Below are 144,179 nucleotides of genomic sequence, written 5' to 3'. Positions count from 1 at the left end.
TTGATCTCTACCAGGAAGCTAGATGATGAAGGCTACAACAACAAATTTGGTGATGGAATATGGAAGCTCACAAAGGGTTCTTTGGTGGTGGCTAAGTGCAAGAAGACTCACACACTTTATTCGATGCAAGAAAAAATCTGTAAAGGTGTTATGAATGCACTTGAAGATGATACTTCTACCAATTATGGCACAAGCGGCTTGCGCATATGAGTGAAAAGGGGCTGCAAATTTTGTTCAAGAAAGAGCTTCTACCCGGTTTGAAAGGGTACACATTTGAAAACGTGTATTCATTCTTTGGCGAGTAAACAACATAGAGTTTCTTTTCATAAAAATGTTGCTTTTAAAAAAGAAAATGTTTTGGAGTTGATTCATTCGGATGTTTGTGGTCCTTTAAAAGTTAGAACACATAGTGGTGCACTTTATTTTATTACTTTCATTGATGATTATTCAAGGAAAGTTTGGGCTTTTATACTAAAAACTAAAGATCAGGTTTTAGATGTATTTAAGCATTTTCAAGCGATGGTTGAAAGAGAAACAGTGCAGAAATTGAAGTGCATCTGATCAGACAATGGTGGTGAATACATTGGGCCATTTGATGAGTATTGTTGCAACCAAGGTATTCGGCATCAAAAGACAGTTAAGAAGACTCCTCAACAAAATGGCGTTGCCGAGAGGATGAACCGCACCATTGTGGAAAGAACAAGGTGTCGGCTTTCACATGCTAAATTGCCAAGATCCTTTTGGGGTGAGGCAATGAGGACATCGGTTGACGTGATCAATTTATCTCCTTCCTATCCTTTGAATGGTGATGTTCCAGAAAGTGTTTGGACCAGCAAATATGTGTCTTATAAGCACTTGAGAGTGTTTGGTTGCCGAGCTTTTGTTCACATTCCAAAAGATGAGAGGTCTAAGCTTGATAGCAAGTCAAGACAATGCATTTTTCTTGGCTATGGGCGTGATGAATTTGGTTATAGATTGTGGGATTTGGTCGACAAGAAAGTCATTCGAAGTCGTGATATTGTGTTTCTTGAAGACCAAACAATTGAAGACTTTAGCAAAGGTGATCAACCGGAGCCAAAAACTAGTGACTTCATTGACATTGATCCATCTCCTTCATCTTCGGCAGATAATGAAAATGGGGAAAATGTGCAGCCACCTTTTGAAGATGAAGATGTAGATGATGATGCTATTCAAAATGAAGTTGAGCTCGAAATTGAGGAAGAGCTGATAGAAAACTTTGCGGAACATATACTAAAAACCATTAAGGATTCAATTCTATATATGAAAACTATATGAATTTCTACTATATAAATAAGTGTATACATACCTTGATCCATGATAATATGAAAACCTTTTTTGAGAAAAAGAAACCTTGAATAGAAGACCTTGATCTTCAAGATCTTTATTTGTCTAAGATCTTCAAACCACTTCTCTCTCTCTCTCTAGGTGATGGGAGCCTTCTTGTGGTTGACAACTTGAGTTTTTATGATGGAGAGTGTGGTTTGGGACCTTACACTATTTATACTAGTATTCTTCCCATCAAAGAATCCATTCATTCAATGAACTTCATTAAATAGATTAATGTATCTTTTACATTCATGATACATAATGCATCTTCTATATTAATGAACTCATTAGATAGATTAATGTACGTTTTACATTCATAATAAATACATAATGCATCTCTAAGATTCATTGATAATGAATGTATCATATTCAATGTATTGACACTATCTCCATTAGTCTTCTATACATTATGTATATATAGGTGCATTAATCAATGATTAGTCACCATCTAATTGATGTACATGTATCTTACTTAATGAGATGAATCTAGTATAATCATGTATAAGTCACATTAAGCCATATTTAGGAAAAATTCTTACAATCTCCCACTTGGCTTGGATGATTATATTATGTCACTAGATTATCATAATATGGCTAACGTTCTCTCACTAGAAGATTGTACCATCACCATTAGATTCTGTTCAATGAAATTATTATTTGCAGTCAGTGATTTACACATTGATCAAGACTGCACAATGGTTATAGTGTTAATATTTTCCATCAACATGAATAAGTGAATCTTAAATCATAGAGATGACATTAGCAACATAATGGTGATTAATGCTAATTCATCGATAACGGTCCCGTTGTTTACATCTTCTTCTAAATTGTGCACAAGTATGAATAATGAAAACAACAAACATAATCATTACTAACATGAGATGATTATAACATAAGATTTATCATGAACATAATACACTCATTTCAAATCTAAACATGATAAACTTTCTACTAAGACCATGCGTGCAACATGTTCTTGAAAGAGCTTAGGTGTGAGACTTTTAGTTAAAGGATCTGCTAACATGAGTGTAGTGCCAATATGAGAGATGGAAATAGTCTGATTCAGAACCCTTTCTTTAATAACTAAATACTTGATATCAATATGCTTTGATCCGCCTAAAGTTTTGTCATTATTGGAGAACCGAACAGCTGCATCATTATCACAATAAATCTATAAAGGCCTCGAAATTGAGTCGAAAAGTTGTAATCCAGATATGAAATTCTTTAGCCATACTGCATGACATGTGGCTTCATAACATGTTATGAACTTTGCCTCCATAGTGGAAGAGGTTATCAGAGACTGCTTATGACTCTTCCATGAAATGGGTCCATTAGCAAACATAAAAATGTACCCAGGAATGGACTTTCAAGTGTCTTTACATCCAGCATAATCAGCATCTGAATAACCAATTACTTCAAGGTTGTCTGGTCTTTGATAAGTGAGCATGTAATCCTTAGTGCCTTGTAAATATCGCAACACTTTCTTAACTGCTTTCCAATGATCAAGTCCGGGATTGCTTTGGTATTGACCAAGCATACCAACTACAAATGCTATGTCAGGTCATGTACAAACTTGAGCATACATAATGCTCCAAACTGCAGAGGCATAAGGAATTTCTTTCATTTGTTCCCTTTCTAAATTATTTATGGGACACTGAAATTCACTAAATTTATCAGTCTTAACTATAGGGGCAACACTAATTGAATAGTTTTGTATGTTGAACCTTTTAAGAACCTTTTCGATATAAGCTCTTTGGGACAATCCTAAAATGCCGCGAGACCTATCTCGATGAATTTCTATCCCAATGACAAAAGAGGCTTCACCAAGATCTTTCATTTCAAAATTCCTTGTAAGAAATTGCTTTGTCTCATGTATCATTTCCAAATTATTGCTAGCAAGCAATATATCATTAACATACAAAACTATAATGCAGATATTGCTTCCACTGATTTTCAAGTGGACACATTGATCAACTACATGATCCTTAAAATCAAATTTGGTGAGAACTTCATGAAATTTAAGATACCATTGTCGAGATGTCTGCTTTAGACCATATATGGACTTCTTAAGCCTACAAACCATATTTTCCTTACTTTCATCCTGAAAACCTTCAGGTTGGTCCATGTAGATCACTTCATGCAAGTCACCATTTAAAAAAGCTGTTTTAACATCCATTTGATGTAACTTTAAATCATAATGAGTTACTAAGGCCATGACTATTCTTAAGGAATCTTTATTAGAAACAGGAGAATAAGTTTCCTTATAGTCCATCCTTTCTCTTTAAGTGTATCCTTCAGCAACTAATCTGGCCTTGTATCTTTCGACATTGCCTTTAGGATCACGCTTGGTTTTAAAAACCCATTTGCATCTAGCAGTTTTGGCTCCCTTAAGCAATTCTACAAGATCCTAGACGTTGTTATCTTTCATGGATTTTAACTCATCTTTCATGGCATTTAACCATTGAGTTACATTTCCATTTTTCATGGCTTGGGCATAAGAAACATGATCGTTCTTCAAGCCTATATCACACTCATTTAGGTAAACCTCATAGTCATTTGATATGGCTGGTTTCTTTTCTCTTTGTGATCTGCGTAAAGGTTGTTCTGCAACTGGGACAACTTCTTTTTCAATGTGAGAAATCTCTTGAGTACCAACATTATCCATAATAGGTTCAGGCACTTCATTTTCTTGGATAAGCGTGGAAGGCGTAAAAGCACGATTTTCCTCCAAAGAAACATTTTTGAGATTCATGCTCCTACTAATGTTTTCATCCTCTAAGAACACAACATTTCTAGTTTCAACAATTCGTGTGCTATGAGTGGGACAATAGAATCTAAAACCCTTTGATCTCTCAGGATATCCAATGAAATAACAACTTATAGTTCTAAGGTCTAATTTCTTTATTTGTGGATTAAAATTTTTTGCTTCAGTAGGACAACCCCATACATGTAAATAATTCAAATAAAGTTTCCTACCAACCCACAACTCGTAAGGAGTTACAGGCACAACCTTACTAGGAACCCTATTAAGAACATGTACAACAGTTTTTAAAGCTTCACCTCACAAGTAATTTGGTAAATAATAGCTTCGTCGCTCAGCTACACCATTTTGCTTAGGTGTACCAAGCATTGTGTAGTTAGCAATAATACCATTCTCAGCTAAAAATAAAACAAAAGCACTTAGATTTTGACCTAACTCAGTGAATCTACCATAATATTCACCGCCTCTAACAGATCTTACACTTTTAATCTGTCTACCAAGTTGATTTTCAACTTCAGCTTTATAGAGTTTGAACATATCCATTGCTTCTGATTTTTCACAAATAAGATACACATAAGTATACCTAGAAAAGTCATCAATAAAAGTAATAAAATATTTATGTCTAGAAATAGTTGGAACAGTAAAGGGGCTACATATATCAGTATGAATTGTGTCTAATAATTCAGTAGTCCTAGTAGCACCCTTTTTCTTTGTCTTTGTGTATTTTCCTTTAATGCAATTCACATAAGCACTAAAATCAGAAAAATCAAGTGAGCTTAAAATTCCGTCTTTAATAAGGCGTTCCGTCATTTCTCTTGATATGTGGCCCAACCACTTATGCCACAACATGGATGAATTTCCATTCACTCATTTTCTCTTTTTATTTACCAAGTCGTTTACATGAAAGGATAAAAGAGATTGTGCATAAGTGGAATCTAAATTCAATGAATAAAAATTACCATATAAAGGACCAAAACCAATCATATGAGAATTGTGAAATAAAGAGACTCTATTATTTTCAAACTTAAATTCATAACCACAAAAATCAAGTTGTGAAACAGAGATTAGGTTTCTAGTAAAAACATGAACATAAACTATGTTTACTAAATCTAAAATGAAGCCAGAGTCTAAAATTAGACGGAAGGTGCCAATAGCCTCAGCGTCCGTTTCTATTCCATTCCCAACTGTAATGGTTCGTTCTCCTTTATTTCGTTTCCGACTTGTAAGGTATCCCTGCATGGAATTTGTTATGTGAATACTTGCACCAGTCTCAATCTACCAAGAATTTGGTAGAACATCTACCAAAAAGGATTCATAAGACACAAAGCATTGAGTGTTACCTTTCTTGTCCAACCAACTTTTAAAACCTAGACAATCTTTTCTTATGTGACATTTCTTTCGACAGAAATGGCATCAAATCTTATTTTCTTCATTAGCCTTGTGAGTTTCATTATTTGCATTCTTCTTATTCTTCTTACTTTTGCCTTTCTTGAAAATCTTTTTGGTTGGACCCAAGGTGGTAAGATGAGCCATATCAGTTTTTTCAGGTTTAAACTTGTATACGCGCCCGAATGTCCTGGGAAAATCTCGTTTTGTTCATTAGGCTCACTACAGTTCGGACTCAAATGTCACGGTTCTAAATCTAATATAGCAAAGTGCAATGCAAGACCGATAAATCACCAAAGAGTCCAAATCCGGCAAATCGTTTTGAAAAACTGATTTTTAGAAAGAAGTGCTAAACATGAACTGCTTTGCCAAATACAGAGTCACCACCTAAATATTTTATTTTGGGGGAATTTACGAAATCTTGACTCGTGCCTAAGGCCACGTGTCCGTCATCACCAAAGTTGCCTTGGCTCGGGAACTTGGGTACGAAAGGGGAAGGTCATGCAATGAGCACCCCTGCTCGCCCGATCAAAGATCGGCCTTTACTAACATGATATCTTGTTTTTGAAAACACATGTGTTCTTATTCCGGTTATTAGCCTAGAATTACTATGTGATGCGCACAACACACAAGTATAGACTAGATCACCTAAGTTGGAACAAAACATCTCATGTTCATTTGAAAATGGTTTAGAGGTGCTACTCGCAAGTAGGCTAAAACGCGGATTTGCCACCCTCAGATGGGCTAAGAAAACATGATTTTGCCACTCCACAAAGTGGGCTTAAAACTCGCATTTTGATGAATTATTCCAATTCAAGTAATCCAACCTTCACCCACAGGCATTCAGGCAGTTATATCACATAAGCAGTTAGCCTCATGGCAAGCATGCTATCATGGCAGTCATTCACACACATGCAAGGATGCTAAAGCATAAACACTTACCGAGTACTTCGAGCCAAAACAAAAGCTATGTTAGAAATCAATGCATGATCCTAGCTATGTCAAGAATGCCTAATGCAACACATACAAAATGCAACTAAGATAGGCTCGGCTATTCTAAAATGTCATATGAAATGCAATTTGATACATGTATTCAAACAAGAATTGAAATACAATGCAGTTAGCATGATGCGTTGAATCCGGTGCATGCAAGACAGATGAATGAATGCAAACATGCGAAGCATAAGGATGCTAATTGAAACACGCCCTAAAACTAACCATCGTAAGTCGGTAATTGAAACACGCCCTAATCTAAGCTAATCTAATTAAACTAGTTATTACACAACAGAATGAATAACAAGCTACAGCTAATTATTACACAAGTCTAACTAATTAACAAATTAACTAAGTTAGTAATTGAATAAGCATGTAAACTATATGAAATAGGTTGCCTCAACTCTGCCTTGGATGACGAAGGATGCGTGCCCGGTCACCTTGTGCGAAAATCCATCGCGCTGCCTCGATTTGCCTTTGTTTGCAACTGGTCTTAGGACACTAAAAAAAGCTCCAGAAGGCTGAAACTCCATCATGGGAATCTGTATGAGGGCTGCCGACCAGTTATTGGCATTGGAGACCACCTACCGACCACTTTTTATGCTGAAAACTAGAAAAAGTGGTCGACTAGCCACTTTATCTGGTCGGCCGACCAGTTTTTGCCGCTAGTTTTTGGTTTACTGCAACAGAGAGCAAGAAAGGGGCATGGCAAAGAATTTGCAACACATGTATGCACAACCACCCACCCTATCATTAAGTAAGCTCAAGGGAGTATGGTTCTCGACCCTCGGGCCACCAATCACCCATCTCGATGTATGATGGCCGAGGAGCCCAAGTTGCACAACTCAATATGAAATGAATGCACACACGAACACATAAAGCCTAAAACTCCATCATGTATAGTCAAGAGTGTCGACGACTGAGAATTGAGGCACGTTTCATCACTTCGAGTATGAAACGTCCCTCATTTTCCATGTTTGGACTAACTCCTATTCCAAACACAATGCAACAAATAACATGGCATGACATACACAATGTGGCTCAAACATGCAAACATTCAATGCAATGAAACAAGCATAAGAACACGATGTAAGGGACAAGCATGAAAACATACAACTAACATACTAGCATACACAATGCTATGAATTACATGGCATACACAATGCTCATGACAACTAATATACACAATGCACATGGTAACTAGCATAAGCTAGGCAACAGACATGGCATGCATAAATGCAATAATCAATCATGCAACAACATGGCATTCTCAATGCTATGAACCACATGGCGTACACAATCCACAATAGACTTAAACCAAAATGGATAGGCCTCAGCCATGTCTAAATCAGTGGCCATACATGCTAAGACAGAAACTCAAAATGCTATACAAACATGCATGCATATCGGCCGAAACTTAAGGCTCAAAACACAACTCTCCAAAAGTATTGAAAAGATGAAACATGGGGTATAATGGCATATGTTCCAGCACTAAAATGGCATGCAAAATGACTTAGAATCATGCCAACAACCCATGTAATGCATGTAGAAAGCCTCAAGCGTTAAAGCTAGTGAAGTGTATTACACTAGAGGCATGCAAGATAATGCTCAAATGGCCAAACTAACCCCAAACAGACCCTATGCAGGCCAAAACAGCAGCAAAAATGAGTTAGAATGATGGCTTAAAAGGCACGAAAATGAGGCTCATGCAATGGCTCACAAATAGGGCATGAAAGCACAACCCTCAAGAGCACTTAAAGATCGGAAAATATGAAAGTGTAACAGCCCTACATGCTCTGAAATATCATTCTCAGTGATGCCAAAACATGCAAATACCTCAAGTTACGCATGCAAGAGACCTCAAAACTCAAAGCTAGTCAAGGCTATTACACTACAAGCATGCATGCCAAGCCTCATTCGACCAAGAAGTCTCAAAACAGAGCTAAGATAGCCCAAAATAAGAACAAAATCATGCTAGAGCATAGCCAAAATATGCTAGGATAATGAGCCAAAACATCATGCATACAAAGCTAGTAAACAAGATTCACACTACAAGCATATGGAGCATGCAAGAGGCTATCAAACCAGCCAAAAACAGAGTCATGGCATGTCAAATGATGGCCAAAAATCTACTAAAATGGAGCCAATACATGCTAGAAAGACATGCTACTTTGATGAGCCACAAATGGGAATACACTACACATACAAGAAGCAAACACAAGGTGGCCAAACCAGCCATAGATAGAGCTAAGGCAAGCCCTAAAAGTCATGAAAAAGTGCCCGAACCAAGCCTTTAAAGTATGAAGATGCATGCTCCTTTGATAGGCCAAAAATGCAAGCAAACAAAACAAGAAGAGAAGGGATCACCCCCCTTTGATTTGAGGCCTCAAAACCACATGCCTACCACTGAAAATCCACTGAATTTCAGTGGCTAGAAGGCCAAGCAAGGACTAGCTCAAAGGCCTTAAACCATGGCTCAAAACAAGGCCAAACAAGGCATGCAAGAGGGTAGAAGACCCTCAACACCCAAGAGGCCTTAAACAAACATAAAAAACACTTACATATAAAACTTTTTCCAGTTGAAAGCAAGGCCTAAATAAGCATGCAAATGTGGCTAAGAGTGTAATCAAAATAGAGCTTAAAAGGGGAAAAAGAGGGTTACCCTTGAAGCACTGCAAAACTAGCAGGTTTCCTGAGCCAAAACCAACTTTTGAGCTCCCACAAGACCCTCCAGCAACTCAGCAACAAGGTAAGAGTGTTTGGCTAGAAGGTTATGTGCACAAATGTGAAGTAATGCACCAATATAGAGAGAGAAAGAGAGGAATATAGAGAGAGTGTAAGCCTATGCTCTCAGCAAAATTCAGAACCTCTGGAATGGAGAGGGAGGCTCTCTCTTATAGAAAAACAAAAGTTAAATCTTCTTAGAGAAGCTAAAACTTGGATGCAATCCCTCCATACATGTGTATGGAGGATACAGTCTGTGCCCTCTAGCTGGCACAGTTGGCATCCACACAGTCTGCCAAAACAGGGGGAGAGCTGCCACTTAAAGTGGTCGGCCAGCCACTTACAGTGGTCGGCCGACCACCACAAGTGGTCTCCCAGGAAAGAAAGTGGTCCGCAGGGGAAAATGATGGTCTCCACACTAAAAGCAAGCTAATGGTGTGGTGGGAGACCAGAAAAGGTGACCCAAAGACTAAGAAAACCAGTTTCCCGACCAGAAAACTGGCTGGCAAGAAGAAAAGTGGTCTCCAAGGGGAAAAACTGGTCTCCCACCCTCGTACCACCTTCCAAACAAGGAATACAAGATTTGTACCAAAAGCAAACCAAAACGGATGCAAGATGAGAGTTCGGGAGGCAAAGCGCGTAGCCGGGAGGCTCGAAAACTAGCTGTCGAGCACCAAAAGTGGTACACGACCACAAAAGTGGTCTCCCGGACCACAGTGTCCCTCTAGGGAGAGGAAGCAAGGTGTGGTTCAAAAACCAAGCCAAATGGAAAACGTTAAGCGGTCTCGAGACAAGGCGCACGACTGAAGGCTCCAAAAATCGAAAACTAGACTCCAAACGAGAAAAGTGGCCTACGACCACGAAAAGTAGTCTACGACCACGAAAAGTAGTCTACGACCATAGAGAGATGGTCTACAAGACCTCTCCCTCCCTCCGGGAAGGGAAACAAGGCTTGGTCCGCAAACCGAACCGAAGTACAAAGAGTTCGAAGACCCGGAGGCAAGGCTCTCAGCCAAAACTCTGAAGCTCGAAACGAGCACAACATGCACTATCACCGAGTGCACTACAAAGCCTCTCTTCTTCTTGAATACACATGGCAATTAACTCGCTCATCTTCCACTTATCTTTCTGCATATTATAATTTATCTTGAAAGGACCAAATTGCGTAGGAAGAGAAGTCATAATGAAATGAATAAGAAAACCTTCAGAAATTTCAATGTCCATTCCCTTTAATTGAAAGGCCATGTCATTCATCTTTAAGATATGTTCACGAACACCACTCAAACCATCATATTTCATTGTCATCATTTTAATCATGAGAGTACTAGCAAGGGATTAGGAAGTTCCAATGAATTGTTTTTCAATAGATTTCATATAGCTCACTGCACTTTCAGAAACAGGGATTGCTCCTTGAATTGTAGGCGTAATTGAGCCTTTCATAATCATTAGACTTAAGCGATTAAAGTGTTCCCATTTTTCATATAAAGCCATATGTTCCTTAGAACTTGTATCGTTAGGCTTTGTAGGAGCTGGCTCTCTTAATGCATAGTCTAAATCCATAATTCCCAAAACAATTCCAATTTGTTCCTTCCATTTCTTAAAATTAGTTCCACTCAAAGCTTCAATACCAGACAAGTAACTATTAATTGCAATAGGATTCAATGCTGCAAACACATAATATCCATTACATAATATAATCAAGAAAACTACTTTTCACATGTCATGAATAAAAATAACATCACAAGTTAAGTATATCTAACTAGAAAACAATTAATTAGACATGAAATCAAGTTATCCTTCCGTTGGACCGAATAACAATATATTTTAGCAATTTATAAAAGTAAATGAGATGACTAATAAAAATTAACAACATAAAATAAAATAAAATAATCATTAAGGCCGTAACAAGTTTATCACCGTTGGGCAGAAAAACTTAATGTCTTATATTATTTTATTAACTAAAGCATGTGAAAAGTTTATCACTGTTGGGTAGAAAAACTTATTGCTATATTTATTATACTAATCATCTCGGTTGTTCAAGCATACATAGTGTTAAACCTCCGTTGGGTTGATCAATAATGTTTCAACTCATAAGGTGTATAACAAAACATTATAAGTGCATAAGACATTATCTTAATTACCATTTGTTCAATAATTTTCAATTTTTATTTTAATATCAATAAAATAAAAGATTGGCCAAAAATAAAAATAAAATTAGACAAGTGTAAATCAAGGTTATGCACTTGTTACACAAAACATCATCATAAAATGAAATTCATACTTATACGTTTCATGCATCAGAATTGAGAACCATGGCTCTGATACCAATTGATAGAAAACTTTGCGAAATATAAACTAAAAACCATTAAGGATTCAATTCTATACATGAAAACTATATGAATTTCTACTATATAAATAAGTGTATGTATACATTGATCCATGATAGTATGAAAACCTCTTTTGAGAAAAAGAAACCTTGAATAGAAGACCTTAATCTTCAAGATCTTTATTTGTCTAAGATCTTCAAACCACTTCTCTCTCTCTCTCTCTCTCTCTCTCTAGGCGATGGGAGCCTTCTTGTGGTTGATAACTTGAGTTTTTGTGATGGAGAGTGTGGTTTGGGACCTTACACTATTTATACTAGTATCCTTCCCATCAAAGAATCCATTCATTCAATAAACTTCATTAAATAGATTAATGTATCTTTTACATTCATGATACATAATGCATCTTCTATATTAATGAACTCATTAGATAGATTAATGTACGTTTTACATTCATAATAGATACATAATGCATCTCTAAGATTCATTGATAATGAATGTATCATATTCAATGTATTGACACTATCTCCATTAGTCTTCTATACATTATGTATATATAGGTGCATTAATCAATGATTAGTCACCATCTAATTGATGTACATGTATCTTACTTAATGAGATGAATCTAGTATAATCATGTATAAGCCACATTAAGCCATATTTAGGAAAAATTCTTACAAGAGCATCCAACTCAAGAACCACCACCACAACTTGAGTTGAGAAAATCTACATGGGACCGACAACCTTTGAGAAAGTATCGTCCCAATGAAATTGTGTTGATTTCCGATCAAGGGGAGCTTGAGAGCTACCAAGAAGCAATTGAGCATGCAAAGAAAGATGATTGGAAAAAGGCCATGGAAGAGGAGATGAATTCCTTGCTTAAAAATCACACTTATGATTTAGTGAAGTTCCCGAAGGGGAGGAAAATTCTGAAAAATAAGTGGGTTTTCAAATTGAAGAATGATGGCAAGAATCTAAGGTACAAAGCACGTCTTGTTATGAAAAACTTTGGACAAAAGAAAGGTATTGACTTTGATGAGATTTTATCGCCGATTGTGAAGATGTCTTCTATTTGGGTTGTACTTGGCATAGCCGCAAGTATGAACCTTGAAGTTGAGTAACTTGATGTGTGTAGCTCGACTTCGTCGCGCCCCCTTTCGGAAGTCGAAATAAGCCCTATAGTTCAGACTCCTACGATTCTGAATCTGATTTCACAAGTGCAATGTGAAATAGATAATCACCAAAGAGTCCAAATCTGGCAAATCTTTTGGAAAATCGATTTTGAATCGAATTGCCAAAAAAATGGACTGCTTAGCCAGATACAGAGTCGCCACCTAAATATTTTACTTTGGAGAAATTTAGAAAACCCATGACTCGTGCCAAAGACCACATGTCCATCATCACCAAGATTGTCTCGGCTTGGAAACTTAGGTACAAGAGGAGAAGGTCATGAATACATTTGAGCACTCCCGCTCGCCCCATCAAAGATTGGCCTCTACTAATCATGATATGAATCTTATGTGCATTATATGCTCTTGTTCCGATTCATTAGGCTAGCATTACTATTTGATGTGCACACACACAAGTATAAACTATCTCGCAAGAATTGGAACGTTTGATTCATGTTTGTTTTGAAAATTGTTTCAAAGTATGTACCATTTGGAAAAGCGATTACATATGAACACTACTCAAATTATTTCAATTCAAGCAATAAGAAATCATCCACAAGCATTCAAGCAGTTTATAGCACTTAAGCACTTAGCCTCATGGAAAGCATGCTAAATATGGCAACATCAACATTCAATGCAATATGCTAAAACGAGTAAAGACTCACCTAGTACTCCAAGCCAAAATAAACAAAAAAGTTAGAAAAAAAAATGTTTGATCCCTAACTATGCGAGATGACTAATGCAACACATACGATATGCAATCTAAATAGGCTTGGCTACTTAACATGGCATATGAAACAATTTGATAACATGCGATCTAAGCACGTATTCAAAGAAGTATTGAAACGACAATGCAATTAGAATGATGAACCGAGCCTCAATGCATGCACTACAAGTGAATGCAAACATGGAGAATGCAAATTGAAACGTGATATCCCTAAACTAACCATCATAAACATCTAAATAAAAGGGAGAAAAATGTGGGGTTGGAAGACATACACATTATTACAACATTTTGCTCTCACGAAGGAGAGTCTAAATGAATAAACTAAGCTAACTAGCTAATTAAGCTAAAGCTATTTAAGCTAATTATTACAAAACCAAATGAATAACTAGCTAAACTACTTAACTAATTATTACAACAAAAAAAAAATTAACTAACTATTCTAATTAACTAATTAATGATTACAATACAACATTAAATAACTAGTTGATTAACTAATTGAATAATTACAGCACAAGTGCAATTAATAATTAAATTAAACAATTAACTACTCCGCCTCGGGAAATGAGAGATGTTCATGCGCATGCACGGTTTCCACCTGAAAACGCCACTGTTTTGCTTCTGAATGCCTCTGTTTGCACAATTGCATGATGGCTTGTGAAACCAAGTGTGCAAGTTCAATAAATGCAACAAAAGAGACTGTCAAAACCACCTCCCTATCATGAAAGATCAAGGGAAGTGATGACCTTGGAGACTCGAATCATTTCATCACTAGCAAGTATGAAATGGTCCAAGTTCCATATGTTCAATTAACGTCTGATTGAACACAACCAAATTATTATCTTTCTCACTTTTAATTCCAAGTTACTCTATTTTAGTTTTATAGCGATTTTGGGTTTTGACCCGTTACTTGTTGTATCCCGAACTCGGGTTAGTGTGGTTTTAACTAGTTATTCATATCTTTTCCCTTTGTCTCCCCTCTATTTTTGGTAATCGGGTTGTAATTGTGAGTTTGGGACAGGTTGGTTGCTTACTTTTCAAAACTTGTGTTGCCCAGATTTTGGCCTCTCCGCTCGAGCGGGCATTCCTACGCTCGAGCGGGCTTCACAATTTCGCTCATTCGCTCTAGCAGCCATTCTTGCGTTCGAGCGGGAATCATTAACTCTCAGTATTTCTTTTTGCAGGTCTGAAATACTGGAAATGTGCATCGAGCACTCGAGCGTCCACTTCCACGCTCGAGCGAGGACCTTCGTCTGCAAAACTTTTGGAAGTGTGCATTCCACGCTCGAGCGGAACCTTGTGTCTGATGCTCGAGCGAACTGCGTGTATTTTTGTCCAAGAAGAAGACATTTTGAATCCCTTTTTCTTTTCTCTCTCTCTCTAAAACTTTCCAAAAGGCTTATTCTTGAGCTTCTCTCTCTACAATCCATCTTCTCTCTTAGATTTCATCTAGATCCATTGGGATTTCCACCCTTGTGTCTTTGAGAAAAAGGTAGAGCATCTCAAGATCTACATTTTGATCCGAATAGAAGTAGGTTTCGGCATTCTTGGAGTTTCTCTCTCGTTTGGCTCATCTTCTTTCTTTGAGGTAGGGATCTTTTCTATACCTTCATATGTTATTTAGCTTAGTTATATGTATCTTGTGTAACAATGATGTGGTTTGAGGGCGTTGCAAGCAAACCTAGGGTTTGGGCATAAAATGGAAAGAGGGGTTTTGGGTGTAGGTGAAATAGATGCTTATGGGATTTAAAAATGATGTTATGTTAAGTCTAATTTGATGAATTTGGCACTTGCCTAATATTTGGGAATAAAAAGGGAATTTGCCCTAATTTGATCAAACTATTATTTTGTACAAATAATTGGAATTTGCGTTGAAAATGTGAAATTGAGAGGGTATTGATAAGAATGGTGGGATTTGATTATGTATTAACTCATCATTTTAGAAGTTTTGAATAAACTATCTGTTTGAGATCGAATATCTATCTAGAGATAATTGTATTGGGCTATCGGTGCAGGATAACTTTGATTGTTGTAGAGATTGCATGTGGATTAAGTGAATCGAAACTAATCTTCCGATGGTTGTCATTAAATATGACCGTGTTTATATACATTGTATATGTATGTTTGTTTGGAAGCAGAAAAGATAAGTGTTTCATGTGTGATTACCTATTTATATACATTGCATATGCATGAGTGATTTGTTTGAGAGGAGAAAGGGGATGGACTCCATTATAATTAAGTTGGCCGGAGTGTCCTAGGTGAAAGTCCTGAAATTATACATGGGTGCCTAGCTTGCGGACGAAATATCCGTAAAATGGCAATTGTAGTGCTTATTTAGTGCTTATCCATAAAATGGCAATTGACGGCTGCCCAGGGACGAAATTTCCGTGAAATAGAAGTTTGAAGTGTTTATGTATATGTGTTGTATGATTTGAAAACTAGTGAGTTGTAGCCTTAGTTCGGTTGTTGAGAAATAATGGAATTGATATCTCATGAATATATATACACCTTTGCTAAATTTCATACACTGTGTTAGATGATTTCTACTGGGATGTGGCTCATCCTATTTGGGAATAACATTTTCAGACAACGATGGTATACCTCTACCAAGGCAATAGCATTTGAGGGACTTTTGAGAAGCTAGAGCTTTATGTTTTGTTTATTTTGCATAGCCTAGGGCTTAAGATGTAATGAGCGAAGCTCACTTTTGTTGTAACCAAGTTAAGGCTTGGAAAGTTATAAGCCAATAGAGCATTTATTTATGTTAAACTCCTTTGTATCACCAACATTTATGTAATGAAAGGATGATTTACTCTGATTCATGCAGCTATTTTTATGTGATAGGGTTGTATTTACTATATTATTTTGGGGGCGTTACAAGTTTACCAACCATTCTTTAATTCAATTAAGTCCAATAGTGAATCAAAGTCCTCTAATGGAAAGAGGGCTCAAAACACAAGTTGCTTTGGGTATAAAAGAAGCATCATACTGTTGGTAATGAAGCCCCTAAGGGATTAAACCATTAAGTATGAAACCTCAATTTCATACTTGGGCAAGCAAGTGACTTGAAACCACTTTCGAAGCAAAATAAAAAGCCAAGAATAGAGGGAGGTTGCAGAGATTATTAGTACTGAAATGAAGTATGAGAAGCCCAAAATAAGTGCTATCAACTCAAATAAGTGATGTCTAAGACCTAAAACATCAAACTTATGAGGACTATTACACTAGAAGCATGCAAAATAAAGCTTAAATGCAACTAACAGCCCAAAAAAGTGCTAAAACAGGTTCAAAGCAGTCCTAAAACATGCTGGAATGAAGCTAAAAATAGATAGATTAATATGCTAAAACATGGCACCAACTAGGTTAGTAAGTAAGACACAAGGAGGGGAGGCTAACCTCTCCAAACTTAGACTTCAAAATATGATTTTGGCCACTAAAAAAGCTCTGAAAATCAGTGTGTTAAAGCTTGGAAAAAGATAGTAAAAGGGTGGGAAACACAAGGGCAAAGACCTCCAAAACAAGGGTAAAGGCCTCCAAAACAAGGTACAAAAAAGGGCTATCAACCACTCAACCTTTAATGGCCTTAAACCCAAGCTTCGGCCCAAAAAATACAGAGTTTTGACAGCCCAAAACAATAGAAAAATAGTAGGAAAAATAGTAGCAAAAGCAAGTAAATGGACAAAGCTTTATACCTCTTAAAGAGAAAAAGCAATTCAAGCAATAAAACCAAGCAAACAAAACCCTCTAGAGCTCAAACCAAGCTCAAAGACACCTCGACTCAAAGATGAGAAGATTTGCTTAAGGGTGTACAGGCAAAGGTTAAGGGTGTAGGATCTGGCTAGAGAGAGAGAGAGAGAATTGTAAAGAGAGAAAAATTTTTGATCTCAAAATTTTCTAACCTTAAAACATGAGAGAGGGGCCTCCTATATATAGAAAATATGAAATTCCCTTAAGGAGATCTAGCTCTACACATGTGGATAGATACATGCATCTGTGCAAACAGCTGGCACAGCAGGCATAAAATATCTACAAAACACACTGGTGGCCGGCCAGCCATCACTGGTGGTCGACAAGCCACATCAGTGGTCGGCAGCCCAAAAGGGATGGCTGGTAGCCCAAAAGTGGCAGAAGGCTGTGTGACGACCGGTTTTGTTGTGCGTCTTTTGTTCCAATTTGTTTACCTTTTTGGTTTACTCTTGTAGAGCGTCGGCTTCAACTTGGAGTCTTGTTGCTCGTTGAGTTATTAGTAGTGTTTAGGAGTTTTTCTCAAAACATCCTCATTCTTGTTATTCCGGTGTTGGATTTCATTTGTTCCGGAGGGTGCGAGATTGGTCCGAAGTGACAGGAGTTGAGCTGAGACTTTTCCGAGCTGAGGACCAAGGCCGCACGTATGGGGCCTTGGGCCGCAAGTGCAGGATAGGGCTGCACATGCGGGAGGTCCAGCCGCACGTGCGAAATTCACGGAGGGGAACAACCAGTACACTGCTAAAAATGCACGTGCGAAAGTGAGGTGCAGGGAAGGGGCCGCACGTGAGGGGATGAGGGCCACAAGAGCGGGAGGCACACTTCGCACGTGCAGGAAGAGGCTCCGCACGTGCGTGAGGTAGGTGAGATCCAAAATTTGCTCTTTTCTCCTCTCTTTGGGCTGATTGAGTGTCACTTTTTGTATCTCTCTCTCTCTACAAACATTTCCTCTTCCTTCTCTCTATATTTCCTACCGAAAACCTCACAAGATCTTTGATTTCTCCAAATCCATTGGGATTTAGATCCAAGTTCTTCATCAAAGTTGGTTGTCTAGGCGAGAGTTACGTTGTGTGCGGTGGAGATCGAGTTTCATCGTCGTCGATTTTGGGATTTTCAACTCATTTCTTCGTTAAACTTGAGGTAGGGATTTCCTTTGAGTTATATATATGTTTTTGCAAGACCTAGATGATTTTCGAAATTATCCTTTGCTTAGTTTTGAGAAATTGATTGTTGATTTCAAAAAGATGAGTGATTTTGAAAGAGGGCTTATTTTCTTTCCCTTTTAAAATAGAAATTGAGGGTTTTAAACCACATTGATTGAGGAAAGATGATTTTGGGGAGATTCTTCTAATTATTTTGGAGATGAATGTTTTGATGAGAAAACCTAGAAATTGGGTCTTTTTGAAAGATGTTGACAATCCTTGGAAGATGTTGTCATATTTATTTTGTGTACTAAAATAAATGGATGTTTTGAAAATTGTTTATCTATAGATAAATGACGAATTTTGTGAAAAATGAGAAATGTTGTTTATTTTGAAAATTATTGTCAAAATGTTAATTTAGTCTTGAATTGATTAAATTGTTGAGATTGCTCGAAATGTGGAAATTACGTTATTCTCTTGGATGAATTAGATATAAAAGTTTATATATTCATCTTGTGGAATTGTGTTGGGAATTTTGATCACAATGGTATATTGTGTGGAATAATTGAATATGGAAGTAATATTGCATTGCACTCTTAATCATACATTGGCATTTCAATTTATTGGACTATGTTAAGCTTTGGAAATTTGCATTGAGAAAATAATGTTGGAAAATCAATTTTCATGAAAATGTTTTGGGGTAAATACGGTGGTAAGTCTTGATAGGTGGTGTAGATGAAATTGTTTAAGTTGGCCTGAGTGTCCTTGGTGAAAGACCAGAAAGTCGCGTGGATAGGTGTCGAGCCTTCCGGTTAATACCTGTAAAAATGACAATTGGTAGTACTCATATAGTCTACTTGCAGACACCGACCTAGGGATTACTAGAGTTATATTTACTGCCCCTTGAATTTAATTGATAAATTTTGAACAGTTGAAGTTGCATAACATCATTGAGCATGGTGATTTTCAAAAGATGAAGATGAGTTTTATTTTCAAAAAGGCATGACATGGCATGTGCATTAATCTCTTAAGACTTGTATAAAATGTATATACTTTGTTAAGGATTTCCTACTGGGCTTTATGCTCACCCTACGGGATTATTGTGCAGGAAAAGACATGGTGATTCCGCCCAACTGAGGGTGTAGAAATGTGTGTGTTGGGAGTACAATGCTCTCACTTTGCGTGACTCTGTTTTGTGAGCCAAGGGCTATATTTGTATGGTTTGAATAACCAATTTGTGTAACCGGACCTAAGCCTTGGAAACTTGTAAACCCATGAGGGTATTTATTTGCTTATGTCATCTTGATTTGAGGTAGATGTATTATCGCTTGAGGACTATCTGTATCATGTATTGTAAGCATAAAGGTGTACTTTCAGTTTTACTTTAAAGAACCATAATTATTGTATTATCATTTGGGTATGAAAATTGGGGTGTTACTGGCTGGAAAAGCTAGGCTTGGTCTAAAACTGGGACAACAAATGTACAAGGTTTGAAAGGCTCAAAGTTATGGCATTCCGCTGAGGACACTGAGCACTTGGCGAGCAAATAAACTCATCACCGGGTGTGCGTGGTCGTGAGGGCCGTCAAAAATGGGGTGTCTACAATGTGAAGACCGCATTTCTTCATGATGACCTTGAAGAAGAAATTTACATAGAGTAATCGGAAAGTTTTGTAGAGAAAGGGAAAGAGAAATTTGTTTGCAAATTGAAAAAAAGTTTGTATGGCCTCAAGCAAGCCCCACGGCAATGGTACAAAAAAATTGACTCTTTCATGCTGAATAATGGTTTTTCTAAAACCACTTCAGACCATTGTGCATTTGTGAAAAAAATTTCGGATGACAAATTTATTGTTCTTTTGCTTTATGTTGATGACATGTTAATTGTGGGTCAAGTTTCTACCATGATTAACAGGTCGAAATTGGAGTTGAACAAGTCTTTTGCTATGAAAGATTCGGGACTGGCAAAACAAATAGTTAGTATAAAAATTGTTCGTAATCGCAAAGAGGAGCTTCTTTGGTTGTTTCAAGAAAGCTACATTGAAAAAGTTCTTGAAAGGTTTAACATGGATAAAGCAAAGTCAGTTGGTTGTCTACTTGCAGGTCACTTCAAGTTTAGTTCGAATCAATGTCTTACAAGTGAGAATGACAAGGAAGAAATGCTGAAAATTCCTTATACTTCAGCGGTTGGTTCTTTAATGTACGCCATGCTTTGTACAAGGCTGGATATTGCTCACTTCGTTGGAGTGGTGAGTCGTTTTCTTTCTAATCAGGGTAAAGAACATTGGACAGCGGTAAAATGGATTCTAAGATATCTTTGAGGGACTTCGAAGTTGTGTTTGTATTTTAGGTATGGCAAGCCAATGCTTGATGGGTTCACAGATTCTGACATGGTCGGTGATGTTGATTTTAGGAAATCTACTTTGGCGAATGTGATGACATTTGTAGGGGGAACTGTGGCATGGCAATCTAAATTACAAAAATGTATTACTGTCTCAACTACCGAAGCTGAATTTATTGTCATTACGAAAGCTTGCAAGGAAGAGTTATGGTTGAAGAAATTTTTATAAGAATTGGGTTTGAAACAAGAAAGGTATGTGCTTTATTGTGATAGTCAAAGTGCTATTCATTTGAGTAAAAATTTCACTTTTCATTCGAGACCAAAACACATTGATGTGAGGTACCATTGGATTCGTGATTTAGATTTGAAATTGTTACAACTCGAAAAACTTCATACAGATGATAATATTTCGGATATGTTGACAAATACTTTGTCGAGGGACAAACATTTGAAGTGTCGAACTTTGACAGGTATGGTTGATGTCTCCACCTACCTCATTATTGGAGTTTGAGACCCAATTGGTTTATTAAAATAGTTTAGTTTGGTTTGGTGTTGGTTATAATATATTTTAATATATTATATCTAACTTTGGGAAGTCAAATAGTTTTTTTATAATTAGTTTGATACAACTAGAGTTTTGATAAAAAAAATTCAAGAGTCTACAATATATTTAGAATTGTTTTGTTTTTTTTCGAGAGAAAAAAGAAGAAGAAGGCAACCGTTTTGACTTGGTGGGTGAGCAGTAGGTTTTTGATTAATTTGGTGTATTTTGTTTCGTTGCACAAGGAAACAATTTGGCAGTGCATTTCTTGCTTGTTTGGGTGCGTCTTCAGTTGGTGGGTGAAGTTGATTTGGTTCATTATTTTAGATCTTTTATAACTTTGTTACGAAGATTTTTATTTATTTATTTGGTAAAGTCTTTTCCTCTAATTTATTTGTGATTATTTGAAATTCACCTAAAGGTGATTTGTAAGATCATTCGTGTCTCGTTTGTAATCGTTTGGAAACTTTTTGGTTGATAGTGGAATCAGATTTCAATCCCGTGGACGTACCTCACATTAAGAGAACCACGTAAAAATTCTTGTGTCGCTATTGATTTAATTTTTCTCATTAATTTTTATTCCCATTAATTGATTTACTTGTGAGAAATTATATATTTTCCCGACCAATTTTTATGTTTTTTGCAACTTAACAGCCAAAACACCGTTCACAGCACCCAGACAAAACAGCCCCTACAAATTCCCAAAACACCGTTATCCTCTTTCCTTCCATACATACTTAAAAATGTTAAATTTCCCACAGGAAATCGACTCTAAACCACAATATGACCCTACAAATTCCAGCTTTAATGCCCTTTAAGGCGCCGTCCCACATGACTTTCACCCCTCCTACCTACAATATCAATAAAGTACCTTTTACCCATATTTTGACCATCCCACTCAATTCTTTGTGCTGTCTAATATAAACTAACAAGGCTGCCTTTTATCGATTCTACCGTCTTCTAAGCAAGCTTTTAGCAATTAAGCACTTTGATTTCAACAACATTAACGACACAAATAATTTTGAATAGTTTAATCATCCTACAAGTTAAAGACAAATATATTATTTTCATCTTGGCATCAATTTAGATGACACTTTTAATTGGGAGGTTACACATGCTCCCAGTGAGATTGAACCCACTATTGTGGGAGGATAGTGCATCAACGTGCCAAATTTTGGGTTTTTAAATAATGGCAGTTTTTTTCATGGGAAAATTAACATGCCAAGTATCATATTTGTTTTTAGGACAATAACAATTTATAACAGAGCATGTGTAACTAAATTTATAACGGAGTACATGCAAACTAGATGGAGATACTCCGAATCACTCTAAACATTGAATTCAGACATTGGCGAGCTACAAAAATTGAGGGGAAAAAAAGAAGAGAAAACGACAAGAAGAGCATAAAGGACATTTATTATTGAAAAATCTAGAAATTCGCTAGATATCGATTTGTGATTATGTATCAATTTAAAGTAATAAAACAATCCAAATCAAACAATCAAGACAAATTGACACAACGGTTTTAACGTGAAAAAAGCACAATTGGAGCACATCCAATTGTGATAAAAAACCACGGGCAACAGCCACAAAAGAATCCACTAAGAAGATATAAAGGAATTACACAGATATACTCTGAATTACCTAGCAAATCCATGTCCGAATTGAACCAACCCCTATGTGCCTCTTCCAGCCCCGTTTTCACCTCAGAATTGTCTTGACAATGAGCCACTCCAGAATCCACCAAAGCTTCAAGCTCAAATTCTTCAGAATCCACTGAAGAACAACTCTCTCTTTTGTATAGAATGAACAAACAAACCTTTGATGTATTCTTCTTAACCCATGAGTTGAATACTCAATTAAATATAATAAAAAAACTAGCAAAATATCCCTAGATATAAACCTTAATATCCAAAAAGAAGATCTGAAGAAGTAATCCTAAAATCTGACAGAAACACGTACTTATAGAAATCTGGGACTACGAAGCTCGCTCGAGCAAAGACTCTCTCGCTCGAGCAAGGAACCAAAAATGCGTATTTTTCATAAGTGGCTTCGCTCGAGCCAAACAACTTGCGCTCGAGCGTAAAATCATCATTCTCAGGTTTTTTACAGACGCAGCTTTCGCTCGAGCGAGACCTCCTTCGCTTGAGCGAGCAAGGGGGAACTGGAAACTTTGAAAGCAATTTTGCATTTTGCTTCGAGGGTGCTACCCCTCGACCCCGCCTGGGCGCTGCCTCGGACCAGCCAAGGGGCGCTGCCCCCTCGACCCCCGCAAGCTAACCGGGCAGCTCGATCCCCGTCATAGTCAGTGAAGTGGCAATCTTGAAAGCATTAATATCACAAACTTCTCCGCAAGGCACAATTCGGGTTGGATTCGCATCTAAAAACTCATAGCCTCACTGAAATAAAAAAGTACAAAAATAAGTACAACTGAAAGGAGTTTTGTCAAACGGGATTGCCAAGAATAAAAACCTAACAATTACCTCTCATGCAATCACTGTGATCCATACCACAACCTGCAACACAATTAACTAGTTGTTAGTAAAATATGAAATACGGCATGGTGTTATTATGCACTGAAAGTTACTTGGTCCTTTTTTGTTTTTTTTAATCAGTTCTAAAAATTATCAAGTCTAACCAAGTCAAAATTGTAAATATAGCGATCCCGTGTTTGTCCCCTTTATGTACAGTGTTCCAGACTTAGGTTCCGTGGAGTTGGTGGTTGTATGTCCTGTTGTCATCCTTTAAATTCCATATATCTGAGTTTTAGGATGTGTTGGGCGTGTTTCGAACAGATAGGTTGAGCCTTAGTCCTTTTCCTTGTTGCCCAGAGTTTTGGTGGTATGCTCGAGCGGGTACCTTTGCGCTCGAGCGGAGTTGGATTTTTGGTTGTCCGCTCGAGCGGACCATTTCACGCTCGAGCGGAGTTTTCACACTTCCAGTATCTGTGCCTCTGCAAAACTTCTGCAGATGTGTTTTTCACGCATGAGTGGGTTTCCTTACGCTCGAGCGGGTTGCGCTCAAGCGGGTCTGTTGGCGCTCGAGCGTGGTGTTCATTATCTGTGAAAATATTGGAAGAGAGGAATCTACGCTCGAGTGAACTGGTTTTCAAGCTCGAGCGGATGTATTTTATTCTTGTGTCTTGGCGCTCGAGCGGTACTTCTTGAGCTCGAACGGGTCCAGTTTTTGTGTTTGACACTCGAGCGTCCTGTTATCCGCTCGAGCGGGTCATGCGTATATCAATTGGCAGCTGGACATTTTTGAATCACTATTCACTTTTCTTTTCTCTCTTACTTTCCCAAAATATCTTTTGAGAGTTCCTCTCTCTAGAATCTCCCTTCTCTCTTAGGATTGATCTAGTTAGAGTGTTCTCCTACCCTTTGGCCTTTACAAAAAGTGTGTTGATCATCGAGAGTTACGTTTTGATCCGAAAAGTTTGGAGTTTGGAGCACTTTAAGTTTGGTCTTCTTCTCCGTTTGAGCTCTAACATCAAGGTAAGGATATCCTACTCCATCTTATGAACTTTGTCTTTAAATTTTGGCATTTTGATATGTTGGGGTTGTTGGGTGATTTTGAGAAGGTTTTGGGGTCTTTGTGTAATTTTCAAATGATGGGGTTTCAAACATATAAACCTTTATGTATGTAATACATTGGAAAATGGACTTGGTATTAGATTATTGATGGAAAACGGAACCTTAGGGTTGGTGTTGTGAATATGGGAAAAAGCCCTAATTGTTATGATAAATTAATTTGTATAATTAATTTAGGGAAATGAGAAATTGAATAGGAAATATTCAAATTGGAAAGGTACGGGATCAAAGGGTGTTGTTGGATTAATTTATCTCTCACCTAGATAAAATGTTGATACTTTATCCATTTGGTGCATTTATTTTCTGTTTAGAAATAACTGCTTTGGGCTATCGATGGAGGATAGTCTTGATTGTTGTAGACAATACATGATGATTAGGCAAACTAAAACTAATCCATTGGGTATGCTATCGAATATAGCGGTTGGTATAATATATCAAATTTTGTATTGGTTGATTGAACTTGTATATAATAATTGTTTATATATATTGTTTTGTATGGAAGGAGATGAGGGATGTACTCCACGGTTTATTGGAAGATGGGGGATGGACCTCTAAACCGGATTTTGTTTGAGATTGATACAGCACTACAATGTGTATCATTTGTGAATTATAAAAGTGTTTTGTTTGACATTGATATAGCACTAAAATGTGTATCACTTGTCTTGATTGATTAAATTTGTATATGATAATTGCTTATATACATTGTATTGTGTCGGAGGAGATGGGGGATGTACTCCACGGTTTATTGGAAGATGGGGGATGGACCTCTAAACCGGATTTTGTTTGAGATTGATACAACACTAAAATGTGAATCATTTGTGAAGTATGAAAGTGTTTGTTTGATTTGATATAGTACTAAAATGTATATCATTATCATTGGTGAAGTATGGAAGTGTTTGTTTGATTTGATATAGTACTAAAATGTATATCATTATCATTTGTGAAGTATGAAAGTGGTTTTATGTGTTATTGATACAGTACCAAAATGTGTATGCATAATGAATTTCGAAAGTATTTTAGTGATGAGTTATAATCTCATTAAATTATTTGGCCAGACTCTGAGCCTTGTTTTCAAACTTAATGTCGAATAAGGAATGAAAGATGAAATATAACATGGACATGATTGTCATGAAACTGTAATATGATATAAATTGGAATATAAGTGTGGACCATCTATTGAATGCTATTATTTTAGTCATTGTTTATAGTTGGTTTAGTATACTTCTATTGGGATGTGGCTCACCCTATATGGGACATCATTTTCAGGTACCGATGGTATGCCACCTCCAAGGACCTAGCTTGGGAGGCTAGAGGCAGATAGACTGTTTTGTTGTTTTGCTTTCTTTGATGTATTACATGTAAATTCAAGCCAAGGGCTTAATATGTAATTGTGTTAGCACACACTTTTTTTGTAACCAAGTGTTGACTTGGAAAGTTGTAAGCCTATAGGGCAGTTATTTTTGTTGTCAACATGTAATACATTTTGTAAGAATACTCTGATGATTGTAATATAATATCTCTTTCTCGTATCTTGAATGTATGGTATTATGGGTTTATTTTGAGGGCGTTATAGTAAAATACCCCATGCATATAACAAGCAAATCAAGTAAGTTCAAACTTCACTAGTTACAACATATTAGGCACAATCAACTAGCAGTTTCATGAGTTTAAGTCCCCATTGCTTGCAGGTTCACCTTGGAAAGACAGGATGTTTAATATGGAAGGCCACTCGAGAAACTGCTATTGTAACTATTGAAGGTCACTCGAGAATCTCGTGTCTTTTTATTTTGGGGGGGTTAAGGAAGACACCCATGAAAATTTATTATAACTATTAGAAAACATCCATCTCCCTTTATGAAGTATCTGTGCTTTATAGGATCTAAATCTCCTAAACATCTTAGTTAATTGTAACTATTGAAGGTCACTAGAGAATCACCCGTCTTTTTAATTTTTGGGGGTGAAGGAAGACACCCATGAGAATTTATCACCAAAAGATATTGCTTTGTAACAAGGTGCGAGTTTGGGGGGACTCATGGCTGTCATCACCCACTTTTAAAGTCATTTGTCTGAAAATTATTCGTTGACAATGATTAACGTTGTCAGATATCAAGAATAATTTTCTGTAATTGGAAACAGTAGAGAGATTATTCAAAACCTACTAAGACATTTTCAGGAGATTTAGATACTATAAAGTATGGATACTTCCAATAGGGAAACGTATCTGTATCATATCTGTATTAGATATCGATACTCATGGATATATATCAGATACTCCTTAATTAATTTTTCATTACTTTTAAAGTATTGGATACTTAATTTTCAAATATTGGTTACTTAAGAAAAACACAAGGAATTAAAGTAATATAATTTGTCAAATTGACATATTCTTATTGTATCATGCATGTCTGTTATAACTACTGTTAGGTTTTATTCTTAGCAATCCCATTTGACAAAACTCCTTTGAATTGTAATTTTATTCACATTTTTATTTCAGTGAGGCTATGAGTTGTTAGATGCGAATCCAACCTAAATTGTGCTTTGCAGAGAAGTTTTGTGATGTTAATTCTTTCAAGATTGCCACTTCGCTGATTATGACGGGGATCGAGCTGCCCGGTCAACTCGCGGGGGTCCAGGGGGCAGCGCCCCCGAAGTAAAATGCAAAAATGCATTCAAAGCTACCTGTCCACTCAAGCGGACATTCCCCCGCTCGAACGGAGAATGCTGGGCTTCAAAAGTTTATTCGCCTGCAAAAATACTGGATGTTGTTTTTTCCCGCTCGAGCGGAACGTTCCACGCTCGAGCGGAGATCGCGGGACAGTTTTCTATAAATATGTGTTTCAGTCCAAATCTAGGATTACTTCTCCAGATCTTCTTCTTGGGTTCTAGGGTTTATATCTGGGGATTTTTTGCTAGTTTTCTTTGATGTTTTGATTGAGTATTCAACTCATGGTTTAAAGAGTATACATCAAAGGATTATTTGTTTGTTCTACACAAAAAAGAGAGAGTTGTTCTTCGGTGGATTCTGAAGAATTCGAGCCTGAAGCTTTGGTGGATTCTGGAGTGGCTCATCGTCAAGACAATTCCGAGGTGAAGACGGGGTTGGAAGAGGCACATAGGGGTTGGTTCAATTCGGGTGTGGATTCGCTAGGTAATTGAGAGTATACCTGTATAATTCCTTTATGTCTTTTTAGTGGATTGTTTTGTGGCTTTTGCCCGTGGTTTTTTTTATCACAATTGGAGGTGTCCAATTGTGGTTTTGCCACGTAAAATTGTTGTGTCGATTTGTCTTGATTGTTTGATTGAGATTGTTATATACTGTTTAAAATTAATACATAATCACAAATCAACATCTAGGGGATTTCTAGATTTTTCAACTACATAGAAAGTAAGGATTAACAAGAGAATATTACAATTGTAAATTCTATTTTATTATTGTGATATAAATATATTAGATTTGATAGTGAAATGAAATATTTGAAAGACCTATTAAAATTTTTTAAAAGTACACTAACTACTAACTTGAGTTAATATCTAATTTTTAAAGATTAGTATTTTGCATTATAAAATTATAGCATAGTTTCTCAACATTCTTGAGCTTGTGTAACTCACTAATAATTTTTAATTTTTTTTTTATTTTTTTATAAATGTGTTCTAGTCGTATCCGTATCTTTTTTTTTTTTTAGGTTTTATCATATCATCGTATCCATATCGTATCGTATCTATATCTTGTATCGTATCCATGCATCCTAGTTCACATATCTCACGTCAAGTGACAAGGTAATAAAGTTGCTCACCTACTTGCTCGATTGGCACAGTGTGAAGAAGGGATCAGAGGTTGGATTGAAGAAATTTCTATGGAAGTCAATGCTTTTTTTCTTTTTTAACCTATTCATTTGATGCAATTCTCTTTCTCCTAATAAAAATAAATAAATAAATAAAAAGACCTTTTTTTGACAAGTGGGATTTTATTACCAAAAAGAAAATAGATACAAAGCTTAATACAAACGCACTTCTAAAAGGCAGAGTCATATCACAAGGCGAGACCCAAAAAAACCTAGACCACTAAAAGATAAACTTAATAAGATAGCATATTATATTATATTAAATATTTATATGAAGAAAATAACTTTTATGATGATTGATGTTGTTAATCATGTTATTTAATTTTGATGATGTCTAAAGTATTAATTGAAAATTTGTAAATAATATACATATTTTATATTATTTGACACAAAATATTATCTATTTAAAATATATATTGTATGATACATTTGTTAAATATTATTTAAATAAAAAATATTTTTGAAAACTTTACTATTCACTTTTTGAAAAATTAGGCTAATCACTATTCATCTTTTGACAAATTTGATATAGATTGGTTGTACTATTTTGATAAATTTGATATTGATGGGTTGTCTTCTTTTGACAAAATTGATATGGAGTGGAAGGTTATATTTAATTTAAAATCTCTACAACATATACAGAAAAAGAGTATATATATGATCGGATCTATTATAAATATTACTTAAAGGGATTTTACTATATATGCAAATATTTGATTAGAATATTATATAGATTGCATATAATATAAATAGAATACATCACGTGAGCAATTAAATTTTTTACACTACATTGATTATATCATATTTTAATAAAACAACAAGAAAAAGATGGAGTTATTTATTATAATAAAACAAAACGGAGCAAATCATTTGCTTGTTTGAAAGTTGTGAACTTCATATTAAATTGTCTACAAAAACGGTGGCTCCATGTTTGAAAAAACAAAAAGAGAAAAGAAAAGAAAAATTAGTCTTCTTTTATTTTTTTAATTATTGACATTTGCTAACTATTTAAAATCAAGGAGTGTGCTTATGTAAGCCATGACGTCAGCAACGTGCTTATGTAAGTCATGACGTCAGCAAGGAGCGTCCAACGGGTATATTTTTGTGTATAAATAGAAGTATTGTGTGTGGAGAAAAATCAAGAACTTGAAGAGAAAAATTTCTGTGTGCTCCAAAATTCTGAGTATATTGTATTCTGCTATTTCACTTTCAAATCTAAGTGTAGCCATTGTACTTACACTTTCATATCTACTCTTTGTGAGAAAATTATTGTAAAAGAGAGTTTAAGTACCACTTATTTTTATTCATTATTTTTGTGAGAGATTTTGTAAGAGTGAGGCATTTATTGTTGAGTGAGGTTCAATAGATAAGAGTAAGTCCTGTGCCAAATCCACAAGCTTAGTGGTGTATTTATTCAATTGATAGTAAAGAAATTCTCAAGGAGGTTCCTTGGGGAGTGGACATAGGCTTGGCGTGCCGAACCACTATAAATCTCAGTGTTTGATTTTCTCTCCCTATCTCTCTTACTTTTATATTGATAATCATTATTCTGTTTTTTTTATTTGTTAAAATTCTGAATATTGTGTTAATTTTAATATTGTAAAATTTTTAATAACCCAATTCACTCCCCTCTTGGATTGCCTACCTGGGACAACAATTGTTATTAGAGCCTAAACTTTAGTTTGTGTGACTTAACCGTCTTACAGTAGATCATGTCAACCCCTAGTTATTCCTTACCCGAGGGACAAGCATCCAATAGGCCACCACTATTTGGCGGCACAAATTTTAGTTATTGGAAAACTAGGATGACCATACATGTTCAATCTAATGATTATGAATGTTGGAAAATTATTTGCAATGGTCCAAAAATTCCTACCAAAACCGTAGATGGACTTAGGGTACCAAAACCTGAAGATGAGTGGGATGAATCAGATACTAGAATGACCCAAATTAATGTCAAAGCTACAAACATGTTATACTGCGCCTTAGATGCCAACGAGTTCAACAGAATTTCCACATGAAAAACCGCAAAAGAAATTTGGGACAAGCTTATAGTGACTCATGAGGGAACCGAATAAGTTAAAGAATCTAGAGTCAATTTTCTAGTCCATAATTATGAACTTTTTAAAATGAAGCCTGATAAGACTATTCCTCAAATGTTTACTCGCTTTACTGATATTATTAATGGTTTGACTTCTTTTGGAAAAATATATACTAATGCTGAAATTATAAGAAAAGTGCTTAGGTCATTGCCAAAAAATTGGGAGACAAAAGTCATTGCCATTACTAAAGCCAAGGATTTATCAAAGCTAAGTCTAGATGAGCTAATGGGATCTCTCTTAACTCATGAGCTCATAATGCAAGAAGGAAAGGAAAAGGAGGACAACAACAAGAAGAAATGAATAGCCTTCAAATCCACCTCAAAACATCAAGAGGATAAGGAAGATGATTCAGATGAGGATGAGGAAATGGCATTCATCACTAGAAAATTCCAAAGGTTTGTGAGAAAGAAACAAGGCATACGGATTTTTTTCAAAAAAGACTTCAACAACAGGGATTTTCAAAGAGGAGAAAATCACAAAAATTCTGAAGTAACCTGCTACGAATGCAACAAACCTGGACACTACAAATCAGAATGTCCAGAACTTAAGAAAAAATTCAATAAGGACAAGAAAAAAGCTATGATTGCAGCATGGGGAGAAAATAGTGATGAAAGCGACACAGAAACCGAAGTTTGCAAAAATGAGGTTGCTAACCTATGCATAATGGCACTTGAAAACGAAAATGAGGTAAATGACGAATCATTTACATTTGATGAATTACAATTAGCTTTTCATGAATTACATGCTGAATTTAATAAACTTAGTTTGAAAAGTAATTGTCAAAAGAAAATGAATCATTGACTTCAAAGATAAATATTTTAGAAAATGAAGCCATGAAAATGAAAAAGGAAAATGAGATTTTATTCTGAAAAACATTTAGTTGTATTGCAAAAAGAAAACGAGTCTTTAAAAAAAGAGCAAATTATTTTGAAAGAAAATATTGAAGACTTGAAAAATACTCTTTCAAAATTCACTCAAGGTAGAGAAACTTTAGATAAAATTCTTAAAAATCAAAATCGTACTTTTGGTAGAGCCGGAATTGGATATAAACCTTTTTCAAAAGTAAAAACTGTCAAAAATGGCTTTGTGTATGTATCTTCTAATCACTCTCATCTCACGTGTCATTTTTTGGTACAAAAGGTCATATTTCACCTTCATGTCCTGTTAAAAGAAATCCTTTTGCTAAAATAAAAAAGATGTGGGTCCCTAAGGACATTTCAAGAGTATCAAATTCTAACTTTTATGGACCCAAGAAAAAATGGGTACCAATAGAAAAATTAAATTTTTGTAGGTATGTTTCAAGACAAAATCCAGTAACAATAGATGGTATCTCGACAGTGCATGTTCGAGGCACATGACTGGAAATAAAGCTATGCTCGCCACACTTCAACCAAAGGATGGCGGATATGTGACTTTTGGCGACAACAGCAAGGGTAAAATCATTGGTGTAGGAAGTATTGGTAAAAATCCCTCTCCTATTATTGAAAATGTTTTATTTGTTAAAGGTTTAAAACATAACTTGCTTAGCATTAGTCAATTATGTGATAAAGGTTATAAAGTTATTTTTGAGAAAACTCATTGCACTATTGAAAACACTCTAGAAAACAAAACTTTATTTGTAGGTTATAGACATGAAAATGTATATGTGTTTGATTTACATGATTTATCTTCTCATTTTAACATTAAATGTTTATCTGCTGTAAATTATAATGGTTGGCTTTGGCATAGAAGATTAGGACATACTCATTTTGATTTAATTTCTAAACTTTCAAAAAATGAGTTAGTCATAGGTTTACCAAAAATTGTTTTTGAAAAAGATAAACTTTGTGATGCATGTCAATTTGGAAAACAAACTAGAATTTCTTTTAAATCCAAAAATATCGTTTCAACTACTAGACCGCTTCAACTCTTGCATATTGATCTATTCAGACCATCTTGAACATTAAGTTTAGGAGGAAAATCTTACGCCCTTGTTTGTGTTGACGATTATACGAGATATACATGGGTATTATTTTTAGCACACAAAAATGAAGTTTTTTTTTTATAATTTCTCAAAACTTTGTAAAAGAATTCAAAATGAGAAAAATCTTAATATTTGTAGTATTAGAAGTGATCATGGTAGAGAATTTGAAAATGATGATTTTATTATGTTTTGTGATGAGTATGGAATTGATCATAATTTTTCTGCCCCTAGAACTCCTCAACAAAATGGAGTAGTTGAAAGAAAAAATAGAACTCTTGAAGAAATGGCTTGTACTATGCTTTGTGAAAATAATTTGCTTAAATATTTTTGGGCGGAAGTTGTTAACACTGCATGCTATGTTATAAACCGTGCCATGATTAGACATATTCTTAAAAAAACCCTTTAAGAACTTTGGAAAGGTAGAAAATCTAATATTAGTCACTTGCGTGCTTTTGGTTGTAAATGCTTTATATTAAATAACAATAAAGATAACTTAGGAAAATTTGATGCTAAATCGAATGAAGCTATATTTCTTGGTTATTCTATGTCCAGTAAAGCTTATACAGTATTCAATAAAAGAACTCTACTTGTTGAAGAATCTGTGCATGTTGTTTTTGATGAATCTAACGACAATATTTCCAAGAATCTTGTAAGTAATGATATTATAGAAAATCAACCAAGCATGGAAAGCATTTACATAAAGGAAAATGAAGAAAATCCATTATGCGAACATGAAGAAGAAATGACAATGGAGAAACTTCAAGAAATATATGCTCTTCCAGAAAACGACTCAAATCTACCAAAAGAATGGAAGTATGGTCATGGCCACCCCAAAGACCTCATCATAGGTGATGCGGCGGAAGGTATAAAAACTCGTTCCTCTATTAGAAATATTTGTGGTAACTTAGCGTTTGTTTCACAAATTGAACCAAAATCATTTTTAGAAGCTGAAAATGATGAAAACTGGATTTTAGCAATGCAAGAAGAATTAAATCAATTTGAAAGAAATGAAGTTTGGTTTTTGACCTCTCGACGTAAGGGTCATCCCGTTATTGGTACAAAATGGGTTTTTCGAAATAAAATGGACGAATCCGGAGTTGTTACTAGAAATAAAGCTAGATTAGTAGCTCAAGGCTATAATCAAGAAGAGGGAATTGATTTTGATGAAACTTTTGCACCAGTTGCTAGACTTGAAGCTATTAGAATGTTACTTGTTTTTGCGTGTTTTAAAGATTTTCAATTATATCAAATGGATGTTAAAAGTGCCTTTTTAAATGGGTACATTTCGGAGGAAGTCTATGTTGAACAACCTCCTGATTTTGAAAATCATAAATAGCTGGATCATGTTTTCAAACTTTCAAAAGCTTTATATGGCTCGAAACTAGCTCTTAGAGCATGGTATGAAAGATTGAGTAATTTTCTACTTGACAAAAGTTTTTGTAGAGGAAAAATTGATACAACACTTTTTATAAAAATAAAAAATGAAGATATGCTAATTGTTCAAATTTATGTTGATGATATCATTTTTGGTGCTATTAATGAAAATTTGTGCAAAGAGTTTGCTAAAGACATGCAGGGTGAGTTTGAAATGAGTATGATGGGGGAATTAAATTACTTCCTTAGTCTACAAATTAAACAAACTAATGATTTCCATTTAAATCAAACGAAATATATCAAAGATCTACTCAAAAGGTTTGAAATGGAATCATCAAAACCTGCAGCAACTCCAATGAGCATATTGATAAAAATCGACAAAGATGAGCAAGGTAAACTTGTAGATGAAAAGAAATATCGAGGTATGATTGGTTCTTTATTCTATCTTATTGCAAGTAGACCCGACATAATGTTTAGTGTTTGTATGTGTGCATGTTTTCAATCCGCACCAAAAGAGTCACACATCACCGAAGTCAAACGCATTTTCAGATATCTTGTCGGCACTCCAAATTTAGGATTATGATATCCTAAGGGAACCACCTTTGAACTTTTTGGTTAATCAGATGCCGACTTTGCGGGATGTAGACTTGACTGAAAAAGCACTAGTGGCACTTGTCATTTTCTTGGACACTCACTCACTTCTTGGTTTTGTAAAAAACAAAACACAGTGGCTTTGTCAACTGCTGAAACAGAATACATTGCCGCCGCTGGGTGTTGTGCACAATTGCTTTGGATGAAGCAACAACTTCAAGATTTTGGACTTCACTATGATCATATTCCTATAAAATGTGATAACACAAGTGCCATTAATCTTTCAAAAAATCCTATTCAGCACTCACGCACTAAACACATTGAAATAAGGCATCATTTTCTAAGAGATCATGTACTCAAAGGTGACATTGAACTCGAATTTGTGCCTACAAATCGTCAATTAACTGACATATTTACCAAGCCTCTAAATAAAGAACAATTTTGTTATATTAGAATAGAACTTGGTATGATGAATTCTCCAATATAATGTTTATATTAAAAATAATTTTTTTTAAAAATAAATTATTAAATAAAATATTTTAATTATAAATAATAATAATAAAATTATATACATATATTTTCTCTCTCTCACCCGCTCCGTCTCTATCTCTCACCCGCTCTCTCCTTTACTCTCTCTTTTTTTCTTTCTCTTGCTCTCTCGCTCTCTCCTTCTTCCTCATACCCTCAGCCGACTCCATCTCCACCGTCACCATAGCCACAACCAGCTCCACCATCCGCCATCCACAAAATCATCCATCACTTTCATCACTATCATCATCCACCCAAATCCCTCACCAATCTTCCGAACTCCATCACTTCTCTACCCAAAATCTACATCACCATCTTTACCGATTCATCAAGTTTCGTGAATGATCCATCAAGATCCGTGACTGATCCATCAAGATCTATTGTCGATCTATACAAATTCGTCACCGATCTACCCAATCTTCTCCATTTCTTCCGATCATCAAGGTCTTCACCGATCAACATGTTAAAATTCTTTTTGCACTGTGTTATATTTTTTTACTTGTTGCATGTGGTCAAGACTCTCTTGGATTTAGTAATGGTTGCTTCGACCTTGTCTAAAGAAATTGTTTTTATTTTTATTTTCTCCTTTTATGCTAGTGCACTTGGTGTAGTTGTTTATGGTCGGATCTTAATGGCCCTTGGTATTATAGATTGGTAATTTGTTTTTTCAAATTTGTGTAATTTTTAGTGCATTAATTTAGAGGAAGACTCATATATTTTGAAATTAACAATTATTATAAAAAAAATAAATAAATAAATATGTGTATATTCTGTGCATAATTTTAAGGGGAGTATATATATACATATTTGTTTTTTTTTTACTCCTTATCTGCAATACTCCTTATCTGCACCAACAAACAAATTTTTTTTTGTGCAAAGACAGAATTAAAAAAAATAAAATAAAATAATAATAATAATAATAAAATATATAAATAAATAAAGGAAGAAATGCTCGCAATTTTATTTAAGAAAAAGGAAATATTACTCGATTACATGTTAATTTTCAGAAGGCTACACAGATTTTTTCTTTTTCACTTCTCTCAACAATTTTTCATGAGCCTCTTTTACATGCTTCTCTTTATTTTCAATTTCTGTGAGTCTTGGCATTATAACCGTTGCATAATAATGCACTGCATTCTCCAACTGTGCATTTTTCCTTTTTAGCTCTTTCTTCTCCTTACACATATTAACTACTTGTTGTTTTAACAAGCACACCTCATCTCTCCGTTGTTGATTTTCTTGTACTCTTGCTTGTAATCGTTGCGCCATATTGGACACTGCAGTCATTGCCTGTGTACTAAGAGCCATACTGTTATTAATAGCATCGATATCATTTCGATTACCAATAAGACTAGGACCCTCATTTACAGGCATAGCATGTGCCTGCACCACTGGTACCCTCTCATTTGCTTGCATTACAAGCACCTCATGCAGGTCCGAACCATTGATGGCTAAGGTAAGAAATGACATGATTACACAAGAAGCTAAAACAAATTTTTCTCTCCAACACTTGATGATTTCGTATCTTTGCCTATGATCTGTGTCACTTTTTATACACTCCATCGATCCATTACTCGATGCATATTTGCTAAAATCTTTTGTTTGTCAACATTTTTTGCGCTCGAGATGCTCCAAAATCCCCACAATGATCTCGACAAAACCTATGGACCATTCTTCTATTTTTGGCATCTCAGATTATTTTACCAAATGTGTCTGTTTCCTATCTCCATATTTTATTTTGATGATGTCAAAAGGGAAGAAAAAAATATGACTTTGAATTTCTGTGCATGCATGTGCTTTAAATATTTTATGTTGCAAAATTATCAAATGTTATTTTGTGTCAAATCCATACAAATATTGCCATCATAAAAAAGGGAGAGATTGTTAATCATGTTGTTTAATTTTGATGATGTCTAAAATATTAATTGAAAATTTGTAAATAATATACATATTTTATATTATTTGACACAAAATATTATCTATTTAAAATATATATTGTATGATACATTTGTTAAATATTATTTAAATAAAAAATATTTTTGAAAGCTTTACTATTCACTTTTTGAAAAATTAGGTTGATCACTATTCATCTTTTGACAAATTTGATATTGATTGGTTGTATTATTTTGACAAATTTGGTATTAATGGGTTGTCTTCTTTTGACAAAATTGATATGGAGTGGAAGGTTATATTTAATTTAAAATCTCTACAACATATACAAAAAAAGAGTATATATGATCAGATCTATTATAAATATTACTTAAAGGGATTTTGCTATATATGCAAATATTTGATTAGAATATTATATAGATTGCATATAATATAAATAGAATACATCACGTGAGCAATTAAATTTTTTACATTACATTGATTATATCATATTATAATAAAACAAGAAGAAAAAGATGGAGTTATATATTATAATAAAACAAGATGGAGCAAATCATTTGCTTGTTTGAAAGTTGTGAACTTTATATTAAATTGTCTACAAAAATGGTGGCTCCATGTTTGAAAAAACAAAAAGAGAAAAGGAAAAAAACATTAGTCTTCTTTTATTTTTTTAATTATTAACATTTGCTGACTATTTAAAATCAAGGAGCGTACTTATGTAAGTCACGACGTCAGCAAGGAGCGTCCAACGGGTATATTTTTGAGTATAAATAGAAGTGTTGTGTGTGGAGAAAAATCAAGAACTTGAAGAGAAAAATTTCTGTGTGCTCCAAAATTCTGAGTATATTGTATTCTGCTATTTCACTTTCAAATCTAAGTGTAGCCATTGTTCTTACACTTTCATATCTACTCTTTGTGAGAGAATTATTGTAAAAGAGAGTTTAAGTACCACTTATTTTTATTCATTATTTTTGTGAGAGATTTTGTAAGGGTGGGGCATTTATTGTTGAGTGAGGTTTAATAGATAAGAGTAAGTCCTGTGCCAAATCCACAAGTTTGATGGTGTATTTATTCAATTGATAGTAAAGAAATTCTCAAGGAGGTTCCTTGGGGAGTGGACGTAGGCCTGGCGTGCCGAACCACTATAAATCTCAGTGTTTGATTTTCTCTCCCTATATCTCTTACTTTTATATTGATAATCATTATTCTGTTTTTTTTATTTGTTGAAATTCTGAATATTGTGTTAATTTTAATATTGTAAAATTTTTAATAACCCAATTCACCCCCCCTCTTGGATTGCCTACCTGGGATAACAGATGTTGAAAACCACAATGCCATATAGTGTCAATATTGATTCAAGAGGCACAATAATGAATTAAAAAAAAAATGCAATCGTCTATTAATGGAACTTGGAATGTTTTGTCTCACTGGAAAACCCAAAACAGACCTTTTAAGCATAATATGAATGGCCTAAAATAAGTAAAGAGGCCATCCAACAAAAACAAAATATCAAAAAGCCCCAAGTCTATTACATAAAAAGGCAAACCAAATGAAATCATAATATATTCACACGAACTACACTACTTATCAAAACTCACAAAGTGTAAATTATGTTTTATCAATATTGAGAGTTTGAGTTTTAGGGCCACATTTAGTTGTTTATCTATTCTATTCGATATTGTCCACGACTCTTATGATAAGAGTAAAAATTATTTAAGTTACAATATCTTCAAAAAAGTAATCACAAAATGAAATAAACTTATCAATTCAAAGCTTGAGTCCCTTATAGCCAAAACGACCGTGCCTTATCAATTTCACCATATTGTCAGCACAAAAATGTGTTAAGCAAATCTGATCGTTGAATTTAGAACACAATAGTAAAGATATCTTGGGCAAGGCATCAGGGAGAACTTGGTAAAGCTCCTTGAAAACTTTTCCAGACCAAGTATTACGATTGATATCCCTAGCATGTTCACAAATGGTCCTCAAATACGTTATGACCTCTATGACCTCATTGGGCAATTCAAGATAATTTTGAAAAACATAGGGTGGCGGTCCTTGGTGGTCATACAGAACTTGTCACAGTGGCGGCTAATTGTTATCCCAACTCGGTATATTAGGATTAATCGGAATTGTAGCCAGCCAGCCAGTCATGTCAGCAAGAGGGGTGGTTTGATCTAAACAAACAAGACAGTCAAAGAAATGTGCATTCCTCTTTCGTATTTCATAAACCTTATAAATGAAGCGTGCCATCTTCACTTGTCAAAAAAAAGTGGATGAGAATAATTGTAAAATGCAATTTTCTTAACATATCGAAGACAAGAGTCGTACTCATAAGTTGGTCAAAACCATTAACACCAAAGTCAAAACCATATAATGGTTTAAGATAGAGAAGCCAGGCATCAGGATAGAGATAGGGATATTTAAAGGAAATCGAAGCTTAACTGAGTAAACCATGTATCTAAAGTGTTGAACATCAGCTATAATCCCTTTGATCGGGTCAATGAGATTTGGAGAAGGGTTGTTAACAAACTCTACTTTCCAAGTAAAACTTAACCCAATTATTATACTCCTAATCCTTAAATTTTCCAACAGATTGCCCTTAAAAACATTCCTTTCATGAATATTATTCAAGATTTCAATAACTCCATTAAGGCCTCGTTGGGGAACAAGCTATTTTAGCAATTTTTTGGCTTTTTGGATAAAATATGAGATAAAAAAAACTAGTATGTTTGGGGTGGCTTTTTGACTTTTTACGAAAAGATGTGCAAAAAGTAGAGAGAAAAGGAAATCTTTGACTTTTTGGTATATGTTATAGGCTTTTTAGTTTTTTTAGTAACTTTTTGGTTTTAGGCTAAAACAACTACTTGCCAAACGAGGCCTAAGTAACTCAATGAAAGATCTACTGAATCCGATAACCCTATTTCATTCATGAATATCATTCAGATAGCCCTAGCCCCTAATAGGACTCTTAAAGCTTTCATTCTCCCTCTATAATCCATTTTCAATGCCATACCTTTCATCTATTTAGATTTTTTTATAGCATGAAGTCGGTGACGTTGGCTTTGGTTTTTCCCAAGTTAACCGTGCGGTCTTAGATGCTTGACATTCGCCTGATTTGCACCTAAGTCAACCTACTTGGAAGAGAGATAGAAAAATTCACTCACACTAAAGGAATTCTAGAAAGAGAATACCTTCTAGAGAGAAAAGCTCTTGGAGAATGCTTTACTTTCTATTTCTCTTGGATGGATTGGCCAAATGAGGTATCCCCTTGTATAGGCAACCTAGCCTCCTAAGAATAATCTAGAATGTACAATTAATGTTGTTGTAGACACCCCATTTTTGACCGTCCTCAAGACTTGGACGTCACCGTTTGAACACTCAGTGATTATCCATGTTTGTGTTCGTTTGGAGTTCCCGGGGGTCTCGGCTACGCGCCCTGCCTCAGGATCTCCGAACTTGACCGTTTTGTGTCTAGTTTTGCACCAAACACTTGTGTTTTGCCTTGGAGGGGCAGGGAATGCCTTGTAAGGCATCCCCACACACCACCGGCAGTGGCTAGAGGTCACCGGCTGGGTTTTGATGCCATCGGCACTTTTTGTTGCCGGTCGGCACTGTTTGTTGCCGGTCGGCACTAAATTTTGTCAAAATGACATTTTTGGGCAGCCGACCACTGTTCATCTACTTTATGTAGATATTTTGTGCCAGCTGTGATAGCTGGCACCAACTCTGCTTCCCTCCATACACCCTCTAAGCAAGCTTGTTGTATAAGCTTTGCAAGAGGGAGTTCTATAAGAGGAGGGGTCTTCTCCTTGTTCTAGGTTAGAGACTTTGAAGGCAAAACCAGAGCTTACACATATAGATACACCCTATCTCTATATTTCCCTCTCTCTCCTCCTTTGTGTGTGTTTCTTGGCCTAAAAGTGTGATTTTACCTTACTTTTGCACCAATACACACACTATTACACCTTGCTCCGAGATTGAGGACTTTGAGGGTTGATTCTTGAGTTTTTGGGCTGTTTTTGATCAAAAGAAGGGGGCTGCCTTGGCTGTTCTTGAAGTGTGCTTCAAGGGTGAGCATTTTACTTTAGTTTCCCCAAACTTGCACTAGCTTTTTACCTATCTTACTTGCTGATTTAGCTTTTGTGCATAACATAAAAAAGGGTTGTATTTTCATGCTTAAGAACTTTCATTAAGGGTCCTTTGTGGTTTGAGTTCAAACTCACCCTCTTAGGCCTTATTTGGCCCTTTTGTTGCCTCTTTGGTGAGGCCTTATTTGCTTAAGTGTTTTGGTCTTCTCACCACTGAAAACCAGTGGATTTTCAGTGGTGAGGAAGGTGGTTTGAAGTCTTGCATAGGGGAGGGACACCCCTCTCCCTTCATTGTCTTGTTTCCTTGCATTTTGGCTTAAAAGGGTAACATGCATGCTTGATCATTTTTGGCCCCATTTCAGAAGTTTTTTGGGTGTTTTGGGTCATATGTGATCTCTATTTTTGGCTGGATTTGTACCCATTTGCATGCTTAATATACTTGCTTTACATTCCTCTATTTGGCCTAGAATTGTATCTTGTGTTTAGGCCATGATTCTTGCATGTGTTGGCTTGGTTCCATGAAGATGTTGGCATTATTTTACCATGTTTAAGGTCTGTTGGCCATTCATTTCAGTCATGCTTGCCTTGTTTGATGTTATCTCTTTGTGTTTTGGCTTGTAAGCTTTGAGCATATTGACCTCTAGCATGCATAACTATGACCATCCTCATGATTTGGCATCATTTAGGACCATATTCATTCCATGAATCATGTTTATATGTGTGCATGTGTGATCTCTTTTATGCCTTGAGGGTGTGCCCTTTTATGCCTAGATATGAGCTTTGGTGCATACATCCCTTTGGAGCCACTTTAGCTGCCATATTAATGGGTTTTGGAGTCCTTTTTTGCATGTTAAATTTCTGTTTTGGCTTGTCCAAGTCATGCCATGAGTGGTCATGTTGGTGGGAGTGAAGTGCCTCCTTTTTGTGCCTTAACCTTAGGACCATTGGCTTGCTTGTTGGCATGGGTATTGGTCCACCTTTTAGGCATTTTTGGCCACTGTTTTGGGGTGGATCAAGGCCTGCCCCTTTATGGTACAAGGCTCTCTTGCATGCTTGTCATATGTCCATTGCATAATTGTCTCATCAAGTGTGGTATTACGTTGATTCTATTGCTTAAATGGTCCATATTTACATTGCATTTGCATCTTGTATGTCTAACATTGCATGCTTGTCATACTAGTTGCATGACACTTGGTATGCCTTGCATCTTGATATCATGTTGCATTTTGAGCCATGCTTGCATAACATGCATTGCATTGCTTGGTTTGGGGTGTCAAACCTAGTGTGAGGGTTAAGGGGCGTTCATACTATAAGTGATGTAACGTGCCTTAACTCTCGGTCACCGGGGCCTTTGACTTCGACATGATAAGGCCTTGGTCCTCATTTGTGTGTTGCATGCATTTTTTTATCAAATGGCAAGCTCGATCTCTTGGGCTATCATGCACCATTGATGGCTCGAGTATCGAGGGCCATGTTCCCCTGAGTTCAACACATGATGGGAAACATGACCATGCTCACATGTGCCTGAAATCCCATGCCATATGCTGTCTGTTCTCTGTTGCTGTCAAAACTGTCTCCTGCAGGAAGTTTCTACCGACCGGCATAATTCAGTGCCGACCGGCCATTGGTGAAGGGCCGATAAGTCCAGAAGCAGCCGGTGGAAATTATGCACTGCCGGTGGGAATTTCCCCCAGCCGGTGGTCCTCTGCAGTATGCAATAAACCTGTCCCAGCACTTTGGAATTTTTCAGAGAGATAGGGCAGTGTAAACAGAGATAGCTTTGGTATGGTATGGACTTTCCGGGCAAGGCGGGTTCGAGCATACATCATTTGCGCATCTCGAGGCAGAGGCTGTGGCCATCTCTCTCCTTCATTTTGCATTCTTTCTATTAATTAAGTAGAAATTCTGTAATAATTAATTTATTTGTTATTCGGACTGTAATATTTATTTGTACCCTCCGAGCGAGGGCAAATCTGTAAGAAGTGTGGGTGAGTTTGTGTGTGTCTTCCAATCCCCACTTCTTTCTTCCCTTTTATTTACCTGCTTTGATGGTTAGTATTAGGGCACGTTTAAATTAGCATACCTCATGCAATGCATGCGTGCATTCATACATTTTCTTTGCACGCACCGAGCCCGGTACATCATGCTAACTGCATTTATATTTCAAATTCCAAATTGAATACGTGCATCAATTGGTTGCATTTCACATGCCATGTTTAGGTTAGCCGAGCCTACTCTAATTGCATCTTGCATGTGTTGCATTAGTCAACTTGACATGAACTAGGACATGCATATTTGCTAACTAGTTTGTTGTTTTGGCACGGAGTACGATGTAAGTATTTTCGCTTTAGCATATTGCATGCGTGTGAATGTTGCCATGATAATGTGCTTACCATGTGGCTAAGTGCTTATATGAGATAAACTGTTTGAATGCCCGTGGGTGAAGGTTGGATTGTTTGAGTTGGAAAAACTCGTTGAAATCCGTGTTTTAGCCTACTTGCGAGTAGCAAATTCCAAGGCGCTTTTCAAAACAAACGGATATGCAATGTTTCTTTCCAAATTCGGCAATCTAGTCTATACTTGTTTGCTGTGCACATAACATAATAATTCTAGGCTAACAATTGGAATAAGAACGCATAATGTTTTCAAAAATGGATATCACGGTTAGTAGAGGCCGATCTTCGGATCGGGCGAGAGGGGGTGCTCATAGCTGACCTTCCCCGATCGTACCCAAGCTCCCGAGCTGAGACAACTCCGGTGATGACGGACATGTGACCTTCGGCGCCGAGTCAGGGTTTCCTAAATTCCCCCATAAAAAATATTTAGGTGGCGACTCTGTATCTGGCAAAGCAGTCCATGTTTGGCACTTCTTTCCTAAAATCTGTTTTCTCAAAACGATTTGCCAGATTTGGACTCTTTGGTTCAAGATTAAGAACCGTGACACAAATCGAGTCCGAACTGTAGCGGGGTCCCTCGCGGACGCATCTACAGTTGTGTATGAAATTCTCTTAGGGTGTTCCACAACCTTCTTAGAACTATCTAGAACCTATTATAGAATATTCTATACAATGTATAAAATTATGTACAATATTCCCATAAGTTCTCAAGTCTTCTGAACCTATTACAGAATATTCTATACAATATGTAGAATTATGTACAATACTACCACAAGTTCTCAAGTCTTCCAGAAGATTTTGAAATCCTCCATTAACCTCAATGGCTCGAGCAATCAAGGCTACAAGTTTTTCCTCCTCGAAAGGTGTGGTGTTAGGTGCGGTATTGCTCCGTTGGGAAAGTATGAGATGCTCAACTTAAGTCTTTGATAAGTTGATATGGATAGATATTAATAAATTTTGTAATTTACCCCTTTCAACTATTGTCTCGTATTATAACTTTATTTTTTCACTTCAAAATTGTACCAATTAACCCCTCTTTTATCTACTAATTTTTTTTCAATTTGAACTTTTATAACTAAAATATCCTTTCATCTATTGGATAAATTACACTTTACCTCTTTGAATTATTACCTCATATCACTTTACCCTTTTGAACTATGATTTTTCAATCATAACTTGAAGAAAATAAATAAAGACGCCATAAAAAAAAATTAAAAAAATTTGGCTACTGGAATAATTGATTTTAATTTATTTCTATTTTAATATTTAAAAAGTAATAAAAATTAGTAAAAATAGTGAAAAAATAATAGAAATGATTCCAATAATTAAAGGATGAGGCACTAGTAATTATGGCAAGGCCGCAGCTAGGCTTGTATGTGGGCAGCTTGGGAAGCGGCCAAGGCTACAGCACTTGGCAAGGCCATAGCCTGGCTTGCATGCGCTCGGCCTGGGCTGCAGCCAACGCACCTAATATAATTTGCAATTTGGACTTTTTTTTTATTTTATCCCAAAATTAATTTTTAGTTTGTTAGAAAAAAATTAAAAATTGAAAATCAAACCACGAAATATTTATAAAAAAAATCTAAAAAATGTTCACTAAAGACAAGAAATATAAAATATATCAATTTTTAATTTTTTTTTTTCATTCTTTAGTGATTTTTTAAAAAAATCTTCACAAATATTTAAATTTTAGGGATATACAAAAATTAAAATTTTTTGACTAACGTACGAAAAAAATTATTAAAACTAAAAAATACAAAATATTATTAAAAAAAGCTTAAAATTTGTATTTTAAATTAAAAATTTAACAATTTTTTAGTTGAAGGGATAGAATAATATCGAGGGATAGTTTAATGGAGTAAAATGTAATTTACTCCTATAGTTAAAAAAATATTTTCATTATTAAAGTCTAAATTGAAAATAAAATTAATAGACGAGGGAGATTAGGTGTTACAATTTTTAGTTCAAGAGAATAAAATGATTGAGACAATAGTTTAAGGTAAAACATAATTTTCCCTAAATTTTGGATAAATTACAAATACACACTAAAATTTATTATAAAAAAAAAATTTCCTCACATTTAGAAAATTAATTCTATACTCTCACGCAGAGGAGCATCACAAGACAACGATGATGGTGAGAATGATGAGGTGGATGATGATGATAGCGTAGCCTACTAGTCGCTTGGGTAGTGTCGCCTTGACAGTTTGGGCTGCTTCAACCACCTGTAACAACTATGGCTCGAATTGGACATATAATTTGTTTCTCATTTAAACATTATGACATGGAAGATTGATATCACCATCAGACGCAATGTAAGGTGAAGTCCCATATAGACAATTTAGCATTGACAACCTAATACTGAACCATATGTGTATGTTTGGTTCTAAGCATAGACAACCTTCTTTGCATAGGAAATTTATTATCTCTCATTCCCATTTTGTCTTGGTAGAATACAATTTTGTTCAGGGTTTGCATAACCTCCTCACTCTCATAACCAAACCCTTTCTCTTGAATTACGAGAACCCACTTCAGAAGCTCCAGTAACTCGATATCATCCTTCCCTAGTTTGGTTTGAATAGACACCAAACAGTTGAGAGCTTCACCTGAGATGCCGAAATGTAGAAAAATACATAAATATAATAGAAATTGACAAAAGAAAAAAAAAAAACTTGTGGGCAATATTACAAAAAGATAGATGTCAATTTGATAAGCAAGCTAGGGAGCCACTATTATATTATATTAAATAATCATTGTTAGAACTAGCATTAGATTTGGACAGGGTGACAATGAATTTATTTTTTTTATAAAAATACAACTATTATGAAAGATAACCTAGATTGTTATTCACCCAAAAAAAAAAAACCTAGATTGTTAATTCAACTTTTTATGCACCAAGCAACACAAGCTATCATGCCTCCTTGTAATTGTCACTATTATTTGATAATGCAGTTTGGTCGGCAGGAGATGGGTCGGACTGATCCAAGCACTCCACGGGTCGACTTGCCTTCATCTTCCTAGTCACACCTGCAATAACCCCAGTAGGAAAGTTCCGAAGTGGGGGCGGTTCCTCCTTGTGAACCTTCCGACGATCAAGTTAGCGGAGTGTGCATGAGTAATGGAAACTTAGAAAGAGAATTGAGAATAGAGAGCGTGAGAGAGTGAGTAACTTGTTACCAAATGTTCCTCATAAACTTCCTTGTATCTCTTACTAATCATTTCCTTGTCCATTCATGCTGTCCCATTGGCCGAAAGTCTACAGTCTCATTTAATGCTTGGTGCATGGACTCAATAACTCTGCAGAATCTTTATCTGGCACGTGGCTAATTCCCTACTTGACACATGTCTAATTGCAATTGGGCTTGAACCACTGTGGGTTCTTTACTGGGCCTATTGTTAGGCCTCATCCTTTAGGCTTTAGCCAAGTGATTGTCTAGGCAACCCAGGGTAGCCGTGGATTGGGCCTTTCTGGGCCATACCCATCAGGATGTATGACTATTTTTTGTAAATTATGTTTTGAAACTTATATTAATTTTTAAAGTATATTATTTTTGTTAAACGAACCCTATTTGCTTAAAAAGGAAACCCATGGATAAAACTATTTATTAAATGTGTTTCTGAACAATAATTTTGTAAGTACCACCACGGGGGTCCCACACCTTGGGGACTTAAATAACCATTGGCCCTTTGATTAGTCACTTTGGTGACCCTCTGATTAGTCACTTTGTGACCCTCTGTCTGTCATAAATCCATTGACCCTCTAATTTCTGGTGTGGAGTAAAGTGCTGTGCGGAGCTAAGTGCAGTGCGGAGCTAAGTGCTATACTATTGTGGAAGCCACCCCTAGGGTCCATATGAGCCACCTCTTGAGTCCATACATCTATTTTGTTCTGAGCAAAGTGTTGTATAGAGCTAAGTGTTACATTATTGTGGAAGCCCCTCTAGGGTCCGTATGAGCCACCTCTTGAGTCCACACATCTGTTCTGATCTGTACTATGGTTATGATTATTTTGTTATTATGATATCTACATTATATGTCTGTTATTCAAAACGATTTCCATATTATGCACTCTATATTTTAATATTAAACTAAGCTTTGTTTAGCCCAATGATTATTCATGGTGATTTTTATACCCTTATGCTCTCAGTATAAGATTTCTCACTCTGTCATGTGCTTATAGTTTTTAAACACTTTCAGGTGACGTGTTAGGACCAATGTGTGGGGTAGGCACAAAGCACTTTATGGTCATAGTTCAGCTTTGGCATTGTAAATGAATAGAAGCTCCAATATATTATGTTTTTGTTATAATTAAATTATGATTTGGGTATCCTTTTTATTTTACTCCGCTGCACTATTAATTTGTTATGACTTCAGTTTTTGTCTTATTGCGACACCAAACCTCCGGATACCGAGTTTGGGTCGTGACAAAAGTGATATCCAAGCAATGGTTTATTTTTATTTTTATTTTTATTTTTAAATATTGAAGCATAGGACATACGCACAATTAAGTAGTGTGATAGGGAGGTGATTAGTACCTAAAATGTTATATGTCCATTTACTTATATGATAAAGTTGTGTGATTTTGTGTGTTTATACAAAATTTTGAAAACTATAATGTGATATCGTATATGTTATGAAAAAAAAATTTGGCCCATTTTCAGTCACTACTCAGTTGGAGGCAAAGAAAAGCAGAGAAGATATGTTTTGTCCTCCTTCAATCACTACTTTGCCAAAAGCAAAGAAAAGCTTAGGGGACATTTTTGTAAATTATGTGTACATTTTGGATTTTGTGAATTAAGTGTAATGGTTAGAAAAAATTGTATCAAATTGCGCAGCGGAAATGAAAAGATAATTTTCTAAATCAATTTCGAGGACGGAGTTTTCAAAGGAAAAAAAATTGTAACATCCCAAAATAGTTAATTGTGTGTAATAAAATCTAATTAGAAATAAATTTAGAGTTATTATGTTTTATTAAAATAAATGATAATATAAATTGTTTGGTCACTAGACTCCCCTCAATATATATTATATTATATTATTATAATAGTAAGTGTAAAGAAAATGGAAACAAAAGTCAGGAAAGGGAGGAGGAAAGGAAATATGGATGGCGTGGTGCAACCATGTGGTTGACATGGTTGCACAGTATTGTATAGTAAGGTACTCACAACTATAAATAGGTGAGTTGCATGATTATGAAATTATAAGAAGAATAAACGAGAGATATATGAGAGAGTGAGCGAAGCGAGCGAAGTGATAGTAAAGGATCAGATTTGAAGTGAGTTTTATTATATTTTGAGTTAACATAAATTGTTTTCTGTAAATTATGTTTTGAAACTTATATTCGTTTTTAAAGTATATTATTTTTGTTAAATGAACCCTATTTGCTTAAAAAGGAAACCTATAGGTAAAACTGTTTAATAAATATGTTTTTGAACAATGATTTGTAAGTACCACCACAGGAGTCCCATGCCTTGGGGATTTAAATAACCATTGGCCCTCTGATTAGTCACTTTGTGACCCTCTGTCTGTCATGGATCCTTTGACCCTCTGATTTCTGTGCGAAGATAAGTGTTGTGCGGAGCTAAGTGCTACACGATTGTGGGAGCCATCCCTAGGGTCCGTACGAGCCACCTCTTGAGTCTATACACCTGTTCTATTCTATATCGTGGTTATGATTATTTTGTTATTATGATATCTACAATATATGGCTGTTATTTAAAACGATTTCCTTATTATGTACTCTATATTTTAATATCAAACTAAGCTCTGTTTAGCCCAATGATTATCAATGGTAATTTTTATACCCTCATGCTCTCAGTATAATATTTTTCACTCTATCATGTGCTTATAGTTTTTAACCACTTTCAGGTGACATGTTAGGACCAATGCGTGGGGTAGGCACAAAGCGCTTTATGGTCATAGTTCAGCTCTGGCATTGTAAATGAATATAAGCTCCAATGTATTTGTTTTTATTACAATTAAATAATGATTTGGGTACCATTTTTATTTTACTCCGCTGCACTATTAATTTATTATGACTTCAGTTTTTTGTCTTGTCGCGACGCCAAACCTCCAGGTAACGAGTTTAGGCCGTGACAGTAAGTGAAGTGTAATGAAGTAGTAAGTAGAAGATTATTGAGTAGTAAGTAAAGTCCAATAAAATAGTAAGTGGAAGCTTATTAAGTAATAAGTACGATTTAATTGAATAGTAAGTGAAATATAATGAAATAATAAATGGAATCTCATTAACTAATTGTAATATTACTTACCAATTGGTTTGATCTAATTAATTTTATTATACTTACCATAGATGGAAGACAACATTGGGCATACCAACACCGTATATGGATTACATAATGATGATGATGATGATGATATTGACACTGGTGAATACAACAACATTGGCAATCAAAAGAATATGGTTAATTCTAATGATCTCCCAATCAAAAGAGATGTTAACTGTATAGATCAACTAACTGAAAAAGATGTATTTGAAGTGACATTTGATTAAGTAAAATGGAGAAAGTTTCTATGATATGAATGCAAAGGTGAAAGGTTCTAGTATTTGAAGAGGTCAGTTGTATAAGGACAAGAGTAACATGGTTATATCAAGGAGTTGGGTTTGCTCAAAAGAAGGGCATCGAACGATCCAAATCGCTTGAGGTGGAAGATCGTAAAAGAGAATCAAAACAATTAACTAGAGTTGTCATGCATCCTTTCATATCAAACACAATCGAAATATTTGCAAATATGAAGTGATTGAGTTTGTTAAAGGGCACAACCATTCCATGATAGTAATCAGTGAAACCAAAATTGAGTAGTAAGTGGAGTATAATGAAATAGTAAGTGAAAGTTGATTAAGTAGTAAGTGGAAACGCATTCAGTAGTATGTGGAGTCTAGCAAAGTAGTAAATGGAAGCTCATTGAGTAGTAATTGAAGTATAATGAAATAGTACGTGAAAGCTCATTGAGTAGTAAGTGGAACCAAAATTGAGTAGTAAGTAAAGTGTAATGAAATAGTAAGTGGAAGCTGACTGAGTAGGAAATGAAGTCTAGTGAGGTTTAATTGATTAGTATGCTAAGTCTAAGAAAATAGTAAGTGGAGACTCGTTAGTAAGTCAAGTTTAATAAAATAATAAGTAGAGCCTCATTAAATAGTAAGTGGGATTTAATAGAATAATAAATCAAGTCTAATGATAAACCTTACCACTCAAGGCAACATACAGTGCTTCTGATGGCCTGAAGCGAAGCGAAATGGTGAGTCGACACCTAGGTGAGAAAAAATGAGCGCTTCAAGCTTTAGCGTGAGGCACCTGAGATCAGCGCGCTTCTTCTCCCATAGTCTTTTTTTTTTATCTTTTATCAACAAACACACCATTCATTATGTTTGACTTTTGAGATTGTACCAAATATTTAACACACCTTATGATAGCACTAACTATAAATATTTGTGACCCCTAATAGACCACCATGGTTTATGAAGAAAAGAAGAGAAAAACATATTTGCAAACCTCCAACACTGATCTCCAACACAGGACAATGAGCTCTTCATTGGCCTAAAACTTCTTGTTTTTTCTTCATATTTTTTCCAACACTCATTTTTGGGGAATTGCATTCTGTGACATGGAAAGATTGCAACAGTAAAAACATATTGAGTTTTAATTTTTAATTTTTGAAACTTTGCCTTCTTTCTACAAGCATAAAGTTCTTCTGATTTTTTCTTAATTTTGTTAAACTTATGTTGCTTATGAATGAGAAAAGTGAATGATTTTCGAGAAGAAGAAAAAAAATCTTTGATAAGATAGGTATGATTGGTGTGTTAATGTTTACAATTTTGAATCATATGCTGCTCTGGAACCTTGTCCTTTCTACCACTTACAGTTTTGTTTTTTTTTTAATTTTTTGTTTGGATCCACATCACTTACAGCTTTGATAAGGTGTATTTTTGTTGATTGTATGGTTACTTTGTTGTAGTTTTTGATGAATTACATGGCTGCTTTGTTGTTGTAATTTTGCTACATAATGAAATGAAGAGGTGCATAAATTTAAGTAGATGCTTACATCACGGAAAAACTTTAACCCAAGAACTAAGTAAGATTGGCATGACAGGATAGAGACCTCCAAGGGAAAAATTTTACTATCTGAGTCAGGGTTTCTAGTGATAACTTGATGCTTCATGCCGTGAAGGCGAGAAATACAACCATCTTTGGACTCTGAAATCTTCATAGGCCTGTGCAGCAACACGGAAAAACATAACAAGCAGAGCTTATCACCACCTATATGAGCCAAGCGCGGAGGAGTGTCATCCTCTAGCACTCCAAAATCCTCTCCGTAGTCATGGATAGGTAAATTACCCTCAAACCATATATTTGTGACTAAATCATATCCAACTAGGGACAGACCATGAACTGAATACCGATACAACTTACTATCAATAGCCAAAACTGGCCCTGTAAACACATCTAGGCTAAACTTGGGGCATATTTTAAACTCTCCTCTTTCCCACATTCCGTCGTTGCATGTGTTAAACATTTGTCTTTCCCACTTTTTGGTATTTACATGGTAAATTATAAGGACACGATCCTTAGACGAACCCACCACAATAAATGGATTAGGGACCTCCCCAGCTACTAAAAATATACTGTCAACAGTATCCAGAATTCATGGAGGGCCAGGTGGAGATTCCCATTCATTTACGCTCGGATCATAAGCCATTGCCCACGGTGACGGCCTCTCCAACTCCGTGTCCAAATCTTGATTGGAAACCTTTTCATCTTCTAAGGGTATTTTCTGCCTCAACCCCATTACCAAATCTAGTTTGGGAACCTTTTCTTCGGCTGAGCGTATTGTCAGCATCTCAACAGTAGCAGTGGCAGTGGTAAAAGGGTTCGGCTTGGGGGCGGAAAATAATTTGTCAATGTTGAGGCATGGAAGTGGAGGTAACTCATCATGCTCTCCATTTAAGCTCAAGAAAATTTTCTCATACTCCATCTTCGACAGTGAATCCCACTCCAAACTGTTGTGATTTAAGGCTACCCACCTAAACTACCAGAAATAAAACACTCAATAATGGCCACAAGATGTGATAACCATGTTCTGTATTATGCTAATTGATCTTTATTATAAATGTGATTATGTGTTTGATATGATTTTGAGTGCCATTTATGTGAATATAGGTGGTTTTGAATTTCTATCTGTTCACCGTAGGAAAATCTACTTGATTATCTACTTTTGAATTTAAATTGAAGGCCTTATCAGCCACAGAAACCGAAATTAACTACGCCTTTGTGATTAGCGTAATTTTTAGAACCTACGATGAAATTTAATTGAAAATTGATTTGGATCAAAATAATGAAGTTCAGAATGATTAATTAAGCTTTGTTATTTAACTCTAATCAAATGTGATTAGTAAGAGACTATAAAAGGAGGTCTATTATGCTTATATTCATCTATTTGAGCTCAAAACCGAAAATTGCTCCAAGGAAAGAGAGTGAGGGTCGGCTATAGAGAGAAAAGGAAACAATTGGAGATTTGAGCAAGAGGCTTGGAAATCTTGAAGACCAACTCAAGATTTGATCATAAATTGGGAAGATTGAGCTTCTAGGTGAGTAATTGGTTAGGAATTCATGAGTTTAATATTGTAATTTTGTGAATTCAAAGTGGATTGATGATCGAGAACAAGAATTATGTTACAAGTGATGAAATTGAAGCTAATGTGTACATGAATGCATAGAATCACCATGTTTTGGCATAATCAAGCATGTATCAAGTTGAATATGGAAATATGAGCATTGAAACATACATACAAGTAGAGTTTTGTTGATTTTCATGATTATGAGCATCATTGGTGCTATTTGAAAGGGAATTGAGGTAAAAAATTTACATGTATGTTTGGTTGTTGGAAATATGGAGCTTACATGAGATTTGAAGACATGAGTTTGAATTATACAAAAGAAGTGTTGAATAATTTGAGAGTGTGACCATGATTTTGAGCAATTGACCTCATCTTGCTTGTATACTCATGATATATAATGTATTTTCATGTTTTGAAACCAAAAGTATGAGTTTTGGACCTTTGGAGGTTGAGTTTGAACTTGAAGAACAATTCTGGATTTTCCAGAATTCGGCATGTCCGCTCGAGCGGGGAAGGAGCCGCTCGAGCGAGAAATGCGAGCTCCCAGAAGTTTTGCAAACATAGAGGTCCGCTCGAGCAGGGAGATTCACGCTCGAGCGGGGAGCCATGAAGTGAGACTTTCAGCTCGAGTGCCCGATTTCACGCTCGAGTGCCCGATTTCACGCTCGAGCGTAAAAATGAGGTAACCAGAACTTTTGCAGACCTAATAGGTCCGCTCGAGCGGGGACCCCTGTTTCTGAAATATTGTAAGTGTGTTCTATGTTTCATTTTCCGTCCTCGGTCACTTCTAAGTACTCTTAGGCATGCATTAAGCATTGTAAATGAGTTAAAAGGATAAGAATGAAGCCTAAAGAGGAATATGTGAATTAAGAACGGATTGAATTATTTGTGACCCATTGTGTTCATGGAATGTGTAGGGTCGAGCTCCAGGGCAAATCATCCAGTCGATCACTGTGAGTAATATCTCAATAAAGATATCTGAAGTATGTTATTTGTCCAATTACTTACTTCTATGTAAGTCTTATAAGTTCGTTAATTCGAATGAATGGGCCGAAGGCCAGTTTGACATAAATGAAAGCATGAATGGGCCAAAGGCCAGTTTAACATGAATGAAAGTATGAATAGGCCAGAGGCTAGTCTGACATGAATGAAAGAATAAATGGGCCAAAGGCCAGTCTGACATGAATGAAAGAATGAATGGGCCAGAGGCCAGTCTAACATGAATGAAAGATAAATGGGCCAAAGGCCGTTTGACATGAACGGATTAGGCCCGAGGCCGTCTGATGTATTTGGAACCGCAGTTACTTGATACATATATATATATATATATATATACTAGATAGAAATATGAATTGGGCCCAAGGCCGTTTGGTGTATGTCGTTCTAAATACTTATTCGTGTATCTTCTTCATTTGATATTATTTACTGGGCTTTCGTTCACGCTCATTCATGTGTTTGTAGGTGAGCCAAGGGAGGTCCAAACCCAACCCCAGTGAAGTTTGTGAGAAACAGTCAGGGTCTTTGGAGAGTCAGCCCAAACGTCTCATGTACGAGACTCGTCTTCGCCCTTTTACCATATTGTTATATTTTGTCTTGATAGCGAGGACTTTGAATTATGATTGTGTATAGTTTTGATTGGCTGACTTAGACTTAAATGATCCCGTTTATACAGTTTGTATGTTAACTTCCCTTTGATGTGAGTTATTAACGAATACTTATGTGAAATGTTATGATGTGCATATAAGCACAGCTCTATGGACAAAGCTATAAATTTTGCTTCCGTTTGGCCCCTTTACTCTGATGAGTTATGTCTGGTTTGATTTAAGGCCGCAGGTAATCTCTTGATTACTGGCCGGTTATGCCCTTAACCCATGGGAGTGGGTTTGGGTCATGACAGAGTGGTATCAGAGCACGAGTTAATAACTCACACTTGTCCAAATGAGCAATAAGCGTATAGAAAAGATCTAGGATGCATTCATGTGATAAGTATGAATCTAAAAGGATCAAGAATACGCTTAAATGTTTTAATGTGGACGATTATGTGTTGTAAGTTGTGATTTGCTTGCATTGCAAATTATTTGAATATGTGTGCTTTTTAGTATATGCATACCTGTGAATTTTTGTATAAAGTATTATGCAAGTCTAATCAGATGGTGAGAACAAGAGGTGATAAGATAGAGGAGTCCTCTACTGCCAGAATGGATAGAATGGAAAGACTAATTCAGGAAATGGCAGAAACATTGAGGCAACAACAACAGTGGCAGCAACCACATCCTCAACCTCCACCTCCGGCACCACCCGTGCCAGACTTACAGAATGATGACCGAATAATAGCTCTCACCAAAGAGTTTAAAAAGATGAAACCGCCACAGTTCCATGGTGGATTAGATCCGTTAAAAGCCAAAGCATGGGTTCTCGGCATTGAAAAGCAGTTTGAAGTGTTCCCTTGTTCGGAGACACAGAAAGTGCTTCTAGCCACCTTTATGCTAGAAGACGAAGCAAGAAGATGGTGGATGTTAATGCGTGAAAATCATAAAGATGTTGATTGGGCCAAATTTCTAGAAATTTTCTATGATAAGTACTTCCTTCAGTGTGTCCGGGACAGGAAAGTATCAGAGTTCATAGAACTAAAACAAGACAGCATGACGGTGGCTGAGTATGAGGCCAAATTCACGGAATTGGCTAGGTTTGCACCACATATGATTGATACTGATTATAAGAAAGCGAGGCATTTTGAAGGTAGGCTTCGAAACAACATTTTGGAAAGGGTGAATGTCTTGAAGCTGGAAACCTATATTGGGGTGCTAGACCGGGCCATAATATCAGAAGCTAACATAGCTAGACAGGCTAAGTCAACAACTGACTGGAAAGGCAACAAAAGGCAAGGCTTCTTTTCAAAGAAGAAATTTTTGAAAAAGCAAAACATGGGCTCCTCAAGTACTTTGAATTCTTCCCGAGATACATCTCCTATGTGCAATATTTGTAGTAAAAGGCATCGTGGGGTTTGTTACTGTGTGTCGGGAGCCTGTTTTAAATGTGGTAAACAAGGGCATATGGCCCGAGATTGTAATCAGAACAGTGGGAAGATATAGTTCCACTGCATCGATCCCAAAACCAGGAAATACTATGAGATCTACTACTACCAGAGATACCATGAGGCAAGGGAGAGTTGTTGCGTTTATTCCGAGCGATACACGGAATGCCAACGTAGTTGTCTCAAGTACTATTTCTATATGTAATCAGGATGCCATTGTGTTAATTGACTTTGGATCAACACACACTTTGTAACATGTGCATTTACATCTAGACTGAGTAGACTCCTAGAATTATTGCCATATCTGCTATGTGTATCTGCTCCATCCGGGGAATCTGTGTTGTGTGAATCTGTATATCATTTTTGTGACATGCATATTGGGAATGCCATTTTGTATGTGGATTTGTTGCCCTTGAACTTTAGGCACTTTGATATAATTCTGGGCATGGATTGGTTAACCAAATATTATGCCACCATTGATTGTGTAACAAAACGGGTTGTGTTTAGACCACCAGAATAGGAAGAAATTGTGTTTGTGGGTAATGGGGTAGTGCCTCCGCCTTACTTAATATCTGCAATGAAGGCATGTAAATTGATCAAGGAAAGGGTGCCGGGGTTATTTGTGTTATGTGTTGTCTAAACAATCTGTGAATGTTGAATTGAACAGTATCCCTATTGTTAGAGAATTTCCAGATGTGTTTCCAAACGAATTACCAGGGGAATTGGTGGACAGGGAGATAAAGTTTACAATTGAGATTATGCCAGGCACCTAGCCTATTTCTAAAACTCCCTAGAGAATGGCTACTGCTGAAATGAAAGAACTGAAAGAGCAGCTGCAAGACTTGCTTGACAAAGGGTTTATTTGACCTAGCACTTCACCATGGGATGCACCAGTGTTGTTTGTGAAAAAGAAAGATGGAACCTTACGCCTGTGTATTGACTATCGAGAATTGAATAAGGTGACAATAAAGAATAAATACCCTTTACCTCGTATTGATGACTTATTTGACCAATTGCAGGGATCACAGGTGTTCTCTAAAATTGATTTGAGATCCAAGTACCATCAGTTGAAAGTAAAGGCAGAAGATGTTGACAAAATCGCATTCAGGACAAGGTATGGTCATTTTGAATTTCATGATATGCCATTTGGGGTCACTAATGCTCCGGCAGCGTTTATGGACTTAATGAACCGAATTTTTAAAACCTACCTTGATGAATTTGTTGTGGTTTTTATTGATGATATATTGATATACTCGAAAAATAAACTTGAACATGAACAACATCTAAGGACTGTTTTGCAAACACTTAGAGAAAAGAAATTATTTGCTAAACTAAAGAAATGTGCGTTTTGGTTAGATGAAGTTATTTTCTTAGGGCATGTGATCAACAATGAAGGAATTTCAGTGGACCCACAAAAAATAGAGGCAATTGCGAATTGGCCTATACCGACAAATGTAATAGAAGTCCGCAGTTTTATGGGATTAGCTGGGTATTACAGGAGGTTTGTGAAAAACTTTTCAAAGATAGATATGCCTCTTACCCAATTGACACGCAAGGGGAAATCATTTGAATGGAACGACGAGAGAGAATCCGCCTTTCATGAACTAAAAACGAGATTGACCACTGCACCAATATTGACATTGCCCACAGGTATGGAAAATTTTGTAATTTTCAGTGATGCATCTTATAAAGGTTTGGGTTGTGTATTAATGCAGAACAGAAAGGTTATTGCTTACACCTCTCGGCAGTTGAGGCCACATGAGAAGAACTACCCAACACATGATTTAGAATTGGCCGCAATTGTTTTTGCTTTGAAAATTTGGCGGCATTATTTGTATGGGGCAAAATGTGAAGTCTACACGAATCACAAAAGTCTGAAATACTTCTTTACACAAAATGAGTTGAACATGCGACAGAGGAGATGACTTGAACTAATAAAAGACTATGATCTTGAGATTCAGTATCACCCCGGGAAAGCTAATACAGTTGCTGATGCCTTGAGTATAAAATCAACGGGGACTATGGCTTGTTTGCTTATTGAATAGAAAGAGATCTTACAAGATTTTGAGAAGTCTGAAATTGAAGTAGTATTGTGTGAACAGGGCGGATTGATAGCCGTTATTTCAGGCAAACCGGTGGTCATTGATGAGATTAAACAGAAACAAAAAGAGGAAGAATTCCTCAAGAAAGTGATTGATGAATTTGAGACAAGCCCGAAAGCAGAGTTCAGCATTGAAGGCGAAGTGTTGATATTTCGAAACCGAATGTGTATCCCAGATATTTCGGAACTAAAGAAAAGGGTTTTAGATGAAGCCCACAAATCAGTGTTTGCTATGCATCCGGGTAACAATAAAATGTATCGGGATCTGAAACAAAGCTATCGGTGGCCTAAAATGAACAAAGAGATTGCAGAATATGTGTCCAAATGTCTACAATGCCAGCAAGTTAAAGCTGAACATCAGAAATCAAGCGGTCTACTTCAACCCCTCCCTATTCCTGAATGGAAGTGGGAACATGTGACTATGGATTTTGTTGTTGGTCTACCCTGAACACCTCGAGGTATGGATTCTATTTGGGTTGTAGTTGATAGACTGACTAAGTCTGCACATTTTCTACCAATTAGAACTACATTTAATGCTTATAGACTGGCTACAATATATGTTGATAAGATTGTCCATTTACACGGAGTTCCAGTATCTATTGTGTCGGATAGAGATCCAAAATTTGTATCTAGATTGTGGAAGAGTTTGCAGGAAGCTATGGGGACAGAACTGAGATTTAGTACTGCATTCTATCCACAGACAGATGGGCAATCAGAACGGACCATACAGACATTAGAAGATATGCTGAGAATGTATGCCTTGGATTTTCAGGGAAGTTGGGAAGACTATTTGCCACTTGCAGAGTTTGCATACAATAACAGCTTCCACTCCAGCATCGGTATGGCACCATACAAGGCTTTGTATGGTAGAAGGTGTAGATCACCAATTTGTTGGACAAAAGTCAGGGATAGAGCTTTACTTGGGCCTGAAATTATGCAAGACACTTCTGAGAAGATCAAAACAATTCAACAAAGGCTCAAAACAGCTCAGGACTAACAAAAGAATTATGCAGATGTTCGAAGAAGACCTCTCGAGTATGAGGTCGGTGACCATGTGTTCATCTGTGTGACTCCGATGAAAGGCTAAGACAGGTTTGGAAAGAAAGGCAAGTTGTCACCCCGTTACATTGGGCCGTTTCAAATTCTGGAAAGGCTTGGTCCAGTTGCTTATAGAGTCGCTTTGCCACTGGGATTTGAGCAAATCCATAATGTGTTTCATGTGTCAATGTTAAGAGGTTATCTTCGAGATCCGTTTCATGTGATTGATTATCACCGGGTAGCTCTTGATGAAAATATGGAGTACGCCGAATGGCCAGAACGAATCATTGACTGACAAGTGAAGCAATTGAAAAGCAAGTCCATCCCAATGGTGAAAGTGGAATGGAAAGAACACTATTGGACGGATGCCACATGGGAAAAAGAGGATGAAATGCGACTACACTATCCACATTTGTTTCCCGACGAAGGTAAAATAAGTTTGGAGGACCAAACTTCCTAAATGGGGGAAGACTGTGATAACCCTGTTCCGTATTATGCTAATTGATCTTTGTTATGAATGTGATTATGTGTTTGATATGATTTTGAGTGTCATTTATGTGAATATAGGTGGTTTTGAATTTCTATCTGTTCACCGTAGGAAAATCTGTTTGATTATCTGCTTCGGAATTTAAATTGAAGGACTTATCGGCCACAGAAACCGAAATTGACTACGCTTTTGTGATTAGAGTAATTTTTAGAACCTACGGTGAAATTTAATTGAAAATTGATTTGGATCAAAATAATTAAGTTCAAAATGATTAATTAAGCTTTGTTATTTAACTCTAATCAAATGTGATTAGTGAGAGACTATAAAAGGAGGTCTATTATGCTTATATTCATCTATTTGAGCTCAAAACCGAAAATTGCTCCAAGGAAAGAGAGTGAGGGTCGGCTAGAGAGAGAGAGGGAAACAATTGGAGATTTGAGCAAGAGGCTTGGAAATCTTGAAGACCAACTCAAGATTTGATCATAAATTGGGAAGATTGAGCTTCTAGGTGAGTAATTGGTTAGGAATTCATGAGTTTAATATTGTAATTTTGTGAATTCAAAGTGGATTGATGATCAAGAACAAGAATTATGTTACAAGTGATGAAATTGAAGCTAATGTGTACATACATGCATAGAATCACCATGTTTTGGCATAATCAAGCATGTATCAAGTTGAATATGGAAATATGAGCATTGAAACATACATGCAAGTAGAGTTTTGTTGATTTTCATGATTATGAGCATCATTGGTGCTATTTGAAAGGGAATTGAGGTCAAAAATTTACATGCATGTTTGGTTGTTGGAAATATGAGCTTACATGAGATTTGAAGACATGAGTTTGAATTATACAAAAGAAGTGTTGAATAATTTGAGAGTGTGACCATGATTTTGAGCAATTAACCTCATCTTGCTTGTATACTCATGATATGTAATGTATTTTCATGTTTTGAAACCAAAAGTATGAGTTTTGGACCTTTGGAGGTCGAGTTTGAACTTGAAGAACAATTCTGGATTTTCCAAAATTCGACATGTCCGCTCGAACGGGGAAGGAGCCGCTCGAGTGGGAAATGCGAGCTCCCAGAAGTTTTGCAGACATGGAGGTTCGCTCGAGCAGGGAGATTCACGCTCAAGCGGGGAGCCATGAAGTGAGATTTTCAGCTCGAGCGCCCGACTTCACGCTCGAGCGTAAAAATGAGGTAACCAGAACTTTTGCAGACCTAATGGGTCCGCTCGAGCAGGGAAGTCCACGCTCAAGCAGGGACCCCTGTTTTTGAAATTTTGTAAGTGTGTTCTATGTTTCATTTTCCGTCCTCTGTCACTTCTAAGTACTCTTAGGCATGCATTAAGCATTGTAAATGAGTTAAAAGGATAAGAATGAAGCCTAAAGAGGAATATGTGAATTAAGAACGGATTGAATTATTTGTGACCCATTGTATTCATGGAATGTGTAGGGTCGAGCTCTAAGGCAAATCATCCAGCTGATCACTGTGAGTAATATCTCAATAAAGATATCTGAAGTATGTTATTTGTCCAATTACTTACTTCTATGTAAGTCTTATAAGTTCGTTAATTCGAATGAATTAGTCGAAAGCCAGTTTGACATAAATGAAAGCATGAATGGGCCAAAGGCCAGTCTGACATGAATGAAAGAATGAATGGGCCAGAGGCCAGTCTGACATGAATGAAAGAATGAATGGGCCAAAGGCCAGTCTGACATGAATGAAAGAATGAATGGGCTAGAGTCCAGTCTGACATGAATGAAAGTATGAATGGGCCAGAGGCCAGTCTGACATGAACGGATTGGGCCCGAGGCCGTCTGATGTATTTGGAACCGCAGTTACTTGATACATATATATATATATATATATATATACTAGATAGAAATATGAATTGGGCCCAAGGCCGTTTGGTGTATGTCGTTCTAAATACTTATTTGTGTATCTTCTTCATTTGATATTATTCACTGGGCTTTCGTTCACGCTCATTCATGTGTTTGTAGGTGAGCCAAGGGAGGTCCAAACCCAGCCCCAGTGAAGTTTGTGAGAAACAGTCAAGGTCTTTGGAGAGTCAGCCTAAACGTCTCATGCATGAGACTCGTCTTCGCCCTTTTGCCATATTGTTATATTTTGTCTTGATGGCGAGGACTTTGAATTACGATTGTGTATAGTTTTGATTGGCTGACTTAGACTTAAATGATCCCGTTTATACAGTTTGTATGTTAACTTCCCTTTGATGTGAGTTATTTACGAATACTTATGTGAAATGTTATGATGTGCATATAAGCACAGCTCTATGGATAAAGATTTAAATTTTGCTTCTGTTTGGGCCATTTACTCTGATGAGTTACGTATGGTTTGATTTGAGGCCGTAGGTAATCTCTTGATTACTGGCCGGTTATGCCCTTAACCCATAGGGGCGGGTTCGGGTCATGACACAAGATTTACGTGGGTCGGCCTCAACCTATGTCCACGAAGAGAACCAGAGATTTCCATTAAAACAAATAGAGATTACACAGAGGAGGAGACACTCTCACACTCAACTCACACACTCTCTACTGCCTTACACTCTCTGGTTTTTTTCTCTCACTCTCACACAGATATGCACTCTTATATATCACTTGTGTTTTTTCTTTTGTGTATCTTGCTCTTTTCAACTCACAGATCTCCCTATTTACACACAAACGGAAGAGCCAAAGATCAACATCTACTTGCCAACAACCAACTACCAAAATAAATGGCAAGCCACCCTAGGTTTGAAGAACTTCAGCAAATTTGTAGCCCAAAAATGTAGCAGCTACATTTTAACTTCCATGGCTAACTTCACATAGTGTGGAATGCTCAACACCAACCAATGTCAACAATGGTGGCTACGTCTATCCACATGGGTGAACTCAAAAAATCACCCTCTTCACCCATGTAGGGTGATCTATAATAGCACCCCCGGCCTGGAGTGCCTTGCACCCCCTCACTAGGGTGTCATGCAAAGCTTACTTTGCAACTCTTTGTGATTGCATCTCTCCTTTCAATGTAGTCTTAGAAAGATTACAATAGGTCTCTAATTCAGGAGCAAAAGAAATACTTTTCTTCCCTAAGACGTGCCTAGCTATCCTGTTCTCTTTGCTCTGAGCTTTCTTCAAGATTTGCTGCAATGGCTCCGTTTTGTGCACCTTCGAACTGCCTCTATATGTTCTTGTACACTTTGGTTTCCATGTTTACTGAGCCCTATGTCTTTTTGGTGTGTGTCTTGTACTTCTTGCCTGGTTAATGACAGTAGCTTCTTCTATCACAACCTCTTCAACAAGCCTGTACAGATTCTCCTCTAGTCGTCCATGCAGCATCACTGTATCTCTATGGATAACTTTGAGATTTCCTTTACTAGAAAAAAAGCTGTAACCCTTCAAGTCTGTCATACTTAAGGAAATTAGATTCCTCTTCAGCCTTGGCCCGTGTCAGATTCCATCCAACGTGAAAATTTTTCCATCTTCCATTTGTAGCCGTACTATTCCTATGCCAACAATCTTACTCATAGTGTTGTTAGCCACCCGAACAATACCTCTGTCCTTCGCTTGGTAAGTGAAAAAAGTCTTATGTCCATGCATATATGGTATGTACTTCCGGAATCTAAAATCCAATCAGGTTTCGTTATACTCGACAAAACTGTGAATGCATACTCATCCTTAGCATTCACTACAGCTGCGACATTTGATGAGCTCGCATGTTCCTTGTTTGTTTTGTCCTCCTTGAGCTTTGCACAGTCTTTGATGAGGTGATCCTCTTGATCACAATAATAGCACTTTCTTTTGTGGCCTGGCCTTGATTGCAAACGCCTTCTTGATTTGGATCTACCCCGTCTCTCATTGGACCTGTCTTTGCCTCGATCATCTTCTGATGTAACTATGGCATTTCCTTCTAGGTGTTTGTCGCTTTCCCTTTTCTTCATCGCTTCATGAGAAATAAGTGTAGCAACCACCTCATCTAGTCCAAGAGTATCTTTCCCGTACATTAGAGTAGTCCTGAGATGCTCACATGATGGAGGTAAAGAGACCAGCAAGATAATAGCCTTATCTTCCTACTCGATCTTCACCCCAATAGACTCCAACTCCATTGTGAGCCTGTTGAACTCGTCCAGATGTTCTGTAAGGTTCGCTCCTTCTGTCATTTGAAGTGCATGCAATTGTTTCTTCAAAGACAATCGATTTGTTAAGGACTTTGACTTGTACCTCAATTCCAACTTTGCCTATAGCTCTACCGAATCTTCTTCATTGATGATTTCTGGGAGTGTGTTGTTCTTGAGATATAACTAGATAGTGCTATTTGCTAGTTTTCTCAACTCCTCCCACTTGTCATCTCTTATGTCTTCCGATTTTTTAGACTTTTTGTTGAGAGCTTTCACCAAGCCCTCCTGCGTTAAAATATTTTTTACCCTTTCCTGCCACAGGGTAAAGTCATTATTACCATTGAAAGGTTCTATCATGAAACTTGCACCTTTTCTTGCCATTTTGATCTTCTCAACAAAAAAAAACTATTCAGAATTTGACTATTCTGACCTCGCGGTTGTGACCGAAACGACATGTTTGGCTAGGAACACACTTCCTTCCTCTTCAGGGGCCAAACTGAAAATAACCCCAAAAATTAGGGGCTAAATTGCAAGTTTTCCAAACACCCAAGGCCAAACTATAATTTCACAAACTACAGGGGCCAAAATGAAAATTTTTTAAAATTCAGTGACCAAATTGTAATTTCTGAAAACTTCAAGGACCAGATTGCAATTTCACAAACTATAAAGACCAAAATGAAAATTTTCAAAATTCAGTGACCAAATTGTAATTTACCAAACTTCCAAGGGCCAATATGCAATTTCTAAAACTTTCTGCTGATGTGGCAGACACATGGCACTAACTGGCTGATGACGTGGCAGTGAGTTGGCGCTGATGTCTGCTATACCCAAAAAGAAAATAAAAAATCCTTCAAATGTTGTCTGTGGAACTTAAACTCTAGACCAAGAGAGGAGTAAAGATCTCAACCTTCAACCACTGAGCCAAACTCGCCTTTGTGATGTTATTTGCCCAGATAAATATTTAAAGTATTTGGATTGGCTATAAAATCGCGAGTGGGACTCTGGTTTAGAGTTGACCTTACGCGCCAAACTTTGACCGGCGCGTGTGGGTCACCCCGACCTCCGTTTTGCCTGTTCTTTCTGGGTCTAGACTCCTCTCATCGAGACCTTCTTCCTAGTATGCTCAAAAGTGAATTTTGAGCAACCTGATTTCTGGCCGTTTCGAAAAACAGAGTATCCGAGCCTCTGTTTTGCCTCCTTGCTCAACCTGAGCTCTGATACCAATTGTTGTGATTTAAGGCCACTTACCTAAACTACCAGAAATCAAACACACAATAATGGACACAAGATTTATGTGGTTCGGCCTCAATGCTTACGTCCATGGAGAGAACCGGAGATTTCCATTAAAACAAATAAAGATTACACAGAGGAGGAGACACTCTCACTCAACTCACACACTCTCTACTGCCTTACACTCTCTGGCTTTTTTCTCTCACTCTCACATAGATATACACTCTTGTATATCACTTGTGTTCTTCCTTTTGTGTATCTTGTTCTCTTTAACTCACAGCTCTCCCTATTTATACACAAACGGGAGAGCCAAAGATCAACATCTACTTGCCAACAACTAACTACTAAAATAAATGGCAAGTCACCCTAGGTTTGAAGAACTTCAGCAAATCTGTCACCCAAAAATGCAGCAACTACATTTTGACTTCCATGGCTAACTTCACATAATGTGGAATGCTCAACACCAACCCATGTGGATAGAATGTCAATAACGGTGGCTACCTCTATCCACATGGGTGAACTCAATACTATCATTTTAACCTCCTAAACTATCAAAAAGTATCACTTTGACCACCTAAACTATAAAAACATATAAACGGACCCTTAAACTGTTAGGTATTTACACTTTGACCTCTTCCGTTACGACATTGACATTTTGAGTCGAAAATACCTTTCAATACTATGTATAACACCCAACAACACTTCCTCTCAATTTTCCTCATTTTTCTATTTTATTATTATTATTTTTTAAATATTCTTTCTACAAAAACATATTTACAGAGAATATTTTAAAAAATAATAATAATGCATGAATGCTTATGTTTTTAAAAAAATAAAAAAATAACAATAATGAAATTGTAAATATATAAATTGCTAAAGGTTATTTTCATCTAAAAAATATTTAAAAGTTTGGTTTAACTCACGATGCAGTAACAAAAAAGGTCAAAGTGAAACATGACAACAATTTAAGAAATCCATTTGTATGTTTTTATAATTTAGGGAGTCAAAGCGATATTTTTCAATAATTTATGAGGTTCATTGTATGCTTTCATAGATTAGGAAGTCAAAGTAATACTTGTCAATAGTATATCAATGGTCTCTATGTAAATAACCCTAAACTGAAATTAGAAACTTTAAGAACTAAAAAAATGATATAGATAGTTTAAGAATGAAATAAAAAAAATACTAACAGAAGATAAAAAGTGAATAAACCCCCCATTAAAGACATGGAAGATTGATATCACCATCGAGACAAACATACACACACTATGGAAAGTCAAGTCTCATGTGAGTCTGTTGGCTTTTTTGGCTTTCGAAGGTTACGTTCGTAATTATGAGCGTGCCAGTAAGGATCAATCAGTCCTTACAGAATTGTAATTGCCAAACAATTATTCAGACGATTGTGTTATGGTTCTTTCGGCCTTAATAAAGAGGACTTTTACTGGTGGCTTACTGGTAATTTAACTTCAGAAAATTTGAACATAAGAACAGTTAACTAAACTGGAGTATTTCATTAGTATGAAAAAACTTACAATGATCTCAGTTCCGTAGAGAATTACAGCGGCAATATACTCGACAACTACTCCTACAAATGAAGTGCAGCGCAGAAACTTAAAATACAGGAATATAAAGGACAGGAAATAACATTGGAATATGTAAAGTGATTCTTTAGATTTTTCTTCGTCCCTTCTCCGAGGTCCTTCCTGCTATTTATACTTTCCGAAGATAACCATCGAATCGTACTTCAAACCGTCGAACTGCTCCTCCGTAATTGCTGATCATGCTACCTTATAAATAGCTCCACTACGCCTTCACTTGCAGTTAGGCTTCCCCCTTATATTCGAATTTGAATGTGAACAACCGTTGAAGCCACGTCACTGTACGTCTCTTTATTGATCCGCTACTACTCAGATCTTATCACAACCAATATTAATTGCCACGTGTATGATCAGGATCGAAGACCTACCTGGTCTCCCCATATTACCCTCACTTTGTCACGTGTCGAATTGTCACTGGCTTAGTACAAAATGTATAGCCAACATTACCCCCCGCACTAATATACCCAAGACTTGGTGATATTAGTGGATCAGAGTCCCTTTTCCCACGTCTTAGAACGTGCATGGGTTTTGCATCTGCCCAGAAATGCAACTGTCTCACACCATCTGTATTAATACTCTCGTCTTGATCCTTTAAGTACTTTCATTGTCTTATTATTCGAACAGACTGATACATTTTATGGCCAAATTAACTCTTTCCTCCAATGATGAAGCATACGAAGAGTCATATGTCAATGCCATTCCTCGTCGAAAGCATGCATTTATTAGCCACCTTTACCCACCTTTCTATATTCAGGTCATGGACGCCTTTGCAAATTACCGACCTTTGGATTACGAACACATTGCTCTTAATCCTTCGATTCAGAAGGCTACAAACAAAGACATAAGAATTTTCCCTTCTGACCTACCTTTACAGTTCGAACAATCTGCTCTCAAACCTCTGATTCGTAAAATTGCAAACATGGATTTGAGCAACTCTTCTTCGCAAATTTATGTATGGGATAAAGCTGCAGCTGCTTCCTCTTCTGGCTCTTCTGGAGGTTCTGACTGGACAAACTGGTCAGTACCTGAGACTTCTGATTTAAAGGAGAGAATCAACCACCATTTTGTTGAGTTCACTGACCCTTTAGAGTTTCCCTCCTATGCTCAAAGTTCAGTTGTTTATCCTTATGTGCCCATTGACCATCGGCGTAGTCTGGAGAAGAATCTTCTTGTAGCATGGTACACATCTTCCATGACTTCAAAGATAGTGCACTCTGCTCCTCGCCCAGAAGAAACACAAGGGTATAACCCATCATTCTTAGCCCAGAAGGCGAAGATCTGTTCTTCTGACTGGCTTGATTATATTAATGTCTTTGTTCCTTCTGCTCCCGTATCATCCTTGAAAACAGAAGCGTCCACACCTTCTTCTTCATCTCCCGAAATTGATTCTCCCCCACCAATTCTTTCCTGGACAGAAAAATTGAAGATTGCCCTATCCACGGAGAATGCCTTTCCACCTTATAAACCTCTGCCTTCGCCTACCTCAGCTGAGCGGAAACAGGCTCAACTTCTGCTTGCAGCCTTCTCTCACTTGCCCTTTAATGTTCTTGAGGACGAAGTCCCTCTCAAGAACCTTCGATGGGCTTGTGACATCATGACCAGGGGCCATGTCCTTAATCCCCTTGCTCAGGCAAAACTTCATATGTTTCTGGACCAACTTCCATTGCTTCTTCACTGGCATCGCAATTCTATGGCTACTACACAATCGTTAGACCAGCTTTCATCCCTTCGAATTCATGCTCAATACAAAACAGAGAACTTTATTGAAGAATTCAATGATTTCAAGAATAAAGATTCTGCCTATTGGGATGATTTAGACATTGATGAATTGGAACAAGGGTTAAGAGAAGTGGCCTTCGAAATAAAGGCTGAAGAGCTCTACTATGAAGTGAGAGCACATCAACTTATGCAGCCGATGGTAGAAAATTTAGAAGATAGAATAAGGAAAGAACAAAAGTTCATTGATCATTGTTGGACCAAATTTCATGATCTTGTTATTTATTCCATTCCTTATTTTTATGAACTCGAGTTCATACCGAGATAGGGTCAGCTGATGTAATCACTCTGATCTTAATATAAACAAAATTTGTCTTTGTTTGACTCTGTCTTCACTTGTATTTTTACTTGTGTTTTAAAAGTCAACTTAGAGCTTCGAACTTCGAACAATTTCATCCTTTAAATTTGGACTTAATTGTTTTAAATAAAACACTAAATGAGCCAATTGTAACCTTTCCAATTTGTGGAGTTGAGTTTTGGCTGATTTTCAATTGGAAACAGTGCTTCGAATCTAACAATCTTACATTCAAAACCTGTTTTGACCACAGTCAACATCTAGTCATTGTCATCATTGCTTTTGATGTTTCGAACACCAAATCCCATCCTTAAAGAAACTCAAGTTTTGCTTCGAAGGACATTACCTTTGTTAAAGAAACTCAAGTTTTTGCTTCGAAGGACATTACCTTTGTTAAAGAAACTCAAGTTTTGCTTCGAAGGACATTATCTTTGTTAAGAAACTCTAAAAACAGGTCTTTAAGCCCTTTTTAAAATAAATACTCGAGTATTTTTATTTCTTGGGTAGGGCAACCCATTTCGAAGCTGGCTTCTCTGTTTTCGAAGCCGTTTGACTCGGCTTCGAAGCAAAATATCTTACTTCGAAGCTAGCCTTAACAACCGGGCTTTGTTTTTCCCTCCAAAAGCGTCAATGTTGAAGGAAGCTTTTGTACTCGTACTTTTAATACTTAACAGCTCATGTAATATATTTTCAAATACGAGGGCTTTAAAAACCCTTTTGTTTTGTGTTCTGAAATCACCTGCTTTTCTAATCGCACAAACCCTTTTTATTACCAATCGTCGGCTTCTCTCTACTTCCTTTCCCGAAGAAAAACATACCGTCAATGGCTTCTCCTTCAATATTAGTCGTAGAGCGTATGAGCCCATCTGTGGCCCTGAAGAGAATTATTGACGCGGAATGCGAAAAGTACAAAGCTGGGGAGAAGAGCGCTATTGATGGACGCATCTTTGTCCCTCGTCGCCATGTGCAGTCAGACTATGTGCTCGGGCCCATATTCAAAGAAGTCCTCACTGAACTCCCAGCCCTGTACCCCCGACTGGAAAACCAATGTCTTCTCTATGAAGGTGGTCTTGACTGGAGGAACTGGAGGATGAATCGCCCCTACCGATGCTGGCCCACGGTGAGACCAGAGTGGCAAGAGTGGTTTGATCGGGTTATTCCTGCTAGGACCCTGGACCTTCAAGAACTCTGCCTTCTCGATGCTCTCAGACTGTCTAGGGTAACTATTTCAGAAGACCCTTTCCTTGTTCCCGCTGCTCTATGTTTTTGAAATCCTGTCTTTAACTTTTTCCAATTTAGATGTGGGATGATGGCCCCTACTGTTCTTGATATTTGCCTTTATTGGGACTATCTCCTATTGGTACTCCTTTTGGACCAGATTATCCTGATTTAGCAGTCCCTTTCTCTCTCCCCTCCCTTAACTCATCTTATAGTGATTTCGCTAAGGCTAAGAATAAAAGACAAGGCCCTGTGACTGATAGGGAATTTTTTTTCTTTCTTATTGTATTGGCTTTGTAAATTCCTTTTTTGCACTTCCTCTCAGAGAATTATGCCTGAATTTGCCCCTCTTGCCAAAGCCTTTGTTTTACAGAAAAAGGTGGCCTTAGCCCCACATGTTCTAGGGCATGTATATAGAGTCTGCTCCCTTTTTTGTGAGAAACCCTTAGATGCTAATCAAGGGGGGCCATTCTGGATCCTTCAGTTTTGGCTTTTCGCCTATTTTACCGAATTACAATCCAAATGCCTTAAATTTTCCGAGCCAAACCCTCTTACTCATGGCATAAGAATAGCCAATGCTTCACTTTACCCTTCTACCTTTGCTTTTTACTTCTCTTTCTTTCATCAGCTTCTAGCCTCCCTTCCTACTTACCGCTTTCGTCCCTTCGAACCTTCCATTGGTCCATCTTGGTTGAGGAATTTTCTAAGTGACCAATCCTGTACTTCACTTACTCACCAGGATATATGGGCTTCCATTCTGATTCCCAGAGAGCTATTTATCGGGACTTTAAACCCGAAGGCATATAAATGTATTGTTGAACCTTACTGTCCAGCTCAGTTTGCTAGACAATTTGGCCTTTCACAAGGGGTCCCAATACCTCTCTGTAGCAACACAAATCTCAGCCTCACCAGAAGGGACTTGAAAGTCCGGAAATCCAAGCTAGAAGAGGCAACTTTGAAATTTGTAGATGACTTGGCCAACTTTGAATACATCCCTTTCATTCCTCAAGGTACCATGTTGAAGAGGTACCAAAACTGGTGGGTGACTAACATGGAGATTTATCTGGCCATTCCACCTTTAAGCCTACTAACAGTGTTAGATGTGACCAAGCCCAAAAAAACCAGGGAGGTCACTTCTTCCACTGTTTCAGAATTGGCACATGCTGCTCCCGCTGCTTCAATTCCTCCCAGAGTCACTCGGGCTGCCTCGAAGAAAGGTATACCCTTGTCTCTTCTCCTTTTGTCTTTCATAATGCATTTTCCCTTATCTTTAATTCTTCTTTTGTGAAGGTGGCCAATCACAAAAGAAAAGGAGCCTCTTTGAACTCGAGAAGGGAACATCCAATATTCAAGGGGAAGAAAAGGAAGAATCAGATGAAGAGGAAGAGTTGTTTTTAAAAAGAAAGAAGAAGGCGATCGTCTTTCCATCCAACTCGGTAACTGCCAGAGAGTCAGAAGATGAATTCATTTCTCTGGAATCTAGATCGCAGCTTGAAGAACTTGAGGGAAAAGTTGAGAAAGAAATTGAGAAAAAGCAGACCCTGGCAATACAGAGGAAAAGGAAAAGAAAGATGACTGTTTCTCCTTCCGATATGGTCGAAGACTCTGATTCTGAGACAATCGCCAAAGCCATAGAGAAGAGAAAAAAGGTGTCTGCTTCCGCTCCTATCTCAGTGGAAGATAACATCCATAAAGCAGCCGTCAGGACAATGGAGCAAGAACATCCTAAAGCCATGATTGTCTTTGAAAGAGCTGAGAAGAGACGGCAGGAACAGTTTCTGAGAGATGAACTTGCTGCTGCTGACATACTGCAAAGGGAAACTGTAAGAAGACAACAGACTGCCAGAGATTACACCCTTCGCAGTTCTCCCATTATCGCCAATACTTCTGGAGCAGGTAATTTTATGTTTTTGCGATTTTTCCTCTGTTAGCCTTTGGTATCAAGGTTTGACATTGCCTTACATTTCTTCCTCATGCAGCAGCAACTTCTGAACTTATCTTTTCGATGGAACCTCTCTCAGTTTCATTCGAGGCAGATCAGACGCAGGATATAGGGACTACTCAGACCATACTTCCATTTTTGGACTTTAGATTTTCTACACTTTTCCTAAGGCCAAGCATTCCTGTACCTTTTCCTCTTGGTTTAGCTCCCTATCTTTCTTACTTGACTCTTGACTTTCCCCAATCTACTTCTTTACTGAGTCTTGCTCCTCTCTGCCCTTTCAAGGAGGCTCCAAGTGCTACCTTGTCTTTGATGAGTGCTGACAGCTCTCCAATTCATGACTCACCATCTTTACCTAGCTCCAGCCCTCCTTCTCTTGATTCATTGGTGACCAGGACCATGGAGACCATCAAAGATGCTCCACCTATTTCTCCTGTTGCTATGCAATCTTCTGTGTCTCCTAAGGCAACTCTTTCTGCTCCTCTCATGTCTACTGATGAGATTGATATTTTTGAAGCAAGATTAGCTAGTTTTTTTGACATCACTTCTACTTCTCCGACATTCGATGAGGAGACTGAGCCATTAGGTTTAGCTGATTCTTTGCTGGAAATCTATGAGAGTTCTCCTTCCTCCAGCAGCCAACCTTCTGTGCCTTCGATAGACTTAGACACCTGTCTAGACCTGCTAATTTCTTTTTCGAGGATTCCCTTCGAGGCTCTACAAAGGCCTATAATAAAAAACGGGTTTCTTCAATGCTGCAAACTTGCTAAGCAGTCTGGTATGGATGTCTCTAACCACCTATCCCAGGCAGCAGCTACCATTGATTTTTACATCAGCATCTGTCATGCTGCCAAGGCCGCAGGTGAGAAATTGGTCAGAGATCAAAGTTTTGTTTCTCAAGTGCATACTGAAGTATCAACGCTTAAGGAACAACACTCCTCTGCCTCTCACTTCCGAACTCAATTGCTGGAGAGGAAGGCTCAACTCGAAGAGGAGCTTTCTGCAGTGAATCAAGCCTTACTCCGAACTGACCTCAAACTGCAAATCACCAATCAAGGACTGGCTGATCAAAAGAAAGATATGACTGCAGCTATTCAACTGTTTGCATCATTTACCAATAGGAAATCTGTTGTACAAAAACAGCTAAAACATTGTAATGATTTTTGGGCCAACTTGTGGCACAATGTACTTGACTCTTTATAAAGTATTTCCTTGTTTATGTTCTTGTACTCACTGTTTATTTTGTTCCCTGTGTTTCCCAAATAGTTGGAAAATAAGGTTTTAAATATCTGCCATTAATCTTTTTGGGATGCACATAACCACTCAGATCTTTCAAATGGTATGCCCCAAAAGGCAAAACTCTATGAATTTGATATGGTCCTTCCCAGTTAGGTGACCATTTTCCAAATCTATGGCTTCTAATCCCTATTGAGAGTATTGTTTTCCACACCAAATCACCTTCATCAAAGCCAATGTGTTTGACTTTCTTGTTATAATTTTTGGCTGCTTTCTTCTTCTGAAAGAGAATGTTATTTAATGCCAAAATTCTAGCTTCATCTATATCTTCTAATTCCAAGCACATATTTGATAGTACTGCTCAGGATCCAACTGGTCTTGGCATCTTACCCTTAAGGATTTAACATTGATCTCTACTGGTAATACTGCATCATGCCCATAAACTAAGGCATAAGGAGTGACTCCTGTGCTTGACCTTGGGGAAGTTCTATAAGCCCACAATACATCTAACAATAAGTTGTGCCAATCTCTCGGATTATCTTCCACAACTTTTTGTATTCCCTTTTTTAAGGACTTGTTAGATGACTCAGCTTGACCATTGGCTTGTGCGTAGTATGGAGTGGATTTCACAAGGCTAATCCCGAACTCAGCCACAAAAGACTTCACCATTTTCCCATCAAAAACAGTCCCATTATCGACCGTTATCGTTTGTGGGATGCCAAATCTATGAATCAAATCTTTAATGAACCCAATAACCTCCGTCTGATCCACGGCTTTATATGGTTTGGCTTCGACCCATTTGGTGAAATAATCAGTAGCCACCAAAATAAAACAATGATGCTTCGAAGAGGGAGGGTGTATTTTCCCCATCATATCCATGGCCCATCCTCTAAATGGCCAAGGCTTTACTACTGCATGTAGATCAGTTATGGGCACATGCCTTATTGTACCATGCTTTTGACATGCCTGGCAGCCCTTTGCATATTCTATGCAATCTTTAAGGATAGTCGGCCAATAATAGGAATGTCTTCGAAGCAGCCATCTCATTTTTACACCAAGCTGATGTGCACCACAGATACCTTCGTGAACTTCAGCCATAGCTATTAATGTTTCTTTTGGCCCTAAACATTCTAACAATAGACTATCTCCCCCTCTTTTGTAGAGATCATTGTTGTATATGATATATTGCATAGATTGCAATTTAACTCTTCTGCTGGCTTTCGAGGATGGGCCAGCCAAGTATTGTATTATTGGATGTCTCCAATCCTGTTCCTGCAGATCATTATAGTTGATTTCCAGGACCATGTTCCTCTTACTCAAAGGAGGTATAGGTTTTTGGTATGTCGTTTGGCTTACATCCCAATGGGTACCATCTTTACTCTTGAAATTCGAAGCTTTCTGCGCCACATCGTTAGCTCTATTATTCAAGAATGTCGGGACATAAGTTACATTTACTATTTCAAATTGAGAGAGCAAATGTAATGCGACGACATAATAAGGCAGCATACTTATACTTTGACACTTGAAAATCCCTTTTACTTGGTTAACGACCAATTGGGAATCTCCAAATATGTCAACTGCATGTACTTGTAATCCAATAAGAATTTCCAATCCTACTATCAAAGCTTCATATTGAGCTTGATTATTAGAACAAGCAGTTTCATCTATTCTGAAACCATGTGTGGTTTCAATTCCTTGTGGTGACTTGATTACTATACCAATTCCAATTAGGCCATTGGCTTTCGATCCATCGAACCACATTTGCCATGGTTCGACACTAGCCATACTGAGTTCCATTATTTCTTGACTCTCTGTTTGAGATGGATGGTCTGCCAAAAAATTGGCTAAAACTTGTCCTTTCACTGCCCTTTGGGACACATATTCTAAGTGAAATTCTGACAAGGCTAATACCCATTTGCCAATTCTTCCCCTCAACATAGGTCTAGATAACATGTATTTAACCAAATCTGTGGTTGCAATTACCAAGACAGTTGTAGGCAAAAGGTAATATCTTAATTTCATTACAGCAAAATACAATGCAAGGCAAAGTTTTTCTACAGCTGAATATTTACATTCGCAAGAATTTAAAAACCTACTAAGGTAATACACAGCTTGCTCCTTGCCTTCCTCATTGTCTTGGGCCAAAAAAACTCCCAATGAATCTTCTGCTGCGGCTATGTACAACTTCAAAGGCTTAACGCCATTTGGTGGCATCAGTACCGGAGGGTTGGCCAAGTAGGCTTTGATTCCATCGAAAGCACTTTGATGCTCCATTGTCCACACAAATTCCTCTTCATCTTTCAGCCTTAATAAAGAAGAAAAAATTTTAGTTTTCCCTGCAGTGTTAGAAATGAATCTTCGAAGAAAATTAACCTGACCAAGGAACTTTTGTAATTCTTTCTTACTTGATGGAGGTCTGGCTTCAATGATGGCTTTGGCTTTATTCTGGTCGATCTGTATTCCTTTCTTGTGTACTACATAGCCCAAGAAGTTTCTAGATGATACGCCAAAAGCACACTTAAGGGGATTAAGCTTCAATTTGAACCTTCTCATTCTTTCAAAGGCTGCCTCTAAGTGAAACAAATGTTCCTCCATGGATTGGGATTTAACCACAATGTCATCAATATAACATTCCAAATACCCACCAATAAGGTCATGAAAGATAGTGTTCATAGCCCTCTGATATGTGGCCCCAGCATTCTTCAGGCCAAACGGCATTTTAACCCATTCGAAGGTCCCAATATTCCCAGGGCACCTAAATGCTATCTTGTGAACATCTTCCTCCGCAATGTAGATTTGGTTATAGCCTGAGTGTCCATCCATCATTGATAAAATGTGATGTCCTGCTGAGTTATCTACCAACAAATCTACTATAGGCATAGGATATTCATCTTTTGGAGTTGCCAGATTTAAGTTTTTAAAATCAATGCATACTCTCATTTTGCCATTTTTCTTGACTACAGGTACAATATTAGATAGCCACTCAACATACCTGGCTGTTCTGATAAAGCCTGCCTTGAGTAGTCTAAGAATTTCTTCCTTGACTTTCTGGATCACCTCTGAACCCATTCTTCTTGGTTTTTGTTTGTATGGCTTGAAGTTAGGCTTCATGGGAAGCCTATGTTCCACTAATGACCTATCCAATCCTGGTAGTTCATTGTATGACCATGCAAAACAATCTTTATATCTTCTTAGAATAACCAACAACTGGTCCTTATCGGGAGAACTCAACCAAGCACTTATATAAATGGGTTGTTGTACAGAATCTTCTCCCAAATTTATTTCTTCTAAAGGGTCTTGTATCTGAGTACCTACTGGAACCCCTTCTTTGATCTTCTCTGACTCCGCAGGAATCTCCTTGCTGTGTTTTGCTTCCAGGCTCTTTGATTCCTCCTCTTTGTTTTCCTCCTCATGGACAAAATCTGTCCAAAAGGATTCTTCTTCCTGTATTTCTTGGACTTTTGTTTTTATGTCCAATGCACAGTATTTATCAAGAGTTAAAATTCTGGCCTGTTGCTGCTCCCGCTTGCAGCTAATCATCATGACTTCTTCCTCCTGCTCTCGAACTTTCTGGACTATTGACTTTATATCCAATATTGAAAATTTGATTAAAGCCAAAGGCCTGGCTTCTGGTGCTTCATCTTGCTGCCTATAACCAGGCATCATTGTCATCTTTAACCTCTAATTCTTCACCAGCACTCTCCTGGACTAAATGCTTCAGGTGTGCTACTTCCTTATCAGCCGTTTCTTCGGCTGAACCATCGAATTCCATCAGTATACTGAGCGGTGCCACGCCGTCAATATACAACTTGGCTTCTGCGAAATCAGCACAGGCTACGAAAGGTTGAGGATCTGCATTAATTTCCTCCGTCCTCCCATTGCCTAGAGCTATTATCATTTTTTGATGCAAAGAGGAAGGCACGCATTTATTAGTGTGGATCCAATCTCTACCAAGTAAGGCATTGTACTTCGCATTGCTATCGATGACGAAAAACGCCATCATGCAGTCCTTGGTTCCCACACTGAGGTTGATGGGTAAAATTCCCTGGGCCATCTGCTTGTCTCCGGCAAAACCAGCAATGGTTGTACTGGTTGGGATCAACCTGGGATTCCTCTTTCCTAATTTCTTCAGGGAGGATTTCGGTAATAAGTTCACCGCCGCTCCATTATCCACCAAGACTTGGTTTAACTGAACCCCATCGAAGAAGGCCTTAATGTACAAAGGCTTAACATGCTGCGTCATGGATTTCGAGGGATATTCGAATGGATACGAGAGGTTAATGCTTACCACTTCCTCGCTCTCATATTCAGCTTCCATTGGGGTAACCATTTCGAAATTATCTTGCACCATACTCGCTTGTGAATCTTCACTAGAGATCGGAATTGGATCAGCTTCCTGCCCCTCTTGATTCTCATCTCCAGCTTGGAATTCCTATGGTAGTATGTGTACCATGTTTACTGATACCGGGGGAAACGAGCCAAACTGGATGGCTGGCTGTTCCTATTTTCCCTCTTGGTCACCTTGGTCAATTTCTTCAGAAACATCCTGCATGATGCATTCTGGTATTTCATTGCTAACGGGTCCCTTCGAATGATTTTCCTCAGCTGGCTTTCCAACCAGAAATGTTTGCTCAGCCATGAAGGCTTCGAACATTTCTTCTTCCACCATTTCTTTCTTCTGGCTTACGCCACTATCTTCTTCCGTTTCACTGCCACTCTCCATCAGAGCTTTCTCCATCCCTGCTAGACTTTCTTTCTCTCTGGCCTTTAGTTCAGAATGAACCTTGGCCAACTGTTCTCTGCTGCGGTCCACCTCGTTTTGTATAACTGGCTTTGAATTATGGTCTGACTTTCGATTCTTCTTTTCTCCTATATGGATCATCGAAGAACTCTCTCCACTTTCTTTCAGGTCTCTCTGGTATTGGGTGTACCTACGCTGAATTTTTCTCCTTTGTGATCTGGAAATAACGGGGACCATATCTGGTTCCCTCGTTCTTGGGTGTTTCAGCAATACCCAGTTATTGGGGGCCACCAAAGGAGGCTTAACCATCCTACTTTGATTTCCAAAATTCCTTTGGGAAGGCAGTTCCCTAGGTTTGTTTTGCATCACAAACCAATCTGGGACTCCAGGTACCCACGAACTTACTGACCCAGACGTTGAACCGCCTCTTTCTTCTTTCGAGGTCACCTTCAAGGCTGGCTGTGAAGACAATTGTTTGGCCCTGTCTCCAAGCTTTGAGCCTGATTCAGGTTCTAGGTGATGGTGATCATTTTCTGTCTTTCGTGAAGCTGGCCCAAGGGGCCAATTCCTGGCTTTGATACCAAAACCTGAACTCTTCTCCAGCCTTCTTTCAGAATGACTACTCTCCAACCTGTAATAGTTAGGTGATCTGGACTCATAGAAGGGCCTCTTGCCTTTAGCATATATTCTGTTAACTGCAGGTTCAACCACTAATGGCTGCTGCCTAACATTAGCCGGATACGGCCTTTTGTTATAAGCATTGGTTGGTTTGGGACGCCTCTGCACATCCCTGTAATACTGCTTCCCATCGACTGGAAGGCCTTTCAACCACTTATAACTCAGTCTGCACCTGGGACACATTCGTTGCATTACCGTTGCCTCTAGGGAGTCATCATCCAGTGCTTCTTCATCAGAGTCTTCCCTCTGATGTGGGAAATCTCGTCCCATGGCTGGTGGACTTCTAAGGTCTTTTTTGGTTGCTGTCTGGTTGGCCACATGCATCTGTACATTGACTTCCTCCAATTCTTTCAGAGACAAGTTCTGAAAGTCTGACATAATGACATTGGCTGCCACCTCTCCAATTTCTGGAAATGGATTGCTATCGATCCCCATGGCTTTTTCAGCTTTGGCTGGGAACTTCAAACTCCCCTTCCGAATTTGTTCTTGGATCCTGTCTCGAAAAACAACACAGTTTTTAGTCGAGTGAGACCAAGAATTATGCCATTTGCAATATATTTTTCCTTTAAGTTCATCAAGAGATGGAATTTTAACACCCTTTGGTAACTTAAGGAAGTTGGCCACAAGCAAATGATCAAAAATGTCATCTGCCTTAGTTAAATCGAAAGAATATTTCCTGTGGAGATCTTTCTTTTTAAACTGCTGGTCAATTGTTGTATCTTTATGGATTAATGCTTCACAGATCATAGGCTCTTTTCCCACAATCTCTACTGCATCAATCTCATAATTAGGATCTTTGTAGTATGTCCTATATGATGCATTATTTCGATCATGTTCCTCTTCCAGTAATGCTTCATATCTAGATACTTTATAAGTTAGTTCCACTAAATCTCTAAACTCTGTTGAATCAAACTTCTTTCGAAGCCTGAACTCTAGGCCATTTTGGGCCAATCTTACAAATTCAGTTTCTGGCAAGATTACTCTACATTTATTTCGAGCCCTCTTAAATCTGGAAATAAACTTAGTAGCCTTCTCTTCAGGCCTTTGACTCAATCTGGCCAAGTCTGCCATGGAAACTTCTAGCTCTGATTGGAAGAACTGAGCATGAAATGCCTCTTCCATTTGCTGCCAAGTCTGGATGGAGCCAGGTGGAAGGTTAATATACCATACAAATGCTCCTCCGGTTAGAGAATTTGGGAATAGTCTCAACTTTATATAGTCATGATTGGTAAATTCACCACATTGAGTGGCAAACCTAGCAATATGTTCTACTGTGGATTGGTTTCCGTTCCCATGAAAGAGGACAAAATCTGGTATCCTGAAACCTCTTGGATATTCATGTACCCTATCGACCCATTCTGGGTATGGTTTTCTATACACAGGGGTCTGGACCCCCCGAGCCATTGGTCCACACAAGTCCCTAACTATCTCAGTGATCTGGTCCCTAGGGACCATATTTTGTGCCTGCTGAACCACCACTGGGGGAACAAACACAGGATTTGGTGGACAAACTTGTGCTTGTGGTCCTCTTGGTCCATAAGGTGGTACATTTGGGACTGGCTGTCCCTGTGGTAGAGGGTGCTGTTGGGGGTGTAGGTAACCTCTTTGAGCCTATCCTGCGAAAGGACCCACGAAAGGTGCTGGAACAGGTATTGTATCCCTTCCACTTGTAGGAAAACCTTTCAACCCCCTGGGTATAAATTCGAATACAGGATTATTGTACCCCCTGGTACCAGGTATGGCTTCGAATGTGGGATTTGGAATCATTCTTATGCCATTTTCTTGTACCGGGCCAGATCCACCAATCTGCATGGCTTCACTGTTGAACATTGAGGCATTCTGGCCTGCTACAGGCCTCGAAATGGGTTCGTACCAAGACTGAGGTGGTAATCTTTCATGAATCTGATTACTAGTTTGACCATTAGAATGTCCATTAGCTTGCATAGGCTGTTTGTCTCTAGCCAATCTTTGCTGAGGGACATTCACCTCCTCTATGTGTCTTACATTCGTTGGTTGGTGGTTATTCATTCGATCCAAAAAGGATACTGCCCACCTTTCCATTGTGTTTATTAATTGCTGTCCCATGGCGTCTACCAAGCCGCCCCACGGATTGACTGGCTGAGTAGATGGGACACTGGATGGTCCAATTCCTTGGTCTCGTCCACTATTACGAACAAATGGTATTTGCTCTGAGGTATTGGTCTGTTCGACCATGGGTTCCGATAGGATAGGAGTCTCCACAGGATGTGTTATCACATTATCCTCTGGGTTGGATGTCTCCACTTCTTCTTCCACGCCTTCTTCCAAACGTTCATTTTCTCCTTGTCTCCTACGTCTAGCCATTTTTGTTTTAAAAAGGTCCCACCGGGCGTGCCAAAAATATATGTTGGCTTTTTTGGCTTTCGAAGGTTACTTTCGTAATTATGAGCGTGCCAGTAAGGATCAATCAGTCCTTACAGAATTGTAATTGCCAAACAATTATTCAGACGATTGTGTTATGGTTCTTTCGGCCTCAATAAAGAGGACTTTTAGTGGTGGCTTACTGGTAATTTAACTTCAGAAAATTTGAACATAAGAACAGTTAACTAAACTGGAGTATTTCATTAGTATGAAAAAACTTACAATGATCTCAGTTCCGTAGAGAATTACAGCGGCAATATACTCGACAACTACTCCTACAAATGAAGTGCAGCGCAGAAACTTAAAATACAGGAATATAAAGGATAGGAAATAACACTGGAATATGTAAAGTGATTCTTTAGATTTTTCTTCGTCCCTTCTCCGAAGTCCTTCCTGCTATTTATACTTTCCGAAGATAACCATCGAATCGTACTTCAAACCGTCGAACTGCTCCTCCGTAATTGCTGATCATGCTACCTTATAAGTAGCTCCACTACGCCTTCACTTGCAGTTAGGCTTCCCCCTTATATTCGAATTTGAATGTGAACAACCGTTGAAGCCACGTCACTGTACGTCTCTTTATTGATCCGCTACTACTCAGATCTTATCACAACCAATATTAATTGCCACGTGTATGATCAGGATCGAAGACCTACCTGGTCTCCCCATATTACCCTCACTTTGTCACGTGTCGAATTGTCACTGGCTTAGTACAAAATGTATAGCCAACAGAGTCGATTTGATTTAGTTTTAAAATTATGATTAGAGTGTAGAGTTATATTTTAAGTTTTGAATTTTTGAATTATGATTTGAAAATATAAAATTTATTTAGTTATGAGTTTTGAAAATAATTTTAGAATGATTTATAATTTTTTTTATTATTGATTGATGTATAGAATGTGAGAGTAGAGATGAGAGAGAAAAAATAATTAATTGATTGATTAATAATAATAATAATAATAATATAATAAGAGAGAGAGAGAGAGAGAGAGAGAGAGAGAGAGAGAGAGAGAGGGGGGAGGAGCTTTGAAAGTAATTTTGAGTTACATTTTAAAAATATGTTTGGTTAACATATTTCATCCAAATCATGATTTAAAAACAAAGTTAAGTTTTGAAAAATAAACCAAACGCTGCCATTGTGTTTGGTTTCAATTTTCTAGAAATTTGAGTTTTTTATTTTTCATATTTTTTTATTTTTAATGACTATTTTCAAAATTTTAAGCAATTTTTTTACTATTTTAAATGCACCTTACTTAGATGTATTTAAAAAGTAAAATATTCATAAAAAAATATTTTAAAAAATCAATAAATACACAAGAAAACGAAAATATATTAAATTTTATATATTTTTGGTATTTAGTTAACTTTTTAAAAAAAATTCACAACTATTATACTTTTTAAGTGTATATATGTCAGGTGTATCTTAAAATTTTAAAAATTCAACAAAAAAAAAAGAAAATAAAAATTTTCAATTGCGCTTGGTTTAGTTTTGAAATTATGATTTGAGTGTGGAATTGTGATTTAAGCGTGGAATCATGAGTTGAGTTTTGAAAAGATATTTTGTTTGATTATGAGTTTTGAAAAAAGTTTTGAAAGGAGTTTTTGAATTTTGAATTTTGAGAAAAGTTCTAGATTTTGAAAAGAGTTTTGAGTTTTTAAATTTTGAGTTGTATTTTAAATTTTTTGGATCTATTTTTTTAAAATATTAAAAAATGTTTGAGAAAATTTTATTTTTTTATTTTGAATATTTTTTTTTAATTTAGATATTTTTAAAAAATTATTTTATTTTTAAATATTTAATTTTTTAATTTTAATTATTTAGTTTTGAGAGCGGATTGGGTCTACCCGGTCGTCTGTCTGGACATCTTCCTGAAAGTCTGGCCAGTTATCCGACCGATTGACCGGAACAGTACAATTTTTTTTTTTTTTTGCAATTGCAACCTGTTATTTGAAATACATATATATATATATATTTTAGATATTTTTTTAATATTGAAATTAATTTTTTTAGATTTTTTATAAAAATAATTTAATAATATTCCATCATTAACCATTTTCAGCACTATATCATCAAAATAAACATACTTTCACCTAATCTACTCACTAACAATCCACGTATTAACAATATCTTCACTAATCATTTAACAATCTCATCCAACATAATCCACTAAACAAATGAGGTCATAACTCAAAACTCAATTCAAAAATTATTTTCAAAACTCATAACCAAAAACATAAATTGAAACTCCGCACTACTTTCAAAATTCTATACTAAAATTGTAACCAAACACATAATAAAAAAAATTAAAATATTTAAAAATATTTTTATAAAATAAAATAAAATATTTAAAATAAAAAATAATTTTTTCAATTTTTTAATATTTAAAAAAATGCAATACAAAAATATATGAAATATAGTGCATATTAAAATAAATATTTAAAATATAAAATATTTATCCTACAAAAATAAAATTAAGAAAATTTTTAAATACTTAAAAATAAATAAATCCAAAAAATTTTAAAAGACAACTCAAAACTCAAAATACAACTCAAAACTCTTTTCAACAATCATAACCAAACAAATTCTCTTTTCAAAACTCAATTCAAAACTCATAACTCAAAACACGACTCCACATTCAAATCATGATTCTAACAATAACTTAAAAAACAAAATAAAAAAATATTTTTTTAAATTTTCTTAAAAATAGAGTTTTGAAAAGAGTTTGGTTTTGAATTTTAAAAAGTGTTTCAAATTGAATTTTGAGTTGTGTTTAGTTATAAGTTCTGAAATTAATATTTAAATTGAGTTTTGAATAATTTTGAGTTGTGTTTGGTTATGAATTTTGAAAAATATTCTAAAAATTTTGTGTTAGAATCATGATTCCAAAAGCTAACCAAACGCAACCTTCAATTTTTTGAAAAGTATATCCTAAAAAACCAAACCAAACAAACTGAAGTTTTTAAACAGAAGAGTAGTCTCAGCTTTGAACAACCTAATACTAAATCATGTGTTTGTATTTAAGAGTGATAAACTAATCAAACAACTCGAACTCGACTTGCGTTCAGCTTGTTAAAAGTTTGTTGAAGCTCGATTCAAGCTCGATTCGTTAAATAAATAAGTCTAAGCTTAAACACATTTTAGAGCTCATTAAGGTTTTCAAACCAAATTTAAACAGTTAATTCAATAGGCCTAAAATTATATAAAATGTCAAATTACTTGAACTCGACTTAATAAAAATTTGTTTGAGATCGACTAAAAAATTTAACGAACCAAGCTTCATCAAAAACCAAGCAGCTTGTTAAAGTTATCAAAACAAACTTGAACAATTACCTGTTCGGCAGCTCGTTGAAGTTATCAAATTAAACTTGAACAACTAATTGTTTAACTCGTTCGATTTGTTGATCACCCCCTAGCATTTGGTTCTAAGCATAGACAACCTTCTTTGCATAGGAAATTTCTCATCTCTCCAACCCTTTCTCTTGAATTGCGAGAACCCTCTTCAGAAGCTCCAATAACTTGATATCGTCCTTCCCTAGTTTGGTCTGAATAGCAACCAAACAGTCGAGAGCTTCACCTGATAACGCCAAGACACAGAAAAATACATATAAGTAAATAGGAATGGCGTAAAAAAAAAATTCAAAAAAATTAAATAAACTTACTTTTGGGCAATATAATATTACAAAAAGACAGATGTCAATGTGACGGACAAAGCTATTGAGCCACTATTTTATTAAATAATCATGGTTAGAACTAGAATTAGATTCAGACAAGGTAACAATGAATTTATTCTTACAGAAACACAACTATTATGAAACATAACCTATATTGTTAAATTCAACCTTTTATGCACTACGCAACACAAGCTATCGTGCCTCCTCGTAATTGTCAATATTTTTATCATCTATGCAAGTTTTGTCTCTATATATTAATTTCTCAGCATACTGTGTATATATATGTATGGACACACATGTACACCTGTGAGCATGGCTAAAACACTAGGATCTTACTATATCAACATAGAAACAATCACAAGGACAAAAGAAGCGAATTGTATAGGCACAGAGGTTTTCCACACATTTTTCATGAATTCTACATAATTTAATTTTTTATATTCACTGATGCATGTAAATGTAATGCATTATTTAGTAAACACCTGTAAAAAGTTCTAATACAAAATGAAATAGAAATAAAATATAAATCTCAATAATTTTTCAATGTTTCTTATAAATTTTTCATCATCCTATCATTTTCAAAATATATGTATACATCATCCACTTTATTCGAGAATGGGTAGGAGTACTGTGCGATAAACGAGTACCCATTACACTAAAAGGGAAGTCATATAGAACGGCTATTAGACCAATAATGTTGTATGCGACGGAATGTTGGACAACTAAGAAACAACACGTAGATAAGATAAGTGTCGCTGAGATGAGGATGCTAAGGTGGATGTATTAGGAATGAGTTTATTATAGAATGAGTATGAATAGTACCAATAGAAGACACATTGAGAGAGAATAAATTGAGATGGCTTGGTTATATACAACGGAGACTAACAGAGACAGTAATAAAAAGATGCGATACAGTGACTGTAGATGATAGTATTAGGGAAAGGGGTAAACCTAGATTGACATGGACTAGTGTAGTAAATAGAGATATGAATCTCCTTAATTTGATTAACGAAATAGCTTTGAATACAGTCAAGTGGAGAAAAAAAATTCATGCAACTGATCCCATTTGATAGGACTTAAGGCTTGGTTTGGTTTGATTTGGTTATCATCCACTTTATTAGCTTCAATCGTATGACCTGACTGTTGAATATGTAGGTCATTTGATTCAAGCCATCTCACCTGGTTAACATCAGGGTTAGGTTTGAAAATATGAAGTCGTAAATTGCAGTAATGGCTTTCAACAATCATATCAAATAGAAAGGATCAAAAAGCCAAAATGACCAAAACAAAGCTTACCATCTGGAAGAGATTCTTCTCCAAATGCCTTCTCCTGGATGTGCAAAACTTCCAGGGCTACCTGCTCAGCTTCTGCACACTGGTTTAAGTTGTGGAGCAAGATGTAACATTGGAAAGGTGAAGGACTGATCATTTGGCCCACGGTCTTCAACATGATCTGCAAACTCCTCGTCAACAAGTGCTTAACCGCCACAAAGTTCTTATGAATAAGAGGTTGCAAGATTTACAAGATGGCTAAGTAAGCTATAGTGTTCTTTTCTTCTATACTTCTCAGTGATGAAGAAGCATTCTTCCAGTAGCTCACGGCCTTCTTTCCCTCTGAAAGCAATTGATACATGATTAAGAAGATGATGCCTTAAAATCAACCACCACCAAATTTATTTATTTATTTTTTAAAATTTACTTGGTTCAATCTATCATCTACATCTCCCAAAAATTCACATGCTGCATGGAATGTGAATTTCTATCTATCATCTCGTTAGTCCATTAACAAATCATAACCTAATAGCATGTTCAAGAGTATCATACCTTCAAATATACAAACTACTAATTATCCTCACAAATGTATGTTTAATACTTAATGTTCCTAACCCAGATCTGTAGATAGAGAGAACTCTAAGAAACCAATCAAAAGTTTGGCATGAAGCGGGCAGAAGAAAGGATTGCCTCATAATCACTAAAAGAGCAATCACAAGCCTTAAGCACATCTAAACTCAACATGTTAACCCAAATGTACGGGCGCAGGTGCCCATTTGGGGACACATGTCATACGCATGTACGAGTGCGGGGTTCCATGCTTTTGGACTAGCCTGTTGTCGAAATAAACCCGATTAACTCTCAATTGACGTTTTAAGTAAAATCAATAAAATATTGTCAATTCAGGTTCAACCGGATCTTCTTGTAAGTGGGACCAAAGAGTTAGGTTTTGGATAAACATGGGTTTAGGGATAAATGGTCATTTTAGCAAAAAGATGATTTTGGCTTAAAACGAGGTGATACAACAGCTCATAACAACTTCAAATATCTCTAGGGATGAAGCATTTACTATATCATCACTAGGAAGGTTTCAAGCGCCCAAAGTCTTAGGGTCAATCAAAATAGTGTGTTTAGAGTTACCTGCTTTGACAAAACTCAAACGGTCATAAGAAATATTATACTCACATGATATAGAACATCCCTAAAACTTCTCAACCTATCAAATTTATTTTGTTAAATGCAAACATATCTAGCAAATTTATTGTAGTACGAGCACAATGAGGTTTCTTAATTAGAAAAGTGGCAGAACTTAAACAAAGGCATACCTTTCCACTAAATGTAGCAATTCTGCCAAATCTATCCTTATCTTTTCCATCACATTGTTATCCAAAGGCATACATTTTGAATCCTTGAGGACCTAAAGAGCATTTCTATATAATTGAATGGCTTCATCAGCATTCCCCGTAAGAAATGGAACGTGAACCCGTAATAAAAAAAACTTGAAATAGATCTCCATCTATGAATGAACTCTTAAATTTAAAGTTCAACACAATCCACTCAAGTAGAATGAGCAACGTTTTGACCCCACACAATTACTAGTGTTAACATGATCCTACTAATTTAAATGAAATCAAGAAGAAAACTACTTGCGTACAATGAAGAATACATAGTTCACCTTTTGCACATTTCACATGGGCCAAAGTACACATTGCCATTCCAACTCTTCCATCATTCTCCCAATTTAACTTTGTATATATGTTGAAAATTCTGCAGATTCATCATAGAATGAAAAACAAAACAAAAACTCTAAACAAAAGACATAAACCCAAAGCAATATACAGAAAGCCAAATTACCTAATAAAAGGATTTTCAGCATCCATAGCTTCTCTTTAAAAATCTTGTCCCTAAGTTTCATTTAGGAATATTTTTTCTCTCTCTAAAATGAGAGCTCTCTCCTTAGGGTTTTCTCTGGGTTTATCCCAGTCTTTTAAGCTCCAATTTCTTCACCATCCTCTTTCTTTTCTTTTCCTCCCCTTCTCTCCCTGTTTTTTCGTTACATCCCTGCCTTGCTTTCCTTCGTTTTCTTTCTTGCATGGCAGGTTCCTCTCATTCCACCCAGGATCTGGACTAGATCTCCCTTGAGGATGGAGTCGATTCCATGGCAGCTATAGCACACCGCTGCTTGATCGGGAAGATCCTTGCCCCTAAACAGCTTAACAAACAAGCAGTTTTGACTGTTCTACAAGGTGCGTGGAAAGCCAAAGCCTCCATCTCCATTACTCCCTGGAATGATAACCTCTTTTTGTTCACCTTCGATGCTACAGAAGATCGGAGGGGGGTTCAACAAAAAGCTTATAATGGGGAACTTACTAATCCTCCAGCCCTTGCAAACAGGTATCCCTATAGCTGAGATGGATTTTAATTGGAGCCCCTACTGGATTCAGGTTCATGGTGAAGGTATGAGAGTGTTCACACCATAATATGGTGGATTGCCTCACACTAAATCATAACCCAATTGGTGATAATATAAAACCTTCCCGCAGGAAGAAATACAACTAGAAGATTTGAATTTAAAATAAATAGTCACAGTGGTTGGAAACATGGTGACTGTTGGTTTGACATTTGAGTTTGAATGTTTGCAACTATTGATCAATGGCCACCATGTAAACTATAAATATATGGCCTCACTATAATGGTTGGTTCACTTCATTTTTCTTACTCTCTGAATTTTATATCTTCTGGATTGTATTTTTCCTCTATGTGATAAACACCCTCACGGGCTAATCGATCATTACCATTGTTAAGTTTATCTTTCAGTGGTATCAGAGCAAGTTTGTACACATAATCGCAGATGTCAAATTACAGTCCGAAAGAACGTAAATTTTCTAAAAAGTTTTTACCAAAAATTCAGAGTATAATCGATCATCAATCTTCGGCTTTGGTTAATTCCATTTGTTTATTTAATCATCACCAACGTGTTGTATTCCCAGAAAACTATCCAAAGAAAATAACCGTTGGTGGTGCTATTGTTCCGAACCTTGCCGAAAGTGAGGCCGAATTGTACCGTTGGAAACAATTTTATAAAAAAAAATTTGGTTCAAATTGCATCTCCAAATTGGCACCATCTTGTTCTTCTCAGAATTTTGGTCACAATGGTGAAATTCGTTGTGAAAAACGACGAAGATTTGATCCTTAAAATTCGAATTTTAGTCTGTGGTCTCCGACTCCAGTTGCCGAAGAAGACGACCGAAATAATATCTTTGGAGCCGTTGCAGGGTCTGAGTTAAATTCAAATTCCCTTGGGCTGAATTCAAAAATTAAAAGAAAAGCCCAAAAATAAGAATTACTGCTAGGAAATCTGTTCCTTTGGGCCTAAAGATTAAAAAGGATTTTATTGGGCCAAATCAAGTTCAGCCTAAAGAAAACCAGCCAGCCCAGTGCGCAAAGCAGCCCAGTGCGCAGCCCAGCCAAACAGCCCAGTGCTACAGCCCAGCGCGCGTCCAGCTCCGCACGTCGCCCCAGCGCCCCACGCACCGCGCCCGAATCCGTGTCCCTCTGCTTCCCCCGACCCGTGTTCTGACCCATGCACTGATCCACGCGTTGACCCATGCATTGACCAGTGGTTCAAACCGGTTCAGCCACAACATTGAACTGGCAGATTGGTTCATGGGGTTTTTCGGCTCATTCTCGCTCATTTCAAGGCCGTTTTCAGTCATTCAAAAGCCAAAATTTCCAGAATTTTGCTAAGAATTTTTTTTGTGGGTACTTATTCTAAATTTTTTGAAAACAAAATTCGATGAGGAGGCTATCCAAGGGTGTTACCAAGGAAAACATCCAAAGAAACATTGTTTAAAAGGCACCAATGTGTTCCTTGGGCTCGTAACTATTATTACAATACTCATAAGCAAAGTATTGGGTTTACTAGGCCTTTGGGTTTTCATCATTCTTCTTACCCAAAGCAACAGTACCGTTCTATTCCTTCACATCATTTTCATTACAAGGGTTGATTTAACAATTACAAGGCTTTTCCTTATTGTTGTTGTTTTTTTAATTTTGCTTATTTTTATTTTTAGTTTAGTATTGTAATATTCACATTTGAATTTTCATAGTAACACATTTTGTTTTTAATATGGCTATTAAAAATACCATGGATTCTTCAAGGATCGAAATGCTTAATGGAAATAATTTCTGAGCATGGAAACGCCACATTTCTTATCTTCTTACACATAAGAAAACATTGCATACTTTATCCACTTCTAACCAGATGATGATTCTAATTGGTTCCAAAATAAATGGATAGAAGATGATGCAATGGCAAAGGCAACTATGTTACATAATATGAAAGATAACATTATTCCGCTCTTTGAAGAACATAAAACTGCAAGACAACTAATGGAAGCACTGGAAAGTAAGTATGGAGTTCGATCGGATACTCAAATTCAATTGCTCTTGGACAAATATAATAACATTCGTATGAGTGATAATGATAGTGTTGGTGATCATGTTAATCAAATGGAATTAATTGCTAAAGAATTATCCAACGCTGATCACTCTTTGTCGGACAAGATGCAAGTAACAACCATACTTAATAGTCTTCCATTGTCTTGGGATCATGTTATCACATCTTTAACTCATAGCGGACGAGAGATTTCAATGGTAACATTGCCTGTACTCTTAGTTTTTGAAGAAGAAAGAATGAAGCGCAGGCGTAAAGAAGGATTGTCTTCTAATTTGTTAATGGCACAATCTTTACCACAACCACAGAATAATACCCACACTCCATTCAACAAGAAAAAGACGACTTTTTTCAAAAAAAAAATGGAAGAAGGGATTTCAGAAATGATGGAAGAAACCACAAGAATGGCAAAAACAACAACACCACAAGCATCAAATTGGCCCATGTTACAAATGCGGTCAAAATGGTCATATCAAAGCCAATTGTCCTCAGAAGAAACAGACAAAGGAGCATAACCCTGTTGCCATGACAGTTTCTGAAGCAATGGTGCTTGAACCTTCATCAAATTCATGGTGGATTGATTCTGCTGCAACTAGGCATATTGTGTAAAATAAAGACATGTTCGTGGAGTTTACTGAAAAGAAGGTTGGTGAACACAGAATCTACATGGGCAACAACTCCTATAGTGATGTTTTGGGCATCGACAATTGTTAATTCTCTATTAATGGGACTTCTGTTGTACTTCATGATGTGCTTTATGTACCTAACATTCGGCGAAATTTAATTTCAGTTCCGGTGTTAACTCAAAAAGGTTTGAGATTACTTTTAGGTTTAACACAGTATTGATTAAAAAAGGAAGTGTATTAGTGAAAGGTGTACGAGTGAATGACATGTACTCTCTTCCTATTGTTAATAAAGTATGCATTTCTGATTATTTGCATGTTCTCTACTAGTAATAGTTCTTATTTATGGCATTTAAGGTTAGGTCACATTAATAAAAATAAAATGTCTCGAATGTTTAAAAGTGGTTTATTGCCTAAAGTATGTTCCGATGATTTTGATATATGTGAACCATGTATCAAAGGCAAAATGACTAGCAAGCCATTTTTCAAACATTGGAAATCATCGGATTTACTTGAAATAATTCATTTGGACATTTGTGGCTCATTAAGAACTAAAACTCATCGAGCCATGGAATACTTTATTACTTTCACTGATGATTATTCAAGATATGGACATATCTACCTTCTTAAACACAAATCAGAAGCACTTGAAAAGTTTAAGGAATATAAATTAGAGGTAGAAAAGCAACTTGGTCGGTCCATTAAACACTTGAATAATGATAGTGGTGGCGAATATGAAGCTATGGATTCTTTCTGCAAGGAGAATGGCATAAAACATTCGTTTACAATGCCATATACACCACAACAAAATGGGGTCGCAGAAAGACAAAATTGTACTCTCATGGAAATGACAAGGTCTATAATGGCTCATGCTGATCTTCCTATTCATTTTTTGGGGGAAGCCTTGTCCACCACTGCGTACATATTAAATAGAGTCGAAACAAAAGCCAAACCTCTAACTCCTTACGAATGCTGGCATGGAACTAAACCTAATGTTCAAAATCTCAAAGTTTGGGGATGTAAGGCACATGTACTTATTCCCAAACCTTTAAGGGATAAATTGGGAAGCAAAACTTGGGAATGCAAGTTTATTGGTTATGTCGAAAATGGGAGTGGTTATCGTTTTTACCATCCCGAACGTGGATTGATAGAAAGTCGAGATGCTATTTTTCTTGAATCCATTGATCTTGTTACTCCTATTGAATAAATTGAATTGCTCTCTGATGTATCTCAGGATTCTTCTCTTCCTGTTTTGTCACACAGTCCTTATATTCTCCCCGAACCATCTAATAGTGGGAGCAAATACAAATTGCATGACGTTGTTTTCCCTGCTTCGAATTCTGAGATAAATGAGAGTAAGAGAGCAAGACGTCCATCTACGGTTTTGAAAGATCATTATGTTTTTCAAGTTGAAGAACTTAATAACTTAGTAGATGATCCTACTAGTTATAATGAAGCAATGAGTAGCAATGATGCTACACAATGGCTTGAGGCAATGAATGAAGAACTTGACTCGATCAAGAAAAATGATGTTTGGGAATTAATCGATCTCTCAAATGGAAGAAAAGCCATTGGTTGCAAATGGGTTCTTAGAAAGAAATTCAAAATAGATGGAAGTTTGAAGAAATACAAGGCCACGTTAGTAGCCAAGGGTTTCACTCAACAACCTAGAATAGACTTCATAGATACATATTCTCCTGTTGCAAAATTTGCCTCAATAAGAATTCTAATGGCGGTAGTCGCCAGGATGGATTTGGAATTGCATCAATTAGATGTTAAAACAGCTTTTCTCAATGGAGAATTAAAAGAGGAAATTTATATGATGCAACCTGATGGTTTCCAGAACCAAGATAACGAGGATAAAGTCTACAAGTTGAAGAAATCTCTATATGGACTTAAACAATCTTCAAGATAATGGTACTTGAAATTCCACCAAGCCATTTTAGAAATGGGCTATGCTGTAAGTCCATTAAATCACTGTGTTTATATCTGGAAAAATGATGACAAGTTAGCAATATTGTCTTTATACGTGGATGACATATTGTTAGCAGGAAATTGTCCAGATATGATTATAAAAACCAAAACTTTCTTAGCATCTAGATTTGAAATGAAAGACATGGGTCTTGCAACCTATGTTCTAGGAATTAGAATTTCAAGAGATAGAAATTCAAAATTATTATATCTAGATCAAGAGAAATATCTAGACAAGGTGCTCAAAAGATTTAATATGAATAACTGTAATTCTTTAAGTACACCTGTTTGCAAGGGACAAAGTCTTAGTAAAAGTATGAGTCCTCAAACTAAGTCTGACATTGAGGAAATGAGAAATGTTCCATATGCTCAGGCAGTAGGCAGCCTAATGTATGCCATGACAAGCACTAGACCTGACATCTGTCATGCAGTCGGATTGGTAAGTCGGTTTCAATCTAATCTAGGTAAGGAACATTGGCAAGCAGTCAAAAGAATATTCAGATATTTAAAAGGCACTAAAAACTTGAAGTTATGTTTTGGTTTGTGTGATCTAGACATAAAAGGATACACTGACACGGATTTTGCAGGAGATGTAGATGATAGAAAATCTACTAGTGGTCACGTGTTCTTATTTGGTGGAACAGCAGTTTCTTGGTTAAGAAACAGAGTTGTGTTGCAAAGTATACTATGGAAGTTGAATACATAACTTGCAACACAGCCGTTAGTAATGCGGTCTGGATAAAATGATTTGTTGACAGTTTACAATTAGGTATACCTGTCAGACCGGTCAGTATGTTTTGTGACAATCAATCTGCCATCTCATTAATAAAAAGTGGAGCAAATAGCTCTAAGGGAAAACATATTGATGTTAGTTACCACTATATTCAGGACATAGTGGAGAAACGTGGAATTAAAGTCAACTATATACCCTCAGAAGAGATAGTGGCTGACCCTATGACCAAAGGGTTGTCTCTGGAAAAATTCAGAGAACATATAGCTAATACAGGATTGAAAAATACCTAGTTAGGTGGTTTAGCTACTTATATAAGAGCATAGTCGGATGACTCTGGGGACGCCTAGATAACCAATGTTTTGCGACTCTATCTTGAATGGAAACATGTGTTTGGTCAGGTAACAAGATAGAGGAACTAACAAGGTACGGATATCATAGTTAGCATGAGATGTAAAGTACATAATATGCAACGTGCTAACTAGATGATATTGTCTGCTTGATCAACAAAAAGTCATTGATAAGGTGTGTTAAGGAAAACCTTTAGGAATGGGTCTTAAAGGAAGTACTTAACAATAATTTCAATGCAGGTCAACACATGAAAAATGTATACGGCTGAAGTCGTCAATGGTGATTAGGTATGGACTATGAACCCATCACTGAAAATTGATACTGTTCACTTGTTATATAGTGAATTGAATTCATCTGGAATGTGTTGACAGTGGGAGAACACATTCGTACAAGTGCGGTCAGATTGGTGACAAAAACGTGCGCACGTATGGCCAAGTCACAATCAGACGTCGATCTATGAGGTAATTTCATAGATGAAAGTTGGCATGAGGAAAAATTTTTGGTACCAAGGCAAACATGTCCAACTCAAATTTTGTTATCAATATTATAGTGTGATCAAGTAGGAGATGACGGTATGAGAGTGTTCACACCATAATATGGTGGATTGCCTCACACTAAATCATAACCCAATTGGTGGTAATATAAAACCTTCCCGCAGGAAGAAATACAACTAGAAGATTAGAATTTAAAATAAATAGTCACAGTGGTTGGAAACATGGTGACTGTTGGTTTGACATTTGAGTTTGAATGTTTGCAACTATTGATCAATGGCCACCATGTAAACTATAAATATATGGCCTCACTACAATGGTTGGTTCACTTAATTTTTCTTACTCTCTGAATTTTATATCTTCTGGATTGTATTTTTCCTCAGTGTGATAAACACCCTCACAGGCTAATCGATCATTACCATTGTTAAGTTTATCTTTCACATGGGTTACCTCCAGAGAAACTCACTAAATCTAATAGCGAAATTATAGGGAGAAAATTTGGGCATCTCCTTCGTGTGGAAGCGCATTGTGAAGGGTTTCTCCTCTACCGCAACTTTCTTCGCATTAGAGTGGAAATGGACCTAACCAAACCCTTGCCTCGAGGGTTCCAGCTACATGGGAATGGGAACTTGCAACGGCCTTCTAAGGCATCTTGGGTCTCCTTCAAATATGAGAAATTGTCAGATTATTACTTTGATTGTGGCAGATTGGGGCATGATCGAAAGAGCTACAAATTCGTTACTCAAGAAGAAGGTAGCACTTCTGGCTATGGTCTTGAACTCCGAACGGGAATAGCATGTAGTGTCGATCTACCGGTAGCACACTATAGGAAGCAAGTTGACATATTGGAAGCCCGAGTGAGACCTGTGTTATAGCGAACCACGAGTAATTTTTCGACAACCCCTCCCATGGCAGCGCGTAAGGCTAAGGCGCGTAAGGAGGAGGCTATTGTCCATGCAGCTAGTCCTAAGGGGCCGCAAGATCGTGCTGAGAGTACCACAGAGGACGTAGTGGAGATAGTAAAGGCAGAGAACGTGCTGGCAACGGTACCTAGTCAGGACGGTGTGGCTATTCCTGTTAACTCCTATCCTAAGGATCGCCCACCTAGCACTAACTTTGTCCTTACCCAGGTGAATTCATCATTTCCCAGGCCAAATGAGCAGAATTCTACACTTGGGCTCATGAGGACCGCTACTCTTGGGCCTGGTTTCCCACCTAGGCCTCCTTCATATTATGTGACGAAGCCCCTTGAATCTCTTGTTAAAACAGCCCAGTTGCCCAGTGTGATAGAACCCAGTCCTAACACCATTGGTATTGAGGAGGTTAGCCCATCTGCGAGCCCAACACATATGGATCTTAAAACTATTGTAGTGGATGAGTGTATGGCAATAGTTTTCAACTTTCTTTCACTCAAACGGAAGGCCCAAAATGACCTAAGCTTTCCAGACAGACAAACCAAGTTGATCAAGGGTGCTGAGAATAGGTCTTCTCCCTCTGGAGAGGTGATTTCCTCTGTAAATATTTCTGCTATTTCTCCTAACTCACATTCTCAGGGTGGTTCACGAATTACGAGGAAGAAATTCACGATTAAAAGGCGCACTAGTGTACAACCTAAGTTATTTGAAGTTCAAGTGGATGCTGAATCCGGTTTCCTTGCAAGAGCTCAACCCTCTTATGACTTGATCATCCAAAATTCTACTGGTTTGGAGGACTTTTAGGTACCTGATTCCTTTCCCATCTGCACTCCTAACAATGAAAGCTCACGGGCGATGGTGGCTGGCCCTAAACAGCCACACCCCCCATGTTGATGCTCAGCTGGAACTGTCAAGGGCTGGCATGACCCCTGACAGTCCAGATCCTTCGAGGGTTGGTTGCAACCCATCGCCCTAAAGTGGTTTTCCTCATGGAAACAAAGAATAAATTCTCGGTAGTGGATCAACTTCGTAGGCAATTACACTTCACCCATCATTGGTATGTTGAACCACAAGGTAGTGCAGGAGGGCTAGTTTTGTGGTAGACAGATGATGTGAAACTCTGTATTTTTATATAATAAAAATAATATATATTTTTAATTTTCTTAAATAATTATTCACAATATTTTGAATTTAATAGTTTGTATATTTTTATACTGAACATTTATTCAAAATAAAATAAAATAAAATATTTTTTTGACTTTATATTATTACTCAATTTTAATTTCTGAATCTTATGATATTTTTATTATTTTTTTTCTCTATATTTTTTTGTAATCAAATTATACTGGAACGTAATGTTTTCTGTACAAAAACCCAATCAAAAACCATGGGTTTGCTCCCCATGTTTTCTCACCTCCTACCTTCCACGTGCTATCATTCTCTATAACAAAAGAAAACGTGGTGAACATGCTATTCCAAACCACCAGGTGTTCAATTTCTCATTTTTTTTATTTCTTTTCATCTTCCTCATTTTGCCCATAAATTAAGCCCAAGTCTTCCTCACCTCTCTTCACTTCCAGTTTCATCTCTCTCGGTTCCCTCTCCCTCCACCTCTCATTCTCAAAACTCTCTTTCTCCTTCTTTATCTATGTTTTTCCTCCTCTCCCCGACCTCCATAGCCATGGCCTCAACCTATACTATCACCATCCGAACCACCAACCCGCGAACTTCACCACCATTGGCGCACCGTCGAACCGCCACCACCACCATCACCTATTTCCATTATCATCCAGAACCACCATTCACAAAGTGTTGTAGGTGAAGAAAGAGAAGAAGAAGGAAGATGGAGGAGAAAGAAACAAAGTTAGAGAAGTTTATTTTAAATTTTAAAAGTTGGTTTTCGGTTTACTTTCGGCATGCCAAAACCATTCATTCCAGAAAGAAGTGAGAAAAATAGGTTATGTAAGATGAAGTACGAAGTAAGTTGAAGAGATTGGCGAAAGAATGAAGTAAAACCGTTAAGAATTAAGAAAGTTATGGAGTCCGAAAGATGGTTCGAAAAAAATGTCCGAGACGGAAGGAAAATAATCTTATTTTTCGTCAAATTTTGGAGATCCGAGGGCATGCAAAAAGAGACGGAACGAGGCGTGTGAGTAGTGAACCAAAAACTAGGCCGTGAGGTGAATCCAATGACAGAAAAATAAGATAAAACGGAGTTACGATGAAGAAGATACAAGTATTTGAACTGGTTACATTGAAACTAAATTTCTAGGTCTTTCTATTCGTGCGTGCTACTGCTGTTTGGAGAAGATGAATTGAATTTTATCTAGCGTTTCTCGGCTCGTGGTGCTACAGTGCATCCTAGTACATTTAGATTAATCGAGTGGTCCTATGACTTTGGGAATGACCACCCTTAGGTTTTTCGATGTGTAGAATCCATTTTTGGGGTTAGATCTTGCAAATTCTAAGTCTAAGATGATGATCAACAACTAAAAGTTCTTACAGAATCCAATGGAAGATCAACGGTGAGATCGCGTCCGATTAATGTGAAATTTCAGCAAGACGATCACGGAGCCAGGACGGTCATATATTACGATCAGAATCATAAATCAAATTCGGACGATAAATCGTTATCAACCTAACATAGTAAGAAAACCCTCTCAACCCTCTCATTTTTTTTATTTGAAATTTTCAGATTATATACATATGATAAATTGTCTAAACTTGTAGATAGGATTTTATTTATAATTGTATAAAAATTTTATGATGGTATATTAAATATTGGTAATCTGAAAATCATGATAATATTGTGGAATTTGGACTTGCATGTGTAGTTTAGCCCCGTTTGGTAGAGCTGTGGAAAAGTGATTATAGCTTATGGCTTAACAGTTTATAGCTTATAACTGTGAACATAAGCTGATTTTTGACTTATAAATTAAGCTTCCCCTGCCCCACTCAAAGAATAAGTTGATTTTTGACTTATAAAAAGCTATAAACTGTTTTGTTAAGTTGAACCAAACACATCAAAATAACTTAAATTAAGCTAAAAGCTGAAATAAGCTGGAAATAAGCCCTATCAAATAGGGCCTTTATGCCATTAAAAGATTATTGATGATGTTATTTGGCCCTTTAAATCTGCCAGAAAGTTGTATGAATTTTTAGACAATTTTATACTCAAAATTTGAAGATGATTTCTTCTACAAAGATGTTGATAATGATGTCTAGTTCATCCAAAAAAATATTCAAAAATTACTGAGTTTTGTACGAATTTATACAGATTTTTAACCAAATCTGGAGCTATAGACAGATTTTATTATGTGTTTGAAAAAATCATTAAAAATTTTATATTAAACCAAATCTGATAATTTCTAAGCAAAAAATGAAATTTGAGAAGTCTAGTTTCATAATAAATTTTTAGATCATGGAATTGATTTATAAAATTTAAGCATGGAATTAATTTAAGGAAATGTGATAAATCTGTGTCATAAACACTCTTGGAATTTTTAAGAATTATTTATAATTTATTTTTGGAAAATGCTTTCTGAAAAATGACCATAACATGTTTATTGAGTATTCTGTAGATTTATATAAATTTTAGAGTTGTATAAGTAATTTATTTATAATTTTTATTACCTAAGGTATAACCTGAAAATTTCCAGACAGATTTAAGATCATCACTTCAATTATTTATTTGGATAAAATCAGTTATTGTGTTGGTCTAATTCATCAAATATTGTAAATTAGTAATCCATGTATGGGTGTATTGTGGTTTATTTAATATTGTGATAGTCTAATCTTATGGATTAAAAGTCCATGCATGTGTGTAGTTATCATTTATTTCCTTTCTTTTTTGGTATCTAAATTATTACTTCATACCATGGTTTAAATAAATTGTTTATTTAAATGTTGTACAATTGTTTATTATTGTGTGACTTGTGTAATATTTTATGTTTGGATTTTAATGAGTTGGTATAACATTATTGGTAATTAAATTTTGAATTATTGTGAATATCTCAACGAGTAAAGAGACACGGAATTTAACCAATGATACATTAAAATGTAAAAGTGATGGGGTGAGCCCGGTTTAAAATCTTGTGCAAGTGAGTTGCGAACCCTAACATGGCACGGGAAGGTATTTCGGCTCTTATCGGTGTAAGCGATATAAGGTTAGTGGTGCGGGTGTCATAACATAGACCGTTTCCTTGGGGCAGACCGCGATGTCACGACTCGGGTATGTAACCCTGGTACGTGGGCATCGTTGGCAGTTACAATAAGGAACATTTGAATATTTGACTAAGGGGGAGTCAGAATTGCTCGTAGCCAGTGCTTAGCGGTTGAGTGGAAATAATGCTCCGCGGGGAGTTACTTAAACTTATCTGATAAATTAAATCTATGAGAATTTAAAAAGAAAAGTGGGCATTTTCCTTATGATGAAATACTGCCTCTATTTGTCATTTTTATTTATTTATTATCTATTGTTATTATTTCAACTGATGGCATTCATATTATACTTATTAAATGCTACCTGTTATTCTATTACTACGCATTATTCACTGTAGGTATTATTATCGGGGTGGGTATTTCGGGTTATAGTATCTTATTGAGCTCGTCGCTCATTGGCATCCTCGTTGCCCTGGCGTTTCATGCCAGGTACCGAAGAAACTGAAGGAAACACCAAGGTGTTGGAAGGCAACATTCAGCCCTGATTAGCTTGAAGCATGTCAAAGTTCCATGAACCATTTTTCTGAGTTTTCTAGTTTTTCTCTAGTTTTTTTTTTTTATTTGTGTACTAAGACAAAGTTTTAAGTTTGACTGGAGTTGTAATTTAAGAACTTTTAGTTTTGGTGTTGTTAATTAATGGATGATGGTAAACTTGGTGGCAACATTGATGAGGATTCTTAACTAAGAAAATTGATTTTAAGTTTTAAATCTTATTATGATGTCTCCAAATTTTGGGGCGTCACAGATGAGGTCCATATTGATGTCCTTTTCTCTTCTAAAAATATTATTAGAGGCATTTTGTCTCCTTCTTGTGATCCTGTTAGCTTGTTGTGTCGTTCATTTATGCTCTCCCGCAGAGAGATCTGTGCAGTAGATTTTGGACTCAATTCAGAAGAGTGGCTAAGGAGAATAAGTTCGGATGACAACCTCACGCCCCAAGAACAAATCAAGTCAGCACTTGCAGAGACTCTGGCCCAGGAGGAAATGTTTTACCATCAACGGTCTCGCATTCCATGCCCTTTCACACTTATTCTTCGCAGATGATATGTTATTTTTCCTCAAAGCGAAAGCTTCTGAATGCCAACATGTTTTTGGTTTATTGAGAGATTACTGCACAGCCTTGGGACAGCGAATAAATTTTGAAAAATCAACGGTTCAATTCTCCACCAACACAGACCCTGGGATTCGACATTCTATTTGTCAGACCTCTGGTCTTAAAGAAATTGAGCCTAGTGCAAAATATCTTGGTTTACCTCTGTTTTGGGGACGATCAAAAGCAGAAGCCTATGAGTTCATCATCGAAAAGGTGTTGTCTAAGCTTCAAGGGTGGAAATTGAAATTGCTATGTCAAGCTGGCAAAGAAGTTTTGATTAAAGCTGGGGTCCAAACCATACCCACATATGCCATGGCCTGCTTTTCTTTTCCCAAATTCTTTTCCTCGAAGCTGAATTCTTATATTAGCAAATTTTGGTGGGGTGGTGACCCGAAAGTCTCTGGGATTCATTGGGTCAAGTGGAATCAATTAGAGGCTCCAAAATCTCAAGGAGGTTTGGGGTTTCGGGATTTCAACAATTTCAACTTGGCCCTTTTAGCTCACCAAGGCTGGAGACTTGTTAAGTATCCCACCTCCTTCTATGCTTGCATTCTCAAAGGCATTTATTTTCCAAATTGCACCTTTCTTCAGGCCTCCAGAGGACGGCATGCGTCGTGAGCTTGGGCCAGTCTCCTACAAGGCCGAGAGGTTTTGTGTGAAGGGCTCCGCTGGCAGGTTAACAATGGGGCATCTACTCAGTTTTAGACAGACAAATAGGTCCCTAGTCTCCCTGGTTTCAAGCTGCAAACTACAAATCCGAGTGATTCTAAAGTGGTACATGTAGCGGATGTTATTGATAGAACCAGTAGATCTTGGAACGAAGAGCTACTGCATCATCTAGTGGCTGCAGATGAAGTCCAGGCTATCATTTCTATCCCTCTTGCCCTTTCTGGCACATCTGACTCCCTCGTCTGGCATTTTGATCCAAAATGGGAATATTTGGTGAAGTCGGGCTACCAAATAGTCATGAGGAAGTGTTAGCTCCAGCCACTACCCACATGGTAAGGAGCCCACTATCCACATGGTATGGGTGGCACCATGTGGTAAAGGAAGCTGGTGGGGCAGTACTAACTCACCAAAGGTAGATGGGGAGGGTGGCATAACCAAGCCCACTCATTGTTGTCACCAAACCCACTCCTCCTCTCTTGTTATAAATTGAGATGAGTGAGGAGGGGTTGTATATGGGAGTGATACACAGAGCTGAAGAGAAAACACAAAGGGTATAATCTGTGAGTGAGAGTGCTATAGAGAGAGTTATGAGGTGTGAGTACTGTAATCTCCCTCCGGGATAATTCTATAGTGGATATCTCTCCCATGGACGTAGACAATTGCCGAACCACGTAAATCTCTTGTGTTCTTGTGTGTGATTGATTTCTAGTGTCCCATAGTCCTAACAAGTGGTATCAAAGCCTCGTCAGTCACATTTCGGAAAAACAGAGTGCACTTTTTCGAAACTGCCCAGAAATCAAGTTGCTCGAAATCTAATTTTGAGCATACCAAGAGCAAGGTCTCATTGAGAGGAGTCCAGAACTCCAAAACAGAGCCCCAAAAGGGTCCGCACATGCTTCCACGGGCCTCCTGAAGAAGGCGAGTGAAGCCCAGTCTCGATCACGCGCTCCATGCGCCGATTAGACAGACAGCGCTTCATTCCAATCTCGGTCGTGCATTCCACGTACGGCAGAAGGAGAAAAGTGAGTTCCTGCGTGTGTTATGACGTCACACGCCACGTCACTGTCCCACGTAGCTGCTACGTCAACGCACATCACTGACATGTGGAGTCCACGTCAAGATCGCGTCACTACCATGTGGATTCCACGTCAACGACACATACTGCCACGTATTTGACACGTCAGTAGCCACATGTCTGTCCACGTCGGCACCCTGTTGACCAGTCAACCCGAAAGTAGAGAGTTATCCACTGCTGCGCGGCTAAGGTACACCTGCAGATCTGAACTGTCCAAACTGTTTTGGCTTGATCTGAGCCATTCTATGTCCGTTTTTGACAATCCAATAGTGCTTTCCAACTATTTAGATTATTTCAGACACATCCGTACGGTTAGATTTTTGATTTGGAGTTTCTGTAAAAACATGGAAGAATCTACTTCAATTTCAAGATCTATATTCAAGTTGACTCCTTCTAATTACGCAATTTGGAAGTCACGGATGGAAGACATCCTATTTTATAAAGACCTATGTGACCCTATTTTTGTAAAAGGGGTTAAACCTGAAGGAGTGAAAGATCATGACTGGATAAAGATGAACCGCAAGACTATCGGTTGTATCAGACAATGGATAGACCACGGCGTGTACCATCATGTCGCCGAGGAGACAGATGCCTATTCTCTACGGACAATGTTAGATGACATGTACCAGTCAAAGACTGCTCGGAACAAAGCTTTGGTGATGAGAAGGCTTGTCAATTTGAAGTTGAAGAATGGTATGTCTGTCGCCGAGCACACCAGTGAATTCAAAAATTTGGTGAATCAGCTTGCAACCTTCAAGATGCACTTAGACGATGAAATGCAAGCCGTACTACTGCTCAGTTCTTTACCGGACAGCTGGGAGACGTTGGTGGTCTCTTTCAGTAACTCTACACCAGAAGGGAAGCTAACCATGAGCATGGTCACAGACGCGATGTACAATGAAAAGACAAGACGCAAAGACATGGGAGGTAATCAGTCCCATGCTCTTGTCACAGAAGATAGAGGCAGAGAAAGAGGTAAGGGAAACGGTAGAGGAAGAAGCAAGAATAGAAGCAGCTGGAACAACAGGAGTAAATCCAAAGACAACAAAGGTCGAGGTAACTCCAGCATCACTTGCTTTCACTGTGGCCAGGAGGGTCACATAAGGAGAAACTGCCCAAGCCAGAAAGAAAAAGGCCAAAGTAATAAGTCAAAGGGAGATGAGAACACAACAGCCACAACAACTGATGAAATACTTCTAGCAGTTAGTGAAAAGGAGGATTGCCTTCACGTGGCTAACCACAGCTACACAGAATGGGTGATAGACATAGCTGCATCCTATCACGCCACTTCCTACAGAGAACTCTTCAGCTCGGACAACGCTAGAGATTTTGCACTGTTCGAATGGGAAATTCTAGTTATTCGAAGATTGTGGGTATTGAAGACATTAGTATTCAAACTAATGTCGGGCATAAGCTGGTTCTCAAAGATATGAGGCATGTTCCAGATTTGTGCCTCAATCTTATCTCCGGAAGCGCCCAGAACCGACAGGGCTTTGACAATCGCCAGAGGAGAGATGTCTTCAACACTGTATAAGACTCAAACGAAGATCTATCTGGAAAGTCTTAATGCAGCAAAAGACAAGGAGTCACCGGACTTATGGCACAGAAGACTGGCTCACATAAGTGAGAAGGGATTACATCTGTTGGCAAAACAATCTAGAATACCCTTATCCAAAGGGAGTGGCTTGAAGCCGTATGATCATTGCCTTTATGGCAAACAACATCGAGTATTATTCAGTTCAACAAGCAAAATGAAAACAGAAGTGCTCAATATGGTATACTCAGATGTTTGTGGCCCAATCGAAGTGGAGTCACATGGCGGCCGCAAGTATTTTCTGACTTTCATTGATGATGCATCAAGGAAGTTGTGGGTGTATTTTCTAAAGTCAAAGGATGAGGTATTTTAGCATTTTCAAGAGTTCCATGCAATGGTGGAAAGAGAGACCGGGAAGAAGTTGAAGTGTCTTCGCACAGACAATGGAGGCGAGTACACTTCCAATGCTTTTGCAGCATATTGTACCAGCAGAGGTAACCGGCACGAGACAACAGTTCCCGGCATCCCACAACACAATGGTGTGGCAGAAAGGATAAACCGCACTATTATTTAAAGAGTCAAATGTATGCTCAAAATGGCAAAGTTGCCAAAGTCATTCTGGGCTGAAGCCACTCGTACAGCCTGTTATCTCATCAACAGGTCGCCTTCAGTCCCGTTGAATTTTGCGATACTTGAGGAAGTCTGGTCCAGAAGAAAGGTATCATATTCTCACTTGAGAGTCTTCGGCTGTAAGGCCTTTGCACACATCTCCAAGGAAAACAGATAGAAGCTTGATGACAAGTCCACTCCATGCATATTTGTGGGCTATTCAGATACAGCATTTGCGTACAAGGTGTGGGACCCAGTGAACAAGAAGATGTTCAGGAGCAGAGATGTTGTGTTCTAAGAAAACCAGACAGTAGCAGATTTTGAGAAATCTGTAAAGTCTAGAGATGTCATCACTCCAGACTTGTTTCCATCTCTCGAGCCATCACAAAATGCTAGATGTGATGATGTGCAACAAGAAGAAGTGCCAGAGTTGCAAGATCCTATGCCAGAAATTGAGGATCAAGAAGAAAGAGATGAAGACCCGGATGAAGAGAGTGTTGAGCAGGGGGAGCAACCCCCTCAACCAGAGGCAACTGGGCCTCAGTTGCGGAAATCTGGAAGAGCTGTCGTGCCATCAACCAAATATCCCATTTCTCAGTATATTCTAATTACTGATGAGGGGGAGCCCGAGAGTTTTTTGGAAGCCAAGAGTTATACAGAGAAAGACTGTTGGATACAAGCCATGAAGGAGGAGATGAGTTCTTTGCAGAAGAACCACACTTATGAGCTTGTTCCACTTCTAAGAGACAGGAAAGCCTTGAAGAACAAATGGGTGTATAAGTTGAAGAAAGATGGAAACGGTAAACTATTGCAGCATAAAGCTTGTTTGGTGGTCAAAGGCTTTGGGCAAAAGAAAGGAATTGATTTTGATGAGATCTTCTCCCCAGTTGTGAAGATGACTTCCATTCGAGTAGCTTTGGGATTAGCAGCTCACTTGAATCTGGAAGTAGAACAAATAGATGTCAAGACTGCCTTTCTCCATGGTGATTTGGAGGAAGAGATCTACATGGAGCAACCAGAAGGATTTGAAGTTAAAGGAAAACAAAATCTTGTCTGCAAACTGAAGAAGAGTCTCTACGGCCTAAAACAGCCGCTGAGACAATGGTACAAGAAGTTTGATTCATTTATGGTGGATCACGAGTACACAAGAACGGTGGCAGACCAGTGTGTATATTTCCGAATGTTTTCAGATGGAAACTTCATTATCCTACTATTGTATGTCGATGATATGTTGATCATCGAACAGGATACTACTATGATCAACAAGTTGAAAAAGGACTTGTCGCAGTATTTTGACATGAAGAATTTAGGCCCAGCACAGCAGATTTTGGGCATGAAGATTGTTCGTGACAGGAAAGCCAAGAAGATATGGTTGTCACAGGAGAAATATGTTGAACGGGTGATTGAACGGTTTAACATGAAAGATGCCAAGCCAGTCAGCACACCACTGGCCAACCATTTCAATGTGACAAAGCATTTGTGTCCCACGACCTGCTCTAAAAGGAAAAAAATTGAGGCAATCCCTTATTCTTCTGCAGTAGGAAGTTTGATGTATGCAATGGTGTGTACCTGACCAGATATTGCTCACGCAATTGGCGTTGTGAGCAGATTCCTCGCTAATCCAGGAAGGGAGCATTGGGAGGTGGTCAAATGGATTCTTCAGTACTTGAAAGAAACTTCAAAGATGTGTTTATGTTTCGGGGGAACTGAACCAATTTTGGAGGGTTTTACAGATGTTGATATGGTAGGTGATCTTGATGGTAGAAAGTCTACATCAGGATTTTTGTTCACCTTTGCAGGGGAAGCTATTTCATGGCAGTCCAAACTACAAAAGTGTGTTGCTTTATCTACAACAGAGGTAGAGTACATTGCTGCCGCAGATGCTGGAAAGGAAATGTTGTGGTTAAAGCAATTTCTCCAAGAATTGGGTCTACAGTAGGAAGAGTACAAGGTACATTGTGATAGTCAAAGTGCAATTGATCTGAGCAAGAATTCCATGTACCATTCACGTACAAAACACATTGATGTCCGGTATCATTGGATACGAGAAGTGATGGAAAAGTAGCTAATGAAGCTAGTAAAGATTCGCACGGACAAGAATCCTTCTGACATGATGACCAAGGGTGTCACCAAAGACAAACTGGAAGTTTGCAAGAATCTAACCGGGATGGACTTCAGTGAGAAGTCAGTTATCTATGTGGACGTGAAGGGGGAGAATTGTTATCTCCAGCCACTATCCACATGGTGTGGGTGGCACCATGTAGTAAAGGAGCCCACTATCTACATTGTTAGCTCCAGCTACTATCCACATGGTAAGGAGCCCACTATCCACATGGTGTGCGTGGCACCATGTAGTAAAGGAAACTGGTGGGACAGTACCAACTCACCAAAAGTAGATGGTAAGGGTGGAACAACCAAGCCCACACATTGTTGTCACCAAACCCACTCCTCCTCTCTTGTTATAAATTGAGATGAGTGAGGAGGGGTTGTATATGGGAGTGATACACAGAGCTGAAGAGCAAACACAGAGGGTATAACCTGTGAGTGAGAGTGCTATAGAGAGAGTTGTGAGGTGTGAGTACTGTGATCTCCCTCCGGGATAATTCTATAGTGGATAGCTCTCCCGTGGACGTAGGCAATTGCCGAACCACATAAATCTCCTGTGTTCTTGTTTGTGATTGATTTTTGGTGTCTTATAGTCCTAACAGGAAGAGCAGTCACAATCTCGCCCATTAACCTTCCACATCTTTTATAATTCAGGAAAAGCTGTGGAAGCTCATTTGGCATCTTAGAGTTCCACCAAAGCTCAGACATTTCTGGTGGTGTGTCTATCGGAACTGTTGAGGATCGAAGATCCCGCCCAAGACCTTGTAGAAATCATACCAAGCAGAAAAACACACCCACACAGAAGGAAACACCATATTTAACGTGGTTCGGCCTTAAAGCCTACATCCACAGGAGAGTAACTGGTTATCACTATAACAATAGAGAGATTACAGAACGATTACAATAGAGGAGGAGCTCACACTCTCCTCACTCACCCACTCACCCGTCTCCCTCGCTCACACTGAGAGACACGGTCTCTCCGCCTCACATCTCTCACTCTCTTTGGTTTGCTCTCTTGGTTCTCTCTCTACTTCAACTCTCCCCTCAACCTCTATTTATACACATTAAGAGGGAGAAGAGAGACTTAGATAGTGCATGGATAGTGGGGCGATTGCCACCCCCACCTATCTTAATGGGGAGGTGCCACCCCCACTTTCTCTTAGTGGGTGCTCCATACTCCTCACATGGAGTGATTTAACAAATCACCCCCTCAACCCATATGAGCTGATCCACTGCACACACTGCTGCTAATCTTGTCACGCTCGGTCACGCCCAAAAAACCAACAGAATCTTCATCTCCTCACTGAGACGTTGCATCCCCTGAAGCTAGAGATAATACACTAGAGATACAAGAGGAGGAAGGAATCCTACATCCTCAACTCAACTCACACCACTCTCTGATTTGGAGAGAGCCTCTGCTCCTATCTCCCACAGATCTCTTCCACGCTTCTTGTCTCGGATGTCTTCACCTGCTATGCTTCAACTTACGTACCCAAGATATCTGACACCCCCTGATTGGATGTCCTACACCCCTTGATTGAGATACCCAGCACCCCCTGCCCGGGATGCCTTGCACTCCTTTGAGTGTTCTGTGACGCCATAGCTCTTTCCTGAAATGCCACTATTCTGCCATGTATCTCCTTACACGGTCAAAATTGGAGCAATAGAAAAATTTTCGTTTGCCTGGTTAACGTTCCTAGTTTTCTTTACTCGGAGTTTCCCTTGAACTATCCTGAACTATAAACATTTGCCTTTTGCACTCTTGAACAACTTCCCAGCGTTTTCACACACTTGTTGTTCATGCCTTTTGCAATCCCTAATCTCCAGTTCAGCGATACGCGTTACCTGCATATCTATCACTTGTACTACCAGATGATGGTTGACAATAGCTCTTTCTTCCAAAGAAACTTCAACAGATCTGTACAAGTCACCAACTATGCAACACCTAGCATAGTACCCGCACCCATACTTCTTAAGTGCTCATCGTGGATCCATCTCTCCTCTTGCGTTTGAGCTCGCCTGAGAGATCTGCAATTACTCTGATTTATCAAAAGGTACGTTCGCCGCCACAGAATCAAAAAATCGATACCATAACCCAGGTATCCAACTATTCAGTCAAAACTGAATGCCATCTGCTATGCAAAACACAAGCGCTTTTCCAAAAACACAACAGATTCCATTCTCAAAATCACATTGAGCCAATACAAAGGACATGCAGAACCAATTGAGCTAGCTCTTCGATTTTCTGCAACTCAAGCTCCACCATAGTTCCAAGTTTCAATTTCCATAGGCGCCAAACAAGTTGTCCTTGACAACTCCAAACAAAACATGGTGAGCAACCCACTTGAACCAATGCTGAGGAGACTAAACAAGAGAGGCTTCAAATTCTCCGTTAAAGCAACTTCAAAAGCAGTACCAGAAACATCATGTCCAATCAACCATCGAACACAATACTGCTCTCTTCAAGCTCGAATTAATCGAGAGATCCGAACAAATTCTCCGAGAACAGAGGCAAGTTCTCCACCAAACAAAACTGGAATGTGGATGCAGTTAAGCTCTAACCAGTTCGGAAGTATCGAAACAAACTTCAAACGAACTAACAAATTACCAAGAGCCAAAAATTCTGAAGTGTCGAGCAAACTCCAGATTCCTCCAATTGCCATTCCAACCGATAAACACAAGATGATGCACCATCTTCACAGCTGCCAAAAAAAACAGCCCAAAGGCGCATGCACCGTAAATGCACAACTCCAATAGTCCCCGCTAACTCCATCGAGTCTACAAACGATCTATCCCCTCCAAATCCAACGGCAGATTAAGGGATGGATCCCAACACATGAGATTCACAAAATCACTATCTTTACGTTTCTCCGCAACAATCTTTTCCAATCTTCAATGAACACCAACGGTCTTACCGCTTCCACAGAAGCAAACACCGGAGTCTGAATCGTCACCCAAACTACCAATAGCTGATGTCTTCGAATATGGAACAGATTATGAAAATAAAAACCCACAAGAAGAAGAAACAATCAAGTCTCACAAACCGAAGACACCCCTGGATCTAATCAGACATGCTCATAAATCCCAACTGTGATAATGAATCTTAATAAACCACGACTCTGAAAATCGCCAGTAATCCGTGAAAGACCGCCAACAACAATGCCTCCAATAGACATTGAACAAAAATGCCAAAGCTCCACCAAGATCTGAAGTAGATTGTCACACCTTCTTCAAATCAACAAATATGGAAACCAAGGCTTCACCAGATGCGATTCTTCCAACAACGATCCATGAAGGATCTCCAACGCCTCTATGGCGGCCAATGCCAATAAAGTACTACTATTTGGACTTATTACATATGCAAAATCTCCGTAGTACACTCTGTCAATGCTTGTTCTCTCTATCCCCTAGAGAAAAACCCAATGAACTTTGAAGTTCTGTAACTAACCCAAGAGTCTCCAAATAAACTGATAACTTCTGCAACTGACTCTGAAGGGTCTTCAATTGGCTTCCAATTAGCTTCAACCGGGTGAACAAAATTTTTCACCCCCCATCACCCACATGGATGATAAAACACCGTTGTACAAATATGCCTCCATTCCACCAAGCATACGAAGTTAATTTGCACCTCCTACTTGGAATGTCTTCAACCACCACACATCATTCTGTATGGGTCGCACCTCTATCATCAGGAATGCTTATACTTTCCTTATTGAGGTGACTCCACCCAAACTCTCTGGGTGCCCGTCACGACTTCACTGCCACGAACCAGATACAGGACAAAGGAAAAATCTGCCTCTCACTGGGTGCGCACTACAGCGTCTTATCCCTTTCAATTTCTCTGTCTGGAGCTTTCTTCTGTGAACTAGTTGCTGCTGCCAGGCCAAAATCCGGCACACTGCACCTTTGTACGACTCTGTTGTGTGCTATTGCACTGTTGTACGCCGGCACCTTGTACGACATTCATGCGTACTCATCTGTGCTATTGTAGGTACGTGCTCCTATACCTTATGTGTGCACTACTGTAGTTGTTGCCCTTCCACGTTCACATACTACCAGTACTTCTTGTATTATGTTTGACAGTAGCTCCAACTGCCACAACATTTCCCTGAGCCTGCATTGGTTATCAATCATCTATCTATCGATGAAGTGGACTTTTGATTGAACCAGATCTTTCGATCACCTCAACAACCAGGAAATTTCCTAGGAAAGACTAGTGGGGTCACAACTGGTCCCACTTAAGAACCAGTCTCCTTAAATAGTGTCTTTTTTACAGAACTTTCCTGGACATTGTTGATCTTGAGATAATCATGTGCAATTCTCCTGATCATGCCCTGACCAATCCTGATCTCCATTGATTTTCCATTTGATCAAGCCTGATCTCATTTGGTCTTCAATGATCTACCTCGATTTGTATTTGGTTGTCCAATCTGGTCAGAATCTGTCCATTCTAACCTCTTCAGTGAATCCACAGCGTTCCACAATATCCGACAACCTTCCTTCGACTATTAAAGATGACAAACTCCCATGTTTTTACAATCTTTAAAAACCATTTAGAATTTCACCATTCTAACCTCGCGGTTGCATCTGGAACGGTCCGATTAGCTAGGACCAACCGTCGTTGCACTTTCAGGGACCTCACTGAAAAATTTCTCCAAACTGGGGTAAAATTGCAAATTTCCCAAACACCGGGACCAAACTATAATTTCACAAACTACAGGGGCCAAAATGAAATTTTCCAAAAATTCAGGGACCAAATTGTAATTTACCAAACTTCCAAGGGCCAATATGCAATTTCTTGAAACCTCTGGCCCAACTGTAATTTCCAGAAGCACCGATTTAAACATCTAACCGTACAGATAGATTTAGAATACTCCAAATAGTTGGAAACCACTATTGGATCGTCAGAAACGGACTCCGAATGCCTCAGATCAAGCCAAAATAGTTTGGACGCTTCAGATCTACGGTTGCACCTTAGCCGCGGCGCACTGGATCTCTCCTCTGCCTCTAGTTGACTGGTCAACTGAGGTGTTGACGTGGCAACCACGTGGCACTGGGTGTTGACGTGGCAGATGACGTGGATACCATGTAGTGATGGCGTGGGAGATGACTGGTCTGCCACGTGGCGATGACTGGGCTAATGACGTGGTAGACACGTGGCCGTGGTGCTGACGTGGCTGCTGACGTGGCTCTGATGTGGCACCATATGGCGTGCGTGTGGCGGACACGCGTGCTCGCCACTCACCTTCTTCCTTCCGCCGCACGTAGGGCGTGTGCACGCGACTGGGCCGACGCACTGGCTCACTGCACGGCGCGTGGACTCTCGTGCTACGACTAGGCCTCACGCGCCATCTTCAAGCAACGGGTAAGGGCGCGTCTAGCCTTCTCTGGGGCTCTGCTTTTCATTTCTGGGCTTCTCTTGTCGAGACCTTGCTCCTGGTATGCTCAAAACCGGATTTCGAGCAATTTGATTTCTGGACAGTTTCGAAAAACAATCTGTTTTTTTTTTCCAAAAACGACCGACGAGGCTCTGATACCACTTGTTAGGGATCGGACATCCCGCCCAAGACCTTGTAAAAATCATACCAAGCAGAAAAACACACCCACACAAAAGGAGACACCATATTTAACGTGGTTCGGCCTTAAAGCCTACGTCTACGGGAGAGTAACCGGTTATCACTATAACAATTGAGAGATTACAGAAAGATTACAATAGAAGAGGAGCTCACACTCTCCTCACTCACCCACTCACCCGTCTCCCTCACTCACACCGAGAGAGATGGTCTCTCCGCCTCACATCTCTCACTCTCTTTGGTTTGCTCTCTGAGTTCTCTCTCTACTTCAACTCTCCCCTCAACCTCTATTTATACACATTAAGAGGGAGAAGAGAGACTTAGATAGTGCATGGATAGTGGGGCGGTTGCCACCCCACCCATCTTAATGGGGAGGTGCCACCCCCACTTTCTCGTAGTGGGTGCTCCATACTCCTCACATGGAGTGATCCAACAGGAACACAATTGCAACAATGGATAATCTCTTTAAGCGAAAGTGCGCACGGTCACACATCTGCCCTACTTGCCATGTACACTCAGAAACAGTGGAACATATGCTTTTTGGTTGCGAATGGGTTAGACCTGTTTGGTTTGGGAATGATCTTAATATTTGGATTTCTGTGGGGTCCATGGATTCCATTTTGAAGTGGTCTTGCACTATGATGGAGCGGTTTCAGACTCAGACCGAGCGAGAGTTCCTCTTTTGTAGAGTGGCCTGGACTGGGTGGTTTATCTGGAAAGGGCAGTTTTAATCAGCATTCGATTGAGCCCTCCTCGGCTTTATATCGAGCTCGAGTGGCACGGGAAGAGTTTGAATCAGTCCCAACTGCTAGAACAGCGGTCATTTCTTGTCCTCTGGTTGATAACTCTCAACGGATTAACAGTTGGGTCTCCCCTCCACCTGGAGCTTTTACGATCAACTGTGATGTGGCCATTAAGAAGGGCTCAACAAGTGCTGCTGTGGCAGTACTAGTGCGAGACTCCAATGGTCTTCTGGTTGACGGTATATCCAAACGTTGGTGCACCTCCTCTGTTCTGCTAGGAGAAGCTTTGGCGTGCCGATGTGCTTGTCAACTTGGTCTGGCCCTGGGTTAGTCTCGAGTGATTATTCTGAGTGACAATCAATCTGTTATTCACCTGTGTTTCGGAAACTGTCCCTCCCTGGGAGTGTGGTGCTGCGTTCAGCGATATTAAAGGAATGTCTGCCCGTGGGGATGTGTCTTTTAGATGGTGTCCTCGATAAGCAAATCAAGCCGCTCATTTGGTGGCTCAAGCTTCGCTGTATGGTCGTCTTCCTGTGGACTGGGTTTCCAACCCCCCACCAAAGCTTGCTCTGCTTTTGAGAGGGGTGTAGTTTGTTTTCTGTTTTTGCTGCTGTTTGCTCCATATTTCCTTGTTTCAAAAAAAATAAATTAAAAAAAAAAGGCTTCTCCTTCATTAAAAGATTGCCTCGGCCAAGTAAAGGCACCACCAAATCCTCACTCTCTGCACCTTTGCTCAATTCCAAAATGGTAATCACACAGTGATATACCTCCAAGGCTTTTGTGGCTTTTCTAATAGAACCGGTACTATTGCCATCCCTAGTAACGGTGTGATAAGAGAAGTACTATTTTTTCCCTACAAAAAGAAGCTATTTACTTAATCATTGGATTGCTGACTTCAGCATATACTACTGAACAGTAAAAAAAAATGTTAAGAATGGCTCTAACAAGAACCACAACAGCTTGTACTGTGTCAACCAGCAGAACCATTTAGTGCTGACAATGGTCCTGCGGAGAACAAAATGGACTCAATTAAAATCTAGGAAAAATAATCACTAACAGTTAGAATTTGCAAAGATTAAGGTAGTGAATAAAGTAATCATATTTATTAGTAAGTGATTATGCATTGAACAATTACATTTCATTCTCTTTAATATTGCTCAAGTAAATAAAAAGAAGAATGCAAAAATCATTCTACATTCTTCATAAACATCTAAAAATTCAAAAAGAATTTTTGGATTGCATTAATTTTTAATGTTCAAACAGCTTATTTACTTAATCCATTGAGGCTTTTCTGTTCAGCCAAAACGGTCCTCTTATATTCAACCAAGACGGATTGGCTACACCAGAATAGAAGGACAAGATGATGGTGGTGCAAGAAAAGTAGCAAGAAGATTGGAAAATGATTGGTGGCCCTAAAACATTTGCCCCTAATGCCCCTAATTTCCATTTTTGGAAACTGTTTTCTTTTTTTCTTTCTTTTTTCCTTTTTTTTTTTTTTTTTTTTTACCAAAAGTGGAATTTCGGGGCATTCGAGCCCCGAAATTTAGGGCCCTCAAGCAGCGCTGAGGAAGCCATAAAGAACAGTGTCAACAAAATGAATGAAAAATATAAATAAATAAATAAAATCTTGAGACAGAAAATTGTGGTAAAATTTTTGTATAATCATAAATAAAAAGTAATTTGTACTTGGATTTTTTCAGCTTTCAATACATGCAAACTTTATTGATTTTTCATGAACATCATTTTCCTTACTCAAGAATACAGAAGGCCTATCTCAATAACACATTATGAGTTTGTTGGCTACATATTTTGTACAAGTCAATTACAATTCGACACGTAACAGAATAAGGGTAACATAGGAAGACTATTCAAGTCTTCGATCCTGATCGCACACGTGGTAGTTAACATTGGTTATTACAGGATCTGAGTAGCAGTGGATCAACAAAGAGATGCAGGGTGATGTGGCTTCAACGGTTACTCACATTTAAATTCAAAATTATGAGGGAAATCTAACTGCAAGAGACAGCATAGTGGAGCTAATTATAAGGCAACATGATCAACGATCATGGAGGAGCAGTTCGACGGTTGGAAATGCAGTTCGATGGTCATCCTTGAGAAGTATAAATAGTAGGGAAGACACAGAAAAAAAGGACCCAAACTCAGATCCAAAAAACCAGTCTTATTCTACTTTATTTCTTTTCCAGTTTTATATTCCCAGTTCTTTACATTTCTGCACTTTAAAATTCCTGCACTGCACTTCATTCATAGGAGTAGTTTCAAGTAGATTATCGCTGTAAACCTCTATGAGGCTGAGTTTGGACCATTGTAAGTTTTTCATTCTAATGAGATGCTTCAATTGTTCTTTATTTAATTGTTATTTTGCTTAATCCTCCTAAATCAAGCCACCAGTAAAAGCCCTCTTCATTGAGACTGAAAGAACTAAAACATAATCGTCTGATAATTGGTTGGCAATTAATTTTCTGTAAGGACTGATTGATCCTTGCTGGCACGCTCGCAATTACAAAAATAACCTTCGAAAGCCAAAAAAGCCAACATATATTTTTGGCGCGCCCGGTGGGACTAATTGAAATGGCTAGACGTAGAAGATAAGGAGAAAATGAACGCTTGGAAAAAGACGTAGAAGGAGAGGTAAAGATACCTAATTCAGAGGATAATGTGATAACACGTCCTATGGAAACTCCTATTGTATCAGAACCTATGGTCGAACAGACCAGCACCTCGGAACAAGTACCACGTGTTCATAATATTGGACGAGACCAAAGAATTGGACCATCCACTGTTCCATCTACTCAGCCAATAAATCCATGGAGTGGTCTAGTAGATGCTATGGGACAACAATTAATGAACACGATGGAAAAATGGGCAACATCGTTTTTGGATCGAATGAATAACCACCAACCAACAAACGCAAGACACATGGAGGAAGTTTTGAATGTCCCTCAGCAAATATTGGCTAGAGATAAACAGCCTATGCAAGTTAATGGACATTCTAATGGTCAAACTAGTAATCAAAACTATGAAAGACCATCACCTCAGTCTTGGTACGAGCCTATTTCGAGGCCTATAGCAGGTCAAAATGCCTCAGTACTTAACAGTGAAGCCATGCAAATTGGTGGATCTGGCCCAGTGTAAGAAAATGGCATAAGAATGGCTCCAAATCCCATGTTCGAAGCCATACCTGGCACAAGGGGGTTCACTGATCCCTTATTCGAATTTATACCCGGGGGGTTGGAAGGTTTTCCTACAAATGGAAGAGACACAACACCAGTTCCAGCACCTTTCGCAAGTCCTTTTGCAGGGCAGGCTCAAAGGGGTTACCCACACCCCCAACAGCAACCTGCACCACAGGGACAACCAGTCCCAAATATACCACCTTATGGACCAAGAGGACTACAAGCACAAGTTTGCCCACCAAATCCTGTGTTTGTCCCTCCAGTAGCGGTTCAGCAGGCACAAAATATGGTTCCTAGGGATCAAATTGCTGACATTGTTAGAGAGATGTGTGGACCGGGGTCCAGACTCCAGTGTACAGGAAATCATACCCAGAATGGGTAGACAGGGTACATGAATACCCAAGAGGTTTCAGGATACCAGATTTTGCCCTTTTTTATGGGAATGGAAACCAATCAACAGTGGAGCATATTGCTAGGTTTGCTGCTCAATGCGGTGAATTTACTAATAATGACTATATGAAGTTAAGGTTATTCCCAAATTCCCTAACTGGGGGAGCATTTGTATGGTATATTAACCTTACACCTGGCTCTATCCAAATTTCATGCCCAATTCTTCCAATTAGAGCCAAAAGTTTCCATGGCGGACTTGGCAAGATTGAGTCAAAGGCCTGATGAGAAGGCTACTCAGTTTATTACCAGATTTAAAAGGGCTCAAAATAAATGTAGGGTCATCCTGCTAGAGCCAGAATTCGTGAGATTGGCTCAAAATGGCTTAGAGTTTAGGCTTCGAAAGAAGTTTGACTCAACTGAGTTCAGAGACTTAGTGGAACTCACTTATAAGATGTCTAGGTATGAAGCATTACTAGAGGAGGAACAAGATCGAAATAATGCATTGTACAAGACATATTACAGAGATCCTAATTATGAGATCGATGCAGCAGAGATTGTGGGGAAAGAACCTGTGATCTGTGAAGCATTAATTCATAAAGATATAACAATTGACCAGCAATTTAAAAAGAAAGACCTTCACAGGAAATACTCTTTTGATTTAACTAAGGCATATGACATTTTTGATCATTTGCTTGCGGCCAACTTCCTTAAGTTACCAAAAGGAGTCAAAATTCCATCTCCAAATGAACTTAAAAGAAAAGTATATTATAAGTGGCATAATTCTTGGTCTCACTCGACTAAGAATTGTGTTGTTTTTCGAGACAGGATCCAAGAACAAATTCGGAAAGGAAGTTTGAAATTCCCAGCCAAAGTAGAAAAGGCCATGGGAATCGACAGTAATCCATTTCCAGAAATTGGAGAGGTGGCAGCCAATGTCATTATGCTAGACTTTCAGAGCTTGTCCTTGAAAGAATTGGAAGAAGTCAATGTGCAGATGCATGTTGCCAACCAAACAACTATCAAGAAAGACACTGGAAATCTGTCAGCTATTGGATAAGATTCCTCACACCAGAGGGAAGACTCTGATGAAGAAGCACTGGATGACGATTCTTTAGAAGCAACCGTAATGCAAAGGATGTGTCCCAGGTGTAGACTGAGTTATAAGTGGTTGAAAGGGCTTCCAATTGATGGGGAGCAATATTACAGGGATGTGCAGAAACGTCCTAAACCAACCAATACTTATAATAAAGGCCATATCCATTTGGTGTTAGGCAGCAGTCATCAGTGGTTGAACCAACAGCCGATAGAATGCATTCTAAAGGTAAGAGGCCTTTATATGAGCCCAGGCTACCTAATTACTACAGAATGGAGAGCAGTCATTCCGAGAGGAGACTAGAGAAAGCTTCAGTTTATGGGATCAAAGCCAGAGATTGGCCCCCTAGACCAGCCTCACGCAGGACAGAAAGTGGATACATTCATCGAAGGACTGAGTTAGGCCCAAAGCATGAAGTCAGGGCCAAGCAGTGGCCTTCACAGCCAGCTTCGAAGGTGGCTTCGAAGGAAGAAGAAGCAGTTCAACAGCTAGATCGGTAAGTTCGTGGGTACCTGGGGTCCTAGATTGGTTTTATGATGCAGAACAAACCTAGGGAAGTGTTTACCCAAAGAGACGTAATTGGAAACCAAGACAGGATGGTCAAACCTTCTTTAGTGGCTTCAAACAATTAGGTGTTGCTTAAGCACCCAAAAACAAAGGAACCAGATATGGTCCCCGTAATTTCTAGATCACAAATGAGGAAAATTCAGCTTAGGTACACTCAGTACCAGCAAGACCTGAAAGAAAGTGGAAAGAGTTCTTCATTGGTCCAGACAGAAGGAAAGAAGAACCCAAAGTCTGACCATACTCCAAAACCAACTCTACAAGGCAAAATGGGTTGTAGCAGAGAATAGTTGGCCAAAGTTCACTCTGAACTAAAAGCCAGAGAGAAGTCCAGTTCAGCAGGATTGGAGAAGGCGTTGATGGAGAGTGATAGCGAGGTAGAGAAAGAAGTTGGCCTAGGCCAAAAGAAAGAAATGGTTGAGGAAGAAATGTTCGAAGCCTTCATGGCTGAGCAAAAATTTTTGGTTGAAAAGCCAGTCAGAAAAGACCATTCGAAGGAGCTCGTTAATAATGATGTACCAGAATGCAGCATGGAGGATGCTTCTGAAGTAACTGAACAAGGTGGCCAAGAGGAGAAACAAGCACAGCCAGCCATTCAATTTGGCTCAGTGTCAGTAAATATGGTACACATACTACCGCATGAATTCCAAGCTGGAGATGAGAACCAAGAGGGACAAGAAGTTGACCCAATTCCAGTCTCTAGTGAAGACTCATAAGTGAGTATGGTGCAAGATGATTCCGGAATGGCTACCCCAATGGAAACTGAATATGAGAGTGAAGAAGAGGTGAGAATTAACCTCTCATATCCTTTTGAATATCCCTCGAACTCTATGACACAGCATGTCAAGCCTTTGTATATCAAGGCCTTTTTTGATGGGATACAATTGAACCGAGTCTTAGTGGATAATGGGGCAGTGGTAAACTTACTACCGAAATCTTCCTTGAAGAAATTAGGGAAAAGGAATCCCAGGTTAATCCCAACCAGCACAACCATTGCTGGTTTCGCTGGAAACAAGCAAATGGCTCAGGGAATTCTGCCCATCAACCTGAGTGTGGGAACCAGGGACCGTATGACGGCATTCTTCGTTATCGACAGCAATGCTAAGTACAATGCTTTACTTGGTAGAGATTGAATTCACACTAACAAGTGTGTGCCTTCCTCTTTGCATCAGAAAATAATGATGGCCTTGGGCAATGGAGAGACAGAGGAGATTGATGCAGATCCTCAACCCTTCATAGCCTGTACAGACTTCGCAGAGGCCAAATTGTATATTGAAGGAGTGACAACACTCAGTATACTGAGGAAAACTGATGGCTCAGCCGAAGTGACGGCTGATGAGGAAGTGACACACCTTAAACACTTAGTCCAAGAGAGTGCTGATGAAGAGGTTGTCGTTAAGGATGACAATGATGCCTGGTTATAGGCAAAGAAATGAAGCCCAAGAAGCCAAGTCTTTGGCTCTAATGAAATTCTCAATATTGGATGTAAAATCAATAGTCCAGAAAGTGCAAGAGCAAGAGAAAGAAGCCATGATAATTGGCTGCAAGCAGGAGCAGCAATAGGCCAGGGTTTTGGCCCTTGACAAATACTGTGCATTGGACATTGAAACAAAAGTCCAGGAGATACAGAAAGAAGAAGCCTTATGGACAGACTTTGTCTATGAGGAGGAGGGTAAAGATGTTGAATTGAAGAACCTGGGAGCAGAACAAAGCAAGAAGATTGCTTCAAAGGCAGAAGGAATCAAAGAAGAAGCTTCAGTAAGTCCTCAGACACAAGACCCCTTAGAAGAAGTAAATTTAGGGGAAGGTTCTATACAACAACCCACCTATATAAGTGCTTGTTTGAATGCTCTGGACAGGGACCAGTTGTTGGTTGTTCTGAAGAAATATAAAGATTATTTTGCATGGTCTTATAATGAACTACCAGGATTGGATAGATCATTAGTTGAACATAAGCTCCCTATGAGGCCTAATTTCAAATCATACAAGCAAAAACCACGAAGAATAAGTCCAGAAGTAATTCAGAAAGTTAAGGAGCAAATTCTTAGACTACTCAAAGCAGGCTTTATTAGAACAGCCAGGTATGTTGAATGGCTATCCAATATTGTGCCTGTAGTTAAGAAGAATGGTAAAATGAGGGTATGCATTGATTTTAGAAACTTGAATCTAGCAACTCCAAAAGATAAATATCCTATGCCTATAGTAGATTTGTTGGTAGATAGTTCAGCAGGGCATCAAATTTTATCAATGATGGATGGGCATTCTAGTTATAACCAAATCTGCATTGCAGAGGAAGATGTCCACAAGACAGCATTCAGATGTCCTGGGAATATTGGCACCTTCGAATGGGTTAAAATGCCATTTGGCCTAAAGAATACTGGGGCTACATACCAGAGGGCTATGAACACTATCTTTCATAACCTCATTGGAAGGTATCTAAAGTGTTATATTGATGACATTGTAGTTAAATCTCAATTCATGGAGGAACATCTGTTTCACTTAGAAGCAGCCTTTGAAAGAATGAGGAAGTTCAAGTTGAAGCTCAATCCTCTTAAGTGTGCTTTTGGCGTATCATCTGGAAAATTCTTGGGCTATGTAGTACACAAGAGAGGAATACAGATTAACCAGAATAAAGCCAAAGCCATCATTGAAGCCAGACCTCCATCAAGTAAGAAAGAATTACAAAAATTCCTCGGACAGGTTAATTTTCTTCGAAGATTCATTTCTAATACTGCAGGGAAAACTAAAGTATTTTCTTCCTTATTAAAGCTAAAAGATAAAGAGGAATTTGTGTGGACAGCAGAGCATCAAATTGCTTTCGAAGGTATCAAAGCCTACTTGGCCAACCCTCCAGTGCTGATGCCACCAAAGGGTGATAAGCCCTTGAAGTTGTACATAGCTGCAGCAGAAGATTCACTGGGAGCTTTCTTAGCCCAAGACAATAAAGAAGGCAAGGAGCAAGCAGTTTATTACCTTAGTAGGTTTTTAAATTCTTGTGAATGTAAATACTCAGCTGTAGAAAAGTTGTGCCTTACATTGTATTTTGTTGCAATGAAATTAAGATACTATCTTTTGCCTACAATTGTCTTGGTAATTGCAGCCACAGATTTGGTTAAGTATATGTTATCTAGACCTATGTTGAGGGGAAGAATTGGCAAATGGATATTAGCCTTATCAGAATTTTATTTAGAATATGTTCCCCAAAAGGCAGTAAAAGGACAAGGTTTAGCCAATTTTTTGGCAGACCATCCATCTCAAACAGAAAGCCAACAGATAATGGAACTTGGTATGGCTAGTGTTGAGCCATGGCAAATGTGGTTCGATGGATCAAAAGCCAATGGCCTAACTAGAATTGGTATAGTGATTAAGTCACCACAAGGAGTAGAAACCGCACATGGTTTCAGAGTGGATAAAATTACTTGTTCTAATAATCAAGCTGAATATGAAGCCTTAATAGTGGGATTGAAAATTCATATTGGACTACAAGTTCATGCAGTTGACATATTTAGAGATTCTCAATTGGTGGTTAACCAAGTGAAAGGGATTTTCAAATGTCAAAGTATAAGCATGTTGCCATATTATGTTGTCGCATTATATCTGCTTTCTCAATTTCAAATAGCAAATATAACTCATGTCCCAAAATTCTTGAATAATAGAGCTAATGATGTGGCTCAGAAGACTTCGAATTTCAAGAGAAGGAATAATACTTAAAGGGATATAAGCCAAACAACATATCAGAAATCAATACCACCCTTAAACAAAAGGAATGTGGTTCTGGCAGTCAATCAAAATGACTTACAAGAACAAGATTGGAGGCATCCAATAATGCAGTACTTGGCTAGCCCATCTTCGAAGGCCAGCAGAAAAATTAAATTACAATCTATGCAATACATCATATACGGTAATGCTTTCTACAAAAGAGGGGGAGATGGTTTATTGCTAGAATGTTTAGGCCCAAAAGAAGCATTAACAGCTATGGCTGAGGTTCATGAAGGCATATATGGTGCTTATCAACCTGGTGTGAAGACAAGATGGTTGCTTCGAAGGCATTCCTACTATTAGCCAACTATCCTTAAAGATTGCATAGAATATGCAAAAGGTTGCCAGGCATGTCAAAAGTATGGCACAATAAGGCATGTGCCCATAACTGACCTGCATGCAGTAGTGAAGCCTTGGCCATTTAGAGGATGGGTCATGGATATGATGGGGAAAATACACCCACCTTCTTCGAAGCATCATTGTTTCATTTTAGTGGCCACTGATTACTTCACTAGGTGGGTCGAAGCTAAGCCATACAAGGCTGTAGACCAGACTGAGATCATTGGATTCATTAGAGATTTAATCCATAGATTTGGTATCCCACAAACTATAATTGTTGATAATGGGACTGTATTTGATGGAAAGATAGTAAAGTCTTTTGTGGCAGAGTTTGGAATTAGCCTTGTTAATTCCACCCCCTATTATGTACAAGCCAATGGTCAAGTTGAATCATCCAATAAGTCCTTGAAAATAGGAATACAAAAGGTTGTGGAAGACAATCCTAGGGATTGGCATAACTTATTATTGGATGTGTTGTGGGCTTATAGAACTTCCCCAAGGTCAAGCGCAGGAGTCACCCCATATGCCTTAGTATATGGGCATGATGCAGTGTTACCTGTGGAAATCAATGTTAAGTCCTTGAGGGTAAGATGCCAAGACCAGTTAGATCCTGAGCAATACCATCAGAGTATGTGCTTGGAATTAGAAAGCCTAGATGAAGCTAGAATTCTGGCATTAAATAGCATTCTTTTCCAAAAGAAGAAAGCAGCCAAAAACTATAATAAAAAAATCAAATACATTGGCTTTGATGAGGGTGATTTGGTATGGAAGACAATACTCCCAATAGGGATTAAAAGCCATAAGTTTGGCAAATGGTCACCTAATTGGGAAGGACCATATCAAATTCATAGAGTCCTACCTTTTGGAGCATACCATTTGAGAAATTTGAATGGATACATACATCCCAAAAAGATTGATGGCAGATATTTGAAGCCTTATTTTCCAACCATTTGGAAAACACAAGGAATAGGATAAACGCTAAGTACAAGAACACGAGAATACTCTAATGATAAATAAGAATTTGTTCTTCATAAAGAATTGAATACATTCTGCCATAAATTGGCCCAAAAATCATTATAATGTCCCAGTTGTTCTTTTACAATGTATGTTCTATTCTCAAATGATGAGAACAACTAGATGGCTATGGTCATTTCTTGCTTTCGGTCAGCCAGTCCTTGGTTGGTGATCTGCAGTTTGGTGTCAGTTCGGATTAAGGCCTGGTTCACTGCAGATAGCTCCTCCTCTAGTTGAGCTTTCTTCTCTAGTAGTTGAGTCCGAAAGTGGGAGACAGAAGCATGTTGTTCCTTTAGTTCTGATACTTCAGTATACACTGTGGAAACAAAGCTCTGATCTTTAACTAGTTTCTCCTCTGCAGCCTTGGCAACATGGCAAATGTTGATATAGAAATCAATAGTGGCTGCTGCCCGAGATAAATGAATTGAGACAGTCATGCCAGATTGCTCAACAATCTTGCAGCACTGAAGAAAGCCATTTCTTATTATAGGTCTCTCTAAGGTTTCGAAGGGAATCCTCGAAAAGGATGTCAATAGCTCCAGGAAGTTGTCCAAGTCTATCAGAGGTGAAGAAGGCTTACTACTGGAGGAAGAGCTCTCAAAAATTTCCAGCAAGGAATCAGCCAAAACCAATGGCTCAGTCTCATCACTAGCCATTGGAGAGGTAGAAGGCAAGTCAAAAAGACTAGCTAGTCTTGCTTCGAACATGTCTACCTCATCCATGGACATGAAGGGGGCAGAGAGGGCTTTGGTGGAAGGCACGAAGGACTGCATAGGGATAGGAGAAATGGGTGGAGCATCTTCAGCAGTCTCCATGGTTCTAGCCACCAATAAATCAAGGGAAGAAGGGCTGGAACTATGCAAAGGTAATATACTACGAGTTGGAGAGCTGCCAGCACCCTCTATAGGGGAATCAGCTACCATTGAAGATGAGATAATGGTTAGAATTTCCTTAGGAGGGGGAGGAGAAACGAAGCTCAAAAGGGAACCAAATTGAGTAAGATCAAAAGACAAAAAAGGAAGGTATGGAGTTAAGCCAAAAGAAAGTGATGCAGGGATACTTGGACTCAGAAAGGGTACGGGGAATGTAGGCCTAGGAACTGGGAGTATCATCTGGATGGATCTCACATTTTGCAATTGATCAACTTCAACTGAAACTGAGGGAGTCCTTATTGGAAGAATAGGCTCAGTAGTTGTTGCTGCAAAAGAAGAAGTACAAAAAAATGTCAAGTCTCAATACCAAAAATTTTACAAGAAAAAAAAATAGTAGAGGCTTGAAAGAAGTTACTTGTTTCAGAAGAGATAGCAAAAAAAGGAGAGCTCCGAAGGGAATAGTGCTCAGCAATACGTTGCCTTCTTATAGTTTCCCTTTGGATTGCATCAGCAGCAGCAGCTTCATCTCTTAAGAATTGTTGCTACCGTCTCTTCTCAGCTCTCTCAAAAACAATTATGGCCTTAGAGTGTTCCTGGTCCACTGCCTTGGCAGCTGCATCATGAATAGGGTCTTCGACCAAATCAGAATGAGAGACGGTCATCTTCTTTCTCTTTTTTCTTTGTATTGGTCTTGCCTGTTCCTTTTCAATTTCTCTCTCTTCGAGTTGGGATTCAGATTCCTCATAAGTAAGTTCCTCTTCTACTACTCTGGCAACTGTCTCATGAGTAGAATCAGAAGGAGAGACAATCATCTGTTTCCTCTTTTGTCTCTATAACGGTACTTCCTGCTCTTTTTCAATCTCTCCCTCTTCAATCTGGGATTCGAATTCCTCAGGAGTAAGTATCAGCTTTCTTTTCTTTTTCTACTTTTGTTTGTCCTTGAGAGTAGCCAGAATTTCAGCCCTCTTAAGAGATTCTTCTTGTGGAAACCCTGCACCAAGAGGTATGAATATAAAGGAAACAAACAAAAGAGTCTAAAAAAAAAGAAACGTGAAAATACTTACCCCTTTTTGAAATAGCACTAGTAACTCTAGCAAGAGAGGATGAGGCTACAGGAGCAATTTTGGCAGCTGTGGAAAGAGAGGGAATGTTCTTAACTGTTGTTGATTTAGCCTTCGAAAGCACTCCTAACCCTATCAGTAAATCTTGAGGGTGTACGGATAGGCGCACTTCCATATTGGCTGTCCACCAGTTTTGAAATCTTTTCAGAGCTAGGCCAGAAGGAAGGAAAGGGACAAATTTGAACTCGCTCAATTCTTTCAAGAGTTTGAATGTTGCCTCTTCCAGTTTTGATTTGGGTATTCTCAGGTCTCTGGCTATAAAATGGACATTCAAGAGGCTGCAAAGTGGAACGGGAATACCCTGACTAAACCCAAATTGTCTGGCGAACTGAGAAGGGCACTATACCTCAGATATACATTTATAAGCTCGAGGGTTTAAGGTACCTATGAACAACTCCCTCGGTAACAAAATAGAAGCCCAAATATCTTTGTGGGGTGGGGTGGAACATTCGTGGTCGGCCAAGAATCCTTGCAGCCGAGCAGGTCCTGTGTTAGCATCAAAGGGGCAGAAGAATGAGGCAGATGGAGAAATTGGAAGTTGATGAAAAAATGTGAGGTAATAGGCAAAGGAAGTAGGATAAAGAACAATTCTAGCATACTTTTCCCCATAAGTGCTAGGATCCTGAACAAGGAATTTTAAGCATTTGGAATGCAAATCAGTGAAGTAGGCGAAAAGCCAGAGTTGGAGCACCCAAAGGGGACCTCCCTGGTTGATGTCAAGAGATTTCTCGTAAAACTGGGAGCAAGCTCTATAAACATGGCCTAAGAGATGTGGGGCCAAGGCTATACATTTTTTCAAAACAAGGGCCTTCGCAAGTAGGTCGAATTCAGGCATAATCCGTTGAGATAATATACAAAAGAGAAATTTACACAGCCAGTATAAAATGAAAGAAAAAAGTTCTCTATCTCTCACAGGTCCTATCCTTTTGTTTTCAGCCTTTACAAAGTCACTATAGGAAGAATTTAGGGGTGGAAGAGAAAACTTAACAGAGAGGTTTGGATAACTGAGAGTGAAAGGAGTACCAAGGGGTGAAAGCCCTAAAAGATGGCAGATATCAAGAACGGTGGGGGCCATCATGCCACACCGAAACTGAAAAAAATTGAAAGCCATATTCCAAAAGCAAAGAGCAGCGGGAATCAAAAAAGGGTCATCAGAAATGATGAACTTGGAAAAACGGAGGGCGTCGAGAATACAGAGCTCTTGCAGGTCATCTTCTCGCGTAGGTACAACTCTGTCATACCATTCTTCCCATTCAGCTCTCAATATCGGCCAGCAGCGATGAGGTCGGGTCACCCTCCAATTTCCCCAGTCGAGCCCTCCTTCGTAGAGAAGAAAGTGGTCCTCCAAGCGAGGGTATAAAGCTGGAAGTTGGGCAGGAGCTTCTCGAAAGATGGGACCCAAGACATATTCTTGTTTATTGCTGTGGCGAGGAACAAAGAGGCGTCCATCTATGGCACTTAACCCATCAGTCGTTAACTTGGCAATCTCGTCACCAATACATCTTTTCAAAGCCATGGTTGGGCTTATACGATCGCCAGTGAGTACTTTCAATGAAGAAGAAGCCATTGATAGAACGATTTCTCATAAGACAAAGCTGGGAAAGTGAGTAGAGAGAAGTGGAAGATCAGTAGAGGTAAAGGGTTTTGTGCGTTAAACGAGCGAGTGATTTCAGAACACGAAATAAAAGGGTTTTAAAAAGCCTTTGTGTTTAGAAGATATATCGCGTAATTTGTTAAGTACTAAAAATACAAATACGAAGAGTTTCCTTCAATATTAATACTTTTGGAGGGAAAACACAGCCCAGATGTTAATGTCAGCTTCGAAGTAGAATATTTGGCTTCGAAAATAGATTTTGGCGCCAAAAGTCAAATAACAACGGCTTCGAAAGAGAGAAGCCGGCTTCGAAGCACATTCCATACTTAAAGATGCAAGAATACTCAAGTATTTGTTTACTTCAGAAGGATTAAAGACCTATTTTAGGTTTCTTAATGAAAGTAATGTCCTTCGAAGCAAAACTTAAGACCCCTTAAGGATGTGAATTGTTGTTCGAAATATCAAAACCAATAGTTGGTTTGTGTATATACAGAAAGAGATTGTCTTTTGAACTGAAACAGCATGAACTGTTGTTCGAAGCAAAAAATGGTCAATTTAAGACTAATTGATCATACTAGCCATGACCATATGTTGGTTATGATTAAAATAAGCTTTAAGGGGTAGGACTGTTGAATTCAAAGCACTGATTCTAGATGAAAATCAACAAAAATTGTCAACTTTATTCCATAAATTGGAAAAGTTCATGTTGATTTTTAGTGTTTCATTTTAAACAATTGAATCTATATTCGAAGGATAAGATTGTTCGGTTCGAAGTTCTGAATTGGTTTTTAAAGACAAATGGAGACAGGATCAAACAATGCCAAATAAAGAAAAAGTCTTAGTTGTATTAAAGCAAAAGCAATTATATCGAATGACCCTTTTTGGGTACAAATTCAAGTTCATAGAAGTAAGGAATAGAATAAATAACGAGATCATGAAATTTGGTCTAACTATGATCAATGAATTTATGTTCTTGCTTTATTCTATCCTCTATTTTTTCTAGGTTTGGCTGCATAAGTTGATGTGCTCTCACTTCGTAGAAGAGTTCTTCAGCCTTTATTTCGAATGCTATTTCTCTCAATCCTTGTTCCAACTCGTCAATATCCAAGTCATCCTAGTACGCAGTCTTTATTCTTGAAGTTATCGAATTCTTCAATGAAGTTCTCTGCTTCAACTGGGCATGAATTCGAAGGGATGAGAGTTGGTCCAAAGATTGAGTGGTGGCCACAGAGATCCAATGCCAGTGGAGAAGCGAGGGAAGTTGGTCCAAAAACATGTGAAGCTCTGCTTGGGCGAGGGGATTGAGGACATGACCCCGAGTCAGAATGTCACAAGCCTATCAAAAATTCTTGAAAGGGACTTTGTCCTCAAGAACACTGAAGGGCAAGTGAGAGAAGGCCGCAAGCAGGAATTGGGCGTGCTTCTGCTCAGCTGGGGTAGGGGAAGGTGGAGGCTTGTAAGGTGGAAAGACCTTATCCACGGAGAGGGCAAGCCTCAGTCTCTCTGTCCAGCAAGGAGTTGGCGGAGGAGATGGTATGGAGGCCTCCACTTCAGGAGGAGGAGCAAGGGCAGAAGGAACAAGGACATTAATATAATCAAGCTAGTCAGAAGAGCAAAGCTTCGCCTTCTGAGCTAAGAACAATGGATTGTACCCTTGTGCCTCTTCAGAGCGTCGGGCAGCGTGCACTATCTTTGTAGGCATGGAGGATGTGTACCATGCTACAAGCAGATTTTCGTAATCTGCGTCGATGGTCGATGGGTACGTAAGGATAGACCACCGAGCTTTGCGCATAGGAAGGGAACTCTAAAGGGTCAGTAAACTCGACAAAGTGATGGTTGATTCGCTCCATTAAGTCACAGGCCTCAGGCTTTGACCAGCTTGTCCAGTCATAAGCCCAAGAGGAAGAAAAAGTTGCAACCTTATCCCATTCAAAGGATTGTGAAGAAGAACTTCCCATGTCTATATTTGTGACTTTCTGAATCAAAGGATTAAGAGCAGTTTGTTTGTAGTCCAAGGGTGAGTCAGAAGAAGAACTTCCCATGTCCATATTTGTAAGTTTCTGAATCAAAGGATTAAGGGCAATGTGTTCATAGTCCAAGGGTTGATAATGTGCAAAGGCATCCATGACCTGAATATAGAAAGGTGGGTAAAGGTGGCTAATTAATGCATAGAGGTTCTTTCGAGGAGGAACAGCATCATCAGATGACTCTTTATGTGCTCGATCAATGGAGGAAAAAGTTGATTCGGCCATAAAAAAAATGTATCAATCTATCCGACTACTAAGGTGGTGGAGGTGTTTAAAAGATTGAAGGAGAGTTTAATGCAGATGATGAATGATAGTTTTATTTTTGGAAAAATGCAAAGCCCATGCACGTTCTAAGACATGGATAAAAGACCTTGATCCACTAATATCACCAAGTATTGGGTATATTAGTGCAGGGGGTAATGTTGGCTACATATTTTGTACAAGCCAATTATAATTCGACGCGTGGCAGAATAAGGGTAATATAGGAAGACTATTCAAGTCTTCGATCCTGATTTCACACGTGGCAGTTGACATTGGTTATTACGGGATCTGAGTAGCAGTGGATCAACAAAGAGATGCAGGGTAATGTGGCTTCAACGGTTACTCACGTTTAAATTCAAAATTAGGAAGGAAATCTAACTGCAAGAGACAGCATAGTGGAGCTAATTATAAGGCAACATGATCAACGATCATGGAGGAGCAATTCGACGGTTGGAAATGCAGTTCGATGGTCATCCTTGAGAAGTATAAATAGCAGGGAAGACCTAGAAAAAAGGAACCAGACTCAGATCCAAAAAATCAGTCTTATTCTACTTTATTTCTTTTCCAGTTCTTTACATTTCTGCACTTTAAAATTCCTGCACTGCACTTCGTTTATAAGAGTAGTTTCAAGTAGATTGTCGCTGTAAACCTCTACGAGGCTGAGTTTGGGTCATTGTAAGTTTTTCATTCTAATGAGATGCTTTGATTGTTCTTCATTTAATTGTTATTTTGCTTAATTCTCCTAAATCAAGCCACCAGTAAAAGTCCTCTTCATTGAGGCTGAAAGAACTAAAACACAATCGTCTGATAATTGGTTGGCAATTAATTTTCTATAAGGACTGATTGATCCTTGCTGGCACGCTCGCAATTACAAAAATAACCTTCGAAAGCCAAAAAAGCCAACAGAGTTTGTGCTGACTAAGCCTGAGTATTGAGGCAGCATATGTATCAAAGAGAAAAATCTAGTAATGAAATCGGGGAAGTTCATGGGTAGTCATTGATGCGTAGAGCATCAAAGCTGGGAGAGGTGAGAAATAAGGTGGTCTTAACCGGAGCAAATAAGCCAGCAAATCTACCATGATGCATTTGGGACTAAAATTGTATGGATGAATTTTTTGGGGTTACGCTGTATAGATAATAAAAATTTCCCATTTCACCTATTGGGCAAGGGTGCCTAGCCTAACCATGCTTATTAGCACCAGCCAACTCAGGCCACGTAATGTTTTTCAACACACATATCACAAACTAGGAATTACATGACATTTGAAATTTCAAAGATTGGACTTACCATATTCTCTCTCTAGAATTTCAAGAGACCTTCTGTATGCAAGCAAGGAATCCTCAAGTTTTCCCGAAGCTGAATACATACTTCCCATACATGTTAGTACTGAATCAAGAAGGACCTCATCATCCTTTAAACCATCAACGACCTCATCTAACTGTCCTCACATGAACATGCATCCAAAGGAAAAAAGAAAAAGAAAAAAAGGGTATCAGAAAATAGGATAGGAAACCTCTTAGGTGTTAACAATTCCTTGGGGCAATCAGACTAGGAGAAAACCCTTAAATTAACCATGGTACACTTGCGAGAAACTTCTTGCCGAGAGCCTGTGCACCCTTAAGGATCAGTCGGGCTTTGATCCAGACAGCCCGGTGCCAATAAAAAAATACGATAGGAAAAAAAAAACTTTTATAGGTGTGCAAGGTTTTGTGTGCCACATATGCGCATGCACATACATATCATATAAACAACTTTCATAGGTAATGAACCTATATAAAATTTAACCCAATGAAAGACAATATAATCAAGTTAATTCATTTCTCCTTTTTGATCCTTGTATAGATTAGCTCCCACTGGACCTTGACAGTCAATTTTGGTTTATACATCCATTTCTTAGATTAATTGTCACTCCATCAATGACCAATAATGGCAGAGTTACAAAGTTAATGATTCTGTAACATTAAGACAGCCTAGACGCAATACACACATACATAAATGCGGTATCTAGACAAGCATGTCAATCGAAGTATCAAATGCTTTCCAAAAAAAGAGAAATTACCATGTAGACCGACTCAAGTATCCTGAAGTTTCCTACAATAGCATGATTAACACACATTCTCGTATGAATCAATGTGTAGAATATTTATTGCAAAATGAAATTACCATGTCCAACAGAGAGCCAACCATGCATCTTCAAATTCCCAATAGCAATGTACCCCAAGGCTATGACGTCTAGTGTGGCAGCTTGTTTTATTCCTCTAGCACCAGTGTCCATCTGTTCTTTCACAGCTTCATAATTTGATTGAAGGAGGTCTATAGCATCATTTTCATTCCCCATCTTAATCATTGTTTTCACTTCATCAAATAACTCCGGCACCTGTCCTTCAAAATCTGTGGTACCCTCCAAGGGATTCCTTGAGCTATCAAGCAACTTTTTCGACCTGCTATCAATATATAATCTTGTGGTTAGTTTTTGAGTGTGAAACATATACATATTTATGAGTTTGAACAATTTGAAAATATGACTCAATGCTGACACTATCCTTTCAGTACATTATACATTAAAGGAGAAATTTAGGACATGACAGTATGAGAGTCGTTGTTCATATTGATAGTTCTAGTACTGAAACTTTTAGGTAATCGTGTATTATCATCATTTGGAATGTAAATCCAAAAGTTCTAACCTGATGAACATATTCATACAACAATAGAATGCCAGATGATCAATTTCTTAGGCCAGATTTTTCCAAGAGAAGTGAAAATTTTCGAAGGGAAAAAGTAAATATTAATCCACTTATGCATACTGTAGGATCAACAAACTCAAGCCAATGCTAAATGGTGGCATGTCCAATCAGTTTAATATATTCTTGCACTTGAGGATCATTGTGCCATCTAATTCTAATGAGCCAGCTGATGCAGAAATTCTCAAGACACAGCGATAGGAAATGGCTCCACCAGGTATCATGTATGACTTACTGTTACATCCTTCATTTTGGATATTAGACAAACGCATGATGCTTTTTTGTAACTGGTCTGGATGCATGTGTAGACACAGTTGACCCATCCTGAAAAGAGCACCCAAACGAACCCAATAGTTGTGCAGTAATCTTCAGATACGATATGAATTCTTACAACACAAGTTATTCCTTGTGAATCATCTAAATGACAAAAATATAATATAGACATCCACATAGGCATTACAATTAACAACAAACAAAAGAACAAATGTGGATGATGGTAAGAAAGTAAAGTAGTGAACAATCTCAAGTCCAAAAGTATTCATAAGTATATGCAAGATTAAAGTTTTAAACTATACCTTACCAACACTTGTGTACATCCAACTTTAACAGGCTAGGTTCAAACTAACAAAACTCCCAAATTATTCTTAAATATCAAAATTGACCAAAACCTTTTGACCAGATAAACAAAATCCCAAATACTACCTCAGGTTCTAATATTTTCCACATGCACAGTATACAAGCATTTAAATCATTTCAAAATTTCTCTTGAAATCCCCAAGATCCTAATGTTATGTTTGGATCTTGGATTTGTGGAAGGAAAGGGGAAAAAGTACATAAAAATTAAAAAAAGAAAAAGAAGCTTCTACTTCCTTCAATATTCCTTTCCTTTTTCCTTTCCCTACACAAATCAAAAATCCAAACACAGCCTTTGACACTCTTTGACTTGAAACTTACTTGAATACAAGGCTTGTAAATTGTCCCCCACTCTATCATAGGTTGAGTTGGAGATTGACAATCATAATATATTCTAAATAAAAATCAAAATCAAAATAAAAAGAAAAGAAAAGAAAAAAGACTAGTGACAAATTTATGAGCCCTTGTGATTGAAGAATGGCCAAACTAAAGAGAGGCAAAAGAAGAGAGGGGCTCTCTACAGAGGATGGAGGGCTCCATAAGCCTTTTGAGTGATTCTTGCTTTGTATTACAAGTTTCAAGATCTAGCAACATTGTTGCCTAAGATGCACGAACTCACAACATGAACACGTCATCACATCAATTTTTAGAGGATATAGGACACGACACATGAAGGACAGACATAAAATGTATAATTACATATATTTATTATATAATAATTAAAAATGCAATTTAACATTAATCACTAAAGTTTAGAGGAAGAGGGATTAATATGTATAAATCTATATTTTATCTTTGTATCATCTAAGTTAATTTGTTCATTTCATATGTGTCTGAGTAATGGACATGTGTCTCCCAAGTACCTGAAGTGTGTCTAGGTCTAAGAAAATTTTAAAAATAATGACTCATTTAGACAAATGTCGATGATTGTCAATGTCGAAAACGTGTCAGACACAAACATGACAGGGACACACACCTTAGAATATTGTGCTTTGTAGGTTTTTGTTTAAGGACGAGAAATATTGGACTAGTAATGAAAATTGAGTTGATGACAGGTACAGGTCTTGTGTCACGTACATCATTCAATCCACATTTTTTCACTTGCATTCTTAAAATTTCTACAAATCATATGCAATATTTTTCTCCCAATTAACTCTCTTATTCTATCCTATTCAGTTTCTGAACAAATGCCAAACTTCAATTTGTCACAATGGTTCAGTCCTAAACAGTAACATAATCAAATTTTTGCAATTTAAATAAGTTCTCAATGCCTAGAACCTCACCAAGCCAAGAAAGAAATTCAAAAGGGAATAAATAATGTTTAAATTCACAAAAAGCATGTATATTATACCTCTAGATGGTATTCTGATGCTTTTAAAAAGCTCACAATTAACAAATTGGATTATAATAGACTGTCGTTGTGAGCCATGGGAAACGAGTCCCCAGCTCTTACGCTCAAATCATAAGCCATAGCCAATGGTGATTCCTTCTCCAACTCCCCATTTTTCAATCAAAACCCACCAAGGCAATAAAACTTGCCAGCGAGGACAAAATTTGTTGGAAAAATTAAATAGGATTTACTGTCAAAATAAAATACCAAACTAATAATAAAGCAAAATTAACAAATAAATATTATTATTAGAGAGAAAGTTTGGAGAAGCCAGTATGATGGTCAAGGCACGCAGATTGTGCTCTCCTTAGGAATGATACACCCTCTTTTGCACCAAGTTGAATGGTGTTCCTCTCCTAAAATACAACGACCTTCAAAATTACTTGTGTGTAGCAAAGTGAATGTCACGAACCTTGAATTTCTCAACACTCACTTGTAACCTCAATACAGTAAACTCACAAAGAAAATAATAGAGTAGAAGAAAGACTTCTTTTTTGTGTGTTTTGAAACAACGTAACATTGATGCACACAAGTGAGTGTTGGGCAATTCAAGGTTCATGAAATTCACTTTGCTGCACATAAGTGATTTTGAATGTCGTATCTTGAGGGAGGAACACCATTCAATTCGGTACAAAAAGATGGTGTATCGCTCTTAAGAAGAGCGCAATCTGCATGCCTCAACCACCATACAAGCTTCTCTAAACTTTCTCTCTAATAATAATATTTATTTGTTATTTTTATTTATTATTAGTTTGGTATTTTATTCTGACAATAAATCCTGTTTAATTTTTCCAACAATTTTTGCTAAAAGGGCATATTTTGCTAAAAGCTTAATGACTAGGCTCCATGAGTTTCTAGCTAGCTCTATCGCTTTCCAATAGGGTAAAAATTCTTCCATCATCATACTAATAACCTCTTATTGTAGAGATTTGTGCCGGTGGCTGAATAATTGCATTTTGGGTGGTTTTAAACTTGCTCATTTGTTAGAAAACCTAAATTATGTCTAGAATCAATTTCTCTCAGTTATGTTTATTTTCAGTTGCTTCATTCTGGGGGCTGGCTTGTCTTTACCATGCATCAATTTCGTTTCACCGAAGTTTTCTCTTTGCAATTTCAATATCTGATACAACCATTTAAAAGGGATGCATATCCCGTTCTATCAATACTGAAAATTGTCTTCAAGACTATTAGGACCCTACTTATTGTCAATTCTGTGAACAAACTTGGGTTTCATTGAGTTGTTATTTTCTTATGTTTTTGGTCTTCCCGCTCGAGTGGGGAACATGGCGCTCGAGCAAAGTTTACACCATCGCAGTACCTTGGCTTGTTCTACAAAAAATAATGCATGGTGTGATTTTACGCTCGAGCGTAAGTTCTTACGCTCAAGCGTGAATCCTGGTTTGGAACACGCCTTTTGGTGTCCTTGCTCGAGTGTCCATTCCTACGCTCGAGCGGACTTCGCGATTTTAGCAGCTATAAAACTGCAGGTTGCTCCAAATCTAGGGTACGTTTTTGAGATCTTCTTTAAGGGTTTTAGGGTTTTCTTTTGGGGCTATTTTTTGCTAGTTTTCCTTAATGTTTGATTGAGTATTAAGCTCACGTTTTGATAAGCACATATCAAGGAGTTTGATTGTTCATCTTTAAGAGTGTCCTTCGGTGGAATCCGAAGATTCAAGCACAGAGGAGTCGAAGGAGTTTGATGCTGTGCACAGTTGTTGATTCGACAATGAATGTTGTGGATTCAATATCAATCTGATCAATTCCGAGATGAAGGTTGCGGTGAAAGATATACAGATTGTTGAAGACAAATTGACAGCGTTTGGGTAATTTATTTGGTATATTTGTAATATTTCTTTCTTTAGTAGTGGATTGATTTGTGGCGTTTCGCCCATGGTTTTTTATTCACAATTGGAGGTGCTCTAATAGTGATTTTTTCCACGTAAAAAATCATTTTGTCTATTTATTGTTTCTAAAACAATAATCTAAATCACTTTCGTACGTGCTTGATGATTTAAATTGTTAGTTTTAATTGTTTGGGAAGTGGTACAACTAATTCTTGATCTAATCACGAATCACTTAGGTTTTTCAATTGATATCAAAGTCGGTCACTCTTTGTTTTTATCAAAACTATAGGAAATTGATTTTGTGTAATTGGTGATATTGATTCAATTCGTGAAGGTAACTCGACCCATAGACCTCCGTTACTTGATGGTACAAACTATTCTTATTGGAAAGCTCGTATGAGAACGTTTTTAAAATCTATCGATGAAAAAATTTGGCACTATATGATCTATGGGTGGAGTGAACCTATTGTCACCATTGATGGTATTGATATTCCCAAACCTCTTGATAAATGGGACACATTCGATTATCAAAATTTGAGTTGGAACAGTAAGGCTCTCAACTCCCTCTTTTGCTCCGTCACACCAGAAGAGTTTCAACGTATTTGTACTTGTGAGGTAGCAAAAGAGGCTTGGGGTATTCTTGAAACTATTCACGAGGGAATTATTTTTGTTAAAAGGTCAAAACTTCAACATCTCACCTCCACTTTTGAAACTCTTTTTATGCGTGATGATGAAACGTTTGATAATTTTTATGTTAAACTTAGTGACATCGTGAATTCCTGTTTCACACTCAGTGAAAAAATCCCTAAAGCTAAGGTTGTTGGGAAAATTTTGAGGTCTTTACCCGAGAGGTTCCAATCAAAAGTTACAACTATTAATGAGGCTCAAGATATTGATACCCTCAAACTTGACCAGTTGGTTGGAAACTTACAGACTTATGAAGCCCACCAGATTTCTAAGAAAAAATAAAAAGATAATGTGGCTTTCACTAGTGCGCATGAGACTGCAAAAACCTCTGAGATTGAGTTTGATCTAAAGTTTGAGATGGCAGCTATGTTTACTAAACAGTTCAAAAAAAATTTAAAGAAGAAAAAGCCTAATTTCAAGGACACTAATTCAAAAGATAAGAGTAATGAAAAACCCCAAATTTTTCCATCAAAAATTGCTCCTAAAACTGAAAAGAAGACTGTGAACAAACAAGGGGTCAAGTGTTATGAATGTCAAGGGTTTGGACATATTGCTCTTGAATGTCCATTGAAAAAGAACCGGAAAAAAGTCTATACAGTGACTTGGGATGATGAAAGCAGGTCAGAGCAAGAACCTGAAGAAACCGAATCCGGTGAAGACGGAGATAGTACTTACATGGCATTCTGGTCTACTATCACTCAACCTTCTCCAAAGCCAACGAAATTTTCTCGTGGTCAGAATCTGCACCGTGCTCCTATCTTTGATGGGAATAGTTACTTGTCCTGAAAGATCAGAATGAGGATGTTTCTAAGAGCTTACGACCCTGAGGGCTGGCAAGCCATTAAAGAGGATGTTGAAAGCGCTGACAATCCGAGTAATCAAAGAGTTCTGACTACCATTTGTGAAGTAATTTCTGACGAAAAATAGCAACGGATTGCTCACTACACAAAGGCCAAAGATGCATGGGACATTCTGAGTCAATTTCATGAAAGAGGAGAGTCATCTTCACAACCATCTATCAATTTTCATGCCTTAGTTGCTCGACTAGATGAGGTCTAGGAGAAAAAGGAGCAAAAAGAAGATGATAAGACCTCAGAAGATAATGATGAGATTGATGGTGATGACCTACAACAAGCTTATGAAAAGCTTTACGATGAATCTGTGAATTTGTCCAAGATAAATGACATACTCACTCTCAAGCTCAAAGCATGTAAAAACGAGAATGTCAAGCTAAAAAGAGAAATTACAACAACAAAGTAGAATGTCATCAAGATCTCTAATGACAGGTAAGACCTATGTGGGAAACTTCTATCTTGTGAGACCGAAAGGAATAAACTTCTAAAAATATATGCCACATATGAAAAGAAGATTGAAAACCTTGAGATGTCACAAGCTACATTGGAATAGATGGTTGGTCAAAAAGATAAAGAACTCAGAGATGCTAGAGCCACAATTGACATGTGGAACAAAAGTTCCAAGACATTAGAAGACATCCGTGGGTCTCAATAAATGGGTTGTGACAAAAGTGGTCTAGGCTATAGCAATGCGACAGTTCACAAGGGACAGGCCTCTACATCATATGACCTAAAGACTCAAACAAAGGGAAAGCTGAAGGTGAAATAGGGTGATCTCTCTCTTCATCTGCCGAATGGGGGTAAGATCAACAAAATTGAGGTAAAACCTATTTTTGTTTGTCATCATTGTGGTAGGTGTGGCCACATTCGTCCTTATTGCTTTGAGTTGTTTGGTAAGGTGTCTCAAAATGGTAGAAATTCTAATGCTTTTTGGGTTAGGAGACAACCTTACATGTCTCGGCAGAACACCAAGATTCATGAGGGTGTTCACAACGCTATGACATTTACCAAGACTGCAAGTCCTGATTTCATTAAGACCAAAAAGATATGAGTGAGAAAGGGTGACTTGACTTGTTTTGTTGTTCACACTGCTCTAAAAGCACGTGACTCACACATGTGGTACCTTGATAGTAGGTGCTCTCGTCACATGTCAGGTGACAAATCTTACTTCACCTCCCTTGAAAAATATGAAGGAGGAATTGTTACCTTTGGAGATGGTGGCACTTCTAGAGCCATTGGTAAGGGCTCTATAAGTGTGGCTGGTCTTTCCAAGCTCGAAAATACATTACTTATTAATGGCCTTAAAGCAAATCTTTTGAGCATCAGTCAAATGTGTGATTCCCACCATGAAGTATTATTTTCAAAAAAAATATATGTGAAATTTTAGATAAAAAGGGAAATATTGTCATGCATAGGGTTCGTACATCTGATAACTGCTATGGAATTGTTACCACTAATGATCTCACTTGCCACTCAGCCATCATAAGTAATATTGATATGCAGCATCAAAGATTAGGTCACATGAATTTCAAAGACCTAACTAAGATAGCCAACAAAGAGCTTGTGAGAGGAGTACCTAAACTGGGTAAGAATATGAACCATGTGTGTGGACCATGCCAACTTGGGAAGCAAACCCGTGCCCCTCATAAAAAGGTGAACAGCTTCATAACCAAACATCCTCTTGAATTGGTTCATATGGATCTTATGGGACCCACACGCACTGAAAGCATTGGAGGTAAAAGATATATTTTTTTAACCGTTGATGATTTTACTCGTTTTTCATAGGTAAATTTTTTAAGAGAAATCTGATACGTTTGATGTTTTCCAGGCCATAGTCCTTAAAATCCAAAATGAACAGGGTGCTTGTATTGGGCATATCATAAGAATCCAAACTAATCATGGTCGTGAGTTTGAAAATAGTTCGTTTTCTGATTTTTGTGATATGCATGGAATTAAGCATGAATTTTTTACTCCGATTACTCCACAACAAAATGAAGTTGTTGAGAGGAAGAACACGGTTGTTCAAGAGATGGCTAGAGTCATGCTCCTGAGTAAGAAAGTTCCTCTAATGTTTTGGGCTGAAGCCTTAAATACCACCGTTTATGTTATGAATCGTGTGTATTTAAGGCCCTGCGCTTTACAAACTCCATATGAATTGTGGAAGGGATTGAAACCTAATGTAAAATACTTCAAAACTTTTGGGAGTACTTGTTATATTTTCAAAGATAGAGAGCCTTTGGGAAAATTTGACTCCTGAAGTGATGAAGGTATTTTTCTAGAGTATTCAACCACTAGTAGAGCTTTTTATGTCTATAACCTGCAAACTTTATCTTTAATGGAATCGGTCAATGTGGTTATAGATGACACAGGATCTCCTACTTCAGCCATAAATGAGGAAGAAAATGGTGAGTCTCCAATCCTAGATATTGAACTACAAAGTCAAAGAGAAGCTGAGGTCCAAGCACAAGAAGGTGAGCCAGCACTAACTTCTAAGGTAAGTCAGAGTCCAAAGAGTGCACAGAGAGACACCACTTCTGATGCCTATGTCACCACAAGTCCGGAGTTCAAACCATCAGCAAGGCTAAAATTGAATCATCCGGCTCAATAGGTGATTGGAAGTGTCTTAGATGGAATGAAAACCCGAAGACAAATTCGGGAGGAAGTATCTCATATGTGTTATGTTTCAATAATTGAACCTAAGAAAATAAAAGAGGCCTTACTAGATGATAGTTGGGTCAATGCTATATATGAAGAATTAGGTCAATTTGAACGTAATAATGTCTGGACTCTTGTCCTCAGACCTAGAGACATGAATGTGATAGGTACCAAGTGGATCTTTAAGAATAAATCTGAAGAGAATGGTATTGTAGCTAGAAATAAATCTAGGATGGTTGCTCAAGGCTATACTCAAGTAGAGGGTGTTAACTATGATGAGATGTTTGCCCCAGTTGCACGTCTTGAATCTATTCATATTTTACTTGGTATTGCATGCTTTCTTGGCTTCAAATTGTTTCAAATGGATATGGAAGTGCCTTTCTGAATGGGTACTTAAAAGAAGAGGCTTATGCTGAGCAACCAAAAAAGTTTGAGGACCCTAAATGTCCAAACCATGTCTACAAGTTAGACAAGGCTTTGTATGGGTTGAAACAAGCCCCTCGGGCTTGATATGATAGACTTAGTACCTTTCTTCTTGATAATGATTTTCAAAGAGGTAGTGTGGACAAGACTTTATTTGTGAAGCATACTAAGTCTCATATGCTTGTTGCTCAGATTTATGTTGATGATATTGTGTTTGGATCCACTGCTGATCATCTTTTGAAATATTTTTCGGATTACATGACACATGAGTTTGAGATGAGCATGATGGCAGAGTTGTCTTATTTTTTAGGTCTTCAAATTAAACAATCTCCTTCGGGTATGTTTGTTTCTCAGACTAAGTATGCCAAAAACCTTGTGTCAAAATTCAGTCTCGAGTCGGGCAAACATGCACGCACTTCCATGAGCACCAGTCTTCACCTTTCTAAAGATTCCTCTAGTACTGATGTTGATCCTACCTTTATAGGAGTATGATAGGGAGTCTCTTGTACCTCACAACCAGCCGTCCTGACATTGATTTTAGTGTAGGTGTTTGTGCCCATTACCAAGCCTGTCTTAAAGAGTCTCATCTTCTTGCAGTCAAACACATCATTAAGTATGTTAATGGGACATTAGGTTATGGGATTTGGTTCTCGACCGACACTACAGCTGAAAGCACTAGTTTGTCTGATGTCGACTGGGCAGGGTGTGCTGATGATCGTAAGAGCACATCTGGGGGGTGTTTACCTTGGGAATAATTTAGTTGCCTGGCATAGCAAAAAGAAAAATGCCATCTCTCTTTCGATCGCTGAGGCTAAATACATTGCTGCAGGGAGTAGTTATGCCCAAATGTTGTGGATGAAGCAAATGCTTCATGATTATGGTATAGACCAGAACACTCTCACCCTCTTCTGTGATAACACAAGTGCCATTAACATTTCTAAAAATCCTGTCCAACACTCTCGCATCAAACATATTGACATTCATCATCATTTCATTCGAGAGTTAGTGGAAGAGGGCCTTGTTGTTCTTGAACATGTACCCACTAAGCATCAAAAAGCTGATATTTTTACAAAACCCCTTAATCTTCTTAGGTTTGAGTTCCTTAGAAAGACCTTGGGTGTAGTGCTCAGTCACTAGGGTGTTACCTGTTACTTGAGTGGGTGTGAGTGATTGGTTTTATGTGTACTTGGATGCTATAATCTCATTTTCATTGATTCTTGTCATCTCTGCATTTAGACTCATATGAACACCTTTCATGCTGCTTGCAAGATGTCGTTCTTCTTTGTTCATAGCTCATTCTGAATGCTCATGCTCATTGACTTCATGATCTCATTCTATACACATTCTTGGGATAAGCTTTGCAAGGGTTTCCGCACAAGTGATCAAAGTTCTCTATGGACCCCTAGCAGTGTCGCGTATACATTTTCAGAGGAATTGGCCTATATTGGTACATCATGGGTGATGTTGAGTCTCTTAACCATCTACCATCGTTTTTCACTTCCACGGTTCCTCTCTCGGTTCATTGAAGTTCGAGCATTAGGAAAAGGCTACCTCAGAGACACCAACCAGGCCATCCTTATTGATTTCTTGCTTCTCTGGTTTGGTCTCCATACTCTTGAGCGTGCAAGCCACCAGTGAGTGCCCACAGAAAAGAAAAGTCATAATGAAAAAAATATATAAAAAAAATGGACTCATTGATTGAGGGGTAGCCTCCGCGTTTACTCAACAAATACCCCTTGAATCCTAGTTGTTTGACTTTTCTCTGTGATGTTTCGTTACTCTTGCCGGAGGTCCAGCCATCCGATCACTATAAGGATTAACTCTAGTTTTGTGGCCTCTTAATGATTGCACACACACACGTTCATTTTGTGAGCTCTCATGATTGCATTTGAGTTATGTATTCTCATTTAGCTTATGATCATTGATTAATTTTTACCTGATTTGCTCATAATTTTGTGCTTCATAATGTCAGATTTGCAAGTTTGCAATTTTATGGTTTGTCGATTATCCCATCTTAGTGTCACATTCTTGCTATTATGCTCACTTCTGTTTGTTTCAAGTCACATTTCCCAATACGAGTTGGTTTTAATTGCTCAGAAAAGGTGGTATTTGGTCATTGTTGTTTTTCTTCCCCGCTCGAGCGAAAACTCTCATGCTCGAGCGCAGATTTCCTTCTTCTAACATTTTTGTAGAGTTAACAAACTTCTGAGCAAGTGCTTTTGGTGCTCGAGCGCATGATTCCTCGCTCGAACGTAGCCACGCGTGTTCAGGCTCACGCTCGAGCGTTCAAAACCTCACTCGAGTGGACTGGTTCACTTTAAAAACCTAACCCTCTACTCTTTAGTCCATTTTTTTTTTCCCAAAAACTCTTCCTCTCTCCTAGGGTTTCTTCAGCGGTGCCGTTCCTTTCTCTTGCGACTTGGATTGCCTTGTGTGCATGACTTTCCTTGCTTTTGTGTGCTCTTCTTCCATCTCTGGTTTGTCTCTTTCTTCCTCTTTGTGTTTTTTTCATTATTTGTTTTTTTTACTTGTCTTGTTTTTTTTTCAACTGATTGAGGTATTTGGTGAGGTATCTTCGCCTCCATGGTTAGTTGTTGTTTTCTACTTGTTCACACACTTCCACAGTGGGTTGTACCTGTTAAGTTTCTTATGGAGATGGTTCGGGCCTTTCTGTATGCAATGTGATTATTGTCTGTCATTCTCTTGGATCTTTAGTTTGGTGCTCTAATGGGTTATGGGTTGTTGGGCTTTATTGTTGATATTATCATTGCCTTCTGTTTTTTTTGTGATTTTCATTATGCCTATTTGGATTTTGTTACTAAATGTTACTCGTTGGTTGTGTTTCTGCTCGGTTTTGCTACAAGTGGATTATGTCTACTGGATATTTGTCATTTGTCTTTCATCATTACTGTTTTATGATTACTAATTTTGTTTGTTTCTTTTTGTGACTAATGGTTGTGGTTGTAATGAGTTTGTTCTTTGGTTTAGCAATGTCCACCGTCAAACGTCAGAAGTCCACTGCCACTCGCTCCTCTTATAACACCGACCGGTTTCCCTCGGCAGAAAAAGCCAATTTGTTTAGAGAGTCTTACCCCTCTTTGACAATTCATTTAGAGCGTCATATATAGCCAAACACCTTTGAGTCCATCTACATTCGACCTTTGTTTGATCCTTTAGGGGGAGATTTGGTCCTTTCTTTCTCCGGCCGTCAAAACCTTGATTAGGTGTAGGAATTTTATTGTAACATTGAGGGGATTGACGATATTGGCCCTAATTTCAAGACCTGGGTCAGGTCTAAGTGCCTCACCATTACCCCTGACCTTATTCGTGAGCTATTAGGCATCGTCCAAGTCTTTCCTTGTCACTATCCCTTTCCTGTCCGACCCACCCGTGACTTTGACGAGATGGCCACTGCATTGTGTGGCACAGCCCATTCTTGGATCAAGGGTTCCTTGATCAAACAGAATAAGCTTCTTCCGCAATTTCGTTTGCTTAACCTTATTGTTTGTGCCAACATTATAGTTACCACTCACA

The 144,179-nt window shown here is 38.0% G+C and overlaps 1 pseudogene; it reads right to left on the bottom strand.

The window, feature by feature from the left end:
- Positions 1 to 45,914: 45,914 nt before the first annotated feature.
- LOC114303722 (uncharacterized) lies at positions 45,915 to 131,912 on the bottom strand (annotated as a pseudogene).
- Positions 131,913 to 144,179: the final 12,267 nt, after the last annotated feature.

Source organism: Camellia sinensis, chromosome 8 (assembly GCF_055761805.1).
Source record: "Camellia sinensis isolate YWXY chromosome 8, ASM5576180v1, whole genome shotgun sequence".
NCBI classification, from domain to species: Eukaryota; Viridiplantae; Streptophyta; class Magnoliopsida; order Ericales; family Theaceae; genus Camellia; species Camellia sinensis.
Note: the sequence above shows the minus strand (reverse complement) of the source record. Positions and strands in the feature narration are given on the sequence as shown.